Raw genomic sequence first — 144,179 nt, forward strand, 5'->3', positions numbered from 1 at the left:
ATAAAGCTACCTTTATTTATGAAATTACAAATAATAAATAATGAAAATATATAGCTTATACAAAAACACTTCGCGTGCAACTAATCCGACGGTTGGGTTGTCACAGGAGTCTCTGAAAAATGAAAATGAATGTTGTTAAAATTACATACAAAATTATAAATTAAAATTTATTTAGCTAAATAGAATATTTAGTTTTATTTCAGTGTTATAATATATTTTTTTGTAAGAATAATTTGTATTATTGACTGTAGAAGTAGTATTTTATTAATATTTTATACAATTATGGTTTAATATACCTAGAAATATTCAATAGTTAATTCTTATTTCAAAATCTTTATTCGAATTTAATCTGTAAAATACGGTATTAGGAGGTACCTACAGGTATTAAAATAGGTAGATAGGTATAGCAAGAAGTACGCAGCTTCGTGAACGTTATCATATTTTTACAAGCAACGTGAAAATGCGCACTTTTATTACGGCACGTTTTATTACATTCTAGATTAGAAACCCGAAAGGCCAGGCTTTGGTATGTCTGATATTTGCCCTTCCAAAGTACCTTTACATTTCGTTGGTTGTTGAATATTTTGATTGATTTTATAAGCAAGCTTAGCTAAGAAAAACTAAGTATATTAACCTATACCAAATCTCCAAACTCTACCTATAACTTATTTTGAAACTTAACTTTTTTTATTAATCGATTTTTTCTATTATTATTTGCCATATTTACTTAACTATAGACATTTTACTCACTAGTAATAACAAAACTAATAAATTATATGCATTAAAGTTATTGCAATAAATACAAGTAAGCAGAGATATGAAGGAAATGGATATAGTAAAGTAAAAACCGGGGCTATGACGCGTGAAGAAATCGGGTCCGTATTTATGGGCAGAGTTATTGTTTGAAACGTCTAAGTCGTAATTCCGCGGCATAAAGCAGCCTTCACTTTGGGCAACCCCCAGCCCCACCCCACCCGGGATGCTGTTTCCCTGTGAAATGGCCCGTTTGAAATTGTTGTTTTATGGAAGTTTTTACTAGTTGACTTCGGTTGGGAGAAATATATAAGTATTATAGATATATAGCCATCTTTTAACGGCCAAATAATTTAAGTTTTGATACAAATAAATAATATAAATTATATAGCTGACCTGAAAAACCTAGGTACCTACTCATATCATACGATATGAAGAACGGAAAATATAAATTAGGTACAACAGTTTCAACAAAAAACCACCGGACAAGGGCGAGTCGGTCTCGCCCACCGAGGATTCTGCAAAAAAATTGAAGGTCTCAAGCTTTTTCTGAAATTGAAGCCTAGTTAAGCTTTAAAACCCTTTCTTCTAATATCTCACTTGAACTAGCTTTTATACTAAATTTGGCACCTCTAAGGATATTATTTTTTAGAATTTAACTATAAATGATCATACATCTTCAGATGTTTTCCTAAATGATTTTTTCAGGATATCAAGAAGCCGTCGATCTGAGAATATGATTTGAATTTCGGCTCGATATCTCCAAGCGTTCCTGCGATAAAGACAGACAGACAGACGGAGGGACAACAAAAGTATTTATAAGGGTTCCTATTTTCCTTAACAGGTACAGAACCCTCAAAATAAGTTTAATAATATAAGACCGAATAGGTCGTTGATCTTGGAAAATATGAAGCGGGGGCCGATAAAAAGTTTAAAATAACGGCCTGTCACAAAATAATATACAATGGTATTATCTCCACCATTTAAAAAGTTGAACCGACCGGCCGTAGCTCGACTTCGATTGGTGGGTGTTTGACAGCCAGATGAAATACGTCGGTGCCGCCGCCCCGGTGCCGGTGCCGCGCAGCGGGTGACAACATGGACTCTCCAAAATACTCTAATGAAATTAAATTCCTCACGTTTTAGCTTTGCTCGTAAATAATTCGTGTATCTAATCTGCCGATTAATGGAGACTTACGATAATTTAGTTTAAAAATTTTGAGATATATCGTATTAAGTTTTTATGATAAATATTGTTTACAACAAGAAATATATTGTTTAGGTACTCATATATTTAATTTTATTCGATTCGTCGTATATAATATTTTCAAAATTTAATTTATTCTTTAAGCATGTATTAAAATTAAGATAAAAAGAATTATTTTTTACGAATTTTCGGAGCATCTAAATAATTAAAATAAGCAAAATAGATTTGAAATACATATATACCTACTTATTAAGCTTTTGTAATTGAATTTTTTTTATATATAGATTCTTATTTGCAGGAAATTATTAAATAACCATAAATTGTATACATTGCTTATAGCAGTAAAACTAAGAAAGGGTAATAATAAATATAACCTATATCGAATAAATATAAAATACATATCGAATACGTTCACAGCAACAATAAATCGTACAGAGCATAGACGATCACGACCCAGACACTTTTACGATACTTATACCTATAGATAACAAAAGACAGTCGTATATTTGTTTCAAAATGCCTCTTTGTAGTCCTAGATCTAATGTCAAGGATAACGTTAGCGTTTTAAAGGCGTTTTAGATAACTGTATGACAGATAGGTCCGTGGATTTAGTTACAACAAAATTACAATTTTACGAGGAATAATATAGCCGTATAGCGGCTTACGGCTTACGGCACCACTCATGTGGAGCACTAAAAAATTGGTTTACTACCCTACTGATGATTTACTGGATGCATGCCTTAGTGATGTCGTCTTCCATGATTTTACCATAGATTTACTAGAGAGTATATTGTTAGAGAGATATTGTTGCAATATTTGATTCGGCGGAAAGTGGAAAATGGAGTGTCTTAACACTAGGTTATCTCTGCCTACCCTGCTGTGTGCGAGATATAGCGTGAAGCTGATTTATTTATTTATTTATTTCTAATAGGAAATATAAAATGTTTATGTATTGAATAAGCTACAGACATATAGATTAGGTGCTTATGTAAATAAACTGACTTCAAATTAAAATAATGACTGGTACGAAGGAAACTGAATGCCCGTGGGGAAGGGGCAGGTTCCTCACGAACCCCTTATAAATTAATACTAAGCGTGGCTCCATAAATTACCCGTTCGTGTTACGATCGACTTAATCTACATTTACTTAGCAGTTACCTATAGGTACCTATAGACGTAAGATATGTCGAATATACGAATGTGAGTAATAAGAAACAACACTGTATATTAAGTACGAAAAAATACAAATTTCCTTTAAGCATCAATTTTAAGAAAAGTATAAATATTTCTATAAATTTATGAATTTATAGGAATAGAGCACGTTTCGAATTTATTTAACTTTGCCGCCTAGAGCCTATAAGCTTACTTTTTGCTAGCTGTTACCTCCGGCTTCGTTCGCGTGGAAATAGAAATAATTTCTCGCTGAATATGATAAACTAGCGGACCCGGACGCGGCTACGCCTGCTTGAAATATAAGAATATAATTTCTATAGAAATATAATTTCAATCTAGATGAAATGCTAAAAGTGACTATTATATTTATTTTCATAAGGACGAATATCAAAATGACGCGGTAACGAATGCGGTCGCGTAGCGACGACGGTTGTTATTAACATGGCAGAATAAATTGCATGTCAAATTAGAAAGTATTTTAATTTATTAGTATATATGTGTAATGTAATATTATATAGCCTATAGCACTTCTGAGGAATGCGGCTTTCATACAAAACAAAAACAAAGTAAATCGATCTAGTAGATCCAGAGATCTTAGCGTTCAAACAAACAAACAAACAAACAAACAAACTCTTCCGCTTTATTATATTAGTATAGATGAGATTTTAAGTGCGGGAGGTTACTATGACCGCAAATACAGTGAGTTACATCGAAGAGATTAACTCGATGTCGTAGATATACGTAGTCTGTAGGTTTAAATAGCAAGTATAGTCGTAATTCTAACCAGTAGTTCCTGATATTAGCGCATTCAAACAAACAAACTCTCCATCTTTATAATATTATTATAAGTATATATTACATTTTAATAAAATATTTTACTTTCTGCTGCTATAATCTACATATACAAAAGAGCTTAACGTAAATCGTTAATACATTTTTGTAGGAAAGTTTATTATGAAAATCATTTACTTGTAATTTATGATAGCTCACAAGAAATATCGATTTTCTTCGCCGTAATTTATTCCTGTCACTTCATATGACTTGGTTTTTATTATTTAACCACTTGGGTGGGCCGAAAGTAGTTTTATGTGTTTAATTTATTAATTAGGGCGTTTAAATTAGGCTTTGTATGATAATTGTGAAACTATAATTGGTCGCTATGTATTGTATGGAATATGTAAATAACTTTTTATTATGTTTGGATTTTGGAATCGGAGAAAAATTGAAAAATCGTATTACAAAATTAAATATTGGTTTATGGCAATATGAAAAATATTTTAGTGGGCACGTAAATTGTTAACATACCTACTTAAGTTTTGTTTTAAAAAGTTTGAAATCTGATACAATATAGAGATTTGTATGTTTAGTAGTCTACGTCTAGAGTATGTCTACGTCTTATATAGTAGGTACAATGATTGACTTCACGCTGTATCCCGCATATAGCAGGATTGGCAGAAGGAACCTAGGAACCTAATGTTAAGGCACTCTACTGCCTTAAGACACTTCCGTTTCACTCTTCCCTTAATATCCAGCTTTGCCACGTTACCAGGGTGAGAATCTAACCCACAACTTGACATCAAAATAACTTTATTTAATTAAGTAAAAATAATATTATTTTAACAAGAAGAAATTCAAACTCCAGGTGTCAATAATAATTATGTCAATTCGCGCACATATTATAGTCACATACTCGTAAAATCCTATTTCAATATGATTTTAATATTTGTCTTGCCACACATGCGCCCCTATTCCGTAAGACGTTGGATTTACGATCCAATATATTTATGCAAAGTGCGTCGCCAAATGTGCCGAGTCGGCACCGAAAAAACAGCTAGGTCCTTTTGCACGTAAAAAGGATGCGACAAAATAAATATACATGGAGCCACCCTTTTTGTCCATTAAACGACCCGAGCTTTTTCCGTTGCCTCCATAAAATGTGCCCCAATAAATATGTAAATCTACCGAAAAAAAACTCTCGAAGCACCCACGCCGCCTGCTTTGTCAGTTTCGCTTTCTGATGAGAATAGTAAATTAGTGTTGTATAGTATAATTGAAAGCTACTTGGTCTTAGTAGTTGTTAAAGTCTATTGAAAAAATTATTTTGTAGCAAATTTTAATGTTTTGGTAATTATAATTTTATTTTTATATATGATTTGGAATAAGAATCTAATCTTAAAATAGTATGTTTTAAGAATATGAAAATTAAAATCGGTCGATTGGATAATCATGGCACCTAACTACTTGAAAATTTCGAAGAACATTAAAACATTAAAACACATTGACAAACCAACAAGCTAAAGCTAAGACACAAATGTAGAGTTTTAAACAAGTGATACGGCAGAAAAAAGAGTGTCAAAAGTTCTATTTTTGTCTCGTACTCGTACATAAGGGAATATATAAATGTTTTTAATAACTTCAGTGCTAATAACTATATAAGCAAGAAATATAAGACCAAATAAAACATTGTTTTACGTTTACTTAAGAAATACAATTTATGTTATAAACTACAAGTGATTTAATGTGATTTCCGTGAGTAGAAACGTTGCCGGAGCGAGGGAGCTGCATCGATCCGCCCGGGCGAGGGTCCCGGACGCCCCATCTGCCTTTTGTATAATTAGAATTAGGTACCTACACTTATATAAATATTTTAATAAGTAATGTGAAGTTTAGTTCAATTAATCTTATATGGTTGCTTGGTTTTGGGCTATATAATAGGTATATCTATTCAATTGAAATAATTAATGTCAGTTTTAAATAAATTATTTATTATTTCACTAGTGTTTATAAATATTTTGAAAACAATATATAGCTTTGTATCTTTTAAATATTTATTGAACATTAAAAAATAAAATATAGTACCTGTACACAGAAACTTATCTCCACGCATCTTTAAGAGAGCCAGTCACATTATCATTGCCATAATTTATGTTGCAAAAAAGTAAACCGCGAACGAGCGACATGTAGAATCTTAAAAGATACATTTTTCCTTAATGAATGGTATTGATCGGTCGAAGCTATAAGCGCATAATTTACGACTACCTATATCCTCGGGCTCTGTTGCGTGCTCCGAAGGTGTGTAGTTTATACCCCCTTTTTTATTTATGCCCCCTTTTTTCGCAGCTCGTAACGGCTGGCCATAAAAGAGACTTAATTTTAATTTCATGATTGGAAAGCTCGATTGGTCGGTTATGTGGCTTAATGAGTTTACGAGTATGGCGCTAATGAGTAAATGATAACAGTCGTGGGACAAATATTAAAGTAACTCTCTCCATTGATCTCATTTTTGTGAAACCATTTAATAATTTCCTAGATTTATTTACAAGGCTTTATGTAAATTAAGTAAAATATGTATTTAATTTGTAAATTTGGTCTCTGGTCTCTTTCTGTTTGTTATGCAACTATGACTTTTGTAGAAAATTGCCGTTACCACATAAATAAGAGTCCACTTGAAAATGGCAATTTCAAAAAAATAGATGCATCTTCTGCGATTCGTTTAGGTTCTTACATTCCCACACCATATTGAAAAAGATAAATCTCTGTCCCATCCGCCCTCTGTTTCACTCATTTATTAGAGACGTTTTTGCCCAAAGGTACGTATTTCTTTTATGTCTATAGAATACCTAATAGTATCTCAGTCTTAGGTATTTAAAAATGAATTTTTATATGCTCTGGCATATAAAAAAACATTTTAGAACTGTTTTAAAGGAGTACTCTCATCTTTAACACTATGAAGACGGCATACAATGTATCTCCCTTCATATTCATAAAGAATATTTTAATAAATCCGATAATAAAATATACTTATAGTTACAGTAAAAACTTCGAACGATGCAAAAAAGCAGAGTCAGTTGATTTATATCTACCGACCGAGCGGGGATTATGTTCGCACTTACAAGTTATTCTTTACTCTCTTTTTATACAACATTGTAAGGCGGCCCTGGAGTTACTTAACGAATATATGACATATTCAATAAATCGCATAAAGAAAACACTGTTTTGAGAAAATAGTTGAGGACAAAAGAAAGTTGTAAGAACGTCGTAAATTTGAACATAAATTTTGTGAATGGCATGAAAAGAATCTATGGCGATAGAATTGTTAATAAAGATATAGAGTGACGTATTACGGGACATTAGCGGGTTTTATGAAGCAATGATGGCGGCTCGGTGAATGCACCCGCGCTATCATATTATTATTTAGCAATTTATCAAAGCGAAAATGACTTGTGAACATTAGCAATGTGGTTCTGAATACTGTCCCCTTATATCTATATTACATTGTTAGATTATTTATACTGTATATATATTTTTTATTATGTAAAAAATATATAATTGAAATATATGAAATAAATTACTTTTTTTTCATAAATCTAAGGGGAAAAAGGAATATTACGGAGCGGTTGTAATTTTGATGTATGAAATTCATCGCAATACTATTAAATATAGAGTTTTTATAATTTTATTCTATAATCTATATATATATAAAATCGAAAGGTCACTCACTCATCACGAAATCTCAGAAACTACAAGTGCTAGGAATCTCAAATTTTGTATAGGAGTTATTTATAGGACGTAGGTGCTCGGTAAGACGGAAATTTGCAATATTCTACTTTTAAGGGGTTGTTTTTGGGGTTGAAAGTTTGTATGAAACTTCTTTACTACAAATGCTAGGGGTCTCTAATTTTGCATGGATGTCACTTATGGACGTAGATACTCATGGAGGCAAAAATTAATAATAACGTAGTTCACGCAGGCGAAGCCGCGAGCGGGCCGCTAGTATAGGATATTATTATTGTTTAAGGAGGTCATCTAAACCTAGTAAATATGCATAGATATTACAAACAGTATTTAACGAGCGCAAATTTTTTACTCGTACCATTACGCGAAGCAAAATCTGCTCGCCGAAAGATAAGGCTCTACTTAACTTGAAGTGGGTTAATTAAAGCGCCCGTAGTGCAATTAAAACTGGTTGGCGCCACCAAATTTTATTTTAATTATATAATATGTATATACATATATAAGTAACAAAATTACTTATTTAATTATTAAACCACTAAATTTATATGTAGGCTATATATCTATAGGGTAAAACCGGGATAGATGCCGCAGTGGGATAGATGCCCCATTTTCAAAATACCTAACTTCCCGAACTCGCGACAAAAAAATAATTGTACAAGCAGGAGCCACAGTCTTCCCGCACAAAAGTTATTCACGGACATTCGTGCAATGAGGACGCGTTTAGCACATTTGAGTAAATATCTCCGCGGCGAAATTCGTGAACGCGTCAAAGATTTAAAGGTTAATATTTTGCGTTGTATAACTTTATAATTTGTAATCAATTGCGCTATATTTTTTATTACGTCGATGTACTGGTTCATTAAGACTGTATCTAGGTGCTTATAGATTCTATTTTGTTTATAATTTACTAAAAAAATTCCTTGGCATCTATCCCTATCACAAAGGATAGTTGCCCTGATTTTTCGAGGTATAGGTGCCCTTAGGGGCATCTATCCCTTTATACTCAGTATATGGAGTTAGGTATATATTTTTAAAATATTTTTTAAAGTATTTATTAAATTAGCATTTTTTAAACACAAGAAAGATATAGCTAAGAGAAAGCAAAAACAATTGAAAACTAAGTTAGACTGTTTCATTAGAATCTTTAGAATGTTTCGAAAACTATAAATATACGAAGTCGCAATCCGACTGGATTCAATGTGTAATGTGTCAGACTGGCTACATGAAACCTGTACATTTTTCAGAAATTATTGCGCAAGATGTGGAAAAATAAAAACCCTATCTGGCTAAATTTTAATTAAATTGGAATAACGAATAATTATTATTTGAGATAATTAGAGAATTAGATTAGATGATTAGAATAGATAACTAAAAATTATATTTTGTTCTTTTTAATATAAAAATGTATAATTGTGCAATGTGGATGTTAGTATTTATGATATTACTAGCGGACGCGCGCAGCTTCGCTTGCTTATTTAGGAGTGAATTCTAATAATCCACGAAACATGTGTTCAATGAAATATTTTTAAGAGTCTAAATATCAAATTTTATAAAAATCGGTGGCTATTTAAAGATTTTTCCATACAAACTTTCAACCCTTTATTTGCACCCTTAGGGGGAGAATTCTGGAAAACCATGAAACATATGTTCAATTAAATATTTTTAAGAGTCCAAATTTAAAATTTTATAATAATCGGTGGCGTTTTAACGATTTTTCCATACAAACTTTCAACCCTTTATTTACACCCTTAGGGGGAGAATTCTAGAAAACGATGAAACACATGTTCAATTAAATACTTTTAAAAATCTAAATTTCAAATTTTATAAAAATCGATGCCGATTTATTTTTTTTTCCATACAAACTTTGAACCCTTATTTCACCCCTTTAAGGTCAACATTTTTCAAAATCCCTTCTTAGTGGATGTCTAGATTACGAAAGTAAATATCTGTCCAAATTTCACGTTACTACCATCAGCGGTTACGGCTGTGCGCGCATCTTACCTCAGTCAGTGAGGACAAGTCCTTTTATATATATAGATAATATTTTAATTTATAATATTAGTGTTTTACAACAAAAAATATTAAGAATTGTAATTTTGTAAAATTTAACTTAAAAATATGATAATGGATGTTGAAATTTAAGAATTTATATTTTAGTTACACAAATGTCTTAAAATTTTAATAATGGTTACCTATTTTTGTGATATTACAATTTAATAGCAATTATAAGATTTTAAAAAACGCTATATACTTTTCATTATTATGATTGTTTGTTGGAAACTAAATTGCTGTTTTAAAATTAGAATTATTTAACAATTGGTTTGGTTTTTTCATTTAATCGGTATAAAGTGCACCTACCTTACTCTGCAGGCATCTATCCTCCCCAGCATTTTCATAGTGGGGCAACTATCCATATAGGTAGGCATCTATCCTCAAAATTAGTGTTTCACGAAAAGCTATTTTTTACAAAATCTATATTTGATTTGTTAAAAAAAAATATAAGTAATTCATCACAAAGGATTGAGCTAGCTAAATAAATAAAAATTATTCCTATAAAAAATATATTTTATCTAATTAGGTGGGTATTTCAAAAAGTAGGGCATCTATCCCGGTTTTACCCTAGGTGAAATTCAAAATAATTTGAGTGATATTTGAAAATGGAGAATTTTGGAGCAATTAGGAACCAATTTTAAATTGAATTTGTATTTAAAAGTAGCTAGTGTTTCTGAAGTACTAGTCAGATTCATTTTGTTTAAACATTTAGCATCTTTATTCTCAGCAAAATCAAAAAACACAGAAAAAAAAACCAGAAAAATATAGTTTATTAATTCTAATTATGAATATACTATACTGCCTTAAGTATACCTTTATAATTATGTATTATATAAAAGTATTCAAAAGTAAATAATGTTTTGACTTTCAACAGTATTTAAGCTGACATTAAAAAATTCCATCTAGCTACAGACCGAGCTTATCTCCATATACCAGTATACGTAATATTTTAGAAATGTTTCCACGGTACCTATTTCAAACCGGCCATAAATGTCTCGGCCAGGATAATATTTTACGAGGCGACGTCGAGAGGCGGGGGCTGCCCTAATCTACCTTCACATGTGGAGTGGCATCCAAATTTATTGGCTTAAAAATATCCATACAGATTAAAAAGATACTCCAGCCGAAACCTGATAAAATATTGTTTTAAATACTAAAATGGTTTTTACTTCTTTGTGTTGATCTGTATCTATTTATACATATGTAAGTAGGTACATATAGATATGTCTACATAAAGAATGAGGCCGGACATGGCGCAGGGTTACAAGAGATTCATATTAGAGGAAATTAAATATTTAATATTCGTCAGAAAGTAGGAAGTGAAGTGTCTTAACACTAGGTTCCCTCTGTCTACGATGCGATATTCGGGAGAACAGCGTGAAGCTAAAATAAAAAAAACCTGACAAACACGACTCGGGCTCGCCCACCAAGAGTACAAAAATGGTATCTCGAGCTTTTTCTGAAATTCAAGCTTAGCTTAGCCAGAGTCCTTTTATCTGACACCTCATTTAAACTAGCTGCTTTAATATCAAATTTTAACATGACAAACAATAGAATGTTCTAAATTTTCCGATGAAGTTCTTAACAGTAAATAATATCTATTTATTGTTCTAAATTATTGTAGGTACTATATGAAAGTTCTGTAACGACCAAGAGGTAAACCTAAATCTTATTTATCCAGCGGTGTCTTTTATATATGTATAAAATAAACAATCAGAGTACGCCTTCTGTTTGAAGATGAACGTTCAAATAAGTAAATATGAAATGTATTTACATAGCGCTGCTTGTTTTTAAGCTCTGCTAAAATTGACACCGTTCGCGAAACTTTACTTCGCGTGTCAATAACAAGCAGCTCGTTCAATAGGAATGAAACGGTAAGTTATATATTTCAAGAATAGTTACTATAAGCATTAAATAATTATTAAATGTTAATAAGAAAATATTAAATGTAAAAAGAAAAAATATTAATAACAATGAAGGCTGTGAAATCAGCTTATATATCTACACCTAGAGGTGTTTAGTGCAACTACGGTATTCATCGATTACTTCATCTACGAGTTTACGTTATGGCTCAGGAACACGATCGTGCGGCTGTAAATGTGACGGCAGTTGTGGATTCGATTTCCAGCGGAATTTTCCTTTGATTTCATAGCTCTAGTAACGAGCCAAACCGCCACTCAACACGCAAAGCTACAAAAATTCGGTGGAAAGTGGGGGAAAGTGGCTAAATAAAATACATATAAAAAAATTCCTCCATTAATTGACTGACTGACAGACAAAATCACGAGGCGTAGTCAGAATCTATAGGGTACTTTCCATGGATGACGATCATGAAATTTGGCACGAAGTGAGAATTTACTATAAAAAGAATAGAAGAAAAAACAGAAAGAGATTATTTAGAATTAGAAAACGTATATTTGTAGTTCATTCTATTCAAAATGAGTTCATATGCCCGCAAACTTAACTTTGGAGCTTGTTAACTTTTATAAGTTGTAATTTCTGGACCAGTCAGTGCTAAATAATCAAATAAATTTATAAAATATACGAGTAGGCACAATAAAATTAAAATTTAATCTTTCGAAAACTGAACTTTTCATATCATTCTTTTAAAAGTTAAAATTTAAAGATAAAATTTAATGAATATAACATAGATTGAAGATATTAAGCTTATCTATCTATATATATAAAATCGAAAGGTCACTCATCACGAAATCTCAGAAACTACATGTGCTAGGAATCTCAAATTTTGCATAGGAGTTACTTATAGGACGTAGGTGCTCGCTAAGACGGGAATTTGCAATATTCGACTTCTAAGGGGTTGTTTTCGGGGTTGAAATTTTGTATGAAACTTCGTTACTACAAATGCTAGGAGTCTCAAATTTTGCATGGACGTCACTTGTACTCATGGAGACAGAAATTAATAATAACATAGTTCACGCAGGCGAAGCCGCGGGCGGGCCGCTAGTATCATATAATTCTAAAACTTAAGGTATTGTAATCTAAATAATCATATAAAATAGAATAAATAGGTAGGTAGGTTCTACATAGGTATTGTATTTGAGTTAACGACTGATAGACACTCAAGTGAGTGCCCGTACAACGCAGTAACACTACATTGTTACCGTGCTGCTAGCAGTAACAACGCACTTAACAGAACCTATTACGTTGCACTTAACAAGGGAATTGAATTTTCTTTCTTTTGTTCTTGGTTCACTTTTCTTAGTGTGGTCGTACATACGAGTAGAGACCTGAATTGATTATGGAATCGGTTCTATAAAAATCGAACTTGCTAACTGAACCTGTGCTATTGCACAGGTACCTGTGTTTTATATTGCTTTACTTATAATCATTATAGTTTTATATATAAACTATAAAAATTCAATAGAAAATATTTGTTATAATGAAAAATATTTATCCAAGTCACTATTTGTTACTAGTTACTAGTTCCAGACGCGAGCCGGGATTCCTCACGATACGAGTTCTTAGTTGTAAGTTAAACCAGCTGCTGAGGTCGCCGTCTCAGTTTCTTGTTATTAGACTATGAACTGAACTTACTAGGATAGATAAATAAGTCCCGGTTGAAATCCAAAAGGAAGTTAAGTATTATATCAGAAAATTATTAATATAATATTATTTAGTTATGCGAGTCGAATATGGTGCGCTCATTTGTTTAATTATGTATATTATACATATATATATATATTATACACACATATATATATATATATATATATAAATTTTTACCATATATATATATATATGGTAAAAAAAAATTAGCTTCACGCTGTATCCCGCACACAGCAGGGTAGGTAGAGTGAACCTTGTGTTGAGACACTCCGTTCTCCACTTTATGCTGAATTCTGGAGGCATTGCGTGTTGAGTGGCAGAACTCAAAGCCGCGCTTTGCCTCGACACCAGAGCGAAGAAAAGAAAATGTAAACGTAAATAAATATTTACGTTTACACCTCCTCGAGTGGGGATTGAATCCACAACCTTCGTGTTACTGTCACATCCTTTGCCGCTGCGCCACTACGGCCTCAATATATATGGTATATGGTATTTATACGTTGTTAGAGAGAATATAGGTATTTCTACTGCGATGTTATAACTTAAACACATTATACTTATTAGTAAGTAGATATATCTAAGCAATTTCACAAGAAAAAGCCGTAGAAGAAGGATAATATGATGTAATTATTTGAATATGACACAGTGGAATAGTAGTGTGGAAGGACTTACATAAAATGTAGAGAATTTGGCACTTTTTGGTTATTTTCTATCTTCAATTTTAAGAATTTTAATTTGTAACATGACTAATTGAATATATTTAAACATTGACTTCCCTCGCTTGTGTTTGAAATTAGACTAACGGACGAACGTGAGCCCAACCAAGTTATATGAGGCTACAATAAACCAAACCGCATCTATTATTCCGCTGGCCGAACTGCCTTCCAGCTGACTCGGACTTTTAAATACGCTTTATGGCCCAAATTATTTCGGCTATTGACCCACTTGCCTGTTATAAATACGTTAATTTTTAATGAGAAAGCTGTTTATTTTACCTTACAAGCATCTCCACATATTATTTCTGTATAATTAGGTATACTCAATTGTTAAAAATATTAATCGAAAATTTAAAATACAGATTAAAACTAGCTATCAAATAATTTGTCAAGCAAATATCTCATCAGAGTGAAGCCGCTGTTTAAAAATATAGCTAACAAATAAATATTTAATAGTAAACAAGCTTAAAGTCCAATATGCACTAAATATTGGTACGAGACCGTAACGTAGTGCCAACTCAAATGATGTAACGAAACAAGCAAACACGTCTTGTGTGTACGGCTTATTAACAGATCTTCTACACCTTGGTGTTAAAACGAAAGATAGCAAGTATTTAATGGAAGCGCCTTCTATATTTACCTCTAATACCGTTGAATGTGGTTTAGTTTTGTTTTTTAGTACGATTTTAACTGCATTCTGTGATTAGAACAACGTTTATTGCACCCACCAGCAATTCATTTAGAGTTAACGTTTGACTAATTTGTGAAGTAATATCGATGCATATAAATAGCTGGTGACGTTTTATCAGCTGTTTAAAGGAAGAGTGAAGGTGGTTGATAGTAAAATTCTAATAGAACAGAGTGATACAAGCTACGAATATGACGTAGATAATTTGTAAAGTGTTAAAGTATATACTTACAAGCTTATAGATGTTAGTTTATCTCAGCACTGGCTATAATGTGGAATTTTACACTGTTTAAACCAGCTACGTCACTAGCAGTTACTTTTGTTTTTAACTATTAATTTCAAAACAAACGTTCACGTGCAGTACAAGAGACACCGAAACATAAACTAACCAATAACTCCTCATAGTCACCTTGAACCCTGTTTTCACTTTTCGCGTTCAAATAAACGTGCCTTTTATTGTTTCGTACAGTGTTATGCAAATGACTATAGCTAGCAGTAGCGTTTATGGAAGGGTTTCCTAAAAATGGAAAAAATTGAAAGTGAAAGCCAACTGGGGGCATATTGTTGTTATTTGACACGCTTCCTTTAGTCTATTGTTAGGATAAATATTTACGTTACGGCATGCAAAAGAGCTTTTTACAAGGCTACCGAATTGACCTTTTTTTTATCAATCCTTTTGGCAGGTTCTGGTCTTGTTTGTTTGTTTTTTGCGTCTTTCGCATTAACATACTAGGAATTATAATCAAAATCAGCTTCACGCTGTATCCTGCGCTCAGCAGAGTAGGCAGAGAACCTAGTGTTAAGACACTCCGTCTCCCTCTTTCCGCCGAATTCTTGATGTATTGCGTGTTGAGTGGCGGAATTCAACGCAGTGGTTTGCCTCAACAACATAGCGAAGAAATGGAAATATAAATTTAAATAAATATTTCATTCTCTCGAGTGGGATCGAACGTTCAAGCAGTCACGTTTATAATCACAATTTGCCACTGGCCTCACAAACTGATGATGTTTACAATTTGAATATTTTGATACTAAGTTTCAAATTAAAGACGGATTCGTAAGAAAGTATTTATAAATATGAAGAAGGTCGCGGTAGCCGGTTGGGCTCGGTATAAACTTTACGACGGGGATGCGAGACGTCATAAAACTTGAAATAAATCCAATCGAGGGCCCACGAAAAACAATTCACTTCGTTTCGAAATTGTTCCAGATAGAATTTTTAACTTAATTATATTTGATATAATTTGCTTTTGAAATATTAGTTAAGCTGTGTGTGTAGAAATATCTAGTACCTACCTAACTAATAACAATTGATTTTAGAGAAAATTGTTTATATAAAAGCTATTAATATAGCAACAATTATAAAAAGACAAAATAACCTATGTATGTGCGTTTATTAATTTGTTTTGTTCTTTGTTTAGTTTCACGCGGTATAGGTATCGTATATAGGATAAGTAGAGGAAACATAGTGTTATGACACTCTGTTGCCCAGTTTCCACTGATATTGCGTATTGAATGGTGGGAATCAGTGCTATGATTTGCTTCGTTACCAGAGCGAGAAATTATAAATATTAAATATTTCATGTCAGTGGAAATTAAACCCAAAACCTTCGCGCGTTTACAGTCGCACGCTTATGCCCATACGCTACGACAGGCCTCTAAATTATTCACGCTGTTTTGGGAAGGCAGGGGGAACTTGGGAACCTAGTGCGACTCCCATTTCCGTTCTCATGTTTTAATAAGGGCTCTGTTCCAAAAATAAAAATATTTAAGTACAGTAACCACCGTAACATTAACAGCTAAACGAAGATAAAATAAATCAACTCTATTTGAACTTGCAGTTGACGTAGAGCGTTGTACGTCGAAGGTAGAAACAGCTGAAAGGCGCGACTCGGAGGCAATTAGCGCACTGCGCAAACGCGTTTCAACATATATGCTTATACGAATATATGTATATACCTTTATTGTATAAATATCCACATAGGTGTACTGTAGTGGCAGCAGAAAAGTATTTTTTGATATAAAAATACAGTCGTCGGCTATTACTACTGATTTAGCTGTTAATAATCTAAAAGATACTTTTGAATACCAAGAAATGTTTTTGAATATATGCGAACACTTCATGGGAATCCATAAATAAAATTTCATTATAATATGGAGTAGGTAATGTTCCGAATCAGATTAAAGAATAACGTGATTTTTATATTTTTAGGTTGATGCTTCTATCTAACTTCTATTGAAATAAATTTTTATTTCAATATTCCGAAAGAGAATTTCAACTTTTGATTATGGAAAATATGTTTAATTTATATTTTTTTAAATTTATTTAAGCCATTGCGTGTTGAGTGGCGGATCTCAACGCCGTGCTTTTGCCTTAGTACCAGACCGAAGAAATGAAAAAAATAATAAATTAATTAATTCGAATGCCTGCGCCATGGCAACTTCAACTGGGACACAAACGTTCGCTATATCACTAAAACGACTAAATACGACGTATTTTCATGATTTTTCACCTCTGTGTCATATACTTACTACTTGTGGTTTAACAGTTTAGCTTATACTTTTACTAAAGTACATATTTTATTTAACCTTTAAAATAAAGAATATATTTTTTTTCCCAACTGTACGTGTTGTATAGTTTTGTTACATCGGAATCCGAGTCAATACACTAAGGAATGTGTGCGAGAGGGCCGCAATCCTGTGTTTGTGCAAACCCTCTGTTTACTTGCACTCTAACGGCTTTGATTGAATATTGCGTAATGAAAAGGAATTGAAAGCAATTAACAAGTAAAGATTGGATTTAGTAAAGTCTAATTATTTGTAATAATACCTAGAGGACAGTTATTAACTTTTCAATTACCTAGAATTGTCATTATTATATTTTTATAGATAGGTTTGTTCATACAAATTACTATTTATTTGATTTTTTTTCGTGCTTTGTATAATGAATTATATTTTTACTTTATTTGGAAAACTTTAAGTTTAAAAACTAAATAATTAAATAGATAGCTATGTACTAACTGGTCTACAGATGATAGATGTAGTGAACTGTAGTTTCAACTGTTTGGATAGAAAAAAATATGGCATTCCGCATGCATTTCAGAAACTGATGCTGGGTTGTAAGCTAAATACGAAAATAGTACAAAATTCTAAACGACCTTTTGATTGAATTTAGTAAAAATCCAAGAAAAATATTAATAAATAACAATATAAAGTGCAGTTATCTTGCATCACCCGTGACAAAGGAAATCTTCGTGTCACAACCATAAATTCGTAATGAGTCGTATTTCTCAACCGACTGATTTGCGAGTTCAATTATTTGTTGTAATTTATTATTGGTAGAGTGTCCCACATCGAAATAGCAGTAAAAGTAAAATGTAAGAGTTGATTGCCTCGCTGTAGTACCCTCGGAGTTATCAAGTATGAGAGTGGTCTTATTATTTTTGTTGACGTTAAAAGCATTCCTTTAGTCGATGGACGAGTATCGACGTTCGCCGTCAACTTAATGTTAAATATTCCAATGTTATATACTTATCTTATTTGTTGAAAATCTTCCACTTATGTCACCTTTTTCATATTGATCATCCAAATCTATCATTAAAAATAAGTAGATAGATTTATTCATAACTAATCCTTACCAAAAATGTTTTAAATATTCAAAAACTCAATTTTATTTGTTACCCCAATCTTTTTATCAGTTTTAAGTTCTATGATTGCATTTTTATCTTTATATTAGTTTTAATAGTATGCCGCTATTTAACAGTTCTTTTTGTGAAAAGAGTATCAGTTATTTTCGAATTAGGTATAGATAGCGCAGCACAAACACCTAACAAAGCTACGTAAAGATAAAATATAAAAGCAATTAAGGTATAATAAAGTATTGAAAATATCTTTCATTGCACACAAAATATGACTTAATTAAAAAACTTCACATGAAATGCCTAAATAAACATTTCTAAAAATTTCTAAGCAATATATATGTAGGTATCTAACTGTATATAGAATATATATTAGGCAGTCTCTCATCGTAAACAGATAAAAAATTAAGTGCGTTCATGTATTAGGTAGATATATTATTTAAAATAATAACATTCCATTATAATATTTGGCGTAAAAGCTTATACATTATAAAATAATTTTATTAAAATATTCTCACATTATAAACACTTTTAACAATAATACCATAAAGAATCAAACGCGGCGAAATTTACAATGAAACAAGACGACGTTCAAAAGAAATTCCGGCCATAGTTACCAAGATAGAAACTGTAGGTGGCCGAGCCAGTGGCTTTACACATATCATTATTATATTATTAGTTAGAATTAAGATAATTTGACTACACAGAGTATGTAAACGGTGTTTATTGCTAACGGATTCTACTGCTAATTACCATGGACTCCAATAAAAGGTGCTTCGATTTAATTGCTGGTACGGAAATAAATTTTATACGTCTCCCAGCGTATCTAACTAAAGTCGGTAGTCAATTTTAATTTAATTTCAATGTAGGCATCAATTAGATTAAGTAATAAAATTATCGTAAAAGCTATTAATATGTATTTAAGTTGGTAGTTAAAATTGCATAAAAGAGAAATTATTATATTATTTTTTAAAGAATACTTGCACAGCGACATTGCGAGTTTAAAATTTGATACAAAAGAAATATGTATATGTATATTAAATAATGTCAAGAAAAAAAAGAAGTTTTTATTCAAATTGGCGAAAGTATTGAAAATAAGTAGAGTACGTAGACATTTAGGCTGAAAAATGTTCTGAATTTCTGTTGTTTTTCAAAATAATTATTTTATTTATCTATGTCTACATACAATAAGAAAGGATATTACCTATATGATTAAATAAGTCAATTTATATCGCAGTGGGTTTGATTCTCACCCAGAGAAATAAAAAAAATATTTAATATGTTCATTTTCGCTTTTGTAACTATGACAAAACACGGTGTTCAGTCCTCTATCAACACACGATGTCTCGAAAATTGGGCGGAAAATGGAGAACGGAGAATTAATACATAATTCTGGATTCCCACTATATACAAAAAGGTAAAATACCAACTTACGAAAGTAAATTTTAAACTTATATACATACCTATATCATCCACGCAGCTATATAGATGCACCTGACAGCTAACACCGAACCCTCATCTCTAAAAATCAAAGTAAATTATAGAGATAGCGTCGAGGGATGTTCCCAGCGGCGCGCGCTTCGAGCCAATTCAACGCTGAGACGCCCCGCCCGCCCATACTCGCATACCGCCGAAAGCCGTCGCCGCGACCGGCCGCGCTCACCGCGTAAAATAATATGTAGAGAATTATTAATTTAAAACACTAATAGTAAGAGTGATTATACATTATTATTATAGACTGTAAATCAGTGTAGTGTTGTGATCGTATAGCAGGTAAGTGTTAATTGCTCTGCCGCTTGCCGCGCTGTTTACAGTACAAACAGTCGCTCTTGGAAAACAAAGCGTCGGTAATCCTTTGGGTGTCGTGTTCTTGTTAGTCTGTGACAATTCGACAATTTACGTTGAATTTTAGCGTGTGGCTAGCACCGTTACGAATTACTTCTATTTTTCTTGTAGATTTGTTTTTTCTTTGTTACGTAATACGATGTTTGGCGAAATTTTGTACGGCAACGAATTGAATATGTACCTATATTTCTTTATATATTTGATACTGTGTCTAATTAGAAGCTTCGTCTAAAATATTTTTTTGAACTTTTGTCTAACAAAACCTAATGTAATTTGATAATTATTTATGTATGTTTTTACAAACGTCGTTGTGGTTCTTATATACCTACTTAATATAATAATAACATCGCGTGGGTACGAATTACTTTCAAATTGAACAAAATAATACTGACTAGTTTTGCTTCTTCGTTATTATAAGTAAAACGTACATTCTAACTAGGTATTAAACAAAGTAATAAAATAAATAATGAAGTCAGTTGCATAATTACTTAGAATTACATATAAAATTACACCTTATATAAAATATTGGCATTAATATTAAAAGATAATTAATGTTTTTATGAATATTAATTTTAAATTATTTAAAATGTACTCTACAACATTTTATTTAATTATTAAATTTAAATTTTAATAATGCTTAGGCATGCGAATATCCTAACTTTATTATACACAAAAAAAAACTGCAAATGGTCAAAATATGGTCATTATATTTTGTAATATTTGCAGATAGAAGTAAGATAAGAGTATTTTTAAATAAAGAACATCGTTTAAGCATTAAACTTTAGTAGATAAGAACTACAACCTTCATATTATGTAAATATATTCAATTAAAGTATTTCCGGATGTATGCTTTTAAAGAATTGATGTTATTATGCATAGAATGTTTATTAAAAGGTTATATTAATATTATATTATATATGAAAGTGGTATATGATACGCTAGGTGTAGGTTCATATTGCACTCAGAATATTGTAAAGATTACATAGATTATTTTAGTTTTATTAATACAATTTAGAAATTTTATTTTATTTACAAATATTTTTCTTATTTGAGTGTCTGAGTGAGTAGTGGGTTCGATCTCCACTCAAGGGAACGAATTATTGTTTATTAATATTTTCATTTCTTCGCTCTAGCACTAAGGCAAAAGCCTGCCTACCCTGCTGTGTGCGAGATACAGCGTGAAGCTTATTCATTTTTTCTATAAATCGACTGCTTGTAGTAGGTAGGTAGGTACTTACCTAAATTAAATGTGTCTCTCATAACATTTACATACTTTTTACTTGTAACAATCAATTATGTTTGAAATATTTCTCTTTAATGCAGTATCTATATGTTACATGATATCTATCTTAATGATATATAGTATATTTTTTAAACATTACGTCCGTACGTTTACCTTTATACGCACGGTTTACCTTTAATGAAATTGATTTTGTAGAATTAATGGATGACCCTAGTCTCTTTTGATGGTCATTCGGGAAGCTGATTGTTATACATTTATTGACAATAATATTTTAAAACAATCTTTCTTCCACCTAGTGATTAGATGTCTAATCTTTACATGCCAAGTACTGTTAAAACGTCCCTTAAAAGGCACTTACATTAAGATGTAATAAATTATCTTCGCAGGAACTTCAGGAAATAAATTCACTAAAATTAAGACATTTAAAGGAAAGTTGAAAATTGTGTTACGCTTATAATAGTTAAAAAATAACAATACCTGCCATCTATAATTTTCAACATTGACACTTAGGTACCGACTATTGCCAGCAATATCACATACAAAGAAGGACGCAATTAAAAAAAAAGACATATTACAATCTTGCTATAGAAACTAATAAAAATTACAATATCAATAGCAATATTGAGTCACTAATATAATAAAAAACTTCAATATTTACTACGCACAATCAAATCATACAAATATAATAGAAGCTGTTAGATAATAACAACAAATCGTAAAACGAGAGGAAGCTTAAAAATTGACCTCTGGCCGTTTCAAATTGCTTTACAGCTTACAGTTGCGCAAGAGACTGCTTCTAATCCACTACTTGGGTGTCTAGTTTTATGTTAAGCTACATAAAGTGCTATAAACGTGTCTCAGTAAACTAGCGTGATATAATAATTTGAACTCTATCAACTAAATAATAAGGAGTATTTAAAGTCAAATTTCAAGTGCACACGTGGGTGAATCGTAGGCCGTTATAGTTTACGGCTCGCATCATTCATTTAGCGAAATGTTATTGATGAATTGGTGTGATTTATATACATATTTATATTGACATTTGATTGATATGAAAGCTTGCTCTAGTTTTGATTTATATTTAATAGTTAGTACCACCTAAGGTTCTATATATATGCTATAATTAGATATTAGTAGTTGCGTATTGCCTATTTAAGATATTGATGCTTTCACAAAAATAGTCTGGAGTATCCATATCTATATTATAAATTCGAAAGTAACTCTGTTTGTCTGTCTGTCTGTCTTTTACGCAATCAGGGCCAAACCGCTAATTTAATTGTGATCAAATACTCATATAGAGATACTTGAGGGTCTTGGGATGAACATAGGATACTTTTTTTCTCATATTTGTAATATTTTCGATATTTACCAATATATTAAAATACTTATTAATTTGACATGAAATTTATTCCGCCATGTCAATAACAACCGTCGCTATGCGACCGTTGCTAAGCAACGATTTGCGAAGTTTGTTGTTAGAAAACTGAAAATAATTTCATAAATATATTTAATAAATATTCGTATAGTTCAAGCAGGCGTAGCCGCGTTCGGGTCCACTAGTACTTTATAAATTCAAAAATAGAAATCTCTAAAGAACAGACGATACAAACCGATTTAACGCCATGTTTTATATAATCAGGAGCGACCATAAAACTCACATAGGTAATTACATTCTCTAGTGAGTGTAAATTTGTGGTTGTACGATGTATTTCTAAAAGAATTGCTATTTACTGGTGAGACGGTGGATTCTAATCAATATCCAATCAACGGGTGGCCGTAAAGTTAACTAAGCGGGAAATTAACTCTGGTTGGGACTGTCTGTTAATGGTGTGGGTAAAATGTGAGGAATAAATGCACCGTATGTGCAACTGACGCAGTGCTAACGACAAAGGTAAAATAATTTGCAGCGAACGTTCTTGTAGATGCTTATAGAGATCGTTATCATAAAAGCTTGTTTGACAGCATTACACCTGTCGATAAATGGCATAAATTATGTACCTACATTATACAATATTTAAATTATTATCATACTTGGTATTTTATAATCATTAATAGTAGATTTATTGATTGTGGTTTATTAAATTACTTATATCTTTAGTAGATGTATAGAGGTAACTGAATAAATTATAGAATAATTTACTTTATTACCGTATGTAGAATATTAAAGCCTTTTTGAATACATATCTAATAGATATAGGTAGAATTATTAAAAACTAGTCATCAATGAGATCTTTTTTTTCTATGTCATATCTAATCTTTTTTTTTTATAAAATTCTCTTTTCTCTTTCTCTTTTGTCTAATCTGTTTTAATTGATATACTATTACATTTTCTTATTTATTTTACAGCTTATTTTCTTAAGATAGAAGATTTAAAAAATATTGTAAATATATTCACCAAACGAAAGCTTTCCATTTTATCGTTTCAACAACAGAATTGCTCCATTTAACAAGCGAACAACCAATTCAGTGCCAATAATTTCAAATGTTATGAACTTTTGAGTCAATAAATCGAGTGAACGACTCTAGAGGTTGTTATTTGTCGTAAACGCTTACAAATGGACACTAAACTTGTAGCTGTTTTATGACGTAGATATTACAAATTATTATTAGTGCCCGCTTAGTGCCTCGTAATGTGATGTCATTACGTTAACTTTTCAATGAGGTGTAATAATTTATTTTAAGTTGTTATTTGAATTTTATGTTGTTGTATTTCTAACACTCTTTTTTTTTGTTATAAATAGATATCTATAATAAAAATATTTTCTAAAATTAAAATTTAACAGATTTATATATAAATATAGATAGTAATAATAAATGTAAAGTAAATAAATGCCTTAACATAGAATACATTTTAGTTATAGCACATATTCCTCCCCTCATTATAATACAATGTTATCGGATAAGCTTTGGATTTTAACATCTCATTCTAAATGGGGAAGCTCATTTTAAAGATGGCAGAGCACAAAGGCGGTGTCAATTTCATTGGTATGTGGGCGTGGCCAGATCAGGCTCTGCCCTTTGCAAATGGCGCCGAAATCGACCAATACCGTTACGGTTGAGGCTTCCATTTTTAAAAAGCAATTGTCAGTGGCAAAATTTATTGGCTTCTTTCCCCATTCATTAGATCTTAAAAATGTATGGTGTACGGTTGGTATTTTTTAGTAAAAAAGCAGATGTTGCTCTTAAATTTTTAGTAAAATATGTGTTGGCTAAAATACATTTAGAGAGGTATATATTTAAATAACATTTCTTTTATTTATATTGTTTATATTGTTAACTTATTTTTAAAAAAATGTCATAAATTTTTCAAAACAATAATAGAAAAATATATGCTTACACAAAATGAAAATATATATAATATGATACATATAATATATATATTTTTTATATTACAAATATAATTATTTTTTTAACGACATTATATCTCATTGTTCCCTAATCAAGGACATCTACAAATTTAGGAATAAATTAAGATGTTTACAAAGTTTCAAAAGCTTTAGGAATGCTTGTAGTTCACAATATTTTAAAGAGATGGCGCTAGCATATCCAAATATGGCACTCAAACTTTTGGGATATAAGTTTACGTAGCCGTTGGTAGATGGCGCTTTGTTAATATAATTATTCCTAAAAGAGAAAATCAAAATGTTCATAAGAAAAAATTTAAGAACTTACTACTTTATGAAAAAAAATGCAATGTTCGTGAGTATAACGACTATATTTATTTAGTACCTTGCTATTAACGGTATCTACCTACACACCAGTAGGTAGATATCATTCATAGTATGGCGAACCTTAAAATTACAACTTAAAAAAAAAAAAATCATAATAAAGGGTAAATATGGGGTACATAGCTATGCTTATTAAATTATTTATTTTTTATTATAATGTAAAACAAAATAATATAAAATAAAAATAACAATATATTTATTTAAAGAAGGCAGCATTTCCAACCCCATCGAGGATAGGTACATAACATACTTGACTTATTGTCCTATAGCCCCTAAGTTGGGCAGAGGTTTTCCACAGTGCTCCTCCATCGCGCTATGTCCTGGGCAATTTGCTTCGCTGTTCTTCGTTGGAGACCAGTACCAAGAATATGTCTTAGGCATAGGCCGATGAAGACCTGGATGCGTTATATAATGTCTTTATTGACCTTCCAAGTCTCGTACTTTGACGTTAGAACGAAATATTTTTAATGTTAATCTTCAGGTCAGTTTCCTGGGTTTACGCACTGTCCCCAGCCGCGTGAAATTCACCGGGGCTTTTAAGTACATACCTACATATATTTTCAAAAAGCTTGAGTAAAAGTTCTATGTTGGTTCATGTATGAAATACCTGTATTCAGATGGAATATGGAGATTTAAAATCTGTATATTTTATTTATAGATTATTTTTTATAACAAAGTCTAGTTCTGAAGCGATATGAATATATAATACCTAAGTCTACTATACCTAGCGGCCACTCGCCAGCCCATATTTTAGCTAGTAAGTGCTTATCGTGGAGCTAGTGCTTAGAAGTATAAATTTACAAAAGCTTTAAATGTCTAATCAGCCACATAACTATAATATCTACAGATACCTACATATCTTTTGATAGGTAGACGGACAAAAGATATCCAGTTATTTAGATTTCAATATCACCATTTAAATCAATTTCAAGCTTATCCTGCAAGATTTAAGGTTTATTTTTAATAAAATGTCTGTTAAGTTGTGCTTCTAAGAAAAGGGGGAATAGGGTGGCGGTCACGTATTGATTGGCGGCCATTTTTGATTCGCGCATGCGTTGTGGTGTTGTTTTGTCCTTTTAACCGGATTATTGTAGAGATGGCGCTGGTAAATTTATTCAATGCTTTTGTATTTTCATTAAAAAGTCTTAGTTTAAATTAATATAAAAATACATGAATGTGTAATATAATGTAAAGTGACTCTAACGCGACGGTTGTGAGTTCGATCCCCTCTCGAGGGAATTTAATAATAAGTAATAGATATTTTTATCTCTTCGCCCTGGAACAAAGTCAAAAGCTCTGCAGTGAGATTCGCCACTCTATGTACCTACAATGCCTCGAAAAATTCGCCAGAAAGTGGGAAACGGAGTGTTTTGACTCAAGGTTTCTTTTGCCTTCCTTGCTGTTAGCGGGATTCAGCATGAAGCTGATTTATGAATGTATATAGCAGTGAATAGAAAAAGACGAATTGGTATCAAATACCTACTAGGTATACGACTTGATGAATGAAATGTACCTATGGGGCGAAAAATGAGTTTAACTTTTTTAGTAGGTAGTCCTTAGATTTAGAGTTTTAATTTTTATAAAGGCATAGCTAAGTACGTAGGTACCTACCCTTTATAAAATAGTCCCTTCAATAAACGATGAACCTTATTATGAAGACAAAGAATTATAAAAAAATATAGTGATATTCGATTTTATGCAATGAAATAAGGAGTTATAATTAAAACAAGTTTCAAGATAATATACCTATAATTTATTTTTGTAAATAGGTATAATATAGAAGTAGGTACATGTAAGTTCTTAGATTTAGATAACTAGTTTTATAAACAAAAGCTTCTTGTATATTAAAGTACATATTTTCCCGATTAAAAAGCTATAACAGCTATGTGTCATTTACCTAAATTTTAAAGTAATTTTTTCCTGGTTAATAAATAAAAAAACCCTCATATGTGTATTGTAGATGAATTGTGTGTTAGCGGTTAGAAATTTTCTTACCCGTCGGCGTATTACCGTCGGCTTGTTTGCTACAGTTTCTAGACACAAAATATGTAAATATACAAACTCAAAGGATTTATTTTTTGTTTTATTATATTATCCGATATTTTGTAGGTACGTATTTTTCATTGTTATATGATAAATCTGGAACAATAAAAATAATAGTTTTCAAGTTTTCCTACTTGAAATCGATTTATTTAAGATTTTAAATAATATAAAGGTAATATTACAATCACCCAAAATATACATAATTTAGCAAATTTACACTACCAATTTACTTAACTGGTAATAAATTGTGTGAACCTAAGTAGGTTTACTTAGGTATATAGGAATTTTGTCACAATGTCGAAAAAGAATATTTATTCTTATAAGTTGCTGAAGCAAAACTACTTGAACAGGGTAAACAAATCAAAAGATATGCTGTAAAAGAAATATTAGCTTGAATCGCAGGAGCCCCTTTTATGTGCGTTATGAATATGTCCCGAGGGATAGTATTCTCCCCGACCTCCGTTTTGTTTTGCATAATATTATACATAGACTAGGAGATATGAAAAATAATATTTTTCTCAACAGCAGCCTTTACTATATATACCTATAATAATCTAGAAAATTCAAACTACAGAATCTAATTTTAAAGTTTAATTGGATAACCACTTTCCTTTCTTTTTAGATAGATAGATAATAATGTAATATTATCTATCAGATATTAATCTAAGATATCATATAACATTATTATTTACGGGTCATTAAAGTTTGAGATAACATTAATTTTAAAATCATTTCATATAATATCTTTACGTCTCTAGAAGCGGAATTCGATACGAAATATAAGTAAGAATTTATAATAAAAAAAAAGAATTCATCGGTTAAATTAAATGTATTGATAAATACCAAAATATATCTACCAATCTACTGGTATATATAGATATTTCATACCAACGGGAGCTTTAAGCTCGGGTCGCGTTCACGTCACGTGCCCGTCGTAATAAAAGCCAACGGTGCCACCCGAGAGAAACGCGCTGAGGGAAGTGACTTTCTTTATACTTTCTTTTTGCTTTATACACTTTTCTTTTACGTCCCCGCCGGGGTCGGCGACGTGACGGAGATATTTCTAACGAAATTCAAAGCATTCTCCAGTGTATGCCGTTGTGTTTTAAATTTTCTTTTGATGTTGCTTTTAGAATATAAAATAGCTATTATGGTGTATATATGCTCCATGCTATGGAAAAAATGTCATTGTCTTAGATTACATTACGTACATTTTAGTGTCTCTTAAACTATTTTTTTTTATTTTTCTAAAGTTTCAAGTTGTATCCCGTACATTTCGTGATGAGTGGTGGGATTCAATGCTGTGCTTTACCAGGGCGTGAAAATTTAAAGATAAAATTTTACTTCCTCGAGTGGGAATACAACTGAAAACATGTTGCGTTTACAATTATACACTCGTGCTCCTGCACCACGACTGGCCACAGTCATCTACTTTTTAAGATCAATGAGAAGAAAATCTATTCAAACGCTATTCTATTGTCGACTTTCGCTAAGATGCCCATCCTATATGAGAAGATTTAGTACCTAAGGTATCTATCTATCTATCCACAAAATCTTCTGATATAGAATGTGAATTCGCAATCATCATTTTTAACAGCGACACGGCGCTATTGGTACTTAAGGTAATTGAAAATTAAGTAGATACACTATTTACGATAAAAAGTAAATAGAATATAATCTACCAATGTCAATTATATTCATTTGTAGGGGGAAGTTTCCACATTAAGGGGCTCCAAGTTTTGTTTTATTCAAATGATGTAACCCTTTTACGAGAAGATCGAGCCGGCGGTGGGTCGGACTTGGATGATAATTAAAACCTTTACAACAGTGACATTTACGCTGATGCGAGGATCCCAGGCTTAATGAAGGGCGGGCTCTTTGACTAAATCTACAGAATCCCTTAATTAACATTTTCCATGCGAAGGCATCGCTGACTTTAATATCGAACACTAAATTTTAAGCAGACAGCTAGTAATCTCCATGTAATATTTTATTTAAATTCAACATGGTTGTTTTGGGCACTATAAGATTCTACTATTTTATGTAAATGGTGGATAGATAAAATATATAGAGTTATTTAATTATAAAATATAATATATATGCATATTTTATATGTATATATCTATAAAATAACAAGTTAATGTACGATATCAAATTCCGTTCTGCCACTCACTTCTCAGTGTCTGCGAAGAAACTCAAATAAGTACGATACTCGCATATATCTATTAGAAAAATATAATAAGCAAACAGATCCTCGAATGGCGGTTAAACTTACAACTATGGAATAGTAAGTTATTTTCAAACCTTTAATAGCATCATATACTTGTCTCTACTGTAAAATTTGAGCTCCTATAATCATAACCCAGTGTTAATCGAATATATTTTAACATCAAAATTATGTTATAAAAACATTATTTATATTTCTTTATGAATCTAATGTAGCAAGAGAAATAAAGTGCGATGATAGTAAAATAAATGGTAATATCTAAAAATAAGCTGTTATTTATAGAGGGAAAGGGTTCGGAATAAGTAGGAATATTATTATTTTTTTGTTTAGAAATTATCGTGTGAAATATTTTAAAAGCCTAAATAGATTAGGTAATAATGCTGCATATTATAGTTTAAGTCGTATAATTATAGAATAAAAAAAAATTTACAATAGTATGTACCTATATATTTGTTCTTTTACTCCATTTCCTCCTTGAAACTTCTTATTATTACCATAAAGTACATCCAAACTGAAATCATATTGACAATATAAAAAAAAAAACATAAAATAGTATATAATCAATAAGCGATTTTATCTATTTGATTTAGTGTGTCGTTGAGTTCCGTCACTCAACGAGCAATGCCTTCAGAATTCGGCAGAAAGTGAGGAACGTAGTGTCTAAACACAAGGTTCCCTCTGCCTACTCCACTGTGTGCGGGCTGCAGCGTGAAGCTGATTTAATTTTAATTTTTAATCTATTTTAAACAACTATGAAAACTTCGGACTCAGATAGAAGTATGTTTTTTTTTGTATTTCTTGTGGTTACTGATATATGTTATCACCAATTGATATAAAGAACATTTTCCACGTCACTCCGTATTCCACATCTGCCAGCTATTCTTCTTTTACCTTTGTTTATATTGCGAAATCGAATTGCTTTGAATACTTAATCACCATTAAAATTTGTAAGGATCAAGTCTTTTATATAAAATAGTAAGATACAAAATATTACTTACTAAAAACTCGCATTAAAATAGATATGGGGTAACCGGCACTTTGACATTTACGATCTTTTGAAGAAACATGTATACCTATTATAGAATAAAATAAATACGCAAAAATCATTACGGCGATTGTTACTAGAAATATTTCTGCAGTAACTCGTCTTCGCTGAAAATATAAATATTTTATACATGCACAATTATTATTCATTACATTTTGAGAGGTGTGTATAAAGGAGAAAATAAAAATTTTAATTTTCTTTAGTATCTATTCTTTTTGCAGATATCTAATGCTCAACTTCACATATAACTAAGCTTTTATTATTTAATGTAAGTATAAACGAAATCGTATAAACGCTATACTAAATCTATAAACATATATATAATATTAACACTAACTATGAATACTCCAATTAGAAATATTATTGAGCCAAACATTACAGTGAAATCTCCTGCGATTAAAATAATTTTTGCATATTTAATAAGATCCTCCAGGCTGCCAGGTGGGCATACTCCCCGTCTTGTTATATAATAAGTGGACCATCCAAGACCAATCTAAAACATGATGAAAGCTAGTATTCATATATTTGTAGGCTGAATTTTTTTTTAATCTTACATAACATAGTATTTTAATAACAAAATAACTTACAATTCCGTAGATAGCAATAATGATTGAGACAACTTTTAAAGTACAGCAATAAAAACCATTATTAACAATTGGTAAACAATTAAATAGTGACATGTTTCTGCCTTAGAGCGTAAGCGAATGATATTAATTTTTACAATTAAAAATTATTGACGCTTGGCTGTCATTCCGTTAAATGCTTCTTTTTCTTAAATAATTCACGATATAACTAAATTATAAAAATATGCACATACCTATATTAAATGAAAATTGAATTTATTTTATTTCAATTGAAAGTACTTATTCTTTACAGAGAATATTTTTTTGTCTTAAACAAGCACCGAAAATTTTAGTTATCTCTTTTTAAATATGTGAATAAAGGTTTTAAAAACACTTTAATTAAAGTTGAAGGTGAGAAAAGAGTATATAAATATAGTTATCGTATATATTATCTTTACCGAGCATCATGCAAGACCTACATGAATATATATTGATATAATTGTGACTATTTGCACAGTCAATAATAAATTTATAGTATAAAGCTTGAAAATTATTTTTTATTAAAAGTAGTTCAAAATTATATAAATTTAAAGTTTTTAACAACTCTTTCTTATCAAAATGACCGTTCCAAATAAAAATCAAACATGGGAGCTATGGTATATCTTCTCTGTTTCATAACATTGGTGTACCTAGCAGGTAGCTTGCATTTCTTCTGGGATTTCTTCGGGGAATCGAACCCAAAAGTGCCGTTCGCGTTTACAGTCACACTGTTACACATGCGACACAGCGGCCCTATTTTTGCTATTTAATGTATTAAATTACATTTTTTTTCTGTTCTAAATGATAAAGTTTTTGCTGTCGAGATATCGAAAACGGAAATCTATTAAATTTGTGGTATCTTAAGTACTTAATACAATTTAGTGTATTTTATTTTATAATTTTTATTTTTATTCTTTTATCTGAAACGTTACGTAGGTACTAGGTATAACATTATTAAATGATATTTAAAACAAAGTATAAAATTGACATTAAAAATATATTTCTATACAAATATAAAAAATAAATAAGTAATTTTAATTATAAAATAGAAAATAATACAGAGATAAAAACACTACATATTTTCCTCCGCGTGTGAGTTTATGACTATAATGAAATATATCCACACTGAAAATAGAAATAAACATTAACAAAAGACATAATGAAATACCTATAGGTACATACTTCTACTTAATACCTACTTCACAGCAAAATTGCAAATACAATAATATATTTCATAGAAATTATAATTTTAAATTTCATAGAAATATTTATGACAATAATGTCTTAACTACATATGAGACTAATAGTCCTACAAATTTCAGCTGACGTAGGTCAGGGGGCCCTGGGTTTTTGGGCTTTCATTAATAATAGAAATATATACCTATATAAAAAGTTACTAAAAATATATATATTTTTTAAATTAATGGGCGCGCATCGGAAAAAAATACTCCCATAATTTAGCCTAATGCGCCAAAAGAAGTATAACTTTATTAAAAACTATATACCTAATATTAAAAAATAATAATTCCCTTACATACCTAGTATAGTCACGATTACACCGAATACCTGCGTTTCAAACCATTGGCAAGTAATATACTGTTGGTGTATAAGAAGAACAATAGCGAACAATATAGATGCTACTAATTTGAATAGAGCACAATATATTACAATAATTGCTGTTAGTTTTATGGACTGAAAAGAAAATATTAAAAAAATAAATATATATATCAATCAATAATAATTATAATATAACGACATACAGAGGGAACTTTTTGTGTAATTTTTATCTCGGTTGTCAATTGTTAATGGCATTATATTGTATTAAAAGTTAAGTCAAATTGAATACCAAGCCTCCATAATTCGGCAGAAAGTGGGGAAATGAGTGTCTTAACACTAGGTCCCCTCTGCCTCCGTGCTATGTGCGGGATACAGCGTGAAGCTGATTTGATTTTTGAGATAATATAAATTCAAATAACATAAATTCAAATTCAAATTCAAATTCAAAATATTCTTTATTCAATTAAACTATTACAAGCACTTTTGAATCGTCGAAGGTACGTGTCAACAAAAAGCTACCACCGGTTCGGAAGGCAGTTCTGCTGAGAAGAGCCGGCAAGAAACTCAACAGTTGCTCTTTTCAAAGTCAATGGTATATTTTACTATTACATTAGCTGGCAGCTATTCTGTATTACATTCAATCGACATCGAGACTCACTTATAAGTTATTAATATTTTACGTTAAGAAAATTTATAAAAATTCTTACCCAAAAAAGACCAAAAATAAATGCGAATAAACTAGCCATTAAAGCAATTTCAGCTACAAGTAAGATCCATCTCACTATATTACTGGGAATTGTTGTGGGGGCCTCGACGATATATAGGGATCCGCAATAAGGAGCGCATAATTGTGCAGCATTATCAATTCCCAATAACTGCAAAATAATAAAATTATTATATATTATGTTGACTGTAATTTAATATCATATTTAAACCTATACTAGGGGTCTGCCCGCGGCTTCGCCTGCGTGAACTACGTTATTATTAATTTCTGTCTCCATAAGTACCTACGTCCTATAAGTGACGTCCATGCAAAATTTGAGACTCTTAGCATTTGTAGTAACGAAGTTTCATACAAACATTCAACCCCAAAAACAACCCCTTAGAAGTCGAACATTGCAAATTCTCATCTTAGCGAGCACCTACGTCCTATAAAGAACTCCTATGCAAAATTCAAGATTCCTAGCACATGTAGTTTCTAAGATTTCGTGATGAGTGAGTGATCTTTCGATTTTGATATGTATAGATATTTTTTTTTACTTACCAAACCTATGACTATGATAATAAAACAGGCGCATTTCAAACTTTTTATGCAAAAGCAACACTTGTTTACTCTTGGTAGAAAATCAAATGCCATTGATGCGGCTTTATACGACGTTTACGACAATAAGGTCAATTCAAAATCCCGTTAAGTGTATCGCTTGAAATATAATTTCGATTAATTATATGACAGTGGCATGCACAGAATTTTTTTCATCACATATATGACTATAAAAGGTTTGTCAAAATTAGACATTACCTTTAAAAGTTACCCAAAAAAATAAACCGTAATAAAATAAGCTTATATATAAAAAAATCTTAATAAATATAAATATCTTTCTATTTGTCCAGTTTAAAAATAATATCCATTATAGTAATTTTTGTAGCTTAAACATCTCAAAAAGAATTGTTGAAAAATCCAGAAAGTCACGACAATGTTGCCAAGGCATTGTTTCCGTCGCTTTAAACTTGACATTTTAGTCAAGGTATCTCTACCTAAATATAAAATTAAATTAAGCACTTTTTCGATAGATAGATAGATATATATATCAGCATCAGGAAATAAATTATATATAAACGCTTCATTAATAAAATAAAATATAGTTTACATTATTCCTTTCTAAAATCACAATTTGAGATCTAGTAATAAAAAAAAAACACATACTAAATAGATAGATGAAATAAAAGAACACGATGATACAAACAAATATATTTACTAAAGATCCTATTCGAAAGAAAGAAAATATTATATTATAACTTACAAATGTGTAAAGCTTATTACAAAAAAATGTTTTAAAATATAATTTTCGTTCCATTTCTTTTATTACAGTACTTCTTATACCCAATTGCTAAGAGTGGTTTGATAGTGTTCTTCGGCTGTAGGAATACACCACTATTAAATAGTAGATCCACACTGAAAATTAAAAATACTTAAGAAATTTATCTTAGAAATTTTATACCTGAACCTGAAACAGTCAGCTAAGTATGAAAAGTATCCATATAGCGTTAAAAAGGCAGACGTCACAAATTTGGAGAATTGTTCCCGTACAGATAGTGCGGGTGATGTGAGCTTATAGTATGAACTAATCACAATAATAAAATAGAGCCATACTGAAATGTAACAATTTTATATATAATATTCTAATGTCTATTATTAAAGATATGTATTCATTAAAACATTAAAAAAAAAAAATAGGTAGTTATAATGGATACAATTATAATCGTAGGGTTTTTATTTGTTGGTCGGTAGGTGGTAGGTCCTTCGTGTAGAATGAAAATGAATTTGCATTTAAAATGTCCTTTTATTATAATATGTACATTTTTAGCTACAAGTAAATGGGATATTGGGTTATGGGTTCAATCCCCACTCGAGGAAGTGAAATGTTTATTTACGTTTATATTCCATGAAAAAAGCTTTTGTTTTCCAAATCTTATACATTTACGTAAGTGTTTCATAATATGTTAATAAATTTTGCAAGGTATATGTGTAATGAACTAACTTGTTAAGTCGATCATTGCAAAAAAGAACTCAAAAACTGGAAAACCGCCGCCCACGTACATGCACGCCGATACATACAATATACCATACACAAATGTAAAGACTATTGAAAGGAGACCGGTGTAGATAAAAATTAAGGCTGCTTGTTTATCGGGGCCCTGAAATGTAAATGAAAAGAATTTCAATTAAATTTAAAATAAATCTACCACTAGGTACTATCATTGGGCAGATACTTAGTTTGCTTACGTTTTCATTTATTTATAGTTTTAAAAGTGTTATTAGAAAAAAAATATATATTAAAACATTTGGAAATTAATCTTATAAAAAAATATTGTATGATTAAAATTCACGCTAATATGTACCTTTATAAAATTAAAAATATATTTGTTCTCAATTATTATAATTTCTAAAATATAAAATTAGCAAACTAAAATGATCGTCATATATATTTAAAACGTTACCTTGAACATTTTTATAAGAAAATTAACGCTACTAATGAGGAAGGCAATATCCGCCAGAAATACAACCCAACCGCTGTATCGGACAAATTGGACATATTCTGATTTCGTTTTATCATTTGTTGTGTTTGAAGTTATACGTGAAAGACAAGATGGACCCAGACCGGCATTTGCACCAAAGCCAAAACTTAGCTGTAAAATATAGGCATCTCATTTATCAGTGTTTAACTTAAAAGACAGAAACTGTGTATTTTATAATAAAAATGGGACTATCATTTAGATTTAAATGTTAATTTTCCTGATGAGAGAAACCAAATAGTAAGTCTTTCTTTAAATAAGTATTTTTTCTGTGTGTGTTTCTCAAGTTTCTGTTAGAATACTGGTCTCTATGATAAAGTATAACTTTAAATTTCAGGAATACATTTTCTTTAAGTTTAATTTAATTTATTTTTTCTTATTTACTTTAAGAATATGTACATCTATTAGATATCTATTGTTATACATAATATGTAGGTAAAGTAAAATAAATCTTTATGAACTCACAGCATTATTAAGATTAATGTCTACAACATCAGGGCGCGACGTGTTCGTGGATACTACACATGTGACTCGTATAACATATGCGTGTCGCACTACAACCCAAGATATAGCTGGGCTTGTAACCTGGAATTTTGAGAATATTTAGATATCATTAATCAACTTCAACCTGTATCCCGCATATAGCAGGGTAAGCTGAGGGAACCTAGCGCCAAAATACTCCGTTCTCCACTTTCCACCAATTTTCTTCGAGGTATTGCGTGTTGAATGGTGGATGTCAACGCCGGGCTTTTCTACCTTGTGGTCAATAGATATAATTATGAGCATATTTCATTATTTTATTATAATTTCATATAGTATCTCTAGTTGTTTGTTGAATGATTGTTTTGACTTATAAGAAACTTACAATACCAAGGACCGCAATTATGGCTGCTGCAGTTTTTAAGTCTGTTACACATCCGCAACAATTATTCACATTCGGTATTTTGTCTAAAAGGGGCATGTTGTCGAGATATTTAAATAATATTTTACGATAATATAATATAAGAAATCGAAAAGTCTGAATGTCAAGACGACAAGGCATCACAGATAGCAATAAGATTTTTATTGTCATAGAATAATATTGTTATTGGAATAAAAAATATTTTTTTCGGCATTTAATAAATTTGGTATCTATTATTTTGCTTTTAAAATATAAAATTATTTTTTGAAACTTTTAAAGTAAGAACTTTCATAGTTTTAAAATATTTTTAGAGACACAAAATCTAAATGTAGACTGAATACTTATCTGGCCTAAAATTTCATCATAATGGCGTGGCTTAGTTAAAGCTCCGAAAACCGGTGATTTCAGCATTATTGCTTCCACAGAAGGCAGCGGGTAGAGACGAGGAGGGGGCCTCTTAACAAGATTACATTGGAGATAAAACGGCTCAGATAATGGCGCCCAAGTAAGCCTGGAGTCGGGCTCTAAAACAAAATTAAATTTGAACCAAATACGCGAGCTTTGAGAAGTCTCTTTCGTTTCTAATTGTAACTACTATTAAGAAACTTTTGATAGTAATATAATTATATTACATTAAAAAGACTATTATATTATGTATATGTATATTTTATTTTACAAAATTGGTTTTCGAAAATGATACATTAAAAGTGTTATTATTATTAAACAAAGACTTTGCTTTATATTTATGTATATTATACATTGCAATTATTAAAAAATATATTATTAAGCACAGAAGTTTCTCCACGGAACTGCCTTCCAAATCGGTAGTAGCTTCCTGTAGGACTGTCACTACTGACATTTCTACGTGACTTGACAATTCAAAAATGCTTGAATTGACGTAATTAAATAGAGCATATTCTGATTGCTATATATATATATATATATATATATATATATATATATATACACATATATTTTCTTTGCTGCGTAATACTAATTACGAAATCATATAGGTATATATAATGACAGTAGAGTGTAATTGTCAATTTCCTTGCGCTGCCATTACAATCTCTTTACTCACAGCAGCCTTAATGCCAGTAGTAAAACTGTAGGTAAATAGGGGTTTGCAGTAGTTCAGTATTGATCGCGGCGGTGCCTACTGTTTCAAATTCAATTCGCAGAGTGGGAATAACAATAAAACACGAACCGTTCTGTATCTCCACTTCGCATCACCTGTGCCCGGACGTGGATTGAATTCGTATTGGAGTACCACCTTCGTTTTGTTATTTACTGAATGTTCTATGAAATATATCAAGATATTTATTTATTACAAATTTTTAATATATGTAAAATAAGTTCTTAAAGTTGGAAATTTTAATGTCATAATCCTGAAATATATAGGTATATATATATATCTACTATTCGTTTTTGTTATCATTCTATGCGTTTTTAAATTAATAGACATGGATGATAGAAGATAAATTGTGATACGTTATCCCTAACATATCATCGTTCGTTTCCATAACGTTGACGCAAAAAAGAAGATAACCTTGAAGGAAAAAACTAAATTGTGTGTAATATTTTACAAAATAAATCTAATATAAATAGGTACTTATTCTCGTTATATATCCCTTATCCCGTTCTAATCTGGATGAAACATGTTTTTGCCATCTAATCGAAATACGAAGGTTGACGTCTTTATTACTAGAATGTTTCCACGAAGGAACACCCGCGTCCCAGTCCGCCGCAATGCGGCACGTTTTCTACCTAGAAATGTCAAAATATTTCATATGGGCTCTTGTAAATATTAGAGGCGGTACGTTCGTATGATATATATCTATTTTTATAGCTACGGCCTTATCCTCGAGACTCCTCGGTGAAGACGCCTTGGGCTTAAGACATGATACGCAATACAGCTTAGTGATAAATCTTCACAAATACTAGCTTTACTTATTAAGTTGTGTGGCGTTTTTACGAGAATCTTCACCTTCATTACTTAACTCTACTGTAATGAAAAAACTTTGCTGATATCTTCCTACCAACATTAATTGTAAAACTTTTTCACTCCCTCTTAAATTTCTCGAGGCGGCCTTAATAATATATTTTACGATTTCGGGCCGGGAAAAAGAAATAAGAAAGACGTGATTCGCTTTGGACTGATAAGAATACTTATATAGTAATATAAGTATTCTTATAGCTGGTAAAAGACTGAAAATGTCACGTAATAGAAGAGACTACGAGTTTTATGTTGGCCATTCGGGTATTGTATAAAAGAATTGTGGACACCGATATGAAAGTGCTGATATGAAAGCCTGGGCGGGAAGATGGTTTTGAATTGAAATGTTGTTATTTTTAAATTTATAAAGCACCTAAAACACGTATATGGTATAAACGGTATAAAAAATCTGAGAAACATAAAAAACATCTCAGTGGACTTAATATTAAGTGTTTTGAATTTTCATTATTGCAGTTGACATGTTTATAAACGTCTCGCGGACATTTTAACTTTTACAGCACTCTCATAAAATGCATAAAATATAAGTATCCTCCTTTTGGTAATGTAGGTTGTTGTATTACTTATAATATGTAGTTAAAAATAACGTCATGCAATAATGAAATCGCTAAGGATATACGTATATGGAGATAATCAAAGGAAACGTGGTAATAATTTCTTGTAAAACATAATGGAAGTTTTGACAGGGTAGGCGATAGGGGTCCCGTAGGTGAGTATTGCGAAGGGCGTATCTCACTCTCTTAATTTATGTTACTATAACTCAGGCGGACAGCCGCCCAATAAGTAATTTAGATGTTCCAGGCTACATTGTCGTAATGAGAATGAACCAATTTTGACTTTAGTTTATTCGTGTGTTTCTACAGCGAATCATATACCTACCAACTTAAGGTGGGCGGTGTTGCAAATAAATTTAGTAAAATAATTACAAGCTTTTCTATTGTAGGAAAAAAATATTGTGAAGGTTTGCATCTTTCACTCTTAAAAAAATTTTAGGCGGCAAATCCGCATCACGTCTCTAGCCAAGTTGGAAGATTTCAATAGACGATTTTATATAAAAATTGTATTCTTATCACCATTAGATACTATTATAGTTTTTTACAAAATCAATATTTCTGAACATTTTAATATTAAATATTTAATCTTTTAATTAACATTCTTTTAAATTTGTCTTCATTTTGACCCTCGTTATGCCTTTTCTACCTTTCTGATCTCAGCGGGGATCAGTTGGAATTTCTAAACATAAAATGTTTATTTAGTGAAATAAGTCCGGTTTTATATCTATACCTTGGTATTATGAACTGTTAAGTAAAACATCTAAAGGGCGGTGAACGCCTTTGTTTTTCACATTCTACTGCAAAATATTATTGTTGCAAACTCAACCCTATCACCTTAGTCGAAAGTCTTTATTCTATTGTGTCATATTTGATTATATAACGTTTTAAACATGCGACACAGATATTCCGGCTTAAACGAAAAAGCTCATAATGTACACAAGATATGGCTTCATGTGGCAGTTTGTTATGGAGTTTATAGTGTAGCCGGTTCTAGTTACAAGCTTATTGGAAGAAAAAAAATGGAAGGCGTGAATCTCGGGTATCATGTGTAATAATTTAAAGATTCCATCGCTGCTTATGGAAAGAATATTACTTAATTTTTTTATCAACTTCACGCTGTATCCCGCATTTAGCTAGGTAGACAAGAAGAACCGAGTGTTAAGGCACTCCGTTCCCCAATTCCCGCCGAATTTTTAGTGGCATTGCGTGTCGAGCGACGAAACTCAACACCGCACTTTTGCCTTGATACCAGTTTGAAGAAATGGGGAAGAATGAGTGGGAATCAAATTCACAACCGTCGCATTGGTCACACACTTCTGCCCCTGTGCTATGGCCTACTTAAATTATAATCAAAGAAAACAGATATGATGCATAATTGGATAGTTCAAATATCTTGTTTACGATTTCGTAGGTGGAATGCTGTTATGAACGTTAGAAGAAACAAGATGTCGGAATGTTATTAAAGATTTTTATTATAAAGCTTCTAGTCGTAAAGCTAACGGCTAACGTATGCGGAACAGTTTGACGTTAATTATATATTATCATGAAGAAATATCTAAATGTAAGTAGATATGACGCTATTTGTGGTCCAGGGGCACAAGGTGTGACTGTAAACTCGATTGGTTGTGGGTTCGATTTCCGCTCGAGAATTTCATTATCTCTGTTTATTTAAATGTATATTTCCATTTCCTCTTCTGCTCTGGTATCGAGGCAAAGCTCGGCGTTGAGTTCTGCCACTCAACATGCAATGCCTCCGGAACCCGACGGAAAGTGGGGAACGGAGTGTCTTAACACTAGGTTCCCTTTGCCTACCCTGCTGTATATGGAATACAGCGATACAAGACAATAATGAAGCTGATTTAATTTAATATTATATAAAATACTTGTAATATAGCAATCGAATCGAAAAATAAATCAATACCAATAAAATTTGCCAATAGCTACATAAAAAATAAGTCTCGTGCTTTGTGTGAAGCTAGAAGAAGGGTACCCAATTTTATTGCAAAGTATTTGCATATAAAGTAACCATTGAAGGAAACCGATCTCCGTTCGATTTCCGCGCTTTTGTTCGTATTTATCGTTACGAAGGCCGAGTGTTCGTGTACATATCCCATTTTATAGCCCTCGATACTTTTGAATATATTAGGAAAGTGATGGAATTTATGCTTTAAAAATGGGAATATATATCATTATTTTTCTTGTCCATGTTATACCTACTTAAAAATTATAAATCCATTTTAAATTAGTAAATTAGTATGTAAGTAGCTCTATAATTTGACAATATTTTTTGTTTCAGGTCTACAGAACTAGCTAGAACCAAAGTATGGAGCGATAGAAAAATACAGGTATTTTTTATTATAGGTATATTAACTTCATGCTTCAATCCAGACGTGGGTAGAGGGAATCTGGGAACCTAGTGTTATGCCCACCCATTCCCATTAAGACACTTCTGTTCCCCACTTTGCACCGAATTTTGGAGGCATTGCGTGTTGAGTGGCGGAAGTGACGGAGCAAAGAAATGAATATTTCATTTCCCCGACTGGGATTCGAACTCACAGTCGAATTTACAGTCACACGCCACGACTGGACTTTATAATAAAAAAAATATTCTTATAATTATATACTACTGCAATTCAGCAATTATATTAGGACCTATACCTACTTAATACAACTAAAATAGTATTACTATAACAAAGTGCCACTTCAAAAGCATTAAATAATATAAAATGTGTTTAATATTTAAATAAGAAAAACATAAAATAGTGACCGCGGGATACTTAAGGGGTTTCTCAATAAAAATGATATTTAATTGGAGTCGATATAGCGTCATGTCGAAAAGCTTAATAAACTGTCTTTATTATTACTGTGTAAGGTCTTCGTGCTTCAAGATAAACATTATCATTCTCTATATATAGTATATACTTACTGATAATATTTAAGCGTTGCATACTCTTATTTCATTACCCAAAACAGGTTGAACTAAAAAGATTTCAATGTTTACTGTAATTTGATGATAACAATATCTGAGGCGGCGTTTTCTAAACGTGTTCTGAATTTAAATTATTCCTTCTGTCAAAAAAAGTTTTTTTTTTAGGTGTTATGTTTTGCCTATACCACCTTCTTTTATAATTAAAGTTAGTTATTTTTAATGTAACCTTAGCTTATTTTTTAATAAAAAAATAAGCTATAAAAAGTTATTATCTACTTTGTTGCAATTTTTATATTTTACTAAAGTTGGAACTATGCAGGTGTATCTTCGATAAGTAGGGTTTAATTTATTGATAATAGTAAAAGTAATCCCTTTTCTTGGCCCGTGTCTGTTCAGCGTCTAGTCATTGCCATAAATTTCTGCATTAATGCTTCTCAATGACATATTGAAAATATATTTTACATAAAGATTTTTCGCATACTCTTAGCCGTAGTAGACTTTGTTGCCACTGCATTTTGTCGGCAGAGGATGAGGAGATAAAAGAAGCTAAGGCACAATACCGTTTAAGTGATAGTTATGGCAGTTTTTATAGGCAGTTAGATTTATTTTTATTGCACTGTTTGTTTTAATGCGTTTTTCGCAAGTTGAGAGGTCGCGACAATTACTCTTTTACTTAATAAACTCTCCTCATTCTGTTTAATTTAAAATAAATAATAAATTAATTTGATGTTTAATATATTCTACAATAAGCAACAGTTATGGAATATTTCCTTATATTTTACATCATATTTAAATAATGTATTTAAATATCACAATTATGATTCCATTAAATTAATTATTTTACATACATTTACGTATTTATTATTTAACTTGAATTATAAAACTTATTATTTGCTATATCTAGCAAATAAATAATAAATATCTACCTATCATTACAATAATAAATTTAGTATTTTTTTATATTTAGATTTAACAGTGAAAATAATTGCAAACACATATTATGTTCTCATGGACAACACCTGCCTTATCCGGTTATTTATTATATACTTACGTAAGTATCTACAGCTAAGCCGACGAACTCAATCCCCATTTATTATAGAGCCGTGACTACATGGTCTGTACGAGCCTAATCAAGAAATATAGGCCAATAAAACCCGTGGTGAGCCGCCTTAATCAAATTGTCATAATGAGCAATGGAGGTAACTAGTACGTGATGGGGGTTTAGATGATGGCACAAAATAAGGTTTTCTTATAAGATAAATTAGATAGGTATCATTGTACGTACAAAAATAGATAAATATTAATAGGTAAATATAATAAATTGATACTCTTGCCATATAACTTAGATATGACGATAAGAAATATAAATTAGTTAATAAAGAGATTGATAGTAGACCTAATTCAAACAAGCACCGTTCCTCGCGTTACATACCTTTAAAATATTTATATTTTTAATATTATTGTAGACATAGATAAATAGATCTATCTAGTCATATTTATTTAGACAAAAACCTCTTCAAAAATTCAGTATGTCAGTTCGGGATGTGTCCAATAAATCAGTTTTACAGCATTCCCGTGTCATTTCAGTCGTCGAATGGCATAAAATGATAATTTTATTGCGCTCCCCTTCCGTCTGTAGGAGTTTACGACAATTGTGAAATGTATCGACAGTTCGAATGTCATCTTGAAGGTGGATCATCGATCGAAGCAAACGTTCGAACACCTGTGCTAATTTCGTATTACTATCGCCTTAAGATTCAAAATGGAACAATTTGAATATTTTGAAAGGCAAAGCTTGCATTGTTTCAGTGGTAACACATGGCTCTTTCCCTCTCACTTCAGGTTCTAAAACAATGATATTTTAAGAAAATATTCAAGAACTCATCAATCTTTCACAGGATTTTACAGTTTGTTTTTAATGATATGGGGATTCGAGAGACTTATTTGAAACTATTTTTGGCAGATATACCTATTATTTAAAAACGAAGATAATAGTAAATTTTTAAAGTCTTACGTAATCTAAGTTCATTTAACAAAATATAATTACTCACCAAATAGAAATATATTATTTGTACTCATTCAAAGGTATAAAAGATCATTAAGTCATTTGAATATTCGTCCTTAATTATCGTTTTGTTTGTATTCTCCTAACCAATAGTTGTCATGGAAATTTCTTACAACAATATAATGACATTGTCATGTAAAATATGTCATTTCTACGTATTGTACTGTTGAAATAACACTCGTTATACTATGCGGTAGTTACAATTAGGTAAAGCAATTTTAAAATAATAAATAAACTTACTTTATTGCCTAAGCAACGTTCAGACATATATTTCTAACAATTATAGAGGTATAATTATTTGACTAGAATCATTTTAAATTATAACCTTCAGAAATATTCCTTAAGAACGATAAGTCTTGACGTTGTATGTTAAATATTATGTAGAGGGCTTAGCAATCACTTCGATGCTTATTTAATATCAATGATTTGCAAGGATTAAATACAATTTATATATTTCAGGCAAAATAGACTTTTTTCGACATTTTAATATAAAAAGGTTCTGTAATAATTAAATGTAGGTATATAATTGAAATTAACGATGAACATATGAATATAGCATAAATCTTTCCTTCAAATCTTACATATACTTGTAGAGTAATAAGCTTAGACTTCACTCGTTAAGCTGTTAGGTACCTACTTGTAAAAATGAACTTCGAACGTAAACAAGGGTTGAGTGTCAGGACAATAGTAATTTTACAACCGTTTCACTTTTCACGCTGTAAACTTGACAAATGTGCTGTTTTACTAGCTAAATATCGATATTTTTATAATTTTTTTTTATATATTTTAATAGATTTTTAAACCTAGGCTTGTATATTTTTTTATAATTTATATTGTACTAGTTGTAACCAGAGCCATAACAGATGAATCATTTAAATGTCTCTACTAGATTTATATAAATGTAATAACACATGTTGTGTAACATTAAAACCTCTCACTCCAAACATTACGTTTTAATGAGAAGGAGCCTAATGTGCAGCATCAGGATGTTAATGTATGACCGTTCCACCCCAGTATCCAGACCCTCATGCATTTATAGATGTTCATTTGGAGGGACACCTAATGGTAGTTTAATCTGAAATCATTAGAAATATGTATATAGATATATTCCTACATATAGATGTATTCCTACAATAAGATAATATATTTTCTTCGTTTATGAATTGTATAATATAACAACGTAAGCACAAATTAGAGTTAAAGTCCACTGTTAATAACAAGTTAGAAGTGATTTCTGCCTAATTTGAATAAAGAATTTTTCGAATTTCAAACAATTAGGTAGTAGATAAAAATAACATTTAAAAAATACAAAAATAAAATTAAATTTTATATCTATATGGATTGGTAGTATATCTTATTATATCAGAACTATAATATAGTTAATATATATTAGCATTCCTAGAAACCGAGCGCAATGCTGCCAACTGATATGATACTGCATAAAAAGCAAAACGTTGTCACGCACACAGCCACACGTACCGGTTTCTATAGAGCGAACGTCACAAAATGGCGGCCGTAAAAACAAGTGAAGAGTGAGTTAGTGTCGTGGGTAGGGGGCGAGGGGGCCACGGTGGGGGAAGGGGTCACCAATGGCGTCGCGCTGAGCAAGCCGCATTCTCCCGCCAACTTTGCTATTTCTTTTATAGACGTTGTTTTTCTCCGACGAGCTTTTTCCAGATTTTTTTGCGGGAAACTGTTTTGTTTGCTTTGTATGGCGACTACAATGTGTGTTTTTAAGTGTTTTCCCTCGCTTCGCCTGGGATATGGAGCTTTCTCTTTAATGCCTGGTTGACAGATAACTGCTGTTGTGAAGTCACCGCTATCATTACATTAGCGACATTGTATTGTTGTAATATCAATAAATCGTTTCTTAAGATTTTTTTTGCTAGGATAATTATTTAGGTATTGGAAATAATTACGATAAATCTAAAAAAATATTTCATAAAAACTCATGATCAAATATGGACTTTTACTAAGTTATGATTATTTATCCTGCTACTATACATTAGATAGATACGATAGGTATGTTTCTTCCACTTTCACGCAAAAACTACAGAAGGGATTTAGATGAATCTTTAGGTACAGTATGTACCTGTTATACCTACCTAAAGTATCAAAATAATAAAGAGACTATAATTTATTATGTAAAGATTTTCTATAATTTGGCTATAATATAACAATAAGGTAAAGCGGGCAAAGTTGATTTTGGGTGGCTAAATAGGTATTATCTGTTTAAAAGTCACTTATACTTCTTTACTAAATTTATAGTGTCAAGTTAGTTAAAAGATTTCAGTAATTACTCATTCATATTCAACAAATCATTTAATATTTCATAGCCCATTTATAAAAGGCCTCAATGTAGCCCACTGTGCAATGTAGGTACCTGCGGTTACAGTTACTTCGGACACTAGTATGTGATATATGTCAATCACAACTCTTAGTTATTTCAATTTAATTCGAGTGAAAACCACATGTAGGGCTAGTATTAAAAAAATAGAGTAAGAGCTTTTAAGCTTTATTGACAAATCTTTTTATAAGTTTTATATTTATTTGTAAAGCTGTAGTAGGTACTATTGCTTATATCTATACGTATAATTTTTCTGTACCTTAATTAATGGACAAGACACGAAACTACGCTACTCTCCACAGTCGTAAAAAGTAAAAAGTTATTTAATATAAAAACTCATCAGAAACTTGCTGAGCAATAATTTACTTGTAAAGATGTACCGCCTTAACGTCTTGTAATATCTTCCACTGACATATTTATTGTTTTCGTGGGGGAGGATGTTTCTTCGAAGGGGAAACCTTAAGATACCTACATAGATATATTATTAAACAAGGGATGCTTACAAAACATTGGGATGACACTAAAAATAAAATGGAGAAATGTTTTTCTACAAAAGGAACTTATTTAAAAAATTGCCACTGAATCACTTCAAAAAAACAATACGTAATTTGTGACCGAAATTCCTATCTTAATTTAAATCTTTGGTTGTCTAGTTATTATTATAAAGACATAAAAATGTACGCGGTAACTTTTTTATTGAGATGTTCTTCTGTTTAACCTCTGTAATTATTTTTTCAAGTGTCAGATTTTTAAAATGATAACGTCTATCGTATTGTTTATACTTTTGTATTTACTTGTTAACCGCAGTTCACTTAATTACCACTTTACAGACATCTGCAGCTACGGATATGTTGAAAATAAAACGTTTTAATTTATATTTATGTGTTATACAATTTGAAATGCGATTTTACGTCCTATAATTTAGTCGCCTATGTCCATTCTTATATCATTAGGTATAGTAAATTGTCTTCAGAAATTTAATTTCAGTAGAGAATAAATCCAAAATTGCTTTGGCACCCGCTGTTTTACACATGTTCAAATTATTAATGCTCTACAGCCAGATATTTCATAAAAACAAGGAAGGCAGCTAGTTGTTTTATATATGTATCTATTTATTTATTTCTGCCTGATCACCTTACAATAGGAGCTAAGTGCTACTCTTAGTACTTTTAATATTGTTGTAAAATAAAATTAATATCCATACATAAATAAATAATAATTTGCACTTCCTACACATTCATTACAGAGATTTTGGTTATAAATAATGATTATACTTACCCAACTTAAAATGTCTCATTACTTAAGGAAATTGCTTCTCTCAAAATACATAGGTTAAGATTTTAACTACCTAGTCTAAGATAAACAGTTATTATTTACTATATAAATAGGTACTTGTATGGCATAGACCATTATACATATATTAACTAATTATTGACTAAAAATATTCATATTAACTAATATGGTTACAACAGTAATAAGTTAACTGATTATTATGAGAAAATATTTACGTACAACAATCAATTTTTGTGTAAAATTACTTAAATTTAAATTTTATTCTTGTTGTGAACAATTAAAATTAATTAGGTATATTTCAAAGTGAGTGTATTTTGCGACTATTTACCAAGCTCTTAACCAGATGGTAGAATTTGTTTTATTTGAATATTAAATTATATAGGCATGTAAGGCTAATTTATGGTATTATTTAACGATATATTCATTATGTTGAACTTACAAGTATAAATTAGGATGGACATTATATACCTTCCTAATATTAGGCACAACCTACTATAAGGTTGCCTACGGTAAGGTAAATTTGACATAGAAACTGAATGGGAATATTCTTTTAATATTATTACATTTTTATAATCAAAATAGGTAATAATTTTATATGTTCATTTGACGTTTCAAAAGTGCTTACATTAGTCTATTTTTATAAAGAATATTTTGAATTTGAATTTGAAAATGTAAGGTTATGTGAAATAAATATTTTTGTCAATATGAATCACTTCATCTGCCGCCCAGCCCCGTGCAAGGCGTGGGGCGGCGGGTCGTCGACCGCGTTAGCACTGCTCTCCATGTCTCCTCTAACTTAACTCCCTGTCGGCTAATTTTCAAATATATAAAATTTAGTTTTATCGAGATGCACTTTTATGAAACAAATAAAAAATTCTTCATAATTTGAAAGCTGCAGTAGGTACCTTAAGGTGCTTACGCAGCTTTAATGCTGGATTAAATGTATTTTGTGTAAGTGTATTATAATATTGTGTATAAATTATGTCTTAAGAAAACTAAATAATTGAAATATTAAACCTATTCTATTCTTTATAGTATTTTATTCCTATTCTTTATAGTATTTTTCTCATAAGTTACCTATATAACGCACTTATTTGCATCATAAATTTTTGCATTCTAGTCATTTAGCATTATTCTGTCCTTATTATATGACTTTTCAGTTTGTATAATGTGTTTTTGCATAAGTAAAAGTAAAAAAAAGAAAATTAAAATTTATTTCAATTAACAATGACAACTAAGTACTTATAGATTCGTAACAAAACAATTGTAGGTACATTGTTGGTATTATAGGTTAAATAGAATTAAGACGTTTCGCAAACCTCAAGAAATATTGTTCAGAAGTTGGACGTTCGTTACATTTACATGGCTACTAGCCTATAAATAAATACCGGCTCACGCACACGTGCGCAATATGACGTTGTTTTACGTTTATTTTATTTTTATACGCGTTGGTGGTGGTGCGCGTGTGGCCTGTAATTTCGCGCAGCTCGCGGCGCGCAGGCGCGTACGCACGGACCAAAATGGCCGCGGATTACTAAAACGAAGATTAATTTGTGTGATTTTAAGTATTAAAAACGAATTATTTCGAAGATTAATTAATTTAATCATTAATAGATATAGCTTTGTTTCATCAGAACATTTTTCTTCAGTGGAAAACCATGGAATAGTAATGTTGCGGCCTTGTAAGATTTTCTTCTATAAGCATAGAGATTATTTTATTTAAGTAAGTATACCTACATATATTTTATTTTTTTATATGCTATGGAGTTTTGTCTATTTAATGAGAATAAAATATTTTTCCCGCTAAAATACCAGCGACCTTTGAGTTAAATTAAAATATTCATTGGAGATACTATTATTGTGTCGCTCAAATAGTGCTGACATAAATTTAATCAATTATAACTAAACTTTTAAGTTTTGATTGGTAGGTCTTAATACTTAACGTTACCTTAATCGGTTTTTTTTTAAGAATATTTTTTATTTTTTATAAATTTTATAACCGTTTTGTTTTTCTAAAAGATTAACGTTAGTCATTTTCCCATTAGTCATTTTCAGCTTTATTGAATTGTGTTTCATTTTGTAGAGACAGAACTTGTTTATAAACGAGGCCGTATGGCCTTTGAAATAAATTTGTTTCATCCGTAGTCTGTTGGGTGTAGCTACCTACTATTAATACATGGCGTATAGGATGGACATGAACCTAACCACTACATATACCTACCGTTAACCTATGCCGTTAATTTTCACTTTAAAATTTTCTTGCTTTATATAATTTAATTCCTAATTTTTTTTTTAAATACAATTATTAATTATTAAATTACAATACCTACAGCTAAATGAAAAGTTTGAGGCCGTCGTGGCGCTGGGAGCTTAGGTGGAAAATGGGGAACGGAGTGTCTTAACACTAGGTAGAAAAAAAACATATATAAACACGTCTATCGTGACTAAAAAAAATCTAAGAAACTTATTAATTGTTCTTTATTCACGACTTAACTTCGTGAGTGAGATACGGAAAGAAACATCGCCGTCGTGTAGCACGTTTACATGAAAACTCGATTTTTTTACTGCATATCTCTTATACAGTCAGGTATAGTATATAGCGTTATACGTACCTAGGTACGTGCTCTACAGTAAGATATAATATATAGCTATACCTACGTGCTCTATTGTGGTACGGCAAAATTTTTATCGCAAGCCCGTTATCGTGGCCGATCATAAATTTGTTTTCAAATCGTGAGTCGCCATTTCTGGCGTAGCTTCAGTGCAAGCTCATGTACAATTTTTCTTCAACACAAATCTAAACGTTAGAAGAACGGAATAAAGCTTAATTTGCTATAACGTCTAATCTTTATTTGACACGTTCGGGAATTCAAAGGGTTTATTGTCGCATTGTACGTAAGTATTTGAAAATGCACGTTAAATTCGAGGCAAGGTTCTTAAAATGCCGGATTTATTTACGGCTCAAGATTTTCGTAGTAAGGACTTGGGTGAAACTAAGAATGATAAATTGTCGATGAAAAAGATTATCAATAATACTATTATTAATAGTTATCTTCAGCTTCAAGCTGTATCCCTCATACAGCAGGATAGGCAGAGGAAAGGGATATTGTTTAAGATATCTTAAGCATATGTAGGCTTATGATAGCTTAAGATATGCTATCTTAAGCTATCTTAGTAGCAAAATTCAATGCCACTTAGGTGCCACAGCGAAGAAATAAAAATATTAATAAATAATAATTTATACCCTCGAGTGGAGATCGAACCCACAACTGTTGCGTTACACACGTTTTTGTGCCCCAACGCTACGACGGCCTCATAATATTATATCTTTAGATTTTGATCTAGAAGATATACCTATATAGATGAAATACAAGAAATATTTTCTCCAATTTACACAAATAATTAAAAATATTTAAGAATATCTATAGCTTTAACCATTGGATAAATGATATACTAGCATTCTAAATAAACAATTTCACATATACAATGTAAGCTGTATATATTTGATATCATTCATCTGCCTATATTTGTTAATAAATTGAGGATGAGTAAGATTAATCGTCAAAGTTTATTAGTACAACCAATAACAATTTATAGCTCTCAGTAAGTCAATTACGCACAAATAACTTTCTCAATGATGTTTGCACGGTTTGTATGTATTTGTGTGAAGTTTTATTATAAAAATGTTATTAAAAAAAATGAAAATCGATCTGGTTTTGAGGCAAAGCGCGGCGTTGAGTTCTGGCACTCAACACGCAATGCCTCCAGAACTCGACAGAATGTTGGGAACGGAATCTTAACACTAGGTTCCCTCTGCCTACCCTGCTGTGTGCGGGATACAGCGTGAAGCTGAAAAAAAAATTAAAAATTCTGAATTTCGAATTGATATTTAATTAAATCAATATAGTAAAAACCTATATTATTAGGTATTATTTTAAAATAATTTCTTATATTTTATAACACTGCTATAAATGTTAATTACAAACCACGCCCCAAAATCTATTTATTACACTGTAATTACAATCTATAGCAAGATACAACTATACTATTCATTTATATGCTAACAACTGGATAGCCTTGGCCATAACTACAGTGAAGAAGTCGCTTTACGTAGGTAGGTTCTTCAAACGGCATATTTACTTAACTTACAACATTTATATGGATATATTTAAATATCTTCCATATTTATAAAAACCTAGTTGACCGCAATGACAACAAAGGTATCCATTATCATATAATGAATACGTAATTAACTATTTTTAAAAGTTAAATATTTTACTAGCCGTATCTTTGACATTGTTAGCAACATTGTTTATAGATCTTCTTTAAAATATGAAAATTTCGATTTATTGTTGTTTGAATGTTATACGTTTGAAAGCAAGTAGCAAAAAATTTCTAAAAGTAACTGCTGAAAGCGATAGCTTATTTAATATTTAGTATTTTTAGTATTAATCGTAGATAGATATCATCCAATTAAAGAACTTGCTGTTCCTTCTTATCATATACCTATGTAGATATATAATGATACTTTACATATTTCTAACATGAATTTTTAATAATTGTTTTAATTCGAAATTAAAGCAATTATTATTAAAAGTTTACTGCGACGAAAAAAAAATATTTTGTAATTTATACTGGAGTCTACTAGTCCTGTAGTAAATACTCTTATATAAAAACTTCAATTCTTTTGTATTGTAATAGTATTATCGTATAGAATATCCTGTCTAAATAATTAAAACATAATACATTTTAATAGGTATTTCATTGAATTCAGAACATTTTTGATGTTTGTATTCTATTGTAATTTTGTATTAACATAATTATCACTGTTGTACCTCATAATATAAGACTGGCTCTTTCAATACCGAAATGTTATGAAAGAGTCAAATTACACATTTTTTTAAAATGAATATTTTATTATTTTTTTATTTTATTTAAGGGTTCTTTGGTACGAAACTTAATTTAATAAATAATTAATAATTTGAGGAAAAAAATCTTCATTTCTTTAATTAAAAATATATTTTTTGCTTCATTTAGTAAACTGGCTCTTTCATGCCACTTTTCCCATATCTACATAATAAACAAAAAGCTGATGTCATATTTCTCGCTCCAATATTCCCTACATACTAAGAATCGTAAATCATACCCGCAGTGCCCGCAGTACCTCTAATTACGCTAGACTTCTCAACGATAAATCAAATAATTCAGCTGCGGGCAGTTTCCATTTTATACTACGGCATATCGTAAAATATGACCGAAACATCATTTTATAGTAAAAAGTCTATATGTTTCAACAAAATATGTTGGATAAAAACTTTATATGATATTAAATGTGTGGATACAATTGTCAAATTGAATGTAAATATAATAAGAATGAAGTATAACGATATATAGATATTCAATTTCACGCTGTATCCCGCACACAGCAGGGTAGGCAGAGGGAACTTAGTGTTAAGACACTCCATTCTATACTTTCTGCAGAATTTTGGAGGCATTGCGTGTTGAGTTGCAGAACTCTACACCGCGCTTTCCCTCGATACCAGAACGAAGAAATGGAAATAAAAACGTAATTAAATATTTCACTTCCTCGAGTGGAAATCGAATCCACAACCGTCGCGTTACATTCACACACTTATGCCGCTGCACCACGACAGCTTCTCAGAATTATATAGACATTGACTATTTAAAAGCTTTAGTTTTGTCATCTTAATGGATAAATACCTACTAATTTTTTAACATTGTGCTTTACTTAACCAAATAAATGATGGATGTGGAAAATGTGAGCCATTTAGAATTTATGGCAAAAGTAATTTAATTTTACATTACAAATATATATCGTGAATATTTTTTGCACATACTTACTATATATTTGAGATTTTTAAAATGCAGTTCTACTGTTTAAATTTTACAAACGCTTGTACGATTATCACGAAAAATTTTTTCAGGTCAGTTTTATTTTAGTTTATTATAGACTATAAGGACATCTTCAAGCCATAGATTTCTATACCATATGTTTTTCTCTATTAAAATTTCTATGTATTGTTATTATTTAATTATATTTTTCATTTTTATTATTGAGGCTAGGCGCAGAGGCACAAGCGAGCGATTGTAAATGGGACAAGTTGTGGTTGTGTTTGATTCTCACTCGAGGAAATGAAATATTTCATATTTTCATTTTCTTGCTTTGAAATATTTCATATTTTCATTTGACAACAAGGCAAAGCGCGGCATTTGGGGTGGCGCACCCCACTGGCGGACGGCGGCCAGTTAGCAAGCTGCTCTGAGTTGCTTAGCCCGTTCAGATGAAACTTTACTACATCCAGTATAACCAGTATAAGTTTAATCAATAAAGATTGAATTCTATTGAGTTCCGCCACTCAACACGCAATGCTCTCAGATTTCGGAGAAAAGTCAAAAACAAAAATGCTTTAATGGAAATGGAATGTCTTAATACTGAGTCTCCAGGTTATCCTGAATATAGCAGGATAGGCCTTTGCTACTATGCTTAATATGCTATTTATGCATATAGTTTTACGGTGGACATAGCGAGAAGCTAAATGCATAATTATTTATGCTATAGGTATATATCTAACTATTATTAGGTACTAAGCTTATGAAACATTAGGTACGATAGTGAATAAGAATTATTATTTTTTTCTCTTAACCACAAAATATTTTCAATCAAACTCCCATACCCTCCTTGATTCTATACTACCATTACCTCGAAGCAATAAACAAGATACTAAAGGTGGCACATATAAAGAGATCTACTTTACATGGCGCTGATAGCGTCATCGCCTGTCGTCGACATAACCGATAAACGAATCGTCAACTACACTCAGCCCCACCACTATCGTGACCGTAAAACCGTAACTATCCGGCAACACGACACACCTGAATATAAATCACAACACTAGTAAGGCACTTATCAAACTGTGTATGACACGATCGCGCTTTACGAATTCCTTTCGTGCTCACGTTCCCGATAGTCGTTCGTACGTTCTTGAAATATGCAAAACGCACGCAATGACTGCTCGGCGATAACGTCAACGGAGAACTATTTAGATGCAAATATTTTGAGGCTTTCGAAACCGAAATCATTTTCCTTTCCCACAAATACCAAAATATTGTACCGAAAATACCATATTGATGTTCAAGCCGTATTATGCTAATTCTGCCCTTTCAAATTAGACAGGCGGAATAATATAAGCAATGATGTTTCATTGTTTCTTCGAGCTATTTTTTATTTGTAGATACAAAAGAATAATTTGGTTAACGCGTATCGATAATTTATGAAAGGTTATGCAATTATTCGTTCTTTTGTTAGGACGAGGCTGCACTTTCGGTTTCAGGGTACTCATTTGCATAACCGGGCAGTCACAATACCTGGACACCCATTGAATAATCCTTTTCGTTTCACTTTTAAAATGGGTGCATTGTTGACATTTTGTACGAGCAATAAATAAATCAAGCAGTTTATATCCATCGTATGTATGTATGTAGCTCGCATGTGGTGCCAACATTGTATAACAATGTAACCTTATACTCGTATATTAGGAGGATTTCTTTTTTGTAGCATATCTATTTATAGGATGTAGTATAAAATTCATATAAAAAGGTTTTGTATAGAGATTATAATTATTGAAATATTTTTTTATAGATAGCTAACTAATTTGTTAGAGGTTTCAGTACTTTTAAAAATGTTAAAGCGAATTCCACACATATGGACGAAAATGACTTTTATTTTAGACAACGTATTAAAATTGTTAAAGTAGTGGGTTTTGACGCGGTTTTTAAGAAACATGGGTTCAAATTGACATTTGAAACCATGATAAACAAAACAATATTTATAATAATTTTGTCTATAGATTCTTATATAAGAATGAGATGTAACTCCCTATAAGTATTACAGGCTGTTGGGATAAATCAAAAGTGAGGAAGCATTTGTTTTGTTTGATATTAATGAAACTATTGTAATAAACGATGAAGCGGTCATTGATGGTAAAATGGTTAAAATAAATGCCAATAACCACACGTCATTATACCGTGTAATATCGTTTTACAACTTAAAGGCAATAAATAAATTGACTGCCGTTTGTACATTTTATTACGATTTAAAAGTCGATGACTGTTTGAAACGAATAATTGATTTATGTCGGTTATTAATGTAAATTTGATGCTGTGTTAAGTAATAATTATTTCATTATTAAACGTATAATAACCTATTATGTTTTGATAAAAAAAAAACGTTAAAATATCGTTTAAAACCGTTTATAAGAGTCTAGAATAATATTTAAAAAATCTTTCACAATATCATAGTTCTAATTCATAAAAGAATATAATGGCTGTACAGCTTTATAGTGTAACAATTAACAATCATAAATTAACATATAATGAAACGATCTACGTAATACAGATTAAATCTAAAACCACCTAAACAAAATGATTGTAATAAGTATATCATAAATTTAAGTTAATGTAAAATGCAGTAAATTAGTTTAGTATTGAAATAAAATATGGCCACAATTACCTGGTGAACCATAATATAAACCGAAATATATGAATGGTAATACATCACACTTATATGTTAATGATCGGACTTTTCTACAAATGTTTTAGTCTTTTAGTCGTTGAACACGTGTTAATAACTAATAAAACAGTTTAGTGGTACATAAAAAGTTGGGATTTATAACGAATAACTTATGATTGCTCGACGCGTGCCGCTTTACAATGTGATTAAATCTAGGCATTTTGTATGGCTCGGGTTTCATTTACTTTCACTAGTGTTTCGCGATTATTACTTCCGAAATCGATGAATCGAGTTTAATAAGTGTTTTAATATCGATTTAGTTTTATGCTGCTTTAATATTTTATTTTATTGGATGCTTTTAACACTGTTACGCACTAAGTTGATTTATACTGGCTTGCCTAATCGTAAAAGCTTCTCCATTTCGTTAGCTATAACTGTTTAGCTTTAAAGTAAATACTAGCGGCCCGCTCGCGATTACACCCGCGTGAACTATGTTATTATTAATTTCTGTCTCCATGACTACGTCCTAGTGACGTCTATGCAAAATTTGAGACTTCTAGCATTTGTAGTAACGAAGTTTCATACAAACTTTCGACCCCAAAAACAACCCCTTAGAAGTCGAATATTGCAAATTCCCGTCTTAGCGAGCACCTACGTTCTATAAGTAACTCCTATGCAAAATTTGAGATTCCTAGCACTTGTAGTTTCTGAGATTTCGTGATGAGTGAGTGACCTTTCGATTTTATATATATAGATAGATATGCAAAGCTTTGTCTTTAACAAGGTAAGATACCAATGTGGGAATACTTAAAATGCATCAGATTATAAAGTCAATGTTGCATTATGTGCTACAAGAGTATGCACTCTCATATATCGTATAAGTATTCTGTCCTCCAATCAGAGAGCGGGCCAAACTGGTTCCTTATTCGGGGGATATCGATAAATTTTATTCAGCTTTATTTTGATAATGTTCTGAACTGTATAGAGCGTAGGCGGTAAATGGAAATGCCTTAACAACCTGTTTAATAGTACCAGACTGCAAAAACAACTTTAAAAAAAATGTTAGATTTTTCGGAGAAGAATCTTTTATGAGTACATGTTAAGCAAATGTGTTTTACAATGATATAATGAATAAAACTTAATGAATCGATATAAATACAAAATATAAATGAAAGTTATAAAATAATCGATTATTTTTTGATAATTGTCGCAATGCTTTTTTTTAAATATTGAATTAAGCAGGTACATGATAAAAATGTAATAACAAAAAAATCTTGTTTGTATAACATTTACCTAAATATATTTCGTAATAAAGTTTTTTTGTCACGTTTTTAATTATTTAATTATTTTAATAAAGCTTAGAAGTGTTATACCTACATAAATTTAAGTAAAATAAATAAAGATTATTTAGGTTCGTCGCACTGTAAACTCCTACACTCCTACACTCGTGTGAAGGGACATTTCGGTGGCGTGGGATTCTGAGACGGGTTGGTCTGGCGGACGAGCCGTAAACATTCAGAATTAGTGCTCGAAACTAACTGGTAACAAAAAAAGTCGTTTAAATTTAGACGCCGGGTAATCTGTATCCGCTGCATATCTTCTTAGATTTTAAGCCGGTACTTTTAAGGTGATTGGCCGGAGACATGATACAGGCCTAAGAATGAAAAGGTAAGGAATTGGATTTATTCCTTTAAGCTTTAGTTTATTATTAGGTACGATATTGCAATGTGAATATTTATTTAGACTTGTTATATTTATTTGAATTTTTATCGACTCCGTACTTAGCTCTATTTTAATGTTCCCATTTGTATGTTAATTTTGTTACATGGAACATTATAAAAAGATTATTTATTTACCTACTTGTTTCTCGCTTTGTATATAATATAACAATTTCCTAATCGCAACTTGATGTGCCGTTTACTGTAGTATACGAGTATATGGCATGACTAGACAGCATAGGCTTGAACTTCAATGGAAAAATAATATTTATAATAGATACTTTTACAGTTACGGCAGTTTTTATGAAATATATACCACATACAACACGTACCTACCTACTATACATAATACTACACTTTTTCAGAATAATATTGCATTTTTTTACGTTTTGTCAAGTTTCTTTTTACCACTTGACAACTGTTTTGTGTTTAGTAAAGCGTAAATAAATAATTTATTAATTAAACCATGTTACTAAGATAATAGAAAATCTTCTTACATGTACGTAGGTACATTGTACATTTGCGTAGGGTATTTTTTAAATTAATAATAATATTAATAAAAAAATTGGTGATTATTCACCAGAACCAAATAAATTTATAATGACCCTTCACCCTCGTCACTGAAAATACTCGAGTGATCACTTAACTATATAGGCTGACAGTGAAGAACGGAACCTACCTACCATAATTTTAGCCCACTAAAATGGCAATTTTAATTTAAAATAAACAAGACCGAAGAATATTACCATATCGAGAAATAAGTTAAAGCAAGATTACATAATTTTGACGTATGAAGGGTAGGTAATAGTTTTTAATTTTCGAAACACTACTCAATCATATCTACCAGTATAATTTAAAAGAAATAATTTTAGACAACATAAAACTACCTATAGCTGAAAAGATATCTATATAATATATTTTCCAGTTTCGTTAGTCGTTACTAAAAGCTTCCCCTGCACTTTCCACCGGTTTACGTCTCTCGTGGCCAATTAGCTGCCGACTACAATTACATGGACACCAGGCTATTAAAACTTTTCCCATCAAACTATCACACTGAATTAAAACATAGAATACCCCTATCTTTGATCCGGTTAGAATTTGATTTAATTTTTATGGAACCTATGAAAAAATTACATTAAAGGGTGGGAAAGTATGGCAAAACTGCGGGTTATTATGCTTTAGTGAAGGGATTGACCTTATTTTATTTAGGGAAAAATGAAAACTGGCTTAATCAATTATAGCTATCATTGTAGATATTTTTGTTTATCATATGAAAATTAATTTCAAATGAATGAATAGATAAACGTGTAAGAAAAATTTCATTTAATAAACTTTTTTAAATTTATTTTATTTATTTATTTACTTACAAACATAATTTGTTTCATTTTACTAAATTGAGGTTTTTTTGTGGTAATCTAAAATTTTTGTACGGAATTCTTCGTGTGAGTATCTACATGCTGGCTATACGTATATAATATGAATTATGTATGATAGTAGATTCTTGTTGCCATCACAGACCATTACCCCGGAACTATGCATCGACCAAAATTATCTATAACAAAGAGAGCCGGGGGAGAGCGACTTTTTATTATTTATGTAATATTTTGTAATTTTTAAATCTGAAGGGTGGTTCCCCTCGCTAAAGGGTGGGCTTTGAATTAATTTATTGTCCTTTGTAGATAAACATATCAATTTGTTAGTGCTTTGTTAGCGGCATAAATATGTGATACAATTGTGGACGAGGATGGTCTCAGTGTTGTTGATGACTCTTCCTGGAGCGCTTGTTCTCGAATTGAGTGTCACTTTATAGCCAAGTGAAAATTTAATTTTATTACAATATTGGATATTATTAAGAGGAAGAGAAAAGCTTAAGCTTTCATTAAGGTATGTTTACATGAGATTGTCTATTCTTTTGTCAACAGATATCGGATATATGATTTTAAAGATAGATAAATAAAAGTTTTTATTGCACACTTGAAAAGATACCATACAGTAAATTCTTAAGAAAAAATGTGCAAAGGCGGCCTTACCACTACAATTGATATATTCCAGGCAACCAGAGTACTGTAGTTTATATATTTTCTAAATAATAATCTATTTCTTAAAATAATATTTATAATGTAATATGATTAATATTAAAGTTTTAATAGGTGTATATTTATTGTTAGAATATGTACAGGTAAATGCAGCTTTCGATTGATTATTTTGAATAGGAGAATATAGCTAAATGCAAACATATATATATGTAGAGAGCAGCTAAATAAACCAGCCTCAATGTTGTTTACACAGCCCCTGCAGCCAACCATGCGTATCCGCCAACCACTTCCTCGTGTAAAAAATTGGAATACACAAGTAATACTGAAACTACGAGCAATTTTATTCATGAATCGATTAGAAAGCCGGCGAATAAAATCGATTTTCCCCCAAATTGAATACCCATAAAATGTAGGTAGCAGTTTTAACGTCCAAATTGTTTACATGGCGGCGTCACGAGTGTAAACGCTTGTCGATAATTGATGATTTGATTTACAACATCACTAAACAACCGGTGTTTAGACGAACGATACGGTTGCCTTTGAATGGAACGAATCGCACGCCTTCCTTACGATATTGTAGGTATCTAGTCCGCGTCTATTATGAGGTACGCGCTTGCTCTACGTATAGGTACTTCCTTAATATTTACAGTTATACAGTAATTCTAAAGGAACTTTTAAGGCTTTTTTAAGGTGTATAGCAAACGTACACTTAAAATGTTGTCATGAAATCTCGTTGATATAATTCACGTAGTGATTTTGCTCACTAAAGCTTTCATTTCTTAAATATTTTTCCTAAAATATATGGACTTCAGTAATATTAGCGTGGATATGGACATTTTCATCATCTTTCTGTATTCTTTATTTTTTAAATATAAAGATTGTTATTACCAAAAGTTCATATGGCTTTGTCGTAAAAAAATATTGAAATAACTGAAACAATTTGAATTTGGGTTAACTCAATATTTAATATTGAATTTTACTTTGCTTCTATGATATTTAGCTAACAAAACATTAAACATTTACTTTACTATAACATATTTTTTACTAACCCACAGTTATTTCATTATATAAGAAAAGCGGTTACATAAAACTTGCCGATTATACGCGGCATTACAAAAACAATAAGCAGTAGCTCTTATCGGCCGCCGTATAAAATATCAACAAAATCCCGATAAGCCATTAAAAATGCGTAATCAGGCAATTTAGAGGTCGTCGACCATGTTGCACTCGTAACCTTCGGTACTATAAATTTTATTCGATAAACATTGGAACAATCGAGTCGTTGTAATGTCAAAGATTTGCGGTAGGTTATGGACTATTGTGACTCCTTCCGTGTGCTTAAATGCTTTTTTTATGGTGTGGGGTTAATAATAATTAAGGCTTCACGCTGTTTCTCGCGCACAGCAGGGTAGGTAGTGAGAACGTAGTGTTAAGACACTTCGTTTCCCAGTTTCAAATTCTGGAGGCATTGCGTGTTGATGGGCAGAACTCAACGCCGTGCTTTGCCTCGACACCAGAGCGAAGAAATAGTAATATAAACGTAAATAAATATTTCACTTCCTCCAATGGGGATCGAACCCAAAACCGTCGCGTTACAGTCACACACTAATTAAGGCTTTCACTATAATTGGTGGAAATGCGTAATAAACTTTTATAACTTGTTCTTTCAAGTATTATTTGACAGTAGTGATGCGTTAAATTGCGATTAATAGATGATTAGCCATCCTGGGCCGCGTTTATGGCGGTCTCGTAATAAATTTGGTTTATTACGTATCAATCATAGCGAGTGAGGACGCGTGCCCTCTCTGCGATGTGACCTCCACGACGCTGTCTACTAAATTACTTTTTATTATTAGAGATATAACTTCTTGCAACGTTGCTGGCCGTTCTTGGTGTATTGTAATGCTAATTTTTTGAAAAGATTATTTGGGTTTTTTTTCGCTTTTTGTATTATATTAATGAGGTACAAAACTTATTGGAAGGCGAAAATCGATATCTATAAATATGTATTTAGATTTCTTTAGTAAGTATGGCGTTGAGTTTCACCACTCAACACGTAATGCCCCGAGAATTCGGCGGAAAGTGGGGAACGAAAGTGTCTTAATGGGAACGGAGTGTCTTAGCGTTAGGTTTCCAAATTCCCTCTACCTACCCTGTTATGTGCAATGGATCTAACGTGAACCTATAAAAATATATTAAAAGAATTTTTGTAAAAGTGAAATGACCCCTTGTCGTCTAAATAGGCATAGTAACTTAATTAATATAAAAGCATGAATTATTACGTTACATTTATCGCTACAAGTAAAATATTACAGTGGGTTGCTAGCGTAAAAACCCCACTGTAATCTCACTTCAGAAATATATTTGATAAAAGTCATGGAAGCTGACGTCATAAGGTAGGAGGTACTTGTAATACTTAGTCACTCGTTTATTACGGGCATGTGTTTCTTAAAGAAAGGCCATCGTAATTTTCGAGCGACCATAAATTTACTGCCATTAATATTTGCTTAACTTACCATAAATTCAAGTGGCGGCTAAGGTAAGGTTCAGCGATGTGCACTTAGTAGAGATTATCGTACGTTGTAAATAACCATATTTAGTACACGAACAGGTTTATTTTATAAGGAACTATAATCGTTGGATTCTACCTATTGAAGCCAACAAAATGAAATACGAAGAAAATATAGTATTTTTTTATTTTTAATATAGCGGAAGTCGGCTATTTGAATTAAATTCAAACATAAAAATAAATTTAATTTATTTAGATTACATTTTTCTATAAGTAGGTACAATGGATATATATACAATAATAATATAATAATGAAATACTCTTGTTTCAGATCTCATCAAAATGGTTTAAGAAGGGGACTCATACTGAAAAACTATAAATCGTTGCCTAAAAGGTATGTGTCTCTATTATTTTTTTCTTTAGATATTGTTTTTTGTACTTCTAAGGCATCTCTCTATATTCCTTATGAAGATTTTTAACCATTTTAACATTTTCTTTTGCTTTTTTTATTTAATAAGTACTTTATTTTTTATGTACGCAATAAAGAGTATACATCTATCTCTATTTATTATCTTAAAAATAACAGAATTTATAATGTCACATCCAATTCAACAATCAACTATCAAAATTTTATTTCAACTAAAATATACAAATATTTCATACGAAATAAAGTTCCGCCATGCTTTAAATTTTTCATTCCCCTACTCAAATAAAGGAATCCAATCTGCTATCGATACTAGTATTCGTATGAAAGAGATAACAATACAATCTTGTATCCACAATCTCGTATAGTTTTCTACGGGAGAGACAAAGATGGCAGATAAACAATCATGGCCGCGATCAGAACGGGTATGGCACCTAAATTTTTGTTCACACACATCAGTTTATTTCGGTGTGTGTGTTTATGTGTGTGTAAAATTCCACTTGCACGAGGGAGGGTCTTAAAACCAGGTGTCATAAACTATTGGAATATATTTTAAGATATTGTTATTTAATAATATATTTTTTTCATTGTAAAGAAATATAATATAAAAATTAGTTACAATGCAATAGGGTAGTCTCGTGATGTATTTCTTCAAATTTACTTTGAATATTATATATTATGCTGAAGTCAAATATTATTTTATTTAAAAAAATATGAAAAAAAAATTTCACGGTTTTTTACAGTCAAATGCAAATACTTGTTCTAAATGTACAAGTCAACTCTTATCGACGTTACAGTAGGTAACATCAAAAATATTTTATCAATCCGTATCAATAGCTTGCAAGAGAGGTGAATTTAACCAAATAAACTTTTTACTACAAAATAATAGATTTAATAGTAATTTTTCGTTTACGTAGGAATAAAACAAATAATTATTTCGCTTTAAATATATTATTCGTATAGATTTTATTAAGATTCAAATGCTTTTTATGATTATTTTAAATAAACAATATTTTCATGATATGATGTATCTACAAATAAACTTTCATACGATGTATCTCTTACATAAAGGTTAAGAGCATCTGCCCTGTATGGAGCCTTCGATGAAGTTCACCTTATAATCGAAAGATGGCGCTGAAATATATTTTAGATTAGAGTAAATATTTTTGTAGTAATTGTAGATAAAAAATGTCTTATTTAGGTATCTCTATTACTTTTTATGAAGTTAACAAATAAATAATAAATTACTTTATTCTCCACACGTAAAATAAAAGAATATGAAATGAAGAGACATTGTTAAACTTTTAAAATTATATAACAAGTGAGTCTATTTCAATATTATAGAAAACTCTTTGTGCCTGAAATAAATATTTATTTCTACTTATAAATTACATTTAAAAATAAAAGGGTAAAAAATATTACTTAAAAAAATACCTTCTAAAGTTTAGAGCATATAAAATAATATATAATGGAATGGAAAACTTATTGCAGTATACATATAACTATACTTTTTTATATACCAACTTACATAAAAAATATATGTTTAAAAATAATTTTACCTACAAAGCTTAAATTTTTCACGCAAAGCATAGTAGTAAAAGCTCGCAAAAGTTCGGCGACGCCCTCATAGATGGCGTTAGACCGAGAATTTAGATAATGTTGAGTGAAATATTTTTTGTAAAATATTTCTTAAATAAAATTTACAGCTTAAAAGGACGCTTTATGCATATTACATGATGTAAGCATAGGAAAAATTCCATAAACACTATGTTCTTCATTATTTACACATTACTTAATGACCATATTCAATGATGAAGTAACTACGATAATTTAATTTTCTGTTCAAGTGGGATTTGAACCCATCATTATTTTCTCAAATTTGAATTTCTATACACTACCTTTTGCCACTCAACACGTAATGTCTCCAGAATTCGGTAGAAAGTTGAGACCGGAACGTCTTAACACTAGGTTCCCTCTGCCTTCCCTGATGTGCGCGGGACACAGCGTGAAGCTGATTTTGATTATTGTTATTTTCTCAGATCAAAGTAAATAGTCAGGTATAATATCTCTATCTTTCCTTTCCTTCCTTTTACAAAGTACCTTACGACATGTGTTATATTGTCACACAAACATTTTGAATTAGATAGGCATACTGTTATGTAGATTGAACCAATATGACCTGTAAAATTAATTAAATACATGAAAATACGGAAAAAGATATGGTATTTTATTTTTACCATGTGTGTGGTCGCGCAAGGTGTAGATAGGTATAGGTACTGTACAAATGTCAAATGGAATTAACGGTAATTATAGGTTTAACGATGCAAACGAGCATGTAATTTTATTTGTTTTTTTTATATACTCGTACATATTTTTTTAAAGTTTTATATAAGTCAATTCATCTTTACATTTTTTTTAAATAATGTTACTAATACAAGTAACTTACGTTTGTTTATAATCGACTCTACATACCTAAACGCTTTTATATTTGTTATGATTTAAAAATTTAAATAAGTACCAACATGTTTTCTTAAATAGGTCCATAACAAAGACACCAGCTATAAATGCAACTCTTCTCAGAAAGGAACTGGCCCAATTTTGTATTAAAATTCAAATTAGTTTTTTTGCTAGTAAAGAGAAAGCGCGGAACGTCAGTGCAGTTAAAGATTTTACCCGTGAAAGTAGTGTGTTGTGCTATCTAGGAATTTGTTTATTAAATATATAGTAAAATCATATAATATAAAACGGTAGCAACATGCCACGAATCAACGCGGACGACTATTGGAGCTACGCCAAAAAATCATACGGTTAGCAAACCAGATGGTGGTGGAAGATGTATGTACAAGTTTCTTTATTCATTTTCTCTATTAAGACATGAAATAGTAGGCCTTTAATATAAATATAAAATAAAATAAATGAATCCACTACCAGTTTAGAATATACGCTAATTAAAAAATACATATTAATATTTGAATTTATAATTTGGAACATTATAAATAATCATTAATTTTGACATGTAATTATTTATTGAATGTGTCTATATAATTCTATACAATTCTATAATTTACGTATAATGGATATAAAGTGCCTTTATTGCTTTTAAAATTAATTTCACAAATTAGCTTTTGCAAGTAACATAATCACACGCGATATCTAGCGCGGTTGGATACCTACGAATAAGTCGGTATATAATAATTCTAAATGGTATATGTACAGCAATTAACTGCACTTATTAGATATTAACATTTATGTACTATGATTATAATTTATATGCTATTAAAATAGTAATTTGTTTTGATTTAATTTAATTATATATAAGCATACATACGTGTAAAGTCATTTTACTGTATTTTCTATTCCAACAAAGCATTGTATAGGATTACGAAAGAATCTTAACTAATTCCAGCCTTTATAGCTTCTTAATGGATGTTGAATTAAATTATAAATGTTAAATACTCTATCAGAATTCTTTCTGTGTGGTCTCTACATACTATTTTTTTTTAAAAGTAACTTATTTCTTTGCTTATTGCGGCTCGTCTCGTAATTAAGTTTACGGTGAGTTAACTTATCGCAAATATAATTCGCATGTGAACAAATTATAAATTATTTACTAATTACGAGGTCTTTGTTTTTAAAAACATGACGTGTAATGTGTGTTTCTTGTTTAATTAAGCAATCTCATTGTTTTATAACGCGATAATGTTTATTATTTGGTTCGTCCATTTTACTAAAATACTTATATATTTTGAATTGACAAGTATCGCCGATAATACTTATAATTTAATTTTTTACTATTTTTTCAGTAAACATGAAATAAATTTTGCAATAAGTAAGTTTAAATATGTAGAGACTAAAATATTTTTTTAAAAGATATTTTTTAAGATTCAATATTTAATTTAAATAGCTTCAAGATATATCAAGCTCATTCCACAGACGTTCCATTCTAGAGCACATGAAATGTCACTATTTACTAGTACAATCACGGTCATTCAGAATTTAGACGATGATGCAATTGGTGTTCGTATACGACGCGGGTGTTCCTCGATGAAATATGCGTCCGTCTGTTGTAAGTCTTTACGGCCCCCTTAATAAGCCAGGCCTTCTGTTCTTGTTCAAGAATTGGTACAGCTAATGAGATATCATTTTTCAATGTATTGACAAAAGAGAATACTTAATTTCGTATAATATCAGAATAGTTGATGTTAGGATAATTTAAATAATTGTTAATGAAACTCAAATAATAACCTGTTCAAACTTTTATTTTAAATAAGTACTTTAATGACGGTTTGGCGAATATCATATTTCAAAAGGGGTTAATTACAATTGTAGCTAACTGAATTGCGTGGATTTCTAAATTTTTTAGGATATACAAAATTCTAAATTATAAATTTTTTAGGATAAATTTTTTAGGAAGAGTTTACCCGAATATGCAGTATTTATCAGTATAAACTTTGCTTATTATCACTGATAAGAATTTTGTGCCCATTATACATATGGCTTAGAACATTTCCCAACCCCAAAGCGTATTATTCATTTGTACCTTAAAACACGACCAATTCACTTGAATATTTCGTTTAGATTTTTATGTGTTTCCGTACAAGAGGGGGTGTAAGTTCCTTGTAAGTGAAAACACATCGGAAGCGGGAAAATCCTTGCAATAACAATAACTCATACAGTTTCACGCACCCCCCGCTAGATGCCGCTGCGGACATAAGTAATCCATTTATTCTCGGGGCGAACTTTATGTAGCAAACTCTTAAGGGTATATTGTTTTATATTATTACTCTTAGCTAAATATTGCCGCTTCGTGTTGAGACAGACGCCGACGGGATTATGGAGATTTTTCTCTTGCCTCAAATGTACCTAAATGTTGTGTATTTTTTGTGTTGAAGTTTTAACACAATTGTTTTAAACAAAAATGTTGGAATCTTAAATGTTTATTTCTATTATTTATTTTTTTTATTAATTATTTTCATTATGCTGGTACTAGACTTAAATGGAAATGTTTAATGCATTATGATTTTCTTTTTTTGACGCCGTCGCTTCGTGGAGCAACAGCATAGCATTTGATTAATTTATTTTCACTTTCCCGTCCTGATAACAAGACAAAGCGTGGCGTTAAGTTCCGCTGCACAACATGTTATGTCTCGAAAATTATATGAAAAATAAGGAAGAGAATGTAGTAACCCTAGATCAGTCTGCCTATCCTCATACAGGATACAGCATGAAGCTTTAGAAAAATAATAATAAATTGTTTTCTAGAGAATATTTTCATTAAAATGCGAATAAAGAACGTTTCTGAGTAAGATATCTGAAGAATTTGCGAAGTCATTACAGTAGGGAATCAGTAAAGTTTGCTGGCCCGGAATTTTGCGGATAAGCGTCTTAATTGGATCGCTCGGGAATATTTTGTAATTGTAGCTCGCGGCTAAGGAATTTAGTACTTTATAATTATAAGATATGCTGATAGGAGAACAGAGAGAAATGAAAATATTATGCGTAGAATATATTCGAAGATATATTATACATTTGTTTTTAGTACTTTCATTTCCTTTGCAATTGTAACCAACCAACTAATTAAACAATAACAATAAATTAAATCTATTTATTCAAAAGTTTATGAAATGTGAAATTAGTTCGTTCAAAAGGTTTCGTATAAAAATAAATTAAAAGTTGAAACCTTAAAATTCTATTAGTGAGAAATTTAATCAAGACGAAGAATAGATTAGAATTGACTTTTATCAAGGCGTTACTGGATTTTTAATTAAATTTTAAAAAATGTAGTAAGGAGGTAGGTTTATTATATCTTACACTGTAATCTCCCAAACAAAAAATATATGTATAGGTAAGTTACGATTTAGGATACCTATGTGGGTACTGTATATGTGTTATTTGTACTGAGTAATTTAAGTAGAAAAGTTTGCGATTCTCTGAAAATAGAGCTTTTGAGAAAGAGTTCCGTCCCGATAGTATCGGATAACAAAGAAACTTTTTTACTACCTAACTTCTCTCGATCCGTCTCTGCTATTCCAATTTGAGAAAGGTGGCAGTAAAATCTTTAACTTAGCTTTATATTTACTGGTTGTAATGTTACCTACGCCATCCAAATAAATATGTGTGGAAATAGAAATATTAGTTATTATATATTACTATCAATTTAATTTAAAAATAACATTAAAAAGGTTCCTCTTTTATTGTGTACCATTAACGTAGGTATATATATATATATATAAGATTAAATGATGTTTTTCCACCTTTTCTCGTTTTATCTATAATGTTAGGTCTATCCCAGCCTAATTCGTTTTGTCCATAATATTATAATCCCACTTGGTGTCGGCGGTCTCAATGTTTGAATTTAAATTGGTACATTTTATAATAATGACTTTGTGAGAAGCCGCACCCTAGCCCTCATTTCTTTTACTCTTTTTATAATGTAATTTTCCTAAATCACCTTTGATAGTCGTCAGCCCTCCAACCTGGTTATTATTCCTGATACCTCTGGCGGGACGGAGGTTTTTATTTATAAAAGCTATATTATTTTTATATGTTAAAGTCTACTTCTTTATAAATAGCTAGCAGTTATGATATCTACATATGTAAATACATTTTTTAATTAACTTTAAATAACCAATACATGTATTTATATGAAATTATAATTTATGTTTCAAAATAACGAGGAGAAGGACATAAATTCATTAGTTGCTTGTCAAAATTACATTGACATTTCATACATTTACTTAATGAAATATTTCTCTTTTTACTATAATTACATGCGTACGCGCATAAATAAGTCAACGAGGGCTGAGCGCATCATCCCAGGAGTCGTTCACCCCGAACATCTGTTCCAATATTTCAGACTTATCAGGCGTTCTAGTAAATATCCACTTGCACTTACACTTGGCTCGTTATCTCTCTATTAGAACACATTAGCTTGCAGTAAAATCTAGTTTATCATTCTCATATAAAAACTTAAAGAAATAATTTTTATAATGTTAATTTCAATGCCACGCTATACTTGCCTAACTACCTGCCTACTTTAGGTTACAAGGGTCCGACAAGAGATTCTGATTCGATTCCCCCATCATAAAAGAATATTTTTGTTTACGCTACTGCAATAGAAATAATTAATATTTAATTATTATTTAAATTATTTATATTTTAATCTTGTTGAAAACGAAAATACTCTATAATAATATAGATAAAGATATTATGACAAAAAAAATTAAATTCAATTCAAATAATGCAGTTGCGTGGGTTTATAATACAGGAGCTCCATCCAAGTACGAGTTGCAGGTATACAGTCCAAGCTTCATAACCTTGTCCACGGTCGTCCTTAATCAGATATAATAATAGGGACTGATAATACCCATAGCTATCCGCCATGTTATACTCTCGGTGGAATGCCCTGATTGGCGGCCGAGGCAACATGGTTGCCGCTGTGTATTTATAAAAGGTGCTCGTTTGTATGGACCCGTTTCTTCTTTCTGTACGTCTGGTTATCGTGGTAGTCTGCAGTACGTTTTGCACCTTATTATTTTTGTTTTAAAGCTCATTATTATGTGTTATAATATTTTGAAGAAATAAACAATATTATTAAGTTCTTTGATATTATTTTAAAGTATTAAATAAAATGCAGGATATGATTTTCTTTTTAATTCTTAAATGAAAATTAATTAAGATCATGTAAATATTTTTTTTCATAATAAAATGTAAATATTTTTTTTGTTATATCGACTAAGTTTTTAGATATGGATGTCTCAATAGGCAAGTTTATTTTAATTTAGTGAGCATACAGGCTAAATAAAATTTAATGAAGTAAGCTTTTAGATATTTGATTAAACAAAATGTTAAATATTCCAAGAAAATAAACCTATAGACAGTCCGTTCGTAGCAATCGCGTCATGTCGCTTATTTTCATCCAGCGGAGAGCTCACAAGATTTACGAGCACTTAGCCGTTCACCGATTCGGCACATTCAGTCTCCACAAATATAACTGACAATCTTCTGTCTCGTAATTTTACTGAATTAAATCGATTGTTACTAAAACATATTGACAAGGAAAATTCTTTTGTACCTACATAATATACCTAATATTTTCTGTACGGGTCGCAAATTGGTGGCCTTAGAGGTTTCTTTCTCGTTCGTTTGTCTCGTTTCTCAATCGTATAAATTTGACTAAATAAAATAAGCAATAAAGCTACCTTTAATAAAGAATATGAAACATTTTTACTCTAAACACATCCAAAGCTACACTCAAATTTTATTTGATATACCTATCTCGTTCCAAAGTTTCTTATTTAGAGCTGCAAGCTTTATAGGCACGATCTAATATAATCCGGGCCTTCATTTAGAGAAGGTGCGGTCGGGCTTACGCCGTCCTCGAGTTACGTCCAACCCGGCAATTTCATAAATACCACCCGAAACAGTTGAGCAACTCCTCGTATCCCCAAATTACGTCTTTACGTATCACATGCGTAGTAAAACGTGCGGGAAAATAATTTTGTTAAATGTACTTGAGTTAAATTATACATTTAGTAAAATAACTGCTGAGTTTAATTCAAAATAACAAATATATATTGTTCAAAGCAAATATCCATCGATTAAAATAATCGATATTGATGAAAGGTCAATAGTAGATATTACGTAAGCTTTTTTCCAAACAATTTATTTTTAAAGTTTTACCTACTTTACACTATTCAAAACCTTATTTTGAAATAAAACTTGTGATATATTTATCTTTGAAAGAAATCTTTTTTTTTATAAAAACCCAAAAACAGAACGAATGTGTCACAGGGTGGCCCAATTTCACCAAGTAATTCATTCATATTCATAACTCCTTTCACCCTTTGTTGAATGTTACGCAACCTGTATTGTACTTTTGTACCCTTTTGTTTCTTTAATTTTTTTCCGCTATCTTTCATTCTTTTGTTATTCAAAACATTTTCAAGTTTATGCTTTGAGACTAATTGTGACAGTACTTCTGTTTTTTTTTCTTATTTTATTATTTATTCAAGAAATGACCCGTAGTTCAATGCCAGAAGTTGTTTTACCTACCAATTATAGTATAAATAACTATTATATTAATAAAACATAATTTACTGAACATATTCTCAGTAAACAAGTATTTTCCATATATTTATTTAGTAATTCTAAGACAAGATATATTATTAACTAAATCGTTTTAACTAATAGATATTGTAATGGCTTAAAACCAGTATGCTGTTTCTAAAATTTATGTTGATTAATAAAACATTTTTTTTTATTTTTATTTTTTAAAACAACATGTTTTATACGATTTTGAAATATCTAAAAAAACTATTTCAAAGATTGAAACAATTTAGTTTTTTATGAATTAATCAATATTTAAATATGTCAATGTTATATATTATATACATATAATACATCCCAAACATTGCTTCCAGATATCTAAAAAAGTGTGAATATGTAAATGTCAAACCCTCAGCTCAGGATAGAATGTAACAAAAAGAAATAGAGTCTCCACATCCTCTTATATATGATAAAGAAATGATATGCCGAGCGAGTTCTGCAGATAATTGCTAATTTACATTTCTATATTGATAACTTGGACCTGGATGGCTAAATAACTGGTTTTTACACTTGCCGTATAAGATAAGATTAGGGCACTTTGCTTTTAATTGAAGCCTTATGTAGCTGCATAAAATGAACTCATCTCATGCATTTACTTTTGAATTTATTTCGATATATAAATACAAGTTTTATAAAATAATCCAGATGTCAGTCATGGCGCAGAGGTGATAGTAACGCGACAGGTTATGGATTCGATTGCCGCTCGAGGAAATAAAATATTTATTATTTTTATTTTATTTGTTTTGATGTCTAGGCAATGGAGTGTAATAGCACTAGGTTTCCACTGGCTACCCTCCTGTATGTGGGATACAGCGTCGTGCTAGGAAAATAATAAAGATTAAAGTTAAATTTTATAAACATATCCGATCTAAGGTCTAATCTAATGGAGTCAAAATAAACATCTTTTTAAAATGAATTTATCTGTTAAATTGCAATATGAAGAGGATCTCCTCCCTGAATAGCATTTTTACAACAAAATTTACGTTTCTTAGCATAATAATTACGAGGGCGCGCGTTTTGAAAGCTTTATAAAATGATTGTGGGGTAAAAATACAGCGTTAGTAGATAACTATTTCTGTAATATACAGTCTACATAAATTACAATTATATTAACAAAAAAAAATCTGAGTTGAAAAGGTCAGTCCTGGTGCAAGGGTACAAGGGTGTGACGGTACACGCGACAGGTTGTGGGTTTGAATCCTAATCGAGGAAGAGAAATTTTTAATATTTTCATTTCCTTACTATGTTAACAAGGCAAAACGCGGCGCTTAGTTCCGCTACTCAACACGCAACGCCTCCAGAATTTGGCCAAAAGTGGGAAATGGATGTGGTAATGGGAACGAGGTGTTTTAACACTAGGTTCCTAGGTTCCGTCTGTCTACCTTGCAATATGCAGAATACAACGTAAAGCTGAAAAAAAAGGTTGAAAAAAAAAACTTTTAGAAAGTAGTAAGTAGGTTACGGTTACTTACTTCTTTGTAAAATCAAAAGCTATCTACTTTTTACTTATATTGATAGAAATATTCGTTTCTAAATAAATATCAAAAACAAATACATTACCAGAAGCCACATGTATATTTAGTTATATATATCTATATAACGTTATATTTTCGAGAATCATGTCGTCAAGCCTCACAAACTTCATGAATCCCAATGTCCCGGAAAATATAACAAGGCGATTTATATTCGGGGGTGGTTCGGGCTGGAGTTTTTCTATCAGAAATCTGGTCCGGTGTGTGCACTATATAAAATGCCAAAGTGGGATTTACAAGTTAAAACAGTTTGTTTTAAATAAACTATTCTTAAATATTATGGATAAAATAAAAATCATTTACACAACTCTCCTTAATTATGCTTTTCTTCTATCCGTACAAGATATTTACTAATTTTATTTTATAAGTATCAACATTAGAATAAAAAAGATATAATAAAAGTATTAAAAAAATATTTTTATCATTTGTAAGATTTTCTGTTCTTGCATATAATACACATGTTGTGTATACCTACTCTTATTATAACTTATATAAACTAAAGTTAGTTTCATAAACAAGTGTATTTATATACATATGTTTGTTTTTGAAGTAGATCGAGTCGATCCCGCCACTCAACACGCAATGAATCTGGAACTCGGCAGAAAATGGGGGGCGTAGTGTCTTAACACTAGATCCCCTCAGCTTACCCGGCTACTTGCGGGATACCACGTGAGGATAAAAAAAATGATATATTAAAAATCTTATCACGAAAAACAGTTGCATCCTGCTAAAAGCAAGCCGCGAATGACAAAGAAGGGGGTGGACATTAAATCGTTCCTAATAAGAAACCACCGCCCCGAGACAAAAGCTTTGCGTTAAGGGACGCGTTATTTTTATACGGGACGGCCGCTGAATAACAATATCAAGGGTTTCTTCGTAAATATCTTAATAAAAACGTCGAAATAGTACGATTACATTCCGATCATGCTTCTTGTTGCTTCCTTTTTCACTAAGCGTCGACTAAATGAATTTGGTCGTTTTGATTTATGTTTATTTAAAATTATAAGATTTATATTTATTTAAAAAGATATTCGTCGGTACTTGACTTGACTAATTTGAACCATTATTTACGTCAGATTTTTATATAAAGAAATGCCCTAGGGCGAAGCAGTAAATTCTTCCTGACGGCGCTTTTTATATTTCCTTACATTTGTGCATTCACTTCAAAGTTAATTAGACTTTATAGAGCGTTCCTTCCCAAATTCGTTTTACTCTCGGTTCTGACGCACGCCAAGACTTATTCATTGGAGGGAGAGACGGGGATAGCGGGGGGACGGGGAAACTTGGCCCGAAATAGCAAATAAATGAGACGAAAATGTAAATGTTGCGCTTCAAAGATGAAAAGCGTGCCGCTCGCTCGTTCTTGTTAAGCTCATCGCAAATGTACCAGAATTAGGAGCGAAGCTAAAATAATTTTCAGCCCAGATGTAACGAATGTAATAAGATTCTTGTGTATCTGTATAATTTATGTTTTTGTTTACTTTTTTTTGGTGGGTTGTTATTTTTATTTTTAACAAATATATACTTCAGAATAGCATTTAAAGTTTTAATATATAACATAAATCTTTAAACATGTACGTTGTACTTATTATTTACTAAAAGTCATTGGAAGCTTTAATTTTCATTTATAACTAGGTACAACATTCTAAAATATAAATCAAAACTGTTTTACTCTTAATATCGCATTATAATAATTATGTGTGTTTGTCTAATTAGATAAACCTACGTAACAAATGTATTTCATAAGGGCGTTATTTCAACTGAACGTCCGGATACGTGTTACAGGGAATGTATTTCTCGGAAGTGTCGTTTGCTATGGGGAACACGTCTAGCCAAAACAATAGCATCTATGGTCGGCTAAATAAGCCCGGCGTCGGATTACTGCCATATACCTATATATACTTGTGTATCTATGAATACGAGTGTTTGTTGAAACGTATAATGATATTTTGTTATATTCTTATTTCAAGTTCAATAGTCATCTATCCTGTAATCTGGCACACTAGGTTCATATTTTAGAAAGCTTTTATTTATTAAATACTGAAATTTTAGACTCCCAAATATTATAGTCTAGGAAGACGGAACCTTATAATTTGTCTCTATATTTTTTTTAAATATTATTATGAACAAACACAGCAAAAGTTAATAAAGCCATGTCTGTTTAATCCAGCCACGTATACTATTCTCCGGCTTAATAAAAGACCGCAAGTCGGGTCACATATGTCCGTATATTGAATCATTGCTCACTCCCTCGCTTATCTCATATTGCAATATTTGCAATAACAGATTCTGAGCTTGTTTCGTAATACAATTCAATTTATTGAGTGAATTGTATTTTAGTATTGCAAGAGGCAAAATGCAGGAAATAAATAATACCTAACTGTTTATTTTTGCCTTTTAACTTTTCCAAATATTTGTATAAGAAATATTTAATAAATTTACTTATAAAATATGACAAAATTCGATAGGTATGTCCATTTTAAACAATACAGAAAATGGAAACAATAGGTATATAAGAAGATACCAGCGAAGTTAGCCCGACCTCGCATTAAAGCGGACATAAAGCTTCGAAACAAAGAGATGCATTTATCTCGCGTCCTCCTAAATATGATATTCAACATCATAAAAGTAGACGTGATGCACTTTTGCACGCAGGTGTACGATAAACATGCACCAACCAGCTACGGAATACATATGCGCGTAATCTATATACATATATTATATTAGGTATTCAAGTCTGATGTTTTCTTCTTTTATTTAACAGTAAATTTAGCTTTATTTTTGCAAAGTAGTTTTTTAAAAATATAAGTTTTTTTTCTCATAGTAAGATACGCAAAGGGAACCTGAGAAACTAGTGTTAAGGCGGTCTGTGAAGACACTTACGTACCTCACTTTTAGCCGACTTCTAGAGGCATTGGGTCTTGAGAGGCGAAACTCAACCCCGCGCCTTGTCTTGTTACTAGAGCGAGGAAATGAATATAATAAATATAGAATTTTCTCGAATGAGACTGGAACCCATAACCGGTCGTGTTTACAATCGCATAGTGTTCCCCAATGCAACGACTGGCCACAAGAATAGTTATTAAATTTCAATTTTTAAAAAATGTAATAAATATGTAAGTAAGTACAAGCTAAATAATATGTAAAATCTTTTTTCAAAATTAACTCACGAGTGTAAAGGTTTATCTTAATCAAATGACTTCATTATTACCCGCGTTTTGTCGAATACCGTCAAAAGGGGCAACGTTGCATACCTACGTCGTAAACGAGATCTCTGATAGGTACTGCTGCATTTCGAAGAATTAAACTTTATTTTACAAAATTTTTGCATCTCAAGCTTTAATATATATCTTTATATTTCATTTTAGAATGTATACTGTTTTATAAAAGTGTAAATTTAATATAAACACTCATTATATTCAGCATTTTATTATTTTAAAGCTATTCTTAGGGTGAAAAAACTCATTCGAACGCCAAAATTATTAAATTTATCTAAAGTGTATCGTTTCAAAGCTCTTTTTTTAGCTTCACGTTATATATCGCATATAGAAGGGTAGGCAGAGAGAACTGGGGAGCCTTGTGTTTAGACACTCCGCTCCCATTAAGTCACTTCCGTTCCCCATCTTCCACCAATTTCCTTGCCTCATGCAAATTAAATATTCTCATGTGGCAATCCAACCCACAAATTAGCCCCTGCTGCATAGCCGGCCTTATTTCGAGGCTTCAATATTAAAATTGAAAAAAAATATAGGCAGATCGTTTAATATTCTAATAATAATAATAATATTTGGCTAAGCCAGTCTTTCCATTATGATACTTGCGTGTTTTGCAATGAATATTAATATAATTCATTTGAGGAAGTGAATTAATTCGGCAAATAAATATCCTCGTCTCTTTCATTCGTTTGAGGCCCGTAAATATTTTATGGCTTGTAGAAAAAAATATACGAACAAATTACGAAAAATGATTGGGAACATTTTTCAATCTTATTCCTTAAGTGGAACAAACGATAAAATAAATTTAGCACTTGTGGGCATTTATTACTGAGATTTCAAGAGCTTTCTTTGGATGGGGAATGCCTCCACGTTCAAATGGTTGGTTTGCGTGAATAGATTTAAAAATATTTGGCTTTTATTATTTTCAAAATATTAGTTGTATATTTTCAATTCATTTCAGTATTTTCGTAGTATACATGCTTATTGAGGTTTACTTACAATTAATATTAAAACAGAATATTTCCAAATCATTCTTTATTAGTATTGAATATAAATCTACCGCCGCAACCAATCAGAAACAAATTAAATCGTTTTAATACTCTAAATAACTGAGGTGTCGACAAAATTATCAAATGGACCGCCGCCGCTTGACAGTTCATAAAATTTATATAAAATTAGATACTCCACCTTACTGACGGCTCTACCTTATAGCCTTATTTAATAGTTTTAGGATATAGATGTTCATATTTTATACAACTATTTTGTATGACAATTAAACTAATTTTATAAATCTCTTAATTTTTTTTTTATCTTAGTTTTTTAGCTTCATATTGTATCTTGCATATGGCAGGACAGACAAAGAGAACCTAGTGTTAAGACAATCTCTCCCCTGTGTCCGCTAAATTTTCGAGACTTGGCGTTTGAGTAGTGGAACTCAATACCTTTATCTTCTCACGAGATTAAAGAAATGATTTTTTTTCATTCTTCAAGTCGAGATTAAAACTAGAACTCTCACGTTTACACTCTTGCTTCCTAATCAAAAAAAATAAACTCCACTTATTAAGACTTCTTCTAAAAAACGTGCTCATAAATTACATTAAAAGTCATTCAAATCATATTTTTTATGTTCATATCTAAAGTATAGCTTGTAAACGTCTTACAATGTAGAGACAATGACTATATTGTGCGTAACATTCTTATAATTGGTGACGACTTTATATTATTTATTCCTTATTTTTCTTATGTTATGTATATTTTTATTAGAAAAGTGTAAAACGAAAAAAAATATGAAAGAAATCATTGTATTGATGGCGTTTAAATTGGTGTGTACTAGATACGCCCGTTTACTTTATTTAACAACAAAATACATATTAACAATACATTGTTACATTTAAATATGTAGGCGTGAAAATAGACGTTGTAATGTTAGGTACCTATTTGTTCTTATAACTAATACATACAACTAACTCTACTAACTCTACCTACTACGAAAGGAATATTTTTTTCTTAATCAAATTTGATTAAGATTGCTTATATTAGGAATTTTGTTACATAGCTATTGCTACGCTTATCTATTAAAATATCTTATTATTTGTCTAAGGCTGTGATAGTGCAGGGGCACAATCGTGTAACGAGTCGGTTGTAGGTTCGATCCCCACTCAGGGAATGAATATCATGGTATCAAAGAAAAAGCACGGCATTCAGTTGTATCTCTCAACACGTAATGCCTCTAGAATTAATAGTTTTAACACTAGGCTCTCTCTCCCCACTCTCCTCCTTGCGGGATACAGCGTGAAGCTAAAAATTAATAGTTATGATAGCAGAACTAATTTATTTCTTCTTTCCAGGCGTATTGCAAGCGGGACGGGTAAGGCTCGGGCGCGGCGTCCCTCGCGGTCGACCTTACTAACAGGTGAGGCGAAGCCGCCACACAGAACATGATACTAAGGTTTGAATTTGAACTTTATTTCTTTAACTATAGAGTATATTCTAATTTATATGCATGATTTTATAATTTATTAGAAGATGTTATTTTAATATAGTGATTTTGAAAGCTTTGCATCTATATTTTTTTTTCATTTATTGATATAACAGATATATATGTTAATTGAAGTATTTGTACTAAATATATAAATTTCAACTTAAAGATTGTATAGTATATACCTATTAAAAAAGCTTTTACATCCTTATTTATTATTTTATATGTGTATATATATTCAAGTTTATACTCATATCAATTGCGGTAAATGTTCGTGTTGCCGCCAAATGTGAGCTTTTTATAGCGCACGGAAACTTTGTGTTTTCTTATTCTTGCATTTATTTTTTTGTCACGTCTATATACCTGCGTATAATAATCTGCAACATATACCCATATAATATATATGTATCTACAGACATGCCTTAAAATTCAAATGCAAAAGCTTTTTATTTTTACTGCATATAACCTTGGGTCGTATGTTCTCAAATTCACCTGCATACGCTAAAGTTTAAAATTAAAACCAGAGACGAGAGTATATCCATTTGTTTATATACCTTTTCAAAAGACGACGAAGTTGCGGAACTTAACGCTGCCCTTTGATTCGATAACAGAGCGAAGAAATAAAAATATAAAATATTTAATTAACTCGAGTGGGAATCGAACCCACTACCTGTCGCGTTTATAGTCATAATTTGTGCCACTACGTCACAGCGAATATGAATTTTAAATTACAAAATATTACCTATAATATATAAAAAAATAAAAATACATTCTTCTTTGACTGCACCGCCCTGCCCATATGCAAATTCTTAATTTATCGTCTCCCCAATATATGCATATTAAAACTTGCTTCTACAATGTTGTGATTATTACATCTACGGTGACATTTCAATTATCTACGTTGGTATTTAGTATTTATCATAAAAATATAATAAACTTATAATTTATATAGACTTTAGATACAGCGTTTCAAATAATGACTAATATATATGAGGTGTCATTATTAGTTATTTTAAAGTGTCAAAAATTATAATTAATTTTATCGATATTCTAAATATTATATCAATATTTTTTGAAAATTAAATTTAAATGTTTTATCTTCCAACAACTAGCTATGCTATGCTTATAGTATTTCATAAGAGGAATATAAAGTTTTTTTACGTAAAGCAAACGCTTCAAACATTCTAATTCACATCGAACTTTATATCGATCGATCTATTCTCGGTTCCGTCAAATCCTAATATATGTCCTTGGCGATAGTCCGATAACATCGAGTACACAGAATCGAATACAGAATAATAAGGACCACCGGCTAATCGATATTAATATGTAGAGTGTGTGACGTGCCTAAAGCGGTAGGTAGATGTGAAGGTTTCGGTGGGAATTTTACATATAGATAATATAGGTACATATTGGATGAAATTTAGTAGGTATAGATTATGTCATAAAAACTAATTTCAAATTTTAATAATGTAATAAGGCCAGTCGTGGTGAAGGCGTACGACTATAAACGCGAAAGGTTTTTGGTTCGATACCCAGTCAAGACATTGATATATTGAATGTTTTTATTTGTGTCGCTCTGGTAACAAGGCAAAACGTGCTTCCAGAATTCAGTTGAAAGTGGGAAACGTTCTCCAGGAGTTTATTCCTGCCTACCATGTTACGGGATACAACGATAGAAGCTAAAAAAATACAAATATTAGATTTTAATTAAGTATATTATGTACTTAATGAATAACTCAAAAAAACTTTACATACTTACTTTTGTAATAACTTAAGGTTGTGAATAGCGCTATCTATTTACCTATTTAAGTACCAAATCGTCTGTTGTTTTGAATCAGAGAAACGTCGAAGCACTAAATCGCTGTTGGAATTGCAAATGAATCGGCCGTTTACATTGTGTCGTAAACCCAGTGATATGATCCAGTCAGTTTTCGCACCATTAAATTTCGGACCTCCACCCCCCGATATTGTTATTATTATATGTCCTACTTGACGTAGATTCCATTCGTTTTCTTTAATTGCATTTTTTTTATTTCACTAAAATTATAATTTATAATATTAATGCTGTTTACTTATAAAGAGGGGAGATTATAAGTACCTAGGTATAATTGAATTAAAAAGTACCTATAGCTTGAAACAAGTTAATTTTCCATTTCTAATAAGAATTATAGAGCTCCCTATATTTTAAACGGTGCTATCGTCATACTATATGTTAGATACTAGTCAAATATTTAATCGACTAACATGTAGAGTAAAATAAAGGTTTTGTTTGATAACCGTGGGACAAGTGCTTTAACTTACCACACTTTTGACTCAGATAAGGCCAGTTGACTGTTATATACCAGAAAGTCGTCGGGACCGGAGCTATTGAAATATAGTACTTACCAATATACGATGAGCCCTAGTACTGCCATAGTTTTTATTTTAATTCTATGTAAATAATATCAACAAAATGTGGAAGGGCGGGTCCCGTTTAAATGGTTTTAAATACGACCATTCGGCTAGCTTGCGGCTTGCTTTAGATAAAGTTGTAAATGTCAACTCGAGTGCTCTACGCCATCGCTTACTCGATATGAAATAGCCTACAAAGTTAGTTTTAGGTAACTTTTGAATTGAATCAGATGTAAATGTTCATGTAACAGAGAGGTATTTGAAGATTTTATGAAATAAATAATTGATAGTTGATAGGTATCGATAGAATATTGAAAAATAATTTTTAACAAAAAGAAAAACCGACTTCTAACAAGGAACTAAAAAGTGAAAAATAATTTTACAAAGATTTTATAATTTTGAAGTCAGTATTTTTTACCAAAAAAAAACAAACTTTCTTAATTTTCTCCGGATTTCATAATCAAAACCTATTCAAACTTTCACCAAATTATCCTTGAAGTGTATCCTTTCAAATAAAAAAAGAATCATCAAAATCGGTTGGCGCGACATTGAGTTATTCGGCTATTAGTTGCGCACATGCATAATGCAAATTTAAGACTTATGTGATTTTCTCATGGATACCATTGTCAGACATGGACCAAAAAAAATGGGACCATTCGGGAAGCTATACCTTTCAAATAAAAAAAAATTATCAAAATCGGTTCACTCAGTTAAAAGTTATGAGGTAACAAACATAAAAAAAAAATTAACAAAAAAAAATACAGTCGAATTGATAACCTCCTTTTCTTACAGAAGTCGGTTAAAAATACGTATAGTATATCGTGTTATTCTTTAGGTGACACTAAAAAACATTGTATTTAAATTGCCTACTAATACTTATAAACAAAATAAATTAATTTTGTAAAAATTTCAGTATGAACTAGTCCTCCTTGTGTACAGAAACTATTTTAAATCCGTCAATATCCCAACATATAATTGTTAAAGCACAAAACGAAATTTACGACCGCTAACGTGTCTAGTAAAATCGTTGATCGTTAAAGTAAAAAAAATCTGTAAACATGTTTTTTTCGCGTTCCAATATAAGTAGGTGCGCTCCACACCCTCGGGGAACTTGGAAAAAACCGTGGCAATCGGGGCAAATCACCTATTTTATGTAAACTTCGTGACTTTGCTCCGTATCGAATGACTTAGAAAGGATTTATTTACGTATCGCGCGAGGTTAGAGAATAAAATGGTGGAAGTATTGCTTCGTCAATGGGACCGGCGTGGGGCGTGGTGCCTCGGGAACTAGGTAACGCGTTCTTGTAGGCTGACATAATTTGTATTGCCGCGTAGATGGCGTCTCTACATTTTATTTGTATTTATTTAATATTTTTAATATTGAATTTATTATTTAATAATAATTAATATTCATCACAATTTGATGTGACATGATATATCAATTTATTTCAGCTTCACTTAATATCCCCAATGTCGTATGGTAGGTAGAGGGAGCCTAGTGTTAAGACACTCCGCTCTCTACTTTTCCCCGAATACTGGAGGAGCCACGCTTTTCCTCGACTCCAGAGCGAAGAAATGAATATATAAAATTAAATAAATAACAATTACTTCGAGTGGGAATTGAACCCACAATATGTTATGTTAACAATCACACGCTTATGGAGCACAAGCCACGTCTGGCGTATTCATATTAAGTATTATAGTGTAATATGAATAAATTAAATTAGAGTATTTGTATATCTACAGTACAAAATATATACATTTAACAATATATTTTATTTCCAGGCTGCCCTGTCCGTTCACACAATCTTCACTAGCCAGTTTACGACAAGGTGACTATTTATTTAAGGATTTTACTTTAGCTTTAATTGTATGGAAATATTATTAATTATCAAATAATATTTACAAAGAAAAATGATAATGTGGTATAGATATGAAAGACCAGTTGTAAATAGATTGTAGGTGTAGCTTACAGGAAATTAAAAAAAATATACATATAGAAGAAAAAAATTCTAGCTAGATGAGCGTAGAGCACAGTAGCCTAGAATTTAAATAAATTATTTTATTTTAAAATATATATTTGAATAAGAAGTATAATAACAAAAAAGAATCGCTCGGTGACACTGATAGCTGCTATTTTACATTAGATATCGATCGAAATCGTTATGCATAATATTAATCATCATTAATATTGAAACATTTTATTTCTGCTTTATTTTATCAAAGGTATCTTAATATTTTGAATATTTAAAGCAAATTTCAATAATACCTATGGAAAATAATATTTTAATTTAAATATTATATTTGAACCACTTAAGAAAAATCTTCAATAAAATAGGCAGATTTAAATTACAAAATTATACATTAAATTTACTTCGGTTCAATCTTTTGCTAACAATATAATTAAATAAAAATTTAAATAATTAAAGTGGATATTTCTTATATAAAATAAAAAATCTTAATGTTTTTACAACGTACTACTTAATATTTATATACATAATATAGGTATACGTTACTTAAATTAAAATAAGTTCTCATCAATATATTTAAATTATAATCTTAATTAAAAAGCTCTAAAATGCTGGCTGAAGACCTTTGAAATTTAATTACAATTTGTAGGTACAGTTTAAGCTGATAAAATATGAGAAATGCAAATAATTAAAGCGATCGCCGGTGCGTTAACCTCCTTTGAATAATAAGAATCGATAATGGTTTTCATGTGGACCGGTAACCAACAGATTCAAAATGCATAAACAGTTATTTACGATACGTGATAAGAAGAACTTATTGTGAAAAGAAGTTAAATAAAGTATTTTTTTTTTTAAAATTGGCTTAGTTTTATAATAAATCAAAATCAAAATATTATTGATTTAACAAGGCAAGCAAGTACTTTTTACAGTTAAATTGTCTAAAAAATATCTAAGAAATCTTTGATTACAATGAGAACCATTGTAAACTAACTAGGTTCTATACTATATTATTAATACCTAGGTACTTTAAATTTTCCATTCAATGCTATATATTCGAGACAGCTAGCTAACTAACATGGATTATTGAAGATTTGATAGTTTAGTTTCTATAGAGCAAATTCAATATATAATTAGAAGAAAAATTATAAATTATAAAACATATCAACGACATTAGGTATATTGTGATGCAGTATAGCATGCTAGGCAGAAGGAACCTAATGTTGAGACACTCCGTTCCCCACTTTCAGTTGAATATTCTAAAGCATTACGTGTTGAATGGCGGTGATCAACGCCGCGATTTGTATGAAATTATTACTTACAATTAATACAAAAGAACTAACGGGCCTAGCATATATATTATGATAATATATATAGGTATATATTAATTTAGCTAATACCTTATGGGTATATAGGAGAAAATACTCTACAGCCATGTAAATCAAAACGCTGTTTACTTTCCGTTTACATATACAGTGGTTCCAATTCGCTTGCTCAACACATGCCTGAGATAAGAAAGCGCACTTATTTACGTGCAACATGGCGGACGGCCGACTGTTGGCCTGGAGAGTTTCCTAATGTAAATATTTATAGACGAGTGAGGCGCACACTTGTTCCTATGTTTGTTTTTGTCATTCAACACTCGTTGGAAACGTCTCTGGTTGTACTGTTCCTTGGATCTTGTCTAGATTATCTTTTTGAAACTTCACATGGCTACTTTCTATTGGTTGTAGTGTAAAAAATATTATTTGTGGTAGCCTTTTTCTCTTTTTTTTTGGGTATCAAATCACATGCTATTTCTTGTCTCGATACGTGTAATCGTGATGAGATTTTTAACAAAAATAAGTAGAGTTTCATACGGACATTTTCCGTTTTCATTAAGTAGTTACACTTAATTCCAAAAAAAAACACTATATACTCGCAAATCGCTATATATCTAAGCCTTTTGTATCTTATTTTATCAAGCAGTAGCAATCCGCGAATCAATTCGTGCAGGTAGCAAAACTCAAGTTTATTATATCAAATTGTTACATTTTTTCTTATTAAAATATACTGAAGAGTTTATAATTGAACGATTCTATTCGAAAATAACTCATATCACATTCTACCTAAGTCTTATTTTAACAATTGATATTAAAAATTAAAATTATTATTCTCATTTTCAAATTCCCTTTCACAAGTAATCCTTGTTCTAATTCCCTTAAACACGTACCTAACACATTATTAGCAAAATTTATCACTTTTATTCTGTCGACAGTTTCTTTTGTCGTATAAAAATAATTAAAATCACTCAATAGGTAAGTGTGGGAAATTAGTCCTTCGCCATTTCATATATTTTATTTTGACAAGTTGGTTTTCAATTACCATAATAACAGCTCAAAGAAATTGTTAACATGAATGATAACGTTACTTAGTGTGCTGTACTATGTATGTTTTGCTTTTGTTCGTTTGACATATTTTATAGCCATGTCTTGTGTAAACAGAACATGTAGCTTGTATAGGTGTGAAATATTGTAAGTAGATTTATCGGTGTTAAGTATTGTTCCCTTGCGCCGGTGAGTGAAGGGCGCCGCCCTTGTAAGGTCGTGGCGCTATATGCGTTTGAGGTCTTGTTCTCAGTTCATTTAACCAGGTGGTGGAAATAAAATCTATACTAATATAATAAAGCGGAAGAGTTTGTTTGTTTGTTTGTTTGTTTGTTTGTTTGTTTGTTTGTTTGTTTGAACGCTAAGATCTCTGGATCTACTGGTCCGATTTTCATTGTTTTTGTTTTATATGAAAGCTGCATTCTTCAGAAGTGCTATAGGCTATATAACATTACATTACACATATATACTAATATATTTTAAAGTACATTCTAATTTGACATGCAATTTATTCTGCCATGTTAATAACAACCGTCGTTGCTACGCGACCGCTACCGCGACGTTTTGATATTCATCCTTATGAAAATAAATATAATAGTCACTTTTAGCATTTTATCTAGATTGAAATTATAGTTTACTGTATAACTTACTAATAAATAATTAAGGAGATGTCACTGATTCCAAATGACCTAGCCACCTAGCGGGCGGCACGGCAGATGACGTTGACGGTTTTATAAATTTTCATACATTTTCGAACTTTATTTGTTGTTTATAATTAATTTAAAATACACTTTGATTCTCTTCTTATTTTATTTGATATTGCCCGCTAAAATTATCCTACTTAATAGAGAGAAATGTTTAGTTATTTCGTAGAGTAAAAGATATCTATGTACGCACGCACGGAAAACTTTAGGTACTTTTTCTAATATTAAGAATACCTATCCTTTAGTTACTTTTAATCCTTTTGTTAGTTCATTTCAATAACTCAGATATTTTTTTCTAATAATGTGTATCTACTTATTATTCTTTTTGATTATTTGAGCTTATATTTTCTTACTAATTCTATTGAGAATTGAAAATAATTTCATGAATATATTTAATAAATATTCTTATAGTTGAAGCAGGCGTAGCCGCGTACGGGTCCACTAGTAGTTACATAAAAGTATAGTCTTTTACCACCTGAAATTGATATGTACTAGTAGATAGTTCTCCTGTATTAATATTAAATAATAATTTCTATTAGATGTAGTACATATCTTTATCTGATTTAAAATAAAAATGTAAGCCTATGGGAAGTTGTGAATTTATTTATGTAGGTATATATATATCATAAAGTGTCATAAATATTATGTTATGAGATATCTAGTACCTATGATTATTTGTGGTAAAATTAACAGACGATAAAATTAAGTTTATACTCACAATAAAATGTGAGTGAGTTGCCGTCATAAAGTCTCGCGTTTTTTATTGGTAGCAACTCGACGATGGTCCAGTGACGCTTGCAGTTTGGTTAAACGGAAGTTTATGGCTATTTTGCCTTCATTAATCAGTTTACAGCTCATCCGCGCTACCGTGCCCCCACAACCCTTGCAAGAATTCATAGACTCATATAAGTTTTATTTTTGACTCTACATTATGATACTTATAAAATTTTATTTTCTTTACAAAACTAAATTTGTTACGATTTCTTGTTTTAAAGAGAAAGAAAATATGAAAAGAAACTTCATAGAAAATGCTTTAATAAAACAAAGTAGAGTCGTACCAGGAGGGCGGGCGTCGGTCCGCGGGCGGTGTGCGGGTGCGGCTGCCCGCCGCTAGATGGCGTGCCGCCGCGCGCCTGTGTGCTCGGGCCGCGCCGCACACCGCCGCGGCCGCGCCATCACTCCGCGCTCGACCGCGCCGCCGACTGCGCGCTTGGTGTGCTCTCGTAGCCGCTCACGTATCACGATACACTTACGACTTTGTGCTCGCCGATACAAACTATTTACAACTGGTGCTTTATCGAACTTTTCGCTCGGTACGATAGTTTCATAAAAGGGAAAAAATTATAAAAACACACGTAGTTAAAAGTTAAGAACTGTCTGGTGTATTTTGGACTCAATTTTGTAAAGTTGTAGAGAACTCAGTGCTCGTCGACTCGTCGACGGGTTAGAGCAGCGAAAAGTTTTTCAGTAGGCACGAGTAGTCGTTTCGGGCCGCAGTGGTCGTCTCTCGTCCGCCAGCAAGCTAAATCGGGAACCGCGTTTTGACTTTCATGTGCTGCTCCTGTGTGGTCGCGTGTGCGCGTGGTGCGATGTGCCCGCGACGCGCGTGAACTGCCGGCCCCGTTCCCGCTCCCCCGTGGCTTGCCCGGCCGCCACCCTGTACCCTGACAATCATGTCGGGGGCCTCGGCGCGCCCTGCGACGCGGCTGCCGCGTCGCCAGCGCCCGCCTCCGGGCACTCCGCCGGGCCGGCCTGGTGGAGCGTCATGAACAGCGTCGGCGGAGCGCTGTACGAGGAGGCGCACGCGTCGCCCCCGGGCGGCTCGCCGCCGGCTGCGCCCGCCGCCGCGCCGCCCTCCGCCTCCAGCGCCTCGCCGGCCTCCGTGGGCTCCAACCCGCAGCAGCCGCTGCACATCCCGGCCAAACGCTACGAGCCCGAGCCCGGCGTCATCCGCCACGCGCAGCAGTCCTGGGGCTACCCACCGGATGCGCCGGCCTCCTTCGAGCACCAGTACCCCGCTGGTCCCACGTACTACAACCTGCCCGTCGAGAGGGAGCGCAAGTCAGCGCTGCCATTTTGGCCCACGAGTAGTGGCGAATATAAACCTTATACAGATGGTTGTCACCAGGGCTTCTCACAGCCTTGTTGGAATTACCCTTATGGTGCACCGCGAGGGGACCAGCCGTTGCCTTACGTCAGTGGTGAAGAACGTCGGACCGCGGTGTCCGAAGCGTCTGGTTTCTCCCACGATGCATACGGTCTACGAAACTACGCACCTGAGTCAGTTTCCAGTGGGCCCTACCCGCCCCCGAGTGCTCTACCTGGTCAGTAAAAAATCTTATTTTTATATTATATAAAATATCTATATATGTATATAGTAACATTAATTTATTGCAAGTACATATCGAACTTTGAGATCACGTTTTTTAACCTCCGGTCGCGACACTGTAATGTTTGTAATCTGTAACCAAAGTTATCAAAGAAACATGTAAGGCAAAACATTTCTTTCATTTGTAAACAAATGACATTTCTGTGATCTTAATGTTCATTTTTTTTCTGTATAACATTTTAATACCACGCTTCTGATTTTATATTGTCATGGGATTGAATTTGGAGACAGATTAGTTTAGTAAATAATTTATTATGAGTTTATCAACCTTGACCCTCCTGAATGTGGGTCTGCTTGCCGCTAGATGGCGGTGATGTAACGCACACAGCCGAGCCCGCGGCCCTGGTGTGCGTCACGCACACATCAATAATATTTCTTAGTGTGTGTGCAGCACGTTTTTCATTATCAGTTTCGATGAATAATGTAGGTACGTTCGTTGCACTTTTACATAGAAGAGTAAATTCTCTTATATAGACGTCTGGTACGAGTGTAGAGTATTTGTAAATGTAAAAAAAAAATACTGAAAATTTCATGTTTTCTAATCTATTGCAATATTCATCATTCGTTTTTATTTGTTAGCTTTCTCTTTGCGTTAAATGATAAAAAAAAACTATTTATTCGCATAAATATAACATTTATAACTCAGTTTAGTCATAACAATATATATATCGTTGATTCCTCACTAGGCATCGCCATCAGATATAAACGACACATAATCAAAACATTTTCCCACAGAGAACCATAAATTTGATGAATGAACGAAACACGTGCTACAAATGTTTAAAAACGAACCGTAAGCATCGTTTTATAGGCAATGTTAAACGGCGCTATACTACCGACAATAAATTACAAGTTTACGTAAAATAAAGCGCCAATAAAAATGTATAACTAATAAATAAACACGATACCTGAGCGTTAAGACAATAAACGATCTCAGACTAGTAGCAATAAAGCAAATATTGCTACAATAAACACCGTTTAGGCTGATGAGGCTGTAAAAAAACTAGAGCCACGAGACTGCATACGAGTAGCACCTAGTAGCTCGTCTTAGATGTATATCAATTTTATGATATCGTAAAACCGCGACCGTGTCATAGATACATAATAATACTAGTTTCTTCCTTAAATCGTTAGTAAGCAGTAATTAGGCAGTTGTCAATATGAGAGCAATAAAAATTCTCTATTAAAGAAGAATTTGAGAACGGAGTGCCTTAACACTAGGTTCCCTTTGCCTACCATGCTGTGTGCGGGAAACAGCGTGAAGCTAATTTTCTTTTTTATTCATAAACACGGCGTAAGTTCGCTTTAGATCGCATCTTCATCATAAAGATAGGTTTATAGTGCCACTGTTAAGGCGGAGGTGTAACTTGACATAATTTTGCGTAAAACTCACATATAATGGCCCATTAAAAGGAAACAATTGTTGAAAAAGTTATACGAGTGACGTCACTTTATGATTTGGTGTTTACGGCCCACCTGAGGTTGACATTGACTTTGATTTGTGCATTTATGGGCTCGCTAATGGCTCTTAGAATGTTATATACGACAGCGGTTCTTACCGAACTTTAATCTATTTCAATTTTCAATTTTTCAAGTAGGGCTACTTGTTTATCAATTATTATTTGTCAAATAAAGTTTAGACTTTAATTAATATAATATTTACAATATTCTATCATAACACTATAAGGAACATAGAAGAAAATTAATAAAAAAAATATTTTCCATGTAAAATTATAAAACACTGTTATTTTAGAGCAATAACTTAAATGACGCAAATACAAATGCCAGGACTAAGTTAAAATGTTCTAAACCTTACGTATATTGTAACAAGGCGTAATTTGCGTTAATTCATTGAGGAAGACAGAGCAAAGCAAAGTACAAGGCGTAGAGCCGACCGGGTAGGTAAGTTTTATGAGCGAACGGAACCCACACTTTTATTGCCTCTGATCGCTACCTATCCTCCCATAATTGACAACTTGGCTTGTCATTACGGTTTCTGTATACAATACTGACTTTTCTATACAATTTAAATATAATAAATAAAATTTCTGTTTCTAATTTTGATATGACAATATTTAAATATTGTTGAAAAATAATAACTGAGAATTTGAGTTTAGTTAAACCTCATTACAATTAATTTCGAGCGAACTACTTAACTTTCAAAACATAGCTTACTAAACATAGAGCTCTTGTATACATATACTTTGAAATACTTATACTGAAATGATAATTCTAATGTGCTAGAAAGCGAACAACTAACTAATGAGACCAAGAAAATTTAATTTCCATTCAATCATATATTGCAGAGCATAAATCGCTTCGAGAAATAATCATTAAAATGTATATTAACAACTGCAATAAAAACTAACTGTCTCCACTACATAAGACATACTTTCGAAATGAAATGAGGAAACAGAAATGGTAACAATATATAGATTATCTTCTTAAGCAACTAATTTGCCTGCGATCGTTCACCATTTACGCTTACTGAGACTTACATATACAAGTACCGGCCGCTTCTAACAAATTGTATGAAACATTAGACAGATATTTAGATATATCGCGCTATACTAACTCGTACGCTCGTATTAGAGACAATGCCGCGTCTATTTCGCAAATTTCTGAGTAATAGGAAATGGTGCAGTTGACAGCATCGAATATCGAGAAGGTCGTGGGTTGCATACAAAGTTATCTAATGGGCGGTGATCTCATCAAAAGGACCGCCTCGCATAAACTGCGCTATATGCAACTGCTAACGCGGCGTGCCTACGATTGTTTCTGTGAACACTGCATAGAAATAGCTGGTTATAAATGAAATGGTCAGTCATGCGGCTCTCGGACCGTAATTAATATACAGTGCTGGATTCTTATAATTCTTAAGTTTTGAATAATTTTAGACTTAAATATAAAAAAAGATTGTAAATTATCCCAATAGACCTGCTATTAAATTAATAATTAACAATATATTTTATTAAAGTGATTTTTTTATTTCACACAGGTTCTCTATCCATGTCAGTGGGCGTGGGCGTCGGGTGCGGCTCCTCAAACCCCTTAGATTGGACTGGCCAAGTCACTGTGCGTAAAAAACGCAAGCCATACTCGAAATTCCAGACCCTCGAGCTAGAGAAGGAGTTCCTGTTCAACGCCTACGTGTCCAAGCAAAAGAGATGGGAACTGGCTCGTAACCTGAACCTAACCGAGCGTCAAGTCAAGATATGGTTCCAGAACCGACGAATGAAGAACAAGAAGAATTCCCAGCGCCAGGCGGCGCAAGCGGCTCAGAATAACAACAACAACTCCAACGCGAACAACCACAACCACCACGCGAGCCACCACCACCCGTCACACCACGTGGCCCTGCACCACGCGCCGCCCGCCAAGCACCACCAGTGACCCGCGCCTTTCTCTGAGACGTACCTCCACCACGGTATAGCCAGTTAAAGAGGAATATTTCAAGTGTTGTGCTCGATGGTTCACATCTAAGGTTTGTTGTCCAGACTTGTTCTAGTAGTCGCTATACCGTTACGTAATTGGACGCTTCCCGGTGGGCGCCGTGTCCCAGAGAATGTCATCAATACTGTGTCGTCGGTCTGTGTATATGTAGTATTAATTACGAATATATTTTCTGTAATTTTTACGAGACTAAATATGAGTAGATGATTCCTGATATCGATATCTAGTATAGCTGATTATGTATTAAACTATTTAAGTGTCGAAGTTCGAAAGGTAACCTATAAATTATTGTATTTAGATAGTTTATTAAATATGAATTTTTGTAAAATATTTTGTGAGACTGCTTTATTGTTGTATTCGTAGCGCTGTTCAGAGGAGGGTGGTTATCTTTTATTTTGTTACCAAATTGTTGAATTACTCGGGTCGCTTTGGTGGCAGTTAGAACCTTCTAGTGGGAGTCGCGACGGCTTAGATAGTACCTACTTAATAGCATCGACGTCGCTTTATGAAATATATGACATATTAAAACTACAAAATGATCAAATATTTATTACAATGTTTTATTTTTTCTCATTATCCATAAAATTTGTTATTTTAATTATGAATTTCTGAAAAAGCTTTAACTCGGTTCCAGTAGATTATGCATTAAGTTACTGTTATGACTTTTTTGAAAATATTAAAGTTGGTGTTATAATCAATATAGATAATATGGGCAAGTGCATTAATATTGTCCTTTATTGACTCATTGTACTGTTCGCTTAGGTCTGTCTATTGCTTTTTTTTATATTTTTTGTTTTAGTTGAATATTTTATTATTTATTTCTATAAAAACATAACAATTTATATATTAAATATATTCTAATCTGTATCTTGCTCTAGTACATCGAAATAAATATTGTCTATTAGATGTACTCTGTACAGTTGTTAAAATTTAATCTGATGTAGAGACGTGAAATCATTCAAGTGTTAGCGTAACTTTAAAGTAACTATTCAACTTACTAGCTACATCTTCCCTATTTTACACTTTATCGATATAATAAATGTTCTATCGTAAATTTAGTATTACTTGGATCTATTTCAGTAAATCTGTATTGTCCGTAAAATTGTAATGGTTAAGTGTTTTGTACAAAATGGCGACCTCGTCTAGGTGACCGAATTTCTACATAAGCGCAAGACATCTTAGATATCTACTATACCAGAGCGAATGTGAAGATGTGGCCCACACTATCAATAGGGATCTTGATAACAGAATTGTTTTCTATTAATAGATCTAAATTTATTATTATTTAAGTTCTTATTCTTATTGTTGTTTAATTGTTTAATGTATTTGGAAAAATATTGTGAAATAACGCCAAGAATACTAGTGTGCACCACATCTTACTGAGCTACAGGTGTTAAATAAATGTAGAAACGCCTCTTCAATTTTACGCCATTTAAAAAATATATTACAATTTAATAAAATAACCATTTAAATAATCGTTTGAAAAGCAATCTTCATAAAACAGTTAGTTATTAATAATATAAACATTCTTTCATATAAATTGGCACTGTACTTACGAGATTAAGCTTGTGTCTAGTTCTAAAGAGACATAAAAATGAAATCTCATAATATCGAACATTAAAACAGAACAAGATTGCTTTTCAGAAAGTAACTTATCTTTGTCCTCTAATTGATTGAATTTTACGTTAGTAGATGTCGCATCTAGAGTTCTTCTTAAATATAACTATTAATACTTAAAGGTCTCGTAATTATCACTGTACAGTTAAAATAATGTAGTTAAATCACACCGCCGTGTGAGGTCTTGTTAAGTAATAATGTATAATTAAATGAATGTGCTCTCGACAGTTTTATGACGAATTTAGAAAAGATTGTATGAAAGGGAAAAGAATTAAATATTTCGTCGTGTCTTGGCTTATTTTCTTTGACATTCTCTTATTTAACCCCTAATATGTTTATTCTAATTTTGATTTTTTATGCAGAATTAACCTAAAACTATCTAATATAATAAAAATATTGCAGTTTCGATTTGATTCTCTTATTTACTTCTAATCTAAAGTAAACAATTTAATTGAATTTTTACTTATAAAGTAAGCTTTAGTTAGCTTAAAATAATAGTAGTTAAAAAATTAATGATTAATAAAATATTGTTGTAAATAAAAAAATATGAATCATATCTAAAAGTTCAGTTTTCTAAATTATACAATAAGGCACCATATTACATGGTCAAGTGGTGAAATTTGATCAACTGAGATTACTTAAATTATCTAAGGTGTAAAGGATTCACGCTGTACCCGCACACAGTTGGCTAGGCAGAGGAAACATAGTGTTAAAACACTCCGTTCTCCACTTTCCGCCGAAATCTGCAGCCATTCCGTGTTGAGTGGCGGAACTCAACGCTGCTCTTTGCCGCGACACCAGACCTAAGATATGGAAATATTAAATGTTTCATTTTCGACAGTGGGTTTCCTTATGTAGGTATTAGATAAATTGAAAAATACTTTTCTCACAATAATATTTAATTTTACTTTTCTCACTATGGTTAGAAAAAGTCCGGTGATGACTTCAGCCACACAATGTTGGTAGTTGCAAAGCAGTTAGTAGGTATGTGGAAGAAACTTACATTACCGACAAAAAATATACACACATAATTATTTTACTGTTACTGTAATATGCAGAAAGGTAAGTAGGTATTATACTAAAAAACTAAATTATATTAATTAAATTTATATTAAGGAACAGGGGCACGAGTTTGTGGGTTCGACTCCCACTCCAGGGAATTGAATATTTGAAATTTTTATTTTTTTCGCTTAAGTATTGCTTACTTCTCAAAAGCGCTTCTCAAAAGCTGCGCTAAGTTCCGCCACTCAATATGCAATGAGTCAATATTTTTGGGAAAGCCTATGTGAAGCTGAAATTGATATTCAAAAAGTTGAAATTTATATTCCGTAAAATAAATTTAGCAAGCCTTGCTTAGTTAAGTCATAATAAAAGTTATTACTTAAATTAATAAACTGTCTTTTCAAATGAATAAAAAATAATAAAGGACATTTTCTAGTGTAAGATATGATAGGTTTTCTGTAGCGCCCTCTAGACAAAATAAATACCTAGCTTCTTTGTACAATAAAGATTTGTTTTTGCTTATTATTGAAACATTTATGTGTTTTTAAATATATTTTTAACAGAATTATCAATTTATGGACTTTGTGAAACATAAATAATATTTTTTGATTTAAATTCTCTTATTGTAAAGAGTTGTGCAAGCGCCATCTAGTGGGGTTTTTTTGTCAATCAAGCAAATAAAATGGACTACTGACTTTCTAATGTGTGATTTATTTATTATAAAATATATGAATATAAAGATAATTATGATAGTAATAAGTCATATAAAAGTTGTTTTACATTATTTGACAAGTATTTTTCAAGGCCTTTAAGCTTTGAGGTATCTATGTACCTATCGTTGCGTTCCATATAAACTAAAAATCATTTTGATAAACAGATAAGTAGGTATATCATTAAATAATTTAATTTAACACTTAGATTTATGTTTAATGCAAAAAGAACACTATTTATAATAATTATTTTAATATTTTTCTATGAATAATAAATTGTTAAAAAACATTGATGAGACATACAAACGACGTAAGTATATATAATCAACACAATAAATAAACAAAAACATATAAAAACAAAACTAGCATAGTTATGGCATTCCTGATGCACAGCTGATAACTTAGCCTTAGCGTGCAAACTTCACATTCATTTCTGCAACATTGTAGCTTAATATAATACCTTACCAGCTCTATAGCATACTATATAATCACCAATTAGCATTTAAATGAACTGACCGAGACAACTTTATATAGCCGCCATCGATGAAAGACCTACCTATACTAAGAAATCCCAGTTTACAGTCTGTATTTAGTATTTAAATGATGCTGATTGGCTGCAAAGGCCTATCGTATGGGTCGATACAGGTTTTAATAAAATATAGACAATAATTTAAATCTAAATGTGTTTCTAGCCTGCGATATGTCAGATATTTAATGCAACATTGTATGTGCGCTTTAAATATGGAGTAATGAAATCACTTGTTTAGTATTATTGGAAAGGTGTTCTAAAGATATATATAGAGCATTTTATAGGTATAGGTATGGGTATGAATTTTGTATGATATCTAGTTAGTAGGTACAGCTTAATATTATCTACTGATAATAATTATATTAAATTAATTTACTTAAATACTGATAGCATCTTCTTTACGTTTTTTCGCTTCACTCTTTATATTGCTGGGCTGGGCAAAGGGAACCTAGGTATTGCCCAATTAATGACATTTTGGTTAAGTGGGAACCTCACTACCGACGCGTTTACCATCGAGTGCTGTAATGCTGTATCACGAAGCTTTCTCACTCATATGATGAAGATGAAAATATTTTGTTCGATTATGTATTTCTTTAAAAAATAAATAAATCAGCTTCATGCTGTACCCCGCACGCAGCAGGATAGGCAGAGGGAACCCAGTGTTAAGGCACACCGTTCCCCACTTTCTGCTGAATTCTGGAGGCATTGCGTGTTGAGTGGCAGAGCTTAACGCCGCGTTATATTTCTTGTTTATGAGAAAACCAGAAGAGCATCTATACTGGATTATGATGATAACCTGGGTGATTTTCAAAAGAGATACTACCTAGATGAAGGCACTCTATAATATATTAAATTGAAATAATATAATTAGATACTTAATCTGTAGAAAACTGATTTGTTTCACTTGCTCTGAATTACACATACATTAATACCCTACTTATTACAAAATATATCAACCGACACCCTTTTAGAAGAAATTGCGATATTGCCATACTGTGTCGTGCACAGTACGTAGGCGTCCCTAAGTGACTTTAAAGAGGGAAATAGTAAGCATCTACAAGCCTAGTTCTTTATATAATGGTATTAAAGTGGATGTGACTATAAGAATGACAGATGTTAGTTCGATACCCACTCGAGGAAATGAAAAATTGAATATTTACATTTCTTTACTCTGGTTTCGAGGCAAAGCACGGTGTTTAGTTTCGCCATTTAATACGCATAGCCTCTAGAACTCAGCGGTAAATGGAGAAAGGAGTGTCTTTGCACTCGGTTAAGACCTCTGCCTACGCTGCTGTGAACGGGATACATCGTGAAGCTGAAAACAACTGTTAATAAAAAAATTGTTAATAGTTTCTGTAAGCACCTATATCATAAATTTAGTATATCGATATGGTATTATGAATTACATTGTACTACAAAAGAGAACATTCGCTTGCTCTACGATACGTCTGCCGTCAATATACATAGGTGGGTATCTAGGTAATATGGAAAATATTGCAAAAAAATATGGTGTAAGTACATTGTCATCTATGCTTGAAAAGTTATTAATAATTTGTGGTCATTTTGCTTGACTAAACGTGATAGTTTTAGATTCGATACCCACTCGAGGGAAAGAATTATTTTAATTTCTTCTCTATGAATATCTCAAATATAACAGGAAATGAGAGGAGATTGGTATCTAGACACTATGTTAACTTTATCTACTGTTGTAAAAAATATCATTCGTAAGCTATTTAACTATTTGTAATAGATATTTAAAAAATATATTTAGTACTATTGTTTATAATATATAATATCTAGCCATGTTTACAGGATGTATCTACTCGATTGGCAAATCAATCTCTATCGTTTACAACGAATAGGTACGTCTTATCAAATAAAACGACTCTACTACGCTACACGGGGCTAATTTAGATTTATGTATAGTTCTAAATTAATGTAATCTCTTCCCACGACTTGGACTTCAGAAACATAGAGTACCCTCAATACTAATAAATATAAATTTTAGCTTTGTCAGAAGTATCTACATCAGAAATATTTTTTTTATAAGAATCTAATCCAAAAAATTCATTAAAAACCTCACTTTCCATTTTGAACTACAGATAAATAATTAAGGCCAGTCGTGGGGCAGGGTCACGAGAGTGTGACTGTGAATGCGACAGGTTGCGGGTTTGATTCCTACTCGAGGAAATGAAATATTTCAGTATTATTTTTAGATGTTCGTTATGGTATCGAGGCAAACCGCGGCATGGAGCTAGACTCCCTCTATCTTTCTGCTACGAACAACAGTAGAGAGGAACAGAGCAGAGCTCTTTACTACAAAAAAACAATAAAACCAACAAAAATAAAGGCAACACAAAACATAAGTGTGATAAAACGGATCTCTAACCGTTTATCAGATAATGTAATTAGGTACTGAGTGCTACGGGACACCTCGGCCCTCTACGTAATTGAGTGCCTCCCTGGATGCTATTAGGCAAATCGAATCCCTCCCCCTCCCTCCCGCGACCTCCCCCTCACCCTGCCCCGTTGGCTTCGAACCAAGGATTCAATTTGCTTGAATGTAAATAAAGTGCCGAGCTCACTCGAGTGTAACTCAATTTATCACGTACGAGATTTAGAACACACGTATAGGTAGGTATATGTTATATATGCTATATAAAAGCTTTTAAGTTTATGCGACATTAATTTCTTCTGATTTTCTTTTCTTTTTATGAAACACAAAGGAAAATTGTTATTAACACGTGACTTAACTTAGGTTTCATTTGCATAGAATTAGAATTTTAGTTCGTTTACTTTTTTCTTTCTTGGACAGGTGGAATAGTTTTAATGGTAAATATAATTTACATTATTGTAATAGGTATGCAACTAAAAAAACAAAGTAGATAGGTAATAAAAAGAGAGACTAATGTAATATTGGAAGATACTTTGTAAATGAAATCTCATCCTGTCTATTAGTTGAAATAATATTATTTATTGAAATCAGAGGCTAATTCAGCCATCAAATACGAGTCGGAGTATGCAGTTACTTATAATCAGTTTTCGCTTTTTCTTAGAAATGCTTATGTTCCCAAGTTTCACGATGCAATACCAGTAAGTAAAGGATATATAAACAGCCTACAAATATCAATAAAACTTGGAGCTATATGAAATCCAAAAAATGTGACGTCATAAGTCAATTAGGGTTGAAGGCATGTCCATAATGCCTACATTGGTAGATACGTGGTTGGTTGAAATCTCGATTTATTGAGCATATATGTAAATGAAAAATAATTTCAGCCATCAGGACAAGGTGTGCCGAAAATGTGATAACAAGTGTCATTACACAACTCTTAATTTCTCTACATGAGGGATAAAAGTAAGAGGCTACTATTATACTTGTATATGCCTAAAAGATACGTTATTTATACCTCTTTTCATAGATATAAATAAAAAAATATTACATATTTTATAATTTCTTTAAACTTGCAATAGAAAGTACCTAGTACTTAAATGACTTTATTACATGTATCAAAACGAGTCATTATAATTAGGTGTGTTAACTTTACAAAGTAAGGATAATCAAGCTAGCATTATTCTCTAAGGTAAGTAATATTAAAAACATATATTTTTAAATAAAAAAATAATGTCGAATTTACTTTATACAAAAATTTAAAGATAATTCAATTCCTGAATTGATATCCAGAACGAGTGCCTTACAACATATCTAGAAAAACTATGCAAATATTTGATTCAAATGATACAATAACAATAAAATTCGTACAAAAATATCCTTCTCCTTTTTTCGTATAACGCCGTCTCCCTCGCCGTCGGCAGCACGTCCGGGGACCATAACGCCGTTTGATGTTCTGCTCTCCAATGCTGGTAGAGGCGATATAAAGAAAGATGTACGACTGCGCTCTGGGCGACGCCTATATTTCCTAAACATCTTTTGGCGTTATATTTTCGTGCGGTAGAGTCTTGTAAGTACGTATTTCTTTATTTTTTTGTGTTTATTTAAGTGATATAGCTTACCTTTTAATTACGAAATTGATTGAATTATTTGTTTCATTAAAAGTTATCAAATATAGAGTGATGCAGGTGTCATTAATAATTATATTTAATTAAAAACATCTGCTCTATTATGTTTCTATTTAAATTATTTAGATATAAAATCGTAAAATTAACGAAAATAAACATAACCTAGCATATTCTAACTAAACACAAGTAAAAACATACGTCATTACAAGGCCACACCACCCAAGATATGCAACACGGCGGCGGTACGCTACAGTGCGGATACCAATTCTATCAACAACCTATAAACCGCAACCTTTCTTTGTCTCGCCCCGTCATATCTTAGTGACGTCGAGAGAGACGAAAACCTACAAGTTTAATGGGCCGTTACGCGAGAAAAAAATCAGTTCGCATTCGCGAGTGATAGTGCCCAGAATCCCTGCGTAGGTACCAGTGGCCGGTGTACCGTGTACCGTGTACCTACTTTCACAGGCCGGTGGTACTTTGTCACATGTTGCTGTTAAATGTCATTATGTAAGTATTTACTATTAATAATAAAACTTTTTTTATGTTTTATGTAAATATAGAAAATTGTAGGTATATGCTTAAAACAAAGGCTTTAATATGAGATTTAAATATTTAAATTTATTTGCGCTATTCTCCATGCGTGTTGCACTGTCTCGTAGAAATGCGCGTCAAATCGCACAGCGTCGTTAAGTGGTACTGAGCTTGAGACTGGATCTGGAGGACGCATGGCGACCGGTTCTTTATGAAACTCGACTTATACGCTATACATATGCAATTTGGAATCGCTTTCAGTAACAAGCATGGAGAATTTGTCCCATATAGGATTTTTTCACTGTTTATATTCTTTTATCTATATTTTTGATATATACTATTTTTATTTATGTTATAGGTATATAGGTATGTTACATATACCTATATAAAAAATATCTGAATGCGGCTTATTCTTATACAATTAATTGCCTTTCTAACTTTAGTTTTTCTAAAAGTAACTTATATAATGTAAGCTTTCATGTAAAACTTTCTAACTTTCCCGCACAAACAACAATTTTTCACAAGCAAAGACGCAAAATATAAAATTTAATTTTGAATATTTTTTATCCTATTATAGATACCTACATATAAACATATACATCTATAACTGGATATATTATTCAAATATCTATCATATATTTAATCTATAATTTATTGTAAGCATGTGTTGCAGAATTATCAATGTTAATATGATACTGATATATATTAACATATTAACATTTAATACGGAGCTTATGTATTTGTTTATCTTCTTTACTAAATGTAAAAAATGCAGTAAAGTATCTATCTTCTATTATTAAATTTCTGTTTTTAGAAGAATTTTGAATTATTTTTTTTAGTTTCTCGCATACCTATAGGTACCTCTCTGTCTACGCTGCTATATGCAATATGCAGATGAAGTAGATTATTAAATTATACATTTGAAGGTATAACTAAAACTATACATATTTATATATAAATATTTTTTCGCTCAACGTTAACTTTTAATATTTTAAAATATATGCATGCTAATTAATGTTTATTTAATAAACATAACATACATATGTATGTTTTTTCACAATTTTACTAATAATATGGATTATAATATTACCGTAAGGTAAGTAACGTAAAACCCATCTACATAATATTTTCTAATTATACCTATAGGTTTTTACAAAATGATTTTTAGGCCCAATATTTTTAAATTTTATAAATAAGATTTTGGATAGCCGATTTAGAAATACTATCACAATATCGCAATCAACATTATTTAACCACTATTTCTTATGCAATTAGAGGCTCTATTACCTAAAGTACCTACGGCTAATATCTTAAAGTACATTTTGCACATGTTAAATTGCAAGAAATATTGAATCTACATCCTACTGTAATAAATTAAATATTTTGAAAGACACACTGCTTAAACTTTCTCCTAATCAACATAACAATAAACCTTAAAAGCAGTTGACGGAAACATTCATTGATAAATTTGTTAAGGGCACTGTGGAGGATTCTCTTCTTTATTGCCTAATTTGCATTTCTCACATAAAACTCTGAAGAGAAGACAAGTTAAAATTAATAAATACGAAGATGATTTTGAGCATATTTAAATAATTTTACACATATAATAAAGTTTATAAAATAGAAAATATGTAGGTATCCACTAGATATCTAGAAGAACGTTGGTAGGTACCTACTATAGATAAATGTAGAGCATTAATAAAGCAATTAAAGAAGAATAAAATAAATTATATTAATATATTGAAAATATTTAATAGGACTGTTAGACCAATTGATGTTTTTTTTTAATCTGATGAGCGTATTAGCGGGATAAAAGTTAGACTTTAATTCTTAAATTAGCTTAAAAAGAAGTTCCTTACATAATATGTCGAGTTAAATGAAATAAATAATAAAATTATGTAAAAATAAGAATAAACGATTACTGAGTAATCTTAAAATTATATACTGTGATCACTAAAAATCCTGTTAGTCCATACAATTGGGTTTACTATTTACCCGTCTTACAAAAAATATTTATCAGAGTTAATATATCGACGATCGGATTTCGTGTAATGTCGGTAAGTTTCTCTCATTTACATAATAAAGGATGTTTGTCGAATTCCTCTACATAAACTCTAGGCGGGCTGATTCGTCAGTATTCTATGTTATTTTTCTCTAGTAAAGCCCTGATATTTTATATTCTTTTATTGCATTACATAGGAACATTTGGTTCAATTTAATTTATTGGAATGTTCTTATTGTACCTAAGATAAAAAGTTTATTTAAATAAGATAAGAATAAATATATTAAAACCATTATCTACAATATCCTTAAAAAACCTACTTCTTACAATTTTAGTCGTTTCTTAAAAAAAAAAATAGTAAATTCTGTTATAAATGTATTTACATTCAGTTATTAGGAAATCTCATGTAAAGGACACATCAAGCTTTGTTGAAATACCGTCTACCTACTGGTACTTCGCATGCCAAACCATGTTTAGTAAATGTTATTTTACTTTGGAAAGTCGGTCCCATTTGTTTTTGTAGACGAGGGCGGGCTTCCATTTTCATGCAAATGATCTCCGAGTAGCTGTCTCTACTTTTGAACTTTGGGCTAAGTTGAGTTTGTTTCGCGTCGTAACACTAGTGGTTGTGTGTGTTGTTACATGAATTTTAGATATTAATACATATTACAGAGAAAAAATATATAAAGTGCATTTATTACTAAGATTATGTAAGTGAAATTTTACTTATTTTTATATATTTTATTTATTCTATTTAGTAATGTTGTAATCATTTTCTACCTATTTCTTATTAATTTACATGTTTTATATATAAAAAAACGGATATTTACTCTAATTGATTTTCATAATATAGAGGCTTTTAATGATTTCCTTGAGAACATAATTTTATTGTTGTAATAAGTTAAAAAAAAACTACAAAAGGATATGATTTTATTCCCATTCGACCTTTATGCAACTTAGTTGCAATGGTTTAATAAAGTATGAAAATTAACGTCCGCTCTTTGTCTGTCTATATATGCAGTATCTACCTACAATTATAGTAAAATTTATAACAACTTTCCGCTTAGTTGTAAACAATAAGTAATTTGATACCGTTTTTTTATATAAGTACCTAATAATTTCCAGTTAATTTTATAGTGATGGGAGTTTTAACGTTAGGATACATGCGTTTTTATTTGTATTTAGTATTTTAGCTTAATTTGTAATAAAAAAAATAATTACGATGAAAATTGCTTTCGTATGCCCCAACCAATAAGTCGTCCGACCATTTTAAAGGAGTTCTCCAAATAATCAAAATGTAAAAGACCTGTTTACTCGAAATAATAAAAATAACGCCTATTGCCATAAACGAAGGTTACTAAAATTTAAAAATCGTAAAGGATAAAAATTAAAATTTTATTGTATGATGCCTTATATTATTTATATTAATTTTTGACCTTCAGGCGTGCACTTATCTAAGCAGTTTTATTATAATTTTCAGATTTAAATTTATGCTAATATTTTTTTTAGTATTTTAGAATAATTATATTTATTAAAATAATATTCAAGCATTAAAACAAAATAAAATCTTTAATGTGTAAAAATTCCATCATTTACATTAATAACGAAAAATCTATGAAGATAGAAGGTACTTATTTACTTAAGTTTTCTTACGTAGGTTTATTTATAGGCCTAGTATATAGAGGACTGGTGCTACAAAATTGCAAATATGGCCAGTTGTTGCTGGAGTTGTCTCTTAAAGTGTCATTTTAATAGGTCTATTTCCATTCGATTTCATTTAGCCACCTATTTTAAGGCATTGTTAATATTTTACACTTTTCATTTTATTTTAAACTTAAATCTTGAGTAGGTACATAAATGTTTTATTTTATGTTCTTAGCAAAGAACAGAATGTATGGACAATAGCTATGGTTATGGCATACTTCTTCCACTTCGCCAATATTCATTTTTTTATAAGTGGCCCGATTTAAAATTACTTAAATATGCAATAATGTAATTGATACAATATTTAAAAATATTGCTGCATACAGAAGACATTATAATACTTTTAATTTTTAAAACTCTCTTCCTACTAAAATCCATACATTTAAAAGTATTTTTCTATCAATGTTTATTACTTAAGCTGTTCATGAAGCTCTATTTCATATATTTAATATGGTGTTGACTAGTTGAATATTATTTACAGTGTAGGTAGTGTACTTACGTATATATACAATCGTAGTTATATATAAATTACTTTTAAAACGAGCGCCAACACCAACTCAACGCATACAGATAAACCAATAGTCTTATATGTACTTTATTGTTTTGTTTTGGTTTGATCAGCATTGCGGCATTGCATATAAAATGGGAAATTTAGCACTGAATATAATTTTATTATTCCAACTTTGTACGTCCAGACTCATTTTATTACATTTTCATGAAGCCAGTTTACAAACAACTTGACAATTATTTTTTATATATTTTATTTTAGATTAGTTAAATACTGACTAAATGTTTTTTAAAATTTAAATAAAATAAAATTTTAACAAACCAAAACTGTGCAAAAATTGGTAAGAGGAGTGTCTTAACACTAGGGTCTCTCTGCCTACGCTGCTACAAGCAGGATACAGCGTAAACCTGAAAAAAAGTTACATACATTTTTATTAAACTTAACTCGTATTATGATGATTATAGTAGACACTTTTAATTGAACTCTGTCGCCTCGCGCTGAAGCAATTGATATGCGACGACGCCATGTCACACGTCAATTGTATAAATTATGAATTATGCGATGTATAATGGAAATTTAATTTAATAGGTTTTATTTATATACCTATCAATACATAAAATTTTATATTCGTTTTTGGTATATGGTAATTACTATATAAATACTTAGTGGGCAATCTCTCTCTATCATATTTATTTTTTAGTTCACTTCAGCTATTTTCATAGCATTATGTCTTACGGCCTATTACTTTGGGGCAGTGCCGCTGATATAGATACCATTTTTGTGCTCCAAAAACGGGCTGTCCGAGCAGTCTATAAAATGGGTCCACGGGAGTCACTAAGGAATAAATTCAAAGACTTTAACATCCTCACACTATACTCCCAATATATTTACGACAACTTAGTATATGTGCATAAAAATATTAATAAATTTAATAAAAACAGTGACCTCCATCAACATAATTTAAGAAATAAAAATAAGCTTGCTGTGCCCTTCTCTAGGCTCCATAAAGTGTCTCACTCATTCGTAGGTCAAAGTATACACTTCTATAACAAACTTCCAAACGACATGTTTAATTTATCACTGAACAAATTTAAAAAAGTGGTAAAGCACAGGCTCTGCCAAAAAGCATATTACTCTGTTAAAGATTATGTTCGCGATAAAGATGTTTGGAAATGAGTTGCTCTATTTCTAAGTTAAAATTGTTAATTGTAATTTGTAACAAATGTTAGCATTTAAAAAGAGTGGCCATGAGTTTCTTTGTCTCTTCTCATGAGCTCAACCATTTAAACGGGCTTTTTTCAAGTCAAAATTGCACATTTTTTTTGGTTATTTTTAATTTGCATTTTTTTTCTATTTTATGACATGTCCAAGTAAATGTTAAGCATTTTTATGGAATAAAGATATTTTGACTTTGACTTTGACTTTGACTTGTATAGATAATCTAGATTTATCTTATTAGGTAAAAAGAATATAATTATATTACCCATATCTATTATACATCTATGTACTTAATTATATATTAGGTAAAACACATTTCAAAGTAATTTTTCGTTGCTTTGATTCTATCCAAATTTGTGAATTTTTGTGAATGAATGAAATATCTATCTCCACTCATGCAAACAAACAAACTACAAAAACTTAAACCTATATCTGATATTATATAAAGATCGCGATAGAATATCTTTATCCGGACGTCATTGGACAGTGGACCTGTCAATAATCTGATGCAAATTCTATGCGGAAGCTGCACGGCGCATGAGCACAGAATATCCGATCGTAAAACTGAAGTCGTAACACCAGCACCACCACCCCCCATCCCCACCTCCTCTTTGTTCCAGCAAGGCAACCAGGACTAACCCCTAAGACCCCTTAATGTTACTGCGGTGAAATTCCACGATGTCTTAAAGGGTTGGTATTCATTTCGTCTACGTCGTAATGTGGTACTTAGTCAAAGCAATTTACTAAGTTAGATAATTGAAGCTAAAAGATAATTGTTGCTTGCAATTACTTACTTATCATAAATTTGAACATTCAAAAGTTTTATATTTTATGTTATTTAAATGAAAGGTTTTTATTATAGCTGCTATCAGATTAATCCATTGCTTAAAAGATTTTGATTATGTTTTAATTAAAACTGCAGTATTTATTTAGTAGTTATTTTTTATTGTAATAGTCAATTTACTTATCGCTAGGTACTTCTTGCATTTTGTTTCTTGTTTATCTCAAACAATAAAATGCATTTAATTTTTCAATATTATTACACACTTCTGTAGGTAATACTATACTATAGAAGTTACCCAAAATGCAATGTAAGTAAGCATTCGAGAATCGTGAGATTGCTATACCTAAAGGTGCACATACATATATATTTACCTGTATTTTTTAAACAAAAATGTACATTGATATCAAGAAGAAACGTGACAATATTACAAAGGAGGTCGGTAGTCTGAGAGCGCAGGTAAAGCATACCTATAGCCTTACATATCTTATAGGTATCTCACAAATTGTTTTTGTACGGACAAATTCAGAAGGTATCCAATGAAACTGGTTTCATATGTACGTAGGTATATAAAAAAACTAAAGGTTATATTATTATAATATTTTATTTAATATTATAATGGGTTATAATATTTTAAGTTTTGATTATTAAATAAATTATTTATTATATCTAGATGTAAAATATACGACAAACTTTATTAAATAATAAATATTTAAATAGTAAATTGAAGCGGAAAAAGAGTGTCTTGACACTAGATCCCTTCTCCATACCGTGCTATGCGGCAAAAGCATAAAATTTAATAAATATATATACTTTCAATTTATATATAGAAACCAAATCCTATAAAGTTATAATACCTACTAAGATAAATATTTAGCCCTGTAGCGGACAAGCGTCCGCTTCCCCGATGTGATGCGAATCCAAATGGTCTTAAATCTACACTGAAGGCTGCGATCGATTAGATAGCGATTAGTAAACGTATTTTATCAATTACTTCATTTGCTGCCGTGTGAATGTTTTATATGTAATCCTAATACATTAACATTGAGGAAGGTTCAAAGCAATTTAAATTTTATTTTGTCATATTAATATATTTAAATATATATTTTAAATAAAGCTTATATATAAATTTAGAGCTTATTTATTTATATTTTAAATAAAGCTTATATATTATTTTATAATAGCTTTATAATAAAAGTAAAAAAAATCCTACGTAAAGAACGTAGAGTAGGTAACTTTTCTTAGGCAAAGTTGAAATTCTTTTATTAGATGCGGTAGTCCGAATTATTATGTGCCAAAAATACATGGAAAATATAGGTAGATATAAGAAGAAATGTTTTATTTTTAAAAAGGATTATTTTTAAACATATTGTAGTTTGTCTGCTAGATTAGACTTAACTTAGTAAACTACTAATGCAAATAAGTAAATTAATAATTATTTCGTTTCAGCGGGCGAAGCCGCGAGCGGGTCGCTAGTTTATAAATATTTCTATAATGTAGTCTAATCTCACGATCATTTGTAAGCTCGATAGTCTCGTCAATATGGGTAACATGAGATTATTTAAATGAGACAAAAGAAACACAAAAGTTCAATCAACTTATAGATAAGGCTTTAGTACTAATCCCTCCCACACGGATATTTAATAAGATGTGTGGTTGGTATGTATCTAAAGGTACGTACCACTTCAACCTACGCTTACTGTAATAGTATTTTATTGTAATAATGTAAAGAAATGTTATCTTTATATTTCTTTTAGGTATTTATAAAATGTAAAGTATTTTCTTCAATTACTATAAAATTGGAGATAATATAAACTATTTATCTTTTAAAGGAACCTGGCAATCACCTTTTGAGCTTATAGCTAACGAAAGTAAAAACATGTATAATAGAAATTATATTTACACTATATAACAAGTCCAACTCCCCTTCCGCTATTACGGCGGCCATCACCCAATTGGTGATGATTAGTGACTAATCCGTCTCATATTCAATCAATACCCAAAACTTTACCCACATACCTCCTCCCCGCCCCCCTCCTCGCCCCTCGTCGCGCGACATTTAATGACACCCGTGCACCGAGACCCGCGTGCCATTATACTCCTTAGCCTCACCACATAAGGAGCACTGTCCCCCGAACACGCCCACCGCGTTATATAGCACCGAGGATCTATAAAAGTTACGTCTGTAATCTAACATAAAACTCGGGCCGTTTAGATGCGAACGCGGCCACGGACGACACATCTCGCCTCGCTCCGCACTTTTACCGAAATTTCGATTTTTTGTGTGTTTTTTTGGTGAAAAACTATGTGTTTTTACGTGCGAAGTTGCGCGATCGTCGCTTGTGTCGCGTGGACGCGGCGTCACGCCGACGCGGTGGCACGCGATGTGTTTTCCAACAAGTTTGACGTTTGCCAGCCCCCAAACAAATGTAAGTAAGATTTTGAATATTTATACTTATATTATGAAAGTAGACAGCAAAAACTTAATTTAAATATTTTATTTGGTGTCTTTCCATGAGTTTGTACTGGGTGGAAGTGTTTAACATAACAAAAGAACAAGTCGGTGCAAACAATTGCAAAGTTTTCTGTTTTTACTTAGCTTTTTCTGTCTCATGAGTGTGATAAGATCTTCGTGACTTTTAGTCGCAAGTTGTTATGTTTTCAACACAGCTAGAATTTGAAAGAACTCTTGTTTGACTTACCTTGAAGGTATAGGTACTTATATATACTTAATTAATATGGATATTTGGATATCTATATAGTACATACATCTAAATAAATCTAATACATCTAAATAAGATGCAAGTCAAGCAAGTTTTTATACTTTAAAAACAGTATTTATTTATAAGAAATGGGCTAATTATGTTAATGAAATGAATGTTTAAGTAATTGCCTCCATGTCTACAAAGGTAAAGCTGATAATTTTTATTTAAGAAGAATACTTCCCACATTTCCTTTAAATTATGTATGTACGTAATTGTATATTAAGTTTAGTGCTCTATAACCTCCTTAAATGGAATCATGAATGAATATATACAGGCACTATAAAAGAGCTAACTCAGGCTTAAACCTTAAGTATCTTGAAACTATAGGCAAAGCGCATGAAATTTCTTAAGAGTTCTAAATTTTTGAATCGTAAAATGTATAGTTTACCTAGTATACTTGCATAAAACTGGACAGTCAGTATATCTACAGGTTTTCAACATAATATATAAGGCGATATAAGGCGTAGTAAAAATAAATATAGCTAAGATTCTAACCGCTAACACAGAAAATCTGGTAGTATGTTTGTGTTATTTTATGTTTAATAGAAATATTGAATAATATTTAATTTTAACAATAGTATAAAATGAAATATAAATAAAATGCAATTGTAATTAAATTATTATTTCTTTTAGTCTATTTTTATAAACTTCATTGCCAAAAGTTCAGTAAATGAATGATTTGTTACAAAAATGTAAGAAGAAAATGATAGTAGATAATTATGGAATGTATTTATGAAATAATAAACATAAGCATTACTAGTTACCTACTAGTTAATATCTTATAAGCCTACTTTTAAAAAACGTATTATGTATAATTTACATTATACAATGTATAAATATATTTGTAAAATTATTCTAAAAGCTGAAAAACTGTATAATAATAATTTTCATGTATGATATTTTTACTACTAACGCCATCTTTCATTACTATCGTTAACTTTCGTAGCACTCCTCGAAAACTTTACTACTCTCGTATAATCCATTTATTTTTCTTCCTAGTCCAACTTAGGAATTTTATATATACCTTATCTCTTCTAGCCGGCCACTATACACTGATAAAATTGCGCAGCTGTGCATTTAAAATAGAGCTCTCACTCTTTCATCATAAGGTTGCAGTTGCATTGTCTGCATTCTTACTCAACTCTTCATATCGGATTATTCAATGCTGCTCAGAGGTACCTGGAAAGATAGCTATCTCACTCGCGCATATATCGTTATCTCCCTCAGATGCATTTAGTTTTTTATACAGATATCTCATTCGGTGAGAGATAAACAGATATACGTTAGTTGCGACAGTTTGAGATGCTAAGTTGTACCACCATGATGGAATAGGCGGGGCGCCGTCGTTCTCAGTTCATTACGTTTATAGTGAGATATTGGTATGATTTTTTGAAGCAATATCTTTTAATTTCAATAAGTTTCGTGAAATATTTATGTAGATTGATGGTTTATAATATAAGCTTGAACACACTATGTTTTAACATATTTATATTTTGATAAAAAAAAAATATAGGTACCTAGGTAGGTGCTTTCTTTTGTGGTATTTTTTTAATATAATTTTACTAACCTATATACATAATAATACGATATTTTTTATTTCTTTTATGAAAATTCATAGAATAATTTTATTCGAATATATTTGGAAATATATATTGAAACGTTCGTTATGTAAAGGCTATTATAAAAAATATATATTTATAAAATTACTTACTTGATATAAGATATTTTATATACCTATTAGCTTGCTTGCTTTGCATATTGCTTTGCCTACCCTGTAATGCACTCATGTACCCAACTAATATCCCCTGGAAAGTGCAAAATTCTCTATTTTTGTCATAAAAAACCACTAAGTTCTCAAAAAATATTTGAAAATCTTTAAAACAGCTTATTATTTTATTTCATAACACATTTTATTCTGTACCTACTTACAAAGGTTTTGTACAGAATAAATGTATATGGATGCTTATAGAGGTGTGGTCCCAATTACTTACCAAACATTAAATTATTAATTTTACATATATCACGGACAGTCGGTATCTATGTATTTATATGGAGCATCTAAAAGACTATTTATTTGTTATAAAATGTATCTATCCTATATTTGCATTGTTAATTTATTATTTTACTTACTACAATTTAATACAACGTTATATTTAAGCCAACCACAATTGGTTTAAAATATGAAACTAGATGCAAAATGCAAATATCTCCCCAAACTTATTGCTCTCTATATTTATTTTCTTTCATAAGTTGAAATCTTAATTGAGTTATCAAGCTTATTGTGAGTTTGTATGTAGATACAAATATGTAGATAAGGGGGGGCAGCTACAACTTAACTAATTGTTTAACCTTTCTCTTGACATCTCTATTTGTTTTTAAAATGCAAATATGCTTCACCATGCTTTTTAGAGGTAGGTACATTATCTCACTCTCAGCATATCGTTACGGTTGAATGGTTACCTCCGTAAGACGATTAGTAAGAAAAGATTATTACAAAGTCAATTTTAAATAAACAGGTTATTCTTTGGGTACTTTTTGAGTATTTCTTTAAAAAAAATTAATAAATTATTTAATCGACTGATTTACGGTGACCTAACTAATATCTAGAAAGGTACAAATATCTAGAAGTGGCAAAAAATATTCAACTTTCCAGTGGTGTTCAAGGATTTTATATTGTATATTTTATTAATATTATTACTATATTTTTTCTTTGTATAGGTATGATAAAAATATCGGCTGACAAAAATTATGGTATTATAATATAATCAATTATAATACCTAAGTGTTTTTCATTTGTTACATAGGTAGCTATCTACATACCTTGAAAAATACTGGTTTCAAGAGGTAAATTATAATATCCAAGTATTTTTCTTTAATTATATATGGCGTTCCAAATAGAAAATATATAAATTGGCTTTCTCTAATCAAAGCCGGGAAATACCTTATAACGAATGTACTACACATTTTCTTTCATAGAATTTGGCCTCACACGTTCCTTTTCGTACATTCCAACACCGCAATATTTACATTTTATTATTTTTATTGGTAAATATGTAATGATTGCTAATACTTTAGGTGTTTTATATAAATGAAAAATCAATTTTCAAATAAATACTAAAATTTACTTGATTCTGTTAAATAAATACTCATTAAAATGTAATCTATGTAAATAAGACCTTGTAGATTGCATAGACATAATGTAGCCAACTAACTGTATGTAAATTATTAAAGCACGATACGTTAATGCGTACAAAATGTACATTAAAACTTGATATAAACATAAGGCGGCTTACTTAAATAGTGGTTTAACAGTAATTAAAAGGCTAATTTAGTTATAAATTATAGTGAAGGTAGGTATATACCTACTTATATAGTAATTACTGAGACGGATTTACATATTTTCAAGAGATATTCTTCTTAGTTTTTGCTACTCTTAGGTACTTTTACAGTTGTCAGTTCGCGAGTTATTGCTGTAATCCGACAATTTCATTGACATTGCAGGAGAAGATTTTTTTTATCATATTCTAAGTTAACCAAAGCAGAGTACTGTACCTACTCAAACAATAATATATAATCGTTCAACTTTTATAAATATTTTTATCTTAAAAAATCAGCTTCATGCTGTATTCCGCTCACAGCAGCGTAGGCAGAAGGAACGTAGTGTAAGTAGTAGTTAGTAAGATACTCCGTTCTCCAATTCTCGGTGTAAATATCGATGATTTATTTAGAAGATGTTGAGAACTACAGATATTATTCAAATAAGATTAACCTAAAAGAAATATGAACAATTATTATATTGATATTTAAAACTATGAAATATATTTTAAGGATATTATTTAAGTAAATGAACAATAACTTTCATAACGAAAGTTATATTCCACTCCTCACGGACTCAATGTCCCACTTTACTTCGTTACCAGAGTAAGGAAAATAAAAATGTTAAATATTTCACTTCCCAGACAGTGAATCGAACCTTCAACTGTTTACAATCGCATGTTTGTACCGCTGCGCCACAACTGGCCTCAACTTCTACAGGAATTTTATTTCATTTCTTAAAATTTCCAATTCACATCGTCATAAGTCCCATATAGGTAGGTACATATTATAGAGCCTGGATATAGTTTTGGAAATCTGATAAGAATAAACAGGTACTTCTAAGTCTAAAATACATACAGAATATACATATATATAAATACTCAAGTTTACCTACTGTAGAAATATGGGGTATAATTTTTGTATGTTATTCTTTTTATTATGCACTTAAATATCTGTTATAAGTACTAGATCAATAGGTCAACTAAAATAATATTTAAACTTATTTTTACTATAGATCTTATGTATCAATAAAATATTAATACTAGTTTCAATCCCTGTATAGTAACATTCTTTTAGGTTTTATGTTATCTTCTGTATAAATATAAGCAAAGCTTTCAAGAAAAATGACTGGCAGACCACATAGAAATATTTCAGGTGATAAAAGAAGTTTTGTGAAAACCCTTTCCTGAAAGTTATCGAAAATTATTTATTCATATCAGTTTTGTTGACATACAACTTTAGTTTCATAATTCTTTTCCTTGGCTCTTAATAGGGTAAGATGTAAAATGGAAAATCTCTGTTTCGTTCCCATAAGAATTTTGTCTTATTGTTACATTTATATTCCCCAACCTACCTTCTTGCTAAATTTCATCTTTAAAGGTCCAGTATTTTCATCTATAGGTATTTATGTTTTCCACCAGTGATTCAGAAGCTGTTTTATATATAGTTATAAGTTTACTTGACTTGATTAGTTGTTTTGATTTTACTACCCTATTCTTTTTTAAAATATCAGTTAAAAATGACCAGTGTATCTCTTATAAGCTAAAAAAAAATCTTTTTTTGTCACGATCAGAGGTTTCATTGTACCTATTAATAACACGATACACAACGATTTCACTATATAAAAGAATTAAATACCAAGGGTTTAAAAATTGTATTTGGCCCCATGTAGGTATGGCGTACTTTATGTAATGCAATTACAGCGATTCGCTTCTTTTTATCACCTCATAACATTTTAATATCACAAAATATTTTACAGTATAATGGCGAGAAAATGAGAAAACGCAAGGAATAATCGTATAAAGATGACAGATTCCTAATTCAAAAGGCACAGTCCGAACGACAGTCGGATCTTGGGGATACCCTCGAAATCCTCTCAAGTACTTGTAGTAGTGCCACGTCGTGCCTGCAAATTTTTCAGGGACTGAACTCTACTTTTTTAGTAGAGCTTACCCTCTTCCCTACCAACCCGGTGTCGCCGTCAAAGCAAGTTCGAAAAAAAATCAAAAATAACATTTTGTTTATTTTTAATATGTGCTTAAATAAATCATAACACATAGGTACTATGTATTATAATACATACAATATATCTTAATAGTACTTTAACACGTAAAATTACTAATGATATAATTGGTAAGTTGGCATGTGACTCTACTTTACAATTTAATTTGTTAGCTTCATCTTGTATCTCACATAATAGCAGGTTAGGCTAATGGCACCTATGAACTTAGTGTTAAGACACTCCGTTCTAGAGTCATGACGTGGTGAGTAGTGAAACTCTACGCTGTAGTTACAGTTGCTAGTTCAAATTTAATTATCATATATATATGTACCATTTCGTTAATTCGAATTTATATAAATAATAATAGAGAATGAGTAGACACTACGCTTCCTCTTGGAGCGTGAAAAAAAACATAAACAAACAATAAGTTTTTTACTATGTAGCTTATAACTTGTTATGAAAGTTTGGATTTATCTCTATCTTGTATCATAGCGTTTTTGGACCTAAACATGGCGCCAAAACAATTTACTACACCGTAAAAGGAACGAAACACATTAAAATATTGTTATACCATAACGTCGTAAGTGTCGAAGAAAGTGATTCGATTGTGAATCTTATTGCGACTGAAGTAAGTTGTACAGCTACTTATAAAGCCCAAGCCTTAAGCTATGTTGTTGTAAGATATTACCTTTTAGTTCAATTAAAATCCGCTAGAAGCGTTGGCAGCATTGGGTAAGATAATATTTTTGATTGATTCAAAAATAAAATTGACAAAAATAATTAATTTTATTAAACACTTCTTTCACAATAAATAAAATATTTTGACCAATTTAGTAGCTTAGAATATTCTATAGTTATATTAAACAGCAAAGTTCAATAAAATTAATATCAATCAATATATTTATTTAATATAAAAAAACACACAACATTCACTATATAAAAATAATATAATGATCAAAAACTCTATAATAACTTTCGGTCCACATGACATACAGCGCCATCTATTGTCGAATGGCGGAACTAAGGAGACATTAGCGCGCACACACACACACACATTGTTAAATTATCTCTTTTCTTTCTAAGCACACAACCAATACTTTTATGTTTTATGTGTTATATAATTTATCAAATATATTATATAAATTCTGTTCTATGTAAAATATTATAAATATATTTTAATATTATAAATAAACAATATTTATTTTTAACATATACAAATAATATGAAAAATAATCAATTTTATTACATATAATTATATATTGCCGTTATTTCCTTAAGTATAAAAAAATAAAAAACAAATAAACTACCTGTATTGTCATGCAACAATAATTTCATGAATAAAATGAAGTAAATCGTAAATTATATTAAGGCATGCATATAGTTAAGTAAAACGTTAATATTTTTATGTAAAATTTATGTTATTTAAATTTTGAAGTAAATTATAAATTATTTTATTTTTCACCTGTAATTTTTCTGTTGTTACTTTACCTAAGTTTATTTAATGCTACAACAAATTTACAGAATACAATATAAGTCTAAGATTCTAAGATTATATTTATAATTATTATAAATTTATATAGTAAAATATTCTTAAGACATATGTAGTTATATAGTAAAACAAGTAACAAACTTAACGTTTCTCAAACATTAATTCATGCACTAAAAATGTACAAAGAAAAGAAAAAAAGTATATTTGAAGGTACCATATGCACTTGTATACTTGTTGTATTTTTGATGCTTATCTAACTTTTTGTTTTAACTTGGTAATAAGAAAACTGAACTGCCTGTAATAATATATTGCCATGGAAATGTATAGGAACTCTGTTAGTATCAATATAAAAGATCAAAGCAACAAGCTTTTTAGGCCTAGTTACCAGTGGCTGACTTCTATTTTACGTCAAGGTTTCGATTCCCACTCTTTGAATATCATATTTATAAATATATTAATTTAAGTTTATTACTTGGTTTGGGTTTATTGGCTTATAATGTTTTTACCCGAAGCTAGCCCGTAAAAAAATAATTTAAAAAATCATTCTACTTTTTTAGCTTTACACTCTATCTCACACATACCAGAGTAGGCAGAGGGAACACGGGAACCTAAAGTTAAGGCACTGCGTACCCCATTTTCCGTCAAAACTTAACACCGTAGGCATTTTGCCTCATTACCAGAGCTAGAAAAAGAAAATAAAATGAATTATTTCTTTCTAAGTGGTAATCGAACCCACAACCATCTCGTTTATCGCCATTCGCTTCTATCACTACACCATGACCACCAAATACTTTGTTATACAAACAAAGAAATAACCGTTTACTTATTGCTTTAACTTTTTTATCTGTTAATTGTTATAGCGCTTCTTTATTTTTTGCTTAATACAGATAATGACCATCGGCCGTATTTTGTAACTGTGGTTTAGTAAAAACTAGAGCAAAAACCTGCGATAAAAACTAAATTTTCAAAGGGTTCCAATACAATAAAGGGACGAGTGTAAAGGGTAATATAATTTTACAATAGCCATGTGACATTGTATTAATGGTCTATAAAAATAGCTATACGCTCTAACGACAAACGTTAGTTTAGTTGTGATTTTTGGCTTATGCAGCTAAGTCATGTTTGATAAGAGTCCGAATTGATGTAAATTAGTTCATATTCAGTGAATAGAAAATGTGAGCAGTGTTAAGTTACAAACAAACCAAGTTATTTGCGAAGGTTTTAAACATATGTAAGTTATAAACTAACATACAAATATATTATTTTTAAATAGGGTATCTATTAATAAAATTAATTCGATGTTGATTCAAATTAAAAAATCATTAAAACCGCAACTAATTCACACTTTATATTATAATAAAAATATGAAAAAAAAAATAATTCTATGCATTTATTCAGTGTTGTTATCTTTCATCGAAGTGTTATATGATATGAAGACAATATATTAAATTATAATATATATTTACTTCGCGCTGCCACCTCATAGCAAAGGTAATATCTAAAAATAACCGCAAGTAACTATTGAATAACTAAGCTCCATAACGAGGAATCGAAACGCCTACCTCTTTATAGACATCATTTAACTTATAACAATTAAACTATCAGAGTTATTGTATGCCTATCACATTGCAAGTTAACACTTAGAATAAATTAGTAGGAAAATTTGACACTTAACAGTCTCTGAAATTGAGGTTCCGTTATATATTATTCTTTTTAGTTTATTTTTCAATTTTAATATTTTCTATAATTATAAGGCTGTAACGCGACAGGTTGTGAGTTCGATTCACGCCCCAGGAAATGGAATAATTAATATTTTCATTTGCTTCGCTCTAGTGTCGAGGGAAAGCGACGTTGCAACACGCAATGCCTCCAGAATTTAGCGGGAAATCGGAACGGGGTGTTTTTAACATTAGGTTCCCTCTGCCTATCCTGCTATGTGCGGGATACCACGTAAAACTGAATGTAAATTTAAATAATATTTTATGCTTAATGTAGCTATATACAATGATATCATATACATAAGCCGTCCATACTAAATAGTTTACTTATATCAAACTTAAGATTAAAATATCAATAGAGCTTCTTTATCACTATTAAACAGAACCCTAACATAGCCAATTGAAACCAATTATATTTTTGTAGGCAAGTATGAATAAATTGTCTGTCCATCACTCCCTCCACAGTGCGTGGGCACTTGCTACAGTATAAAACAATAAATACTTATTGCTAGTTCTCTTTATATGTGTATGGATAAGGAAATCACCTTGAAGTAATCTCACTCGCTTGTTTTAGTCACAGCTAGTGAACTTACAGGGATTTCTTGTATTTTCTACGTATTTTTTTAATTTAAAATGTGAATTTTAGGCCGTTATGGTGCAGTGGTGCAAGCGTGTAGGTTTACACTTGAGGGACTTCCTTCAATATTAATTATTATTTATTAATAGTTTCATTCCCTCAGTCTGGTACTTAGACAGAGTGTTTTAACACCCGATTCTACGGGGTTTCCTTCGTCTTTTGCTTACCCTGCTATATACAGTATATAGCCTGAAGCTGAAAATAGTATAAAATGTACGTAGGTCGTCGGTATATTTAATAGGTATATTTATTTGTAATTTTTACTAATATCATTCTAAGCAATTAGTCACCATCATTGCAATCGATTTGATATAACTATATACATATTCTAATATTATATTTCCGATAATTATTTTCAGAAAGAATCTTGTTATGGAACAGCGTCTATACATTTTTAGTATATTATTTTAAAATATGAAGAATAGATTTTAATTTCTTTATAACGTGAAAATATAAGAATGTTATTATTATATAAAATATCTATCACAATTTTCCTTATAACAATGTCTTCAGTTCCTCTAAATTTATTCAATATACCTACCAACAAATCTATTTTTGTGGGCAAAGTAGGTAGATCAGAGCAATTAGTTGGCTAGCACGTTCCAACCAATTAAATAAAAATTAAGTGCGACAGTTTATTTTGAGAAACCGTGACTTCTTTCTAAAAGCTTCTCTCTGAAAGCTCTCCTTGTTATTTATAAGCAATTTTCCACATAATTCTGTGGTACAAGAATATTTCGAAAGAAAAGATTTTAATAAATTCAATCCATAGATTTTTATATACTGAAATTAATTAAATATTATCTATATATATAAAATCGAAAGGTCACTCACTCATCACGAAATCTAAGAAACTACATGTGCTAGGAATGTTAAATTTTGCATAGGAGTTACTTATAGGACGTAGGTGCTCGTTAAGACGGGAATTTGCAATATTCGACTTCTAAGGGGTTGTTTTTGGGGTCGAAAGTTTGTATGAAACTTCGTTACTACAAATGCTAGGAGTCTCAAATTTTGCATAGACGTCACTAGGACGTAGTCATGGAGACAGAAATTAATAATAACATAGTTCACGCGGGTAAAACCGCCAGCGGGCCGCTAGTAATAGATATTTTCTATATTTGTAGGAAAAAATGTATTTGTAAGTAAAAGCTCATCAGTTCACTCAATACGTAATAAAACTTTTTCTGTTGCTAGCTTCGTAGAGGTTGAGGGCGTTCCGTCGGTCATGCGAAGTAGCGTGCCGGCGGGTGCTTACACCATGTCTCCCTATATCCAAGAAAAGTTTCAATCTAAAAACTCTAATTATCTCACTACGTTTACTAATGAAATATCAGCAATTTGAATTTAATTTTCACGAACCTTGCGTAAAATGCATAAAGTTAGCGCGTTCAGTGGTACAATGAAATGTAAACGATGTTTTTTTATGTTTACAATGCTATATTCTGTTTGAAAATAAAATTGTTTTGCTAAAAATGAAAAGGAAAAAACAAAATTTTATTATTTTATGTTCTTTTATTGATTATTACGGTTACTATTACAGAAGTGAAATTTTTCATGTCATAAAAATAAAAAAAAGTATATTTTACAATAATGTTGCAGTAGTAGGTAACTACTGAACTTTTAATTTTAATATCTAAAGGTTAGTATCTATGTATATATATTGGGTAAATTGTACTCAAATTATTAATTAAATATAATGGTTTTAATATCAATATCTCCTCTTTATATTAAATTTATTTTAGCGTGCTCATATAACCTGAGAAGCAAAGCAGACTTAGATATAATATAATAAGGTCTTAATACTCAGTTAATTGACTTTATAGGTATATACTTGCTCCTAGCGTATCTCTTAACCATCTCAAATCCATGTAAAATCATTCCCTGTATATTGTGAAAGTGTAGATAGCTTGTTTCTCAATATCATATTCGTTTATGATAAGTTTAAGATGTTTTTTATATCATTTTTTATTTAAAAAAAAAGTTTATATTACATTAGCAATAGAGGCAGTGTCGAACACAGTGTTATTGTTCACAATAACACTGTTTAAACTAATATACATATAAAGTATCGCCCACAATGAACACTTTCAACAAAGATTACACTCAAGGAAAGAATTTAAATGGCTTAAGCCAGAATTTATGTAGAGTAAGGGAACTTTGGCCTTACATATTTTTAACTTAAAGAGCTTAATTGACAATCTACTATTTTGGGTAGGACTACTTCAATCTTGGCATCGTCTTTTAAAAATAAAGTTAAAATAAAATAACTAAGCAAATATCAATATTTTAAATTTTTTGTTAAATTGATTTAAGTAGTTTCGTTTTCTTACTTATCTTAAGTACTGAAGGATTTATTAATAGCACAGCACAAATCACGTCAATTAGTTAAACATAGAATGTTTTTTCCATATTATTTATCACCTTTTTTCGCAAAAACGGCAAAATTGAAATAACTAAATTAAACGTAAGCGACAACCAATAGAGTTTTATGACCAGATAGGAATCTTTTTAAAACAACGCCGCTTTGCAAACATAATTGAGTTCTTATATCGCGACTATTGTATTTTAATTATTATCAATTATATTGAAAGTATGAACTAAATTTAAAGTAATATAATTAACCATTTATTTTATGATTATTATTTAACATTTACTTTAAACCGTATGGCACACGTAAAACCTGTATACGAATATTTTTGTTCCAAAAAGCTCAAATGTAATCACGTATTCCTTCTACATGGATCTCATTTCCACTGGATAAACAATCTCATTTGCATTGACCCGGAAAACCTTTGGTTTATTTAAAAAAAAAATCAACATTCCAGGCAGTAGTGTTTGTAAATTTTCCCTTTTGACCTACTTGAAGTTAGCGCGGCCAGAAAGAGATGATATGCCGCGCCCTCCGCATTTTCTAGTTCCAGGATATATTTGGGGTGGATAAAGATAATTTGGGAGGTCTTGTTGGGCTGGTGCGATAGTACTGCGGATCGATAGGACGCTGGCAGGTCGCCCAGCTCCGTTCCGCATTATTGTTATTGCAAACCGTCTGTAGGTACTTCCATCTTCCGCTATGCTATTGGTTCTGAGCCTACTGGTAATATCACGAGATAAGATACGTGAACGTATTTGGAATTTGTCGATCGGAAACTCACGAATATAGGGCTATGATTATAATATTTTATAAGGAAATCGATTGCTCATAAAATAATCTATAGCTAAAATATACCTAGTATTACGTTTTGTGAGAAAATGAAAGATCTAAGTAAAGTACAAATATCAAAAACACATATATTTGTATTAATAAGTATTATCATACTTAATTGTCAAGTCTAGTTTCTTCAAGCGTTAGGAGTTCAATAACTGGTACAAGTAGATACCTAAGTGTTATTTAACTGGTCTTCACTTAACGTTCTTTTTAATATGTAACACACCTATCTTGTATGCACCGACTATCCTTTAATATATTATAATATAATATCTACAATATATTACTCGAATTGTTATAATATTGTTATCATACTTAATAATCAACTTAACAAAAAACATTCAAAGTTCAAGTTAATTATGTAATAAATAATATGCGTTCTTTCATATTTAATTAAAATGTACATGCATTTAATTTATAGTTTTGTAACCGTCGAGTGTAACTACAATTTTAGTTTAATCCATAACTTTATCACGCACTTAAATTTTTTTATAGGTTTCATCAAATAAATTAGACATCATGTCTTAATCACACGGCACGCGCTTTCTATTACGTCACTGTACTGATGTACCAACTTATAAAAATAGGGGTATTATATTTAAATTTTTAGATGTATATAATACTTACTTTGGAAACCTAATTTATATATGTTATATTTTTTATTTAAATCTCTGTAATTTCAAGACAACACTCCCCTCCCCATCTTTCGTTGACATTTTCAAAATGTAGGTAGGCCAAAAATCGTATCATATTACAGTTTTTATTTTAAATAATATAACAGTACATTTACACCGGCCTTAATTGCGAAACTTACGGTCCATGTAAATTATACTTAATGAAATATTGTGAACCAACCGGTCCGAGATGGCTCGTTATATAGGCAATACGGATTCAGGAATCAAAAATAACCTCTTGCCTTGTATATCTCTCTCACACTCGTCCAATCAATACAAACTTTGTTGCAAGATATGACTAACTAAAAGAAATCAAGCTTGAGATATCTATCCACCTTATTTTAAGCTATTTATGCTTAAATTTCTTACATTTGCATACATTAATAATGCATGGTCAAGGATTTTTTAAAAAAGTGCAGTTAGATGTCAGTTCGAAGAATTAACTAAGTGGGCGGTTGTGCTGCACTGGGTTCAACGTACAGATTATTAAGAAATCGAGAAAATTGTATATTCCTTAGCACGCAGTCCACTCTAGATAAAATAAGATATTCGTATACATTTATAACGTCGTATTGCGGGATAGAAGATATTTAAATGTAAAATTTCTCACATATATTTCTGTTGAACACTCAGGTACTTACTTTACTTGCTTCGAGGTGCGTCGCTGTAAAAAAATATTATTGGTTTCTAATAGGAAAACAATAACTTTGCTACAATTGAACACCAGAGGCACTTTCAATTTGCGTTTCGCAATAAAGCGACGTGCATCTGGCGCCTCTGCGAATTGTAATTTTATCGTTGCGATGACATTCTAGAGAGATTCAATTAATTTTATACAATTTGATGAGCAACACTCCTTTGTAGGTTGTTTAAAACAATACATGAAAATAAAGAAAATAAAATATTTTAAATTATATGAAATACAACACCAAGTAGTTTCGTTATTTTTTATTTTTTTTAATATTTTGATTATATCAGAATTTTTACAGAACATATTAGCATAAACTTATATAGTTATAGTTGTGTTGACATCAATTGAAACAATACTTATCATTTGTTTAAGGCCGGGTCACTGACTGCATATCCGCTTCTTGATTGAACAAAATAACACCGTCTGCAAGCGCTTTCTCCTCCTTCATTGAATATATTTTTTTATATCTTACGAATTTTGTGGAAATATATTGATTTTGGACGATAAGAGATCTTTATTGGATAAAGAAATATAGCAATAACGTAATAATTATTTAATACAATACAAATACCAAGTCATTTTATTTATTTCTTAATAGCTTTATTTATTCACTGTAATAAAATAACTTTATGTAAAAAGGTTAAGCTTTTATGTACTTCGAGTACATAATTATATATGTATTTAATATAAAAAAAATATTTTATAACTCATAAGGATATTTTCTTTTGTTTCAGGTTTCGTGGTGTGATTATGAATACAATTGTGCAGGTTGGTCTATTCCTATGGAAAAAACTTAAAGAATATCAAAGAAAATCATCTTCAAAGCATCGTAAAGTTCGCGAAATATCACTGCTTCATAATGAAGATCCCTAAGGTTCATTAGCGGTGGTCGTTGTATAAAAAGCGAGTTTATATAAGAAGTTAATTTGACATCACACCTGTCGCGGTCGTAACTTCACCCCAGATAGCTTTACAATGAAGCTTGACCCGAAAGCCAACACTATTATTCCGTCTTTTCCTCGCCCTTGGCGGCGTTTTCAAAGGAAAATATAAAGTATATAAAATCTTAATAATATCCACATTTGACAGGTCGATTTATTTAAGCTGCGCCGATTGGTAGAATTATCGACGTTTTATTTGGATTCAAGGTGTATGGGAAATTAAATCGATTAGAACCGAATATAAATAAAATGGAAATGGTTGGAAACAAATTTATTATACGTGAATATTTTACTTATTTATTGCTTCATTTTAAACTTTTTGGTATTTAAATGTGAACGAATTAATTTTATCTTTTTCTCTTCATATTTACATATTAAAATGAGATAATTACATCCAAACTTTGCATAGCGCATTTAATTAAACATTTCAAACGTTTATTTCATCAATATATTATGTACGAATATCTTACTGTAGTTATACAGGAAAGTTCCAAGAAAAATATCTTTAACAAAAATACAGAAGAACATGCTGCACGGAATATTATTTTATTCCATTCCTTGAAATTGTCTTAAATGGCAGCTAAACGTAAAAGTATGATGGTAGCCCAGAGCTAAGTGAAGCGTAGGATGCAAGAGAATTTTCTCTGAAAGTTTTGCCTCAAAATGATCCAATTCCATTTCGGTAAGAGACTAATAATACTTTTTTTCGTCTTTTTACTTCTTACTTCCACCCCTTTACTTTACTGTTATATACAAGACATAAAAGTTGTAGAGGCGATTTTTTTATATAATTTTGTTGCTTCAGGTGTATGAAATGAAATCTCAGTAGGTATAATTTTTTATTTAAAGCAAATTGTAAATATCGTATTCATTAATTAATATCATAATTCCGTTTCCGTTTATTAATGATTATTTTCACAAAAAACAATACAATACCATAACATCTTATTCACGTATAACATTCATTATATAAAAAAACATTAAGCAAATAATAAGCTATATAATATATTTAATTGAAAAACAAATATTTTCTAAATAACACTACTCCACTGGACATTTTATTCCAAGTAAGAAGGAGCGGACAGCAGAGCCCGTCAATTATTTAGATTGGCGTCGGCGACGCACTGCTCGTACCTACCACAGTGGCAAATCAACGTAGCATCTGAGGTTTTAAATAAATTAAAACGTTTTAATTTTCTTACATACTTTCACTAAATTAATATTTTTAAAATGTCTTTTACTATAATGATGACTACAAATAAGTATTTAGCAAATTTTAACAGAATTTATGTTAAAATATTTATGAAAATACCTATAGATTTATTTAGGTGGGTACTTATAATGACGAGCCTAGTTTCTACTTTTTTACATATAACCAACGAAAATGCATGTTTTTACTTAGTTTTACGTATTTTGGCAAAAATATACCAATATGACATGGGGTCAAATATCTGTATTATTGTTTTATTACCACCGCGTGTATGTGTAGGCTCATATCTAGACACCGAAATAAATTTTCTTCTAGCGTAATGCAGTAGAGCTTACGTAAAAGTACCACGTATGAAAAGGTATATCGGACTTGGTCTAATTAATAAGAAGCGGCGATTAAAATTGTCGATATTATACCTACATGTCGCAAAAGTTGTGTCTGGAAAACATTAAATTAGATTGTGGCCGTCCTGACGTAGGAGCACTGTCATCACGATGGCTCTCGGATCACTTCTCACTCAGGAGAATGAAATATTTAATATTTTCTTCATTTCCTCGCTCTTTTTTTCATTAATCACGCAATTCCTCAAAAATTTGGCGGAAAGCGGAGAACAGTGTTAAGTTTCTTAATGCGAGACAGATTATCTCAACATTAGAATCCAAGTTACTTTTTTTAGCCACGCTTCTTCAAAACCGGCCAAACTGCACGGTTGAAAGGTTTCCAAGAGGCGCGGGCTCAAATCCCACTAGGCTAACATTTTTAAGTTTTTTTTTCATACTGTTCTTTTCTAAATGTGGAATAACACTTTAAAAATGTAAAAAAAGATTCCAAGTTCTATTCTGCTATTGAAAGGATATGTAGGTAATGTGTGCATGAAGCTAAAAAAAAGATTCGAGGCTAATCATAGCATAGGACCATAAGCGTGCGACTATAATCGTGACAGGTTGTTAGTTCGATTCCTACGCGAGGAAATAAAATATTTAATAAGATAATTTCTTCGCTCAAGTAACAAGGCGCAGCGTAGAGTTACGCCTTTCAATACACAATGCCTCCATAATTGTAGCATAAACTAAAATAAATTACCTACTAATTTATTTTTGTGATGCGCCTACAACTTATACCACACGTAGAGCGTATACGTATATCAAGAGTTGTAAGTCAGGACACGTTTGCCCGGCGTATATCATTGGCTGTCGACGCTTGCAAGCTCTGGCTGCTTTATTTGATATCAGGTGTATAACTTATATTAAATAAAAAGAAAAATCTTATCTTTACCAACTATAACTTATTGTGTATGGAAAATAAAAAATATATTATAAAGTTTATATAAATAATATGCAAAAATATTGCCAAAGATGTTGGCTCAGCGAAATCGACTATAAAATGGAACAGGCAACCCCCAGTCCCCCTTTTTTAACAGAGCCATAATCTCTCCATAAAGTATTTTCCCACGTCAATAGACGTCTCGTGAATCATTTAGAAGAACTTACATCTATTATGAAATCAGATATTGTTATTTACTTACACCTACTCGAGTCAAGTATACCTAATCGATAGTTATTTACGAGTAGAAGCATAAATCTGTTGAAGTGGACATACTTATTCGTCTATTTCACAATACCCTCACATTATTCACTTGGAATTTTAAATTTAGTGGTCGCCCAACCGGATTGGAGAGCCTATCACGCATATATGAATATTTCTTTACGATTTAATCTTCATTAAGAGATCCATATAGATTGACGTCTACGTCGTACCAACATATTATTATAGTTAAATACATTTCGGATTAAAATAAACAAAAATTGTCTTGAAAAATAAAATTTAATTAATAACACAGATATAAAAAAATATACTTACCTCATTCTCGGTTCAAACCTTGAAATTGGCATTGATATAGAATACATACGCATGCGGGTCCGTTAAAATGAGATCTGAATAAACATTGCGATACGCTCGTTCCCAAAATAACCTCACGCAAGAGATGGGGTCTCGTTTCTTAAAATTCATTTGTGGAGAAGCTTAGCTACATTTGCATCGAAATACGTTCGCAGATTTGATTATGCAAAAGAAATGTCGCCACCGAATGAGCGCTCCCAATTTGCAAGTTCACTTTGCATTATATTGCCGTTATAGGTAATGAGATATCGCTAACGTTTTCTTATTGCTAAAATATGAGGAGGGTACCTTTAAATGTTACTTTAGAACGAAATAGATAAATAAACTCGATTTTATTACGTTTGATATGGAATTTTATTATAAAAATATTTGCTAAATTAATTATGTCAATTTGTATGTAAAGTGTGATAATATTCTTCTAGAAAATATCATTCTAATAAAGATAGTTGAATTATGAAAAATGTTATGTTGGTTCAAATTAAATATTTTATTATATAATATTTTATATATCTTGTAACATATAAATGCAGTTTTTATAAGTAACTAATGATGCATATTCAAATAAGGTATTAGTTTTTGAAGTTTATTTTGATTAAACTAATAATTATTTACAAATTATTTTAAGGATCATTTTATAAAATTATATTAGAATATAAAGATATACTAAAATAAATATTATTATATTATAATTAATTTATTCAAAAAATTAAATAAAAGGCCATAAGTGGCCAGTAGGTATATAAAAAAACATTGTACCTACAAAAAGTTTTATAATTTCACAAACGTATAATACATAATATTCACGTTAATGATTATATAAATATTAAATAGGCCAGAAATTATAACTAGTTAATCTTTAAATTAAAAATTTAAATGCCTAACCCGGACACGATATAACTACCTTAGGTATTGATTAAAGTCAAACGGCGCAGTATTTTTCAAATCACCATTTTCTTCCTTATTATTCCGGAATTAAGGAGGCAATGTTTCACTAATTAGAATAAATTAGCTTCCCTACCTCGATTTACGTAATGAAATAACTTAAGTAGAGCAGAGTACAGAAATCTACAATTTACTAATTCTTTCATTTCATGATTAAAATATCAAATGCTTACCTATGTTCTTCTGATTTTACATTTTATTTATTATATTAAAACTTTTTCATCTATCGTAATATATTATTTGTTTGTTACGTGACATCCGACAGATAATCTTGGCGGTGACCAAAAATTTCATTCAAAACGACGCCAAGCTGTCATCGCATCGGGAATATTAAAAAAATATACGAACCTACTGAGATTTGAATAATATGAAAAAATGAATGTTTTGATAGAATATTCAGTAGAGATCTGCAGTTAATGTTACTTAAGAAAGAACTGGTGGGGTGAAGGTATACTGCTGGGTGGAACGTCGTTATTTATTCTCAATATCGTCGGGATGAGACCTTTACGCGACTCTTATCCTGGTTTGTGAACTTTCAGACCGACCAACCTGCACGACGTAGTAAAACTTGAGTGCATTTTTAAAATGGGAACGCCCAGGACCGGTGTCCTGGCTTTTCATTATTTTTAATTATTCAGTGGTGTGCAGTGAGCCCGAGCTACGTTACTCCGCCGAGGTGAGTGGATTTGTCTATTTCAATGTTTCTCTTTTTACAATGTATTTTTTTCTTTTGCTTGACATTTTAGTATTTTTACAAGAAATCCTTGAATTGTTAAAAAACAAAACCATTTATTTTATACAATTTTATACCAACAACGCTTAGACAGATATTTATTGTTCTGCGGAACTTAAATTCGCAATTTGTATAAATGCACACACATGTCGTAAAAAATGCATGTTAAATATTATTCAAAACAGTCCACGCACATGATTTGAATTAATTCTCTTCAAAATAGCTAATATATAGCAATTACTTTAACCTTCTGTCATAAACATTAAAAATAATCGTCGAGCCATCAACAAAATTAAAGTTATATCAGCAGATATTAACAAAACAAGTAAAGGGACCCATTGTCTCATTAGCTGCCATCATAGCTTTTACGGAACTCGTTCCCGAGATAATTTTCGTCCTTGGTCCAGCGTACCACAACACGGACCCAGTAAACGAAGGCCCGAATACCCTTATATTAAGCTCTCCCAAGCTCCGGCATTGTACAATTATTCCCTAAGTGAAACCCTTCGCAACCTAAAATTATGCTATATATAGAGCAACATTTTGCAGTAGCATATAAAATAAAATTAACGTTGAAAATAAAATATGCGACGGATTCCTGGCAATTACGCAGAAATAGTTTTATGCAAATTACAGAACAGCTACTCCATTTTAATATAAGATGTGAATAAATTAAGGGCTGTATGCAAAGTTCATGTCTAATTATGCATTTAAACCTTCAATGTATGTACTAATTCAGCAACAAAGTTGCATAGTCTCGCTGTGAAACCGGAAATATTGGTTTATCATAATTAACTGTGTATTTTTAATGGTAATCTGATATAATTAATATTTTGCCCGCAGTTATTTTAAAAATTTAATCATTATCATATATTAATTTAAATTTACAAATGTTGCCTTAAAAAAATACTTTAAAATAATTATTGCATAGGTAGAGTAATATATAACTTTTGTATTGCTATGCAAAGGTTGCAAGTAACATTTTATTTTTACAACTAGTGGACCCGGACGCGGCTACGCCTGCTTGAACTATAAGAATATTTATTAAATATTATATAATATATTTATTTTTATAAGGATGAATATCAAAATATAAGTTCATTTTGGGTGACGTTTTCTTAAAACAACAAAGAAACTTTACAAACCGTTTCTTAGCAACGACGGTCGTTATTAACATGGCAGAATAAATTGCATGTCAAATTAGAAAGTATTTTAATTTATTAGTACATATGTGTAATGTAATATTATATAGCCTATAGCACTTCTGAAGAATGCAGCTTTCATCCAAAACAAAAACATAGTAAATCGGACCAGTAGATCCAGAGATCTTAGCGTTCAAACAAACAAACAAACAAACAAACAAACAAACAAACTCTTCCGCTTTATTATATTAGTATAGATACTTATTCATGTATATACTTATAATTATAGTGAGGTATAATTGGATTATTTTTTTGACTAAAAGCTTTTTAGTATAAACTTTCTTATTTGTAATTGACATACTTTTTCACTAATTAATTTTGGTGAAATTAATATTAAATACTAAAATACTTGTGGAGTTGAGCTTAAAATTAAGCCCACCGAATATTATTTGATGTTCATCTTTGAGCTTTACTCAGAAATACCAAGACTACATAAGTTTTTCATCGTAAGCTTCTAAAAACATTAAATTTATTCGTGCCCCGAAGCTACGTATTAAGAACCGCCTTTAATCCTTTCGGAGCGAACTTAACCTAATATCATAAAGATGGAACCAGCTAACTTGTACCTACAGTAAATCCAAGAACTGATTTAAGAGTTATTAAATTTATGAGACGATCTGTTGTTACGTCATCTTCATATTGTTTAAAAACTATATTTTTTTTTGTTATACCTAGGTATATTTAATTTCTAACAAAAAATAAAAATACAGTAAATAAATAAATTAGCTTCACGCTGTATTCCGTACACAGCAAGGTAGGCAGAGGGAACCTAGTGGTAAGACACTCCGTTCCCCACTTTCTGTCGAATTCTAAAGGCATTACGTGTTGCGTGGCAGAACTCAACGCCGCGATTTGCCTCGACTGGTGTCGAACGTTAAAATGGAACTATAAATATAACAAAAAATTAACAACTATTTACTGAAAGCTAATACAAAATTAGGTATGCTATCATTTACTTGTAACTAATATACCTAATATTAAGTTTTTAATTCTTTATACAGGTGGTTTTTTTTATGTTTTAAGATAAATATTGAAATAACTAAGTGGTAGATAATAAAATTAGGAAGCAAATTAACTTGAACATTAAGTTATCAAAAATAAATTACCAATTTGCCTTCATTTTAATTAGTATTGCAAAAAGCTACTGCTTCATTTTTGAATCTTTATTTTTTTAATTATTTTTTCCCCCTAACAGTATCTCATTTTTTTTTCCAAAATATTTTAAAATAATTTGACTTAAAAATGTTGCTTGTAATATTTACTTACTAAAAAAATTTTACAAGGATTTCCATTAAAATATACAATATTAACTTGCATTTTAATTACTACGGATTGTATTAACTAACTCTGTAAGCGGGAATTCACACAATCTTCTAAATACAAACCTTAATAAGGGAAAGAATTCAAGAGGGACTCGATTCCAACAAAAAGACTAAGGGATCAGCTGTGCGACGTGGTCGGCCATTTTGAAACGGGCCGGGCCGGGGCGGCGCATGTCCGTGTCGCGATTAGAAAGAAATATCGCTTGTCACAGTGACATTTCTTTACCATTTTTTTTTATATTTTTCATACATTGTTGTCTAATGTAGCTGTTTGTATATTAATCCTTAAACACCTTTTTCTTTAATATTTATTTATTTATTTTATTTTCCAAAAAAATATATATAATAAACAAAATGCGTATTGCATAAATTTTATAGCTGCTCAACTTCTAGTTCTATGTTATTTTTTATATAGTTTTCGGCTTGTCAAATATTTTATAATATTTGTTGTAGTTTTTATAAATAATAAGTTACTATTTAATAATCTACTAATATTATAAATGTGAATGTTAGCTTGTTTGTTACGTTTTCACACGATAGCTACTCAAACGATTATCATGAAATTTTGTAGATAGGTATATTCTTAGAGGTACACTTAAGATTTTTTTTTATTAAAAGAAAAATTTTTTAGTTTCTAGCTACGTATAAAGCTTCAACATTTTAATATGCAAATATTTTTTCTACACTATATTCCTTTAAAGATACTGCGGTAGGTACCTATACAAGAAAATAATAATTATTGTATAGAATTGCCTTATACCTATTAGTTAAATTATAGCTGCATACGCACAAAAACGAGGACATTTGCAATTCTATCTTACATTACAAAGTAAGATGCAGCCCGTATAAATATGATACAATGTAAAAGTAGACTAACTTTTATATAGATATATATTATTGCTAAAGATAACGGTAACAAACAACGGATTGGTTAAAATTCTAGTTTAGAAAGAATTTTAAACTGAAAATATATTTTTATACCGAATGAGTTTCTACTTTGTTTTATCGCGATAGACGAAATTGAGTTCATCCTTTTCTTATTCAAATAAAGATATTGAATTTTGATAACGCAAACAACTGAGCGAGTAACTTTGGTGCGCAGCGAAACGATGGTATTATAAGAGATTGGCTTATTTACTTTTACTAGATTACTAAAATTCGATTAAATTGTAATTTATAAATTTCTATATGTTATAATTATAATTATTTTAATAATTATTGTTTGATAAAGAATTAAAGATACCTATATGTTTTTTTATTTAACTTATTTTCCATTCTTTGCGGTTTACACAAGCTTAGGAATTACATGTTCTCTATTTTTTACTTATTGCATAGTGGAGCCAGACGCCAACATAGTTCTTTATATTAATAGATATTTCCCGACTATATTGTAATTTCTGAACGGGAATTGAATTCACTGCGATTTGATCTATTACGAGATACTTAATATATAACATATATTTAAAATTTATAATTGTTTTATATATTTACAAATATAATAACAAAAATATAATATTTTTATTAAAATTTCACTGTAAGCGCATTACCGTTTTTCCGTCTACCATTTTGTGCTCCTTCTGCAACATTTAAGCTTCGCTTTATCCTAATAATGAAGCCTACATAATATAAGAACCATGATAATACCGCAGTGAAGACATTCTGTTTTATCTGAGCGACAAAATTTCCAGGCCACGGAGGTCTCAGTAATATCTCGCTTCGCAAAATGTTTCTCGACCGTTACGAATATTGAGAAACGGGGATCTCATTTTATTTTATATTTTTATAAAAAATATATATATATCGAAATTATCTGATTATATCGCTTATAATTTTACTCGTTTGGTTAAAATAAAATTTTTAATATGTAAGTAGTTTTTTTTTATCTTTATGGCCTTGTTCATCTAATACCAAAAGATATCAAAGGTGACGGATTTAAACGACTATTTTGAACTTAGGTAACTGCATCTGTTTATATAATTTCAATATTATACCCATTTGAAATTTGAACTACCACTCGTAGCGTACGGTGTTCATTCCCAATTGCACCATTTATTGTGACATCGAAGTATTTAAAGATATTATTAGGTACCTATACCTATTTGTTAGAAATTGATATAAAAGAATACGAAAAAGCTTAAATAGCCTATTTCTAAAATGAAAATAAAAAACGAATCCAATTAAAACGTTAAAATTTAATGTAAAAGTCAAAATTATCAAGACATTACAGAGGTCCTTAAGAGTTGGCCTGGCGCGTCCCGGCAATTTCACAATTTCACGCTGAGACGGAGATCTCGTTACTATTTGGGATTTAGTCCGCATTCGACCCAACGCTAATGTACTGTAACGAATTACACGAAAAATAATTATAGAGTCATCCGTTTTTCGTGAGAACAACGCGTTGGGCGGAAATTATTTATCGCAAGATATACTTATTCATTTTAGTTTGCTTTCGTGAAAAGGGGTCGATGTGGGAGGCAACTAACACCTGCATATTAATTTTGATCCTTTTTTATATGTAATAAGTATAAAATTATAACGTTTTTGTAATATATTATGATTTATCTGTATTGAAGAAAAATATGGATGATAAAAAATTTAGAACCCTAAAAGAATAAATGAACCTATATAATATAGCCGACATCATTGTTATGTTAAAATATACTTATGAATATTTAACTTATTATTACTAAAAGCTACTAGCTATATAAAAGTAAGAAAAAAATATAACTTTAAGCATTTACAACTCTTTCTTCCGTAGGTAAAGTAAGGCAAGTTAGCGGTTGGCGATTAAATTAGAATTACGTCCCCCGACCCACAAAACTCTTGTCGGCGGTGGACGATAATCCAGCGCTTACTCGTCTTTTTTCCTGAATAAAAACTTTCTTTCTTTTGAATATCTTCCTTATTTTTTCCGGCCACGACCCTCTTTATTTATAAGCCGATACCAAAACATGGAGATTCTCAAATGAATGGTTGTTTGTTGTTTTACGCATGTACCTACACCATGTTTAGCATGAAAGCTTCGTAAATTTGCTTTTAAGAGCAATATTTTTTATGGCGAATATCTGCAAAAATTACGTTATATTGTTATATTTTTTTATTAATTTTGATATTGATTTGAAGGAAAATAATATTAATGATTGCTAGTATTCTCGTCATAAAATGGCCTGCGTCATGCCTTTTACGTATACCTGTATAAATAAGATGAAATCTACAAATGTAAACATATCCCTAAATTTAAAAATATTAAGTATATATCTTCATAAATACAATAATAAAACGCTTAAAGCGCTTATGTCTGCATAACAAAGTAGATGTTTCATATACAACGTCCTCTATAAAAAAACATACTTTATACAAAATACACCAATTTACTTACTAAAAAATATTTTGCATAAAATATTGTTTCCTTAATGAGAGAAATTAAATTAACGTTGTTATAAAATCGACTATATACATTTGAGTAAATTGAAACAGTATGCATGCACATATACGAATTCCAATTCAATAATTAACTTATCGCTATATTTCTGACATTAATTAATGCATTTTCCTTTATAAACAATTCTGAATCGCGTGGCTGGCAATACTTACTTACAATGTAAGCTTTAATTAGTCGGTTCCTTCAAAGTATACGCAAGCAAGCCTTTAGACGTCCATGCTCAATGACATTTTTATTCTTTACTACTTCATTATGTTTATCATTTGTAGCCTTCGTGAATCGATAAAAACTATTTTTAAGTTTTTTATCGATTAATAGATATTTTGATAATAAATTTAAGTCAAATGGATTTCGGGACAATTGCCAAGTCACTTTACTTATTTAAAACATAAATTAATTAATAACCAACTCGGTTTTACATAGATATTAAAACTTTTTACGGTAGAAGAACTAAGTTGCAAGACTTGTTTTTTTACAAAGCTATGTTTTTGATGGCATTGAATTTTAGGTACAAGATTGTCTAATTGTAGATTAATTTAATTTCAATTATATTTTCATTTCTTTGCTTTGGTGTCTCTACACTCATCACGCAATCCCTCCACAATTCCCTCCTCCTCCCAACTCCTCCTTATGTACTGGTATAAACGGGATAAAACTAAGATCTTAAATTTATCTCAGATTATGTGAACCCTACGTCTCATGTGTGAAATACCTAGAAATAGTTGAAGAGAAAAATTTGAATACAGATATCGCTTAGCCTTGGTGAAAGAGATCTTTTGCTTTACGACAGCGCTTAAAATGCTGCTTGCCGAAGACTGTTTAGTTTATACGAAAAGGAGGCGAAGTATTCGAGAGAGCGAGAGTCAAATGGCCACCTCTCGGGGCAAAAGCTACAGGCGGCCGTTTCTACGGGAATTGATGTGTGGAATCTATTACGTATAGGTACATGCTTTAACATTTTTTTGTATTAATATAAATAAAATATTTTATTTTTAAATATATTTAGTATTCATTTCTATTATAATTGTAATTTTTCTCACGTTACATTATAGATACAGAGTCTTCTACGTACATACAAAACAATAATAGATTATTCATATAACGACTTGAAGACATGATCTCAGATTAGAATTATGCAAATTACTTGTTCAAATTTTCGATACATCATGGTTCGATGGCATTGGTCACGCACTTGCTATGCGGCGTGTAGGATCGATACGTATTGAGTACCATCATCGGGCCCGGGAGGAAACTTGCTGAAGTCCGTTACATACAAATGTCTTTCATTAACTTGTCGATGGTTCGTCCAAAATACGGTTGGTACGGAGCCTTTGTGTTTTAACTCGTTTTGCGCATCAACCTTAAAAATGTTTATACTTGCTTGTTGTTTTATCTATGTGAATATTTTATTATGTAAGGGTACTTAAGATATGACTTAAGGCTCTTATAATTTATTTTCTTAAGTCTTCTACATAAAAGAGTTATAATTTTTTGTTAGTAGTTTATTATAAGCAATAATATATATAACTATGACATATGGATATAATAATAAAGAAACAAACAAACATTCCCAATTGAAATATAAACTGTAGTATTATATAAGAATAAAAAAATGACCGTAGTAAATTCCTTCTGTACATCATCAATATTCTACGCCGGTTTGTTATTTATTCCACCATTTTCCGAAGGTCGAAGAAAACAAAAGGAAACAGAATGGCTGTTATTTAACTCGTTTCCGATGGCTCGTATCGACGAATCAAATTTCCTTCTATAGGAATAAGTTTCTGAGATCTCGTTCGACACGGCCGCTCCGACGAATGACAATAGGTAAATTTATGTAAATGAGCGCTACGCGTAACAAAAAGGAAATGAAGACGATAGAGTACACGCTTTGATAGGTTCTATGAGATGAGGCTTTATAATATTGGAGGAAAAACATTGTTTGTACAAAATATATATTGTTTTTTTTAGTTTAATATAAAATAAATAAAATATATATATGTTTTTACCTAATGTTTGGTTTTGTTTTTCTATGAAACATTGTATAAGGATTTTTTCTATAAAAAATATTTATTACTTATCTGCTAGTTGCGCAATTTTCCCAGTAAGTTTATCCATTGTCATTTTAAATTACACAATTTGTATAGGTAGGTATGTGTAAGGATTGTTATGATATCTATGTTCCTATATTAATCCTAAATGCGATATGAGTTTAAAAATATTGAAACGTTGAAATAAAACTAATTTATATATCTTTCTCTTTTTAAATAGTATTTAATTATTTTTTTGCTGAGAGAATAAATAATTTAAATAAGTTTTTCTTATTGATGACTCTTTAAAGCGAGCATTTAAAAAACAATTATTAAACGTCTCTGAAATGCTTACCGTCTACTTAGAATTCTATAATACAAACGCTAAGCTCTTACTCTCTCTCTCTCTCTCATTTACATACATTTAAATACAATATTGAAACAATACATTTCACGAGCTTACTTTATTTAATTTAGGAGTTTTATTTGCTTAGAACATGTGAGATAACTTCAAAATATCTTCCAATTTAATTTCTCGCTTCTCCCTTGCGCGCTGTAAACACCATCACACCCACCGCCCACGCTGTATTTGTCCGACAGATATTCTTAAAGATACACAACTGTATACCAGCTCAAGTAGAACTCTCCATCTACTTAACATACAGATTCAAGTATAGAGAAATCAGAAGAAAGGAATTGCTTTGAAAGTTCTTGGTTAAATGGTCGAGTTTTCCAACATTGAAGCTGAGTAAACATCATAATGTCTAGAAAGTTTTCAAGAATAGCGCACAGTGGGTGACGTGTTAGTGCACATAGGTTTTTATTCACTATAGTGGATTGGTCACCAGTTTTATATTTTTGGCTGATGCAAGCTGTATTCTTACATGTTATCCTATAGGTATATTTATAATCTGTCACATATTGAAAGCAATTAAATGCAATTGAATTGTAATCTCAAAAATAGTAAAATTTAATAGTTAACAATTATTAATAACTTCATTCTTGACTATCATAATCTTATTCTATCTAATCTACCATAATCTATGTAATCTAAAACAAAAAAATCAATAAAAAAAAACCTTTATATCCATATCAAAAAACACAATATTTTTCACTTACATGTTTAATATGACAGAGCAAATACACCAATACCCTCACGAACAGACATTACACTCAATCCTTATTGGTTACAAGGTACAAGGGCTCTCCACATTGCGATGTTTGCCCGTTTTCATTAACCGTGTTTGTGCTGAGCCTAATTTACGACGTGTTTGTGTTTCGCGGGGCCTTGTTGATTGACCTACACGTACGTACGTACTTGATTGTATAGGTATTGTCAGTAATAATGTGTAATAAGAATTATGTAATGAATGCCAATCGTGGGTTGATCGTCTTGGGTTCTATTCTCACCCGAGGAAATGAAGTATTTAATATTTTGATTTCTTCGCTCTGACGTCGAGGTATGCCGCGGCGTTAAGTTCCGCCACTCAACAGGATTCGACGGAAAGTAGGGAGCGGAGTGTGTTCACACTAGGCTTTGGGCTCTTCTGCTACATAGAGGATACAGGGTTAAGCTGAAAAAAAAGAATTAGTAATTCTCATTGTAGTTGAAGGCTCTAATTCTTTCAGCGAGTGCTCTATTGAAGTTATTTATATGCAATTTAATTCTTATAGCTGTTTCGTTAAAGTAACAATTATTTTTCTATATCTTCTATAAAAAAATATTCAAAGTGAAAAAAGAAATGTCCGCTGTTAGCATCCTTCCATATTACCGCAAAGTAATACAGTGAAATGAAACTATACACCGATTTTATTGTATAAAAAAAAAATACGACAAAAGAATCCATTTTACGCCTCTCGATCTAAAAGAACTTTCACAAATGAAATAAGAAATACGAGATGTTTGATCCAGAATCCTATTCCTAACTTTGGTGGTAAAAATGCTATTAGATAAATTTCATGCAACTGAGCCTACAAACTTCTGAAGAAGGAAAAACAAGTTCTTCTTACAATCCATAAATTTTATTGATAGACTTTATTCGATACTAAAATCTTACAAGTCCATCGATGTCAGAGTCGCCTTTGCTTTTTTAGCACATACAAATCACTTGGCAAGCAGACAAGTTATCACAATATATATTTTTAGATGGTTATAAAACAAGAGATTGGCTTTAATTTAAAAGACCGCATCCATATATCCATCCTCGTTTGCGTTTAACAAGTGTATTTGACCCAAATACTGTTGACAATGGCACCGCTCGCCAACTTATGTAAATATTTTCAGAATATACATCGATGATAACAGATATGGCCTAGTGGGGACCGCCAAGTATTATAAAAATTGTATTTATGATGACATTACGTTGTTTTTCCTTATTTCTTTATGTCATAGAAGTTGAGCTGGAAAAATATTAATTTTTCACTTTATCTGAAACATGATATAAAATCAATTGAAGTCTGAAATCCTGAAATATTAATAAATCTGTATTGTATAATTTATAAAGGCTTTAAATATAAATTTCTAAATATTTATTTATTCATATTTTTTTTAGTTTATAGGTTCATTTATTAGCTATACCTAATTAAGATAAGTAAAGATGAGTATTTTCTTATTACAAGTTTAATTTAAGAAAAAATACATTTGATACTTTCAATTTACCTAATTAAAAATCTTCGAACTGTATCTTTCGTGTACAATAAAAACAAATAACCCTGGTTCTTGATTTCAGCTACAGATCTAATGTAACGAGATTTACTACTTAATTTCCGGATCGTCATTAGTTAATTACTATATTCGGTCGCAAGTGATGTTTACAAATTTCGATTTCTTTTCCTCTCATAAAAACGTCAAATATGGCTGTTATATATAGTTAATTATATTTATATACTAATTGTTCAAAAGCCTTGTATAAATCGTATAAAATCAAACTATGGTTTAAATTAATAAAAAAATAGCCACAGCAATTTTTGAAGGGGTTGTGCATCTCGAGAATATAAGTATCTTTTAAATAATAAGTATCTTTTCTTATTCTTTGCAATATTGCTGGCGTATAAAAAATAAATCAACTAATAATTAAAAAAAAATTACAAACTTCTTTAATATAACAAGAAAATATACTGTTTTAAATCGTATCGAAATCGTTGCGTCGCTCTAAACGAGATCCTACGGTAATAGCGGGCGAAATCGGATAGAGGCTCGTCCTCGCTTCTAACGATAGATCAACCAATATGTAAAAGCTACTCGTTCATTCGCATCAACATATCAAGTGTACTGTTGACAACTTATAGATTAAATAATATAGGTATTAGATAAGAGAGGTTTAAAAAGCTCTTATATAAGGTACTCTACCTGGAAGTAAGCACAAGCATAAAATATTATTGAAATATTTGTATATAATGTGAAATATTTTTAAAAATAAAAATATCGTTCTCCATTTTCTATCGAATTCTGGAGGCATTGGGAATTGAATGGCGAAACTCAACGTCGCGCTTTGCCTCGACACCAAAGCAAAGAATTGAATTCGAACCCACAACCAGTCGCGTTTACGCGCTTGTGCCTCTGCGTCACGACTAGTCTCATATAAATATATACCTACTCGTAGTTTATTTATTTTTTCATTTAAAAAGGTAATTAAAATAAATAACAAATACGTAATATGAAACAGTCTAAAATCAACTTATTCTAAATAACGAATATCTCTCAACAATTCATTGTGTTATATATATAATATGTATATTTGTTAACTCCGTCTCGCCCTTGAGAGCTTTTTTGTGCTAAGAACACAAAATAAAAGATCGATGACATAGTCTAGACGTGAGCTTTGAAAATGTCGAGTTTCAAGTACCTAGTATGCAAAATATAAATGTTTTCATATATTCGTTCAACAATAAACGCTTTTTATATTTCGATAATATAAAAATTGTAATAATATAAATACAAACATAATCCATACCTATATTATAAATTTGAAAGTAACTCTGTCTGTCTGTCTGTCTTTTACGCAATCAGGGCCAAACCGCTAATTTAATTGTGATAAAATACTCATATAGAGATACTTGAGGGTCTCGGGATGAACATAGGATACTTTTTTTTCTCATATTTGTAATATTATCGATATATACCAATATATTAAAATACTTATTAATTTGATATGCAATTTATTCCGCCATGTTAATAACAACCATCGCTATGCGACCGTTACTAAGGAACGATTTGCAAAGTTTGTTGTTAGAAAACGTCACCCAAAACGCTTGCTTAACGCATCTCTTTATTGAAAACTGAAAATAATTTCATAAATCTATTTAATACATATTCGTATAGTTCAAGCGGGCGTAGCCGCGTCCGGGTCCACTAGTTTATATATACAGTAGTAGGTATACTTGCTATAGCCTGTAGTCTACAGGTAGCCGTAACCGGTTATATCTGAGACTGACGTCATAATGTTGTCTGTAAACGGTGCTTTACTTTAATCTACTTCTATTTAACCTGTTTAACATATTAAATATATTCGATCGCTGGAATTAATATGCTTTTGCTGTTTGAAAACTAATGTTAGTTAATAGCCAGATGTTTTTTGCATATTTATCACTAACAACCACTTTATTAAATATAATGGCTACTTTGTTTTCTAGAAAAGAATAATATTTTGCGTAAACTGTATACGCGTGAGAGACAAATACAGCGCCAATATGGCACATTTAGGGAACGCCTCTACGCGTACCCGTGTTATACGTACCTCGTACGACCAAATGAGACCATCACCCCACTCCAGATTGTATTTTTTTCATAAATGAACCTTATTCTTTGTTAAATAAAATTGAGATTCCTTTAGCTGCTTAGAAAACTAAAGTGCTGATGCCACCACTTTTGGAATATTATTGGGATTAGAAACCATTTTACCATGTTATTCCTTGAGTTCATATGAAAATATTATGTTTAAGACCACTTTGAAGGGTTAAAATTTTAGAGGTGCTGCTCCAGTCGGTACTTCCATTTTATATAAAAGTTTTGAGCTCTACCTTTATTTAAATTTTGTTCTTAGTTATAACAAAAATTTGACTTTATATTTGCCACGTTGAGTTTAAATTAAATTAAAATAGTTAAAATTCTAGACATCCATCTAAATTGTGCACGTAGTTAATATATTTACTAGTGAAGCTTTAAAGAGATTGAATGTTTTAATTAAAACAAATCTCTCAGATTTGACTTGTTGTCTTAGAATAATCTAGATTCTAATGAAAGTTCAACAGACTCTACATACATTAAGGTTTAACCATTCAACCATCAGTACACCAGTATAGTATAGTCTTGGAGTTCGGATCTACTCATGAATAATCTAAAGTTGAACAAACTGTCATTAGGAATGTCTTACGTCTGTATGTACTTCATAAATATCCATCCTGCGACGGCGGGTCATGGCCGCTTAAAGCCCTTGACGGGTTTTGAGATGAGGTTTCACTGCATAAATAACAGCGTTTTCAAATATACGAAGCGACATTTGAGTTTTTATATTTTTTTCAATTGACAGTTCGAGCATTGAGTGTAAAAGATTTTTTGTTATGTAAGTGCCTATTTGTATTTAAATAGTTAGTACTTATGTTATGTTTTTTAACATTGCTGTGAAATTATGTAGTTGCTTGTACGGTATTTTTAGTATGGTAGGATATATAATTATTTAACATTATTTTGGTGTGTTTACTAATTATTTTCTTGCATGATAATAGCAAAATCCTATACGATCAATCTAAAGATTATCCATTGAATTTGACATTTCTATCTAAATCAAAGATCAGACTTCGTTCCTCGCCTACACTAATTATATTTTTAAATGTTCCAATTTCTATTTGTATTTTATTAAAAAAATTAAAACACTATAAAAAGCACATTATATCTTTCTTTTAACAAGTATAATTTATAATTTTCCAATAATAATATAATTTTGATCTCCAATAATATTTTCAGCTGAAAAAATCGCTAAAGCTTAACTCCGTTTAGCTTAGCTAAGCCCATCGTTATACAAACCCGAAACTAAAGCTTCAATCTGTGCGCTCGACCGACTCCATAAATCGTAACGAGTCCCTGATTTATGTTTCTACTGCCGCATATTTTTAGACTAGATAAAAATGACTGGGCAGTCAATAGTAGGGCAGATTAATGGAAATCAATACGGGAAATCTTGAGATGATAGCTTTAATGTAAGGCAGATGGCAAATGTTGAAATATAATTATGATTGAGGTTATATATTTTTTGCTATTGACTATCGAAGCTTTAATACATCGACATAGGTAAGCACCTTAATCAAGAACAAATTATAATTAGTTTCCGTTTCAAGTAAACTTTTGTAACGTAAATTTAAATTTATTTTAGACTTAAAGATATAAATGCTTTAGGTATAGACAGAATATTCCTAATATATTTTTGTAAAAGATATATGTATTTTTCTTGGTATCATTATTATCTAGACGTCCAATTTTCTTGCTTTATAGCCAATTATATACAAATGCTCATTGTTT

At 31.0% G+C, this 144,179-nt stretch overlaps 3 protein-coding genes across 4 annotated transcripts; 1 reads left to right on the top strand and 2 right to left on the bottom strand.

Moving 5' to 3' along the window:
- Window positions 1-19,949: 19,949 nt before the first annotated feature.
- On the top strand, window positions 19,950-94,392 carry Abd-B (Homeobox protein abdominal B). Of its 2 annotated transcripts, XM_085207804.1 has the most exons (7): window positions 19,950-20,082; window positions 41,659-41,707; window positions 63,121-63,183; window positions 79,417-79,517; window positions 83,727-83,773; window positions 88,700-89,302; window positions 92,366-94,392. In XM_085207804.1, exons 4-7 carry the CDS (start codon window positions 79,507-79,509, stop codon window positions 92,758-92,760), a joined length of 1,056 nt encoding a protein of 351 aa, XP_085063930.1. In that variant the 5' UTR covers window positions 19,950-20,082; window positions 41,659-41,707; window positions 63,121-63,183; window positions 79,417-79,506; the 3' UTR covers window positions 92,761-94,392. The 2 variants fall into 2 exon arrangements, with proteins under 2 accessions (XP_085063930.1, XP_085063929.1); XM_085207803.1 differs by lacking the exons at window positions 19,950-20,082; window positions 41,659-41,707 and adding an exon at window positions 49,456-49,719.
- On the bottom strand, window positions 32,115-33,956 carry LOC146540002 (uncharacterized). The gene is made up of 4 exons (XM_085207954.1): window positions 33,864-33,956; window positions 33,307-33,474; window positions 32,581-32,734; window positions 32,115-32,167 (listed from the first exon to the last, which is right to left on the bottom strand). The coding sequence occupies exons 1-4, from the start codon at window positions 33,954-33,956 to the stop codon at window positions 32,115-32,117; spliced, it is 468 nt and encodes a 155-aa protein (XP_085064080.1).
- LOC146540003 (uncharacterized) lies at window positions 34,708-36,854 on the bottom strand. Its single transcript, XM_085207955.1, has 5 exons — window positions 36,759-36,854; window positions 36,359-36,478; window positions 35,819-36,007; window positions 35,359-35,515; window positions 34,708-34,772 (listed from the first exon to the last, which is right to left on the bottom strand). The coding sequence occupies exons 1-5, from the start codon at window positions 36,852-36,854 to the stop codon at window positions 34,708-34,710; spliced, it is 627 nt and encodes a 208-aa protein (XP_085064081.1).
- Window positions 94,393-144,179: the final 49,787 nt, after the last annotated feature.

Source organism: Heliconius melpomene, chromosome 3 (assembly GCF_056956725.1).
Source record: "Heliconius melpomene rosina isolate 202511_hmr_F chromosome 3, ASM5695672v1, whole genome shotgun sequence".
Taxonomy (NCBI): Eukaryota; Metazoa; Arthropoda; class Insecta; order Lepidoptera; family Nymphalidae; genus Heliconius; species Heliconius melpomene.

Excerpts from the sequence above, each read along its gene's own strand:
- Abd-B (XM_085207804.1), top strand. Across the intron at positions 83,774-88,699 it reads ACTAGCCAGTTTACGACAAG|CGCCCGCCTCCGGGCACTCC; the intron begins GTGACTATTTAT and ends CCGCGTCGCCAG. Across the intron at positions 89,303-92,365 it reads GCCCCCGAGTGCTCTACCTG|GTTCTCTATCCATGTCAGTG; the intron begins GTCAGTAAAAAA and ends TATTTCACACAG.
- LOC146540003 (XM_085207955.1), bottom strand. The coding sequence starts at position 36,854 with ATGCCCCTTTTAGACAAAATACCGAATGTGAATAATTGTTGCGGATGT. Across the intron at positions 36,008-36,358 it reads ACATTAATCTTAATAATGCT|CTAAGTTTTGGCTTTGGTGC; the intron begins GTGAGTTCATAA and ends TATATTTTACAG. Across the intron at positions 35,516-35,818 it reads TTCTTATAAAAATGTTCAAG|GGCCCCGATAAACAAGCAGC; the intron begins GTAACGTTTTAA and ends TTTACATTTCAG.
- LOC146540002 (XM_085207954.1), bottom strand. The coding sequence starts at position 33,956 with ATGGCATTTGATTTTCTACCAAGAGTAAACAAGTGTTGCTTTTGCATA. Across the intron at positions 32,735-33,306 it reads TTATTTTTGGTCTTTTTTGG|TCCATAAAACTAACAGCAAT; the intron begins GTAAGAATTTTT and ends TTTTCTTTTCAG. Across the intron at positions 32,168-32,580 it reads TGTAATCGTGACTATACTAG|TGTGGATATATTTCATTATA; the intron begins GTATGTAAGGGA and ends TTCTATTTTCAG.